Here is a 126,520-nt window from a genome sequence, read left to right as displayed (position 1 = left end):
GCTAAGAAATATCCACCTGCCCAAGGAAGCAGTCATGTGCTGGGATGGCAAATGCAAAAACTCTGAACACAGATTAGCTGTTAGTGCCATGTATGAGGAGATTGTCAAAGTGAGGTTTAAGTGAAGTGTATCCCTTTAAAAAAACAATCTAAAAAGAAAGGAAGGCCAGGTTGGAATGCCTATGTGGCTGAATTTTATTCTATAATCTTCCCAGGAGTGGCAGATAATGGCAGGAAGACCAAGACATGGTCCTGTTCATGAACAAAAGAGGGTCACAAATGCTCGGTATAACCACACAGTGCATTTTATAACCAAGAATGAACAAGCTATGAGAGTGGACTCAATGGACAAAAAACTCTCTTGTAACAACACATTTGACTTTTGGAAAGAAGTAAAAAGCATGACTGCCAGTAAATCATCACTTCTATGTGCAATGGATGGCACCACTGGCCCTAACATTTTGGAGCTTTGGTGTCAGCACTACAGCAGCTTATTTAACTGTGTTTAGAGTGAGTCTTGTATTTTGAATGATGTTGATCATGCAGATGTAATTGTGTCACATGAAGTCATTAAAGCTATTACCAAACTATCTAATAATAAGGCCAGTGAGCTGGATGATGTTTCAGCAGAGCATTTAAAGTTTGCAAGTGTGAGGTTAGCACCACTGCTTTCCATCTGTCTCACAGCTTTCATTGTTCCTTGTTGTTTTACCTGACTGTGTGTGAACTGTTTTGCTAGTCCCTGTATTAAAGATAAAATCGGGAAAGTTGGCAGTTCTGACAATTACAGACCTAAAGCTCTGGCCAGCATAGTGTCAAAAATTATTGAAATAATCCTGCTGGACAGGATCTCACAGTTTAGTAAATCTACAGAAACCAGTTTGAGTTTAAGGCTCTGCTGGGCACAGACGTGTGTGTATGCTCTAAAAGAGATTATTGATGCATCCAAAGCATTCGATAGGGTGAATCACTGAAAATGATTTGAGAAGTTGATTCAGAAAGGTGTTCCCAAATACACTGTGCATATTTTGATTTACTGGTAACAGCAGACAATGCAGATTAAGGGGGAAATGGTGTGTCTGCCCAATTAAGGGTCAGCATTGGGGTCAGACGGGGGGGATTCTGTTCCCAGTTTTATTTAATTTGTATCTAGAGGAACTGTCAACAAAGCTTAAAACGTGTAAAACTGGTTGTGTGACTGGAAATCTGGTTGTGAATCATTTAATGTATGCAAGTGACTTGGTTGTTTTTAGTCCAAGCACCGCTGGTCTCCCGCAGCTACTCAACATCTGTTCATCTTATGGTGTGGAGCATAATATAAAGTATAATGCAACCAAGAGTATGGTCATGATCTGTAGGACCAAAGAAGACAAGCATATGCGATATCCTGACTTTTGCCTGTTGAATGTTGTGTTGACTGTTACAACAAAAATTAAATATCTTGAGCATATCATCACTGCGGACATGACAGATAATGATGGTACAGACAATGTAGGATGCTCTATGCTCAGGCAAATACTTAATTTACTCTTAAGTGTAAGTTTGGCTCTTGTATAAATTATGTAAAATTGTTATTGTTTAAATCATATTGTACACAGCCCACCTCTGGACTAATTATACAAAAGTCAGTTTGCAAAGACTGCAGGTGGCCTACAATGATGCTATGTGGGTGCTATTAAGTAGGCAATGATGGATGAGTGCGACTGTTTGGTACTGCATGAGTGAACACTCTGCAAGCTGTACTAAGACCTATAATGTACAGTTTTATTTGCAGACTGAACAAATCAGACAATGAAATAATAACTCACTCAAGTCACTCACAAATATGAGATTCAGTGCAATACCATATCAGTCCAATATATGGAGACACTGGTATGGTTGTCTTTTAAAAACATAAATGTTTATTGTTTTGTATTGTCAGTGTTGTTGTCTGTTTTAAAAATGGACTATGAGTCTGGCGTAAAGATGAATTGAATTGAACTGCATATCCATATGAAACAAAATAGCCAAGGTTTAACATTTTCTGCACACATAATCCAGACATGAAAGATTTTTGTGGTCTGTAATCAACCACAAAAAACAGGGATATAAACAAAAGGAAGATTTTCTACTCACAATAAATAACAGCAGATGGCCGTGAGGATCAGACTGGTGACAATCACTCTGTAAAAGAGAACAATACAACTGTTATAACATGTAAAGTGGTGTCAGTTGTAACCAGGACAGTTTCGTTGCATTTACAGCCTTAATGTGGCTCATTTAGGTAAAAATCAAATATGAATCAAATCATATGAAGATAAACCATGCTTATTTATTTATTCATGTATTTATTTTTTTAGAAGAAAGAATCTCAGACTCACAGCAAGGATTTATCAATGGTTTACAAATCTGAATTTGTGCATGAAAGCTTATTGGAAGTTTGTCTTAAACCTACTCAGGGATAACAAATTTTCTAAATTAACTGTTATATAGTGTTGAATTTAAAATGTGTATCTTAATTTATTCATAGAGTTTCTATGGCAGCCGCTTTCACTCGTTAGACAGATGCATGGAAAGGTGACGCACAGGCCTCCTCTTTACGCACGCACAGCTTAAATGTTCACACAAATATTAAAGATGCTTTATCGAATTATAAGAAAATAAATAAAAATAACCATGTCTAATGTCTTTCCACGCGATATCATTCGCCCTTAGGAAATGTTGGCGTGGGCGTGCAGGGTAAAATAGATGGTTTTGATGCACCTACCCTCTGTTTGGTCCTTTTGGCACTAAAAACGGAGCCACGACGCCGACCAGGCCCCATAACGTCGTGAAGCAGATCATCGGTAAAGCGAGAGAGTGCGATACCATGATTTTATCTCAAGAAAACAGCAAAAGTGAAGAGAAAATTGCGTTTGTCCTGGAACAAATCTGACGCATCAATGGCCGCTGAGCTCGCTACTCGCATCCGCCGTGGTCCCACCTACCTGCGCAAAAATTGCAGCTGATTGGACAGTTGTTGAGAAATAGAGACCTGCGATTGGTTGACTGGTGTGTCTTTCAGGATTATGGGCAGAGTTGTTGGCCGGAAGATGAAAGGATTCCTACATCTCCATCCTTGATAGGACTCAGATCTGCATCCAATACTTGATGCACTCAGTTTAGGAAAATTAACCAAAGATAGATTTCGGAATAGGCAGTCAACTTCTTTACACTACAATTGAAAGTAATGAAATAAAGAAGTAAAATAGTAAAAAAAAAACTAACAAACAAACAAAAAAACATTAAAAGTTGTAAACTGTATAGCTTGTATAGCTTGTATACAGTTTGGCATATACATACACTCCTGTCAGAAATTAGTTTGTAAATGATTCAATAAATTATGAACCTACTGTGTTATAGCCCGAATGATTATAAATATTCTAATATAAATAGGCCTAAATATTTCTGTTGCTCTGTCTGGTTCAAGTTCCAGGTAAATGGGCCAAACAAAATCCATAATGTTATGTATTTGAACAATACACATAAAGACACATGGACATTGTTGCAAGCAATACTATTATAAATTTGTAAAGAAATAATAAGCAGGCCTATGTATTAGACATAGACAAATTGGTGACAATACAGCGAGTTTTAAATCGCACCACCCCTTTACCCCTACTTTCTAAAAAAAATATAGCTGTTGAAAACCAAAATATACAGATGATTTTATAGTTGCAGATTTGACTGTAGACCAAAGTGCTCCTGGTACGTTGTCTGTAAGCGCTTCTCAGGCCTGAAGCTCATAGACACTGCTCTGAGAGTTTGTACATCAAAACTGGACTTGTAGGTTTGGTTTGAAAGTTCATTTGCAGCCACAAAAAACAGCAGAGGTCTTCCACTCCGGACTTCATGACTGAAAAAACAAATAACATAATAATTAAAGCCCAATGGTTAGGATTTCCACCAAAAAAATAGACAGGTGTATTTAGTAACCTTGAAAAGCATGCCTGCTTGCTTGTCTCCATGGAGCTGTCTATCAAATGATCTAACTCTGTTTTTTACTTTGGTTGAGTTTGTCAGTAAGAATAATGAAAACTGCTATGGTTGTTGGGAAGTTATGCTCTGTTATAGCATTTGACATAAATTATCTTTTCATAGAGCATATTTTGAAAATGTTTATTGTGCAAATAAGGGGAGAAACATTTTGCACTCGAAAACACTTCCTTACCTACGATCCCCTTGTTGAGCAGGGTGCACTCTTCCTAACTGTCCTGGATACAGCCCATGTGTGTCTCTGCCCTGTCGAGACGCTCTATAAGATATCATGTACAAAATAGTTACTTGAGTCAGTGGTCGTTGTACCATAGTTTTCATACCATTCTAGAGATAGACTGATATATTGGTTAGCTGATATTTGCCCATTTAATGTATCATCTATCAGCCTTAAATATGAAGCAGAGGTTATATAGGGTATAGGATATTTTGTTTGGCCCAAACATATACCTAAATATGCATAAATAATATATGCATAAAGCTTTATTTGAGCACCTTATTTCAAAGAGGATACTGCAAAAATGTAAGTACACGTGTCTCATATGTAGTTTGTAGTAACAAAAGGTTGTGGATGAGTTTGTACTAATTTCAGGTTAGATCATTTGGAGGAAATGACCAAAATCAGGCCTACATACCGTGTCTGCCAAAAATATTGGCCATTGTATTTTGGATACTACACAATCAGTATTGCATCGGCCAAAAAACAAAACAAACCAAAAAAAACCAACATAGCTGTCAATCTCTACCAAATACCAACTAAGAGAATAATATTTGGCTTTCTGAATACCACCAGATCCAGACCCAGACTATATTAGGTCAAAATTAGGGTTGAACCAGGTCAACAAAGAGACCAAACAATAGATAATGATAAACCCAAGAGAGGACAAAAATAATATGTGTCAGGTAACAAATACACAAACTGCAGAGGTACCACCAGAAGTATGCACACACACATACCACAGTTTCAGAAACACTGCTCTAAGTAACTGTAAGATAAACAACAATGATGATAAAATTCTTTGGATACCAAAAGTAATAACTTGATTTCGTAGCTTTTTTCTGTTTGATTTGACCTGTTTTGTCGGTCGAGGTGCTCACAATGCAGAAATTCTTTGAACTCATGAAGTCGAAGAGCAACCCCTGATCCCGCCATCACTGTCTGCAACACAATAAAATACTAAATGTGTGACTCATTTTGCCTCCAGATTTGAATCAACTATATGTGCTTCAGCTTGGTCCACATATTATGCCTTATCTTCATATATTTTTGATCAATTCTGGGTTTGTTTTAGGTTAGTGCTGCTTACCTGTTGCCGGCCAGGTGCTTGAATCCAGGACACAGTAATCGGACACTGTGGTCATTGGAGCCTTGAAAGTGGACACTGCTCTTGTCTCCTGGGGTCCAAAGCAAAATAATGTGTCAGAAGAAGACAGAGACAAACTAAATACATTGAAGGTGATGATAGTAGACTGGATCATTTAAGATACAGTTTCAGACTAAGCTGCCATGTTATGTATATATTATATACAACTCTCCATTAATTAAAGTTTGAGATTGATTAAAAAAAAGTCTATATATTTTAGGAGCTTTGGGAGTTCTGGTAATTTTTTTTTGGCTAACATTTTCACTGATTGATTGGCTAGATTGTAAAAAATAAATATGTGATTTAATTAATAAAATTGTATTGTTTTCAAAGAGAACACAGCTTCTATAGTTTGCTCCTCATCGTGGGAATCAGGGCCAATTGAGTCGAGAGCCGAAGGACCGAGAAATTGTTCCACAGACAAATTTGGGCTCCAATTTTGAATTCCCTGCCTTGACCCTAAATTCTGTGTTTCAAATATTTTTTTACATAATATGGTATTTTTGGTTAAATGCAAACGTGATTGAGATTATCTCGAGAAGTCTCACATATAACATTAGGCGCTTTATTTTGCACAATTCTGCCCAAAATGTACATTCTGAGCCAAGGTATTGCTGAATTCCATTGTTTTCTCGGAGCCCGTGAACGCAGCAGGGTCCTCCCAGTCGGATCCATCCCCGTGAACGTGACGCTCTGTCTGTCTGTCCCCGGCGGTGCGTCAGTCCAACGCCTCAGCCTCTGTCTCCCTCACCCGCTTCCTTCCAGTCTTGCTTGGATATTTTACCGAGAAATACACCCTTTTGGAGTGGACCACCGCTGTCTGGGGCCTGGAGATGCGAAAGGCGACCATGGATCCCTCGCTGCCCTGCGCCTTTCTCCACTGACGCACGGTCGGATGCCATAGCCCGTAGAGGAGGAAAGGGAGGAGGGGCATCCCAACCATTCTTCGACCCCGCCAGGTGAATTTATTACAACAAGACGTTTTAGCATGATGGTAGAAGGGTGAGTGGAGTTTTATGGCGAGGATGGCGTGATGGACGCGGGTTTCGAGGGTGGAACAGAGGGGTAAGCATGACGGCTAGCTGCGGTTAGCCCCTGCTTCGTCATTCGCCAGGCTGCAAGGGATGCGGAGCCGGTGTTGTGCCCAATTCAGCACCCCAGACAGAAAATGTTACCCTATTGAGTATTGAATTATCCTGGGATTTCTCTTTTGACCAATATTTGAACGGTTGTGGTTCAGATGGATAGATCCAAATTTGCTCACAAAATTGAAGGATCACGCATGCAACAGACCACATGCTTTCTTGTAGTGATTTGACATGGTTGGTGGTTTTAGGACCAGTGAAATATTAAAATAACCTGTAATTCAGAAATATAATGTTAGGCATATAGTATACTAGGCATATGGGTTGACGTTTTGCTAAACTAGCAAGTCTCATTGAGGATATTTCATTGGAATAGGCCTATTATACATGTGGATCAAACATCTGTCTGTATATATATATTATAAAAATTTACAAACTATAAAATAATAAAATAATTTTAAAACTGTTTTGTAACAGTCTGCTTCTAAATTTGTTTAAAAATGATGAGCAAATGGCTTGTTTCCAAGGTAGAAATGCACATTGGTACAACATGTGCTTCTGTAGACAGGGGTGAGCTGGGGACACTGCCTTTTTTACTGATGAGCAGCACCGCCAGTGAAATTTTGTCTCAATCAACATACAAAGATGCAATTGATTTGGGAAGTAAATATATCCTTTATCTAAATCTACCACAGCTAAATGTTTGCTGTATAGACATTTTTTTTAAATTTCACTAAACAACCACATTCATTTTGAAAGAGCACAATGGTCCAAAGTAATAACTTGATTGACCTAATATATCAAGGCCTATTTATTATATTGATATTTACAGATTCAAAAACATGCAGTAGTATTTGCCAATCAGTATATATTTTTTTAAAGCAACGAGCTGTGTTTCCTCTTTATACTGAGGACCATGCAATTAGCTTATAGAATTTTCACAATTAAACTTGTAATTTCACAGACTCTACAAATTAATCTATTTTGATATTTTAAGTCAACTGGCTTTTAAATGGTACCTACATTGTGTCTACCTCCTGACAGAAAAGTGTTGTAATTATTAAGAAACTCTATCAATGAATGCCCACAGAAATGTAAACTATGCATGTTAATTATTTGTAAAGCCAGGAAGGAGACTTTTAATTTGGGGTCATTTTGTCTCACAAAACAGAGCAAGATGAAACAGTTGTCCATTATTGTCTAAAGATCCAAAAGCCATGATTTTAAACAGCTTCATTTTTTACATTATAAGTTAGGCAAAGTGGTTCATACTTTTCTGAACAAAAACAGCCGTAAAAGCACAATCTTCACGTGCTCATTTATAACATGTATAAAATATATAAATAAATAAGATTAAGTGGTATTCTATAAACCATATGCATCTGTACCCCTTTAGCTCTGAATTCTGCTCAACAGTAAATTAACTAAAAGGTGGAACATCCTAGCTATTCTGTTATTTGGCATATTATGGCTCTTTAAAAACCGTGCACATTATGTAAATTAAGAGTAAGAAATGCACTTTAAATGTTTAGCCGCTATCAGTAATTGCCCAGTGAAAACAGTAACTATGCGTAAAAGAGGTTTGGCTCATCCTGTCTTGGCCAATGTCCACAGATTCAGGGGGAGTCTTAACTCGGCACAACACCGGCTAACATTAGCTGTAGCATCCCTAGCATCACCACCACCCCCCACTACTACTAGCATCCCTGGCTAGCCCTCGCATCCTCCAGTCTACAGGCCGGACCAGTGCACTCAGACGCCGCTACCCGCTGACCTCGCCTCTCCAGCCTGCTTTACGCACGCACATTCATTGCCTCAAAACGCTATCAATCAGGACAATAACCAGACATTCATCCTTGTCTGCCCCAGTGAAATATAAAGCTCCTCGCCAAGCCGGATGTTGTTATGTAACCATTAATGACACCACACGTCCTTGAAACAAAAGCTGTTGTTTGGAGTGTTTGTGTGGTCGCTGCTGCGGGGAGCTAGAGGCTGGACGCCGGGGTTTTGGGGTTCGTTCTGACCGGAGGCCTGCGCCCTCAGCCGGCTATTGAAACACAGCCCCTCCGCTGGTGTCAGCCATTGTTTTTGTTGTCATTGGGGGCTCACGTTTGTTTTGCACGCTATGTCCCGATGATGGCGATCACTAAGGGCATTCCACCAGCTGCACACGTACGCTGCACGATAATATGCGCTAATACAATGCAGAATATGTGCTAACTGCTTGTAATGTTGGTTATTATATTTTTGTGTAGCTTAAGTCTAGGTTATGCACTAATAAACAAGCACTGAGTTGCAGACTGTCAGGTAGGCCTAGTAGTCCTTTTCTGGCTATGCATGTTTTCTATAGCATAAGCATCTATTCTTTGGATTGAAGTTAGAATGCTGTATGCCTAGATTAAATTAATTTTGGTAACTGTAAGACTTTTGCAACATTCAACTATCAATTGTATTAGGGCTGGGTTATTTAGGGGAAAAAACTAATATATTTCTAATGTTGCAACTGTGATTAAAAAATGTGATTCTTTTCAAAGCGCACATTGTTAAAAATCTCGAGGAATATTATCATTTGAGAGAAGACTGAAATCTGAACTGCTAAACTAATACAGAAAACCCACAAATTTCAGAACATGTCGGGACACAATATTTTTCTGTGCAGAGGACATCATATGCACATTATAATTGCACCCACAACTGTCACTGTTCTACTGTCAACAAAATGAAAACCACATTGTCCCATATCTGTGCGGCTGGTCTACACAAGGAAGGAGGAATAATAAAATGCATCTTTCATTCAGTAATTATGGAAGTACAGTAATGCTATGATGATAAATTTTTTTAGTAGAGTGCTGTTCAAACAGTCTGCAACTACTTTACTCTACCTGTAGGCTATTATTTATGTATTATGCATTGCAAGTATTGTAAGTTGATTTGAATTGTCATTTTTCTTTAGGATGTGCAGATCTTGTATGTTTAAAATTATTGCTATTTTTATTATTAAGTAATTTATGATGAGTTTAATGGCACATTTATCGCTGGACTGTGCTTGACTAATACTATACAATTATGAATACAATGATTCGATGTTTAAAAAAAAAAAAAAGGGCCTGTCACAATAATACATTTTGTGATATATTGTTGAAGAAAATATAGGCGATAAATGAGAATATTGGAATTACTTTATCGTGCCAATACAATAACGAAATTCCTGCTGGTACAAAAACAATAACTATTGGCCTCCCCAACATTCGTTGATATAGTAATTACATGGCTTGTACTACATCAGTCAATAAAATTTACAAATATTGCAAACCCATATCATTAATTCTATACTTGAAATTGGGTCATTTGGACATGTTCTGGACATGATGTTCTGGTGTGCAGTTTGTTTCTCTGTCATCTTTGGTACTTAGTTTTGAAAGCTCTAAGTTTCTAAAATGATGAATGCCACTGTAACAACATCATACATCATGTGTTATAGTCTACCTCCACCTGTCATAATTCTTTCATCTGATTGGTCCATAAACAGGAAATGTGTAAGCTCAAGGTGGGAAACTAACTTCCTTTGTGTGTGTTTTTTTTTCTCTGCCTTTTCTCTGCTTCCTTCCAGGTTGACTCACGGTAGCAGCGCCCAAGTTTAAAACAAGTGAATAGCCAAGGAAGTATAGGAAGTAACAAAAACAGGAGAAGAGGGAATATTGGGTGGTGAGAGAAAGTTGGGGACAGGAGGAACCAGGAAGTGAAGCAGAAAGTGATTGTGGAAGGGTTTATTTATTAAGTTCAGGTGAGAGCAGGAGCAGGTTGGTGGAGGCGGGGTAAGAATTGAACAGAAAGCGGCCCAGATAAAGTCATCACACTGGGAGAAGAGGGCGAGAGGGTGAGGAGACGCCACCATGAGCGACCAAAACGTCGTCAAGGAGGGCTGGGTCCAGAAAAGAGGTGAGACTGGGCCTGTTTTATATATTTATTTTCACAGCATAATATGATGAAGACAAGCATTCAATAACTACTACGTAATAACAATATTAATGCTAATATAAGACTAAGGTTGCTATAATAGGTATGTAGGATTCTCACAGTGCACATTTAAAAAGTATCCAATCCAGTTTCAGTACATGCAGCACAGATTTTATTCGGTTATAAGTTTGATATGTAATATTTTTATTTTGCAGAATACTGTATATGTTTGCATTCATAGCCTGCAGTATTTGCAATTTCTAACTCATTTAAATAGTGATTTAAATTCTGTTTAGATATATGTTGCAGTCTAGTGTAAAGGCCTTTTCAAGTGGTTCGAATGGTTTCTTTTCCAATCATTTAGGTGGGATTTTTACCATTAATTTGCTGCAAATTATATTTTTGCTTTCTCAACATTCTGACCACTTATTAGCCATTGTCTCCCTGCTATAATAAAAAAATCTGTATGTTGCAACACTGTACAATATATGTGCTATAATTCTGAATGTGGATAGTAACTGCATTGTTTATATATTTCTTTCAGGAGAGTACATAAAGAACTGGCGACCGCGTTATTTTCTGCTAAAGACAGATGGCTCTTTCATCGGATACAAAGATAAACCGCAGGACTCGGACCTTGCGTATCCACTTAACAACTTTTCTGTAGCAAGTAAGACTCAAAGCATGTGTTTTCAAATGACCTGACAAATGTTTCACTTTGGTAATGATTTCACATGTTTCAATCTACAGTCAACTTGATGTAGGGCTATGCAATTATTCAAATTTTAACTGTGAGTAAAGCATGTGCTTTGGAGCAGAGTTCACACTTTGGAGGCATAAATTGGGCTGTTTTTATTACAAATGACAATGATAAAAAGTCTATTGCAAGCCATTTTATTTGTTTTAATAAGGTTGAATTGGAAATTGGGATAGAACTACCGGTATACAAGATCTTTTTGTCATATGGCCCAGGCAGTGGAGAAATGATAGGCTGAGAAAAAGCTGAGATATCTTTGAAATTCCACGATGCTAATAGTGGCAGTTACCCCTATAACTGAATGAATGCAAAGTCTATAATAAAAGAAAGAGGTACTTAATGACAGAATTCAGAGTGCTACATCCCGTCTCCATCTTCTTAATAAATATTTTACCTATTGCATACTTATAAGAGAGAGCCATGTGAGTCTCTGTGGGATGAGAGCTGATTGACTGTCCTTGAAGGGTCCACTCTGCTTCAAATATCCTTCATGTGAAAACTAATGATGTGCAAAAGGGTTTGTGAGAACTATAAAAAGAGTTAAGTAGCTGTAAATACTACTTCCTCCTTTCACTGTTCATAAATGAGATGATTATACTTTTCATATTATGAATAAGTTGTATATTTAAACAACTGTTAAAGAATTGTACTTTGTTATAACTGAAAACAACAATGATCTAGAAGAAAAGGATAAGTAGCTTTTTTCTACACATTCTGGTAATACAATAATTATCTTTGTTAGTGATTATCATGGTTATATAAAATGTGCTACGAATGATTGTCTACCCTTCTTATCACAATAAACAATATTATTGTTTATTGTCCCATCCCTAACTTATAATTGTATTTTTTCTGTCTTTTGTCAGAATGTCAGCTGATGAAGACGGAGCGACCCAAACCCAACACGTTTATAATTCGCTGTCTGCAGTGGACCACAGTCATTGAAAGGACTTTCCACGTGGACACTCCGGACGAGAGGTGGGTCATCGTTCCATTCACACACACAAGTCCAAGAGCTGTCTGCAGCTAAAAATATCTGATACTAAAACAAGCTCTGGCTATTTATAACATCATAAAAGGTAAAGGAGAGTTTCTTTTTAAAGCCATCTTTAAAGATGACTGAAACAGGGAACACGAGTACAACTTCACCTGGGAGTATAGAGCTGAAATAACTTGCTAATGAATAATTAAAATAGTCCATACTTTTGTAGGAGTTGAATACAGTACACACTAAAACTATTTTGCTCAGACATTTTATTACCAAAATAAAATAGTACTTAAATTCCAAATGTTCATATTGGTCTATTGTGCTCTATCAAGTAAGCAGTAATAGATTCCTTTATCTTATTGTAGAAGTCATATTTAAAGATGCACTGCATAACGCTGCTTGAGGGCTTGAGGCTTGTCTCCAGATACATATTGCTTTGCCATTCTTATATATCTATCCATCTTTTAAAAAAATGCTTTAAAAATATGCAATCTTACTGTGAGCAAGGGTGCCTCTCCACAGATCTCTAACTTGGCCCGATAGCATCACCTGTTTGTCTTCTGGAGATGGGTAAGTTTATTGCTGTACTGTTGGACATTCCAACGAAAGCAACAGCATCTCCATGGAGACTGCAAGTGGCGAACCCTCCATCAGACAAGTTACATAGTGCACCTTTAAGTCCTTGTTTGCTCCTGTTTTGAATTTGGTTTACACCTGATCAAGTCATGATTGTACCTTAATTTAATACTGATGTAATATGATACTTCCTTTGAAACTTGAGGGCATATTTACTACTACAAGGTTGTTTTCCTTCCTCATATTAAATGCATCAATAATAGATTCACCATGCATACTGAGTTGTCCTGGTGGGATCTGTGTAAAAGCCCCCAAAGGAAACCTGCAGCCCTGTTCCCGGGTTGAGCTCGGTCTGTGGAGCGTATAAAGACAGGAAGTGAGGCGTGGGTGCCAGTTCCCAAACACATTTATGTCTGAGTCATATTGTTACCTGTTGACACAAACGCTCATAACATCCGCAAAACTGGCCCAAGAAGCTGACGACAGACAAAAGTGGCCCTATTGTAGTGTAAGACAAATTTCATTAGTCAAACACATGTATACATCTGCACAGTACGATTTACTTTTTTGTCATATCACCCAGCCCTTTTCCAAACTCAATTTGTAAACATTTAGGATCTGTACATATTTGGGGGAAATATGTGGGGGGTTTGCAAAAAAAACAGATCATATTTGGTGCATTTGGGAGATTAAATAAAAACTACCAAAGAGCTAAAAATCACCTCCTCTGTTCAGCACACGGACTACAATCACTGCAGCAAATACATAAGATAAACAGGGAAATGATGCAGCAAAATGATGCCAGGTTTCATATTGTGATGTACAGGCTGGCTGGCTGGCTGATTTTGGAAATCCCAGTAATATATGGGGTTGGGCAAGAGGTGAATCCAAAGCTAATTAGACATGTTAATCATGTATATTTCTAACTTCACCTTCAATACCTTGAATAAAAAACATTTGTTTCTTTTCTGTGTTTTTAGGGATGAGTGGGCAGAGGCGATCACGATGGTGGCGGAGTCTTTGGCGAAACAAGAAGAAGAAGGGATCCTGTGCAGCCCCACGTCACAGATCGAGAACGTGAACGAAGAGGAGATGGACACAACCATCAGCCACTACAAGAGGAAGGTACAAAACATTCAAGGAAACTACTGCTAAACTGCATTAAATACAGTGGCAGTGATAAAGTGTTGGGAAGTTGTTAAACTCAGTAGTTTATTTTTGAGATACATTTAGCGGTAGTTTGTGATAGCTCAACTTACTTTAAGTTTAATTCCTGACTCAGCGTTGTCATAGTCAGACAGGGCAGAAGTTTCCCATTTTGGCTTTGGAGTCAAGTTGGACCACTCAGTTTGTTTGCTTTGAGCTTAGATGCAGAGAGAAGCCACAGCCTCATCTTAGAGGGACAAGTTGTCATGTGACTGTGAACAGGTTAAATGCAGGTTTGATAATAGTGATAAAAGTGTGATGTTAAGTAATTATTTAATGGATAATTAGTATGATGCATTAAAACACATTATTATTTTTTCACACTTCGTACTTTTGTATATCATAAAATACTATTTAAAACTTTGACACATTATCACTTTGCACATACTGAACTAACTATGACAATATATCCAATATAATAGAGAGCATCTGGAGTGTAGTAACATAAACTGTACTTGATATTGATAAACTTGACCAAACTAATGAAAGAAGTTAACATAAATTGCTGTAAATTACAAATTTTATCAAAATGTATAAAAAATTGAAAATAAATTCACAAATTAAATCCTCATCAGTAAACCTTGTTTTGTTGTTTTGTTGCACTTCTGTGAATGGATAAGTGAACTGTCCAATGAAAGCTCTCCTCCGGGAGCAGTTACCATGGTGACTGACTCAGGTTTTAGGTCTCTCTGTGAAACTGAAAACTCTGAGATGATCTCTTTTCAGGATTACCAAAGTTTGACTTTAGACTACACTTTTTTTCAGACAATGAACGACTTTGACTATCTGAAGCTGCTGGGGAAAGGTACGTTTGGGAAAGTGATTCTTGTGAGAGAGAAGGCAAGCGGCACATACTACGCCATGAAGATACTCAAGAAGGAGGTCATCATAGCAAAGGTACTTACCGGGGTTTATGGATACATATGATAGCTCCAAAAGTACAATATATCCAAGTTGAATTTTACTTAAATAAATTGTCTCTTCTCCTCGTCAGGATGAAGTGGCTCACACACTCACAGAAAGTCGAGTACTAAAAAACACTAGGCATCCATTCCTTACAGTGAGTAGCATAATAAATAAATAAAAAATGTATTCATTATAAATATACCTTCACATCTCCATTAAATTTCCTCTGTTTCAGTCATTGAAGTATTCGTTCCAGACAAAAGACCGTCTCTGTTTTGTCATGGAGTACGTCAATGGAGGAGAGGTCAGCCTTTTATTATTATTTACATTTGACCTACTACAGTCTTATTTAAGTTAAAACATTATTGTCTTTTATTTTTGAGAACATTAACATCTTGTGAGAGTTAAATAGTCTGAGACAAATTAAAGACTGTTACATCCAAAAATGCAATGTGATTTTTGATGTAGACAAGTCTTTGGTACATTTGTGATAATTTTATTTACTGATAATTATTGAACTTTTTTACAGCTGTTTTTCCATTTGTCGCGGGAGAGAGTTTTCTCTGAAGACCGAACTCGTTTTTATGGAGCGGAGATCGTCTCTGCTCTGGATTACCTACATTCGGCCAAAATCGTCTACCGTGACCTCAAGGTACTGCACTGTCAGGCCCACAGTAGTAACAACTATTATATTAGAATTAAAGGGTTCTATCTGATGTTTTTGTTGAAATTATCAGTTATTCATATTTTGTTCCTGAATCTAGTCTATTCATTTTTTATCAAGATTTAAACATTTTTTTTAGGTTTCTATGGCAAAACCTCATTTCCTTTTTCCATTGTTATACTGAGCACTTATATAACTCCGTAAATGCTCAGTATTTCCACCCAGAATGTAGATAAAACTTTTATAATTCTAAGTGGACCAAATGTATTTTTACTCTACCCACATTAAAGCTTAAATTGTGTAACGTTTTTTTTTTTTTAAACATTTCATAATCTTACGTTGCTAATGCTCCGATAATTCTTTACTAATGCTTTAATGCTCTCATAAAGCTCTCATTATTCTTTCTAACTGCACACTTCCGTCTTTGTTCTTAAATGTCATACTGTTATTTGAAAGGTAATGTTTGTTTGAATTGTTTATAGCTGGAGAACTTAATGCTGGACAAAGATGGGCACATAAAGATCACAGATTTTGGTTTGTGTAAAGAAGGAATCACTGACACTGCCACCATGAAGACCTTCTGTGGGACGCCTGAGTACCTCGCACCGGAGGTAAAACTTTTTCAGAATGATTATGTTGACTATTGTGAAATCCAATGTGCATGTACTAGACCTTACGTTAAAGGTGTATTGTGTAACCTTTTTGGTGGAGGGTTATTGCTTTGGCTGGAATGTTTCACAGTATGTTATGAAACCTTTTTTATCATTATGGAAAACAAACCAGACCAAGTTACAAGCCAGATCTGTGGAGAAGCAACTCCACTCACAGTCAGAAAGCATGTTTTTCTCTATTTTTGAGCTATAAAACCACTTGTAATTGAATAAAGGTAAAGTAGAGCTGTTTCATGTCATACTGTGAAACATTCCAAGTGGACCAATGGCATATCCATAGAAACAAGCAGGCAACAGAACCCCAACTAAAATGTTACATAGTGTTTTTTATTTTTTATTCTGTGTTTAAGGGAATTATAAATAAAGGATATAGTGCTATACAAATAAATGCGTTGTTGTCTTTTTCAGGTGTTGGAGGACAATGACTATGGGCGTGCAGTGGACTGGTGGGGTCTGGGCGTAGTCACGTATGAGATGATGTGTGGGAGGCTGCCCTTTTATAACCAGGACCACGAGAAACTATTTGAGCTCATTCTGATGGAGGAGATCAAGTTTCCACGCACTCTGTCTGCGGACGCCAAGTCTCTGCTGTCCGGCCTGCTCATCAAGGACCCCAACAAACGGTACTGCCACATGATTCATACAAATACTTTCACTACTGCTATAGGTTGGGGTCATGTGACATCACAAAATGCTGTGGTCTGAAGGTATAGTTCGATTGCAGATTTGGTATCCTGGTTTATGGTTAGTATCTCTGTAATATATGAGCCTATCATCAACTGGCACAAAAGTAGTCTATATGAGAAGAAATAAATTAAAATAACATCCTTTTTTAACATTATCTTCAGAAGGTGGTGTCATTAATCAACCCTAAAGGTGTAAAAATAAGCCACATGACTATTATTTAAGTTTGTGGAGCCAATCTCTAACAAAAAATAGGGCTTGTGGATCATATGTTTGAGTTATTCATCTGAAATTATGACATCATTGCATTTTACAGTGTCAACACAACCTATTACAGCTGCTTATAATCAGGTTTCTATGAAAAAAGCATAACAAGAAAGAACACTTTGTGGAGGTGTTTTTGCCATTACCTCACAGACCAAAAATAAAACAAACACACTCACCTTTTCTTCTATTTCTGTCGTGGATATTCTGGTTTCACGTTTGATTTCTGTTTTTGGTGCAGACTCGGCGGAGGACCGGACGATGCAAAGGAGATCATGAGACACAGTTTCTTCAACACAATTGACTGGCAGGACGTCTACGACAAAAAGGTGACAGAAAAGAAAAAAATGTTACTTTCATGCTTTAGTGAGATATTTGTGGATCAGGGCTACCTTGTGTTCACTGATTGCATAAATGATTACCTCACCTAAACATGAAGGTACACAAAAGAGGAGGATAATATATAATTTGTTTTTTGAATATTTTCCAAAGGTTTTAGTGTCTATAGTAAGAAAACTCTTAAAAATCTGTAAAATGAGTTGTTATAAAAACAAAATCAAGCTCCAACACTGAATTTTGATATCAGTGACCTCACAAGCCCGGACAATTGTAATTGTGCCATCAGATTTTTTTCAGTGAGTTCATTGGTCACCCAACATTTAAAACGGTTAATCTGAGCTGGGATAAATTTGATTTTAGAGTTCAGTGCTTGGCTCCTTGATTCTGCAGAAATCCTCAGTGTTTTTCAGCTCCCTTTGATATCTCTTTCCTTTACTTTTTACTTTTTCCGTTATGGATGGACCCCCGATTGATTATCCACCTGTCAATCACACCCATTTGATAGTAGTTTCAGAAAGTAGCAATAGTTGAGATTAATATGGAAAGTTTGTGGAGCCAGTCCATTACAAACAATACTCAATATTTGTAGATAACAAGGATATTTCTTTCAAAACAGTGATTATCCCATAGTTATATTGGCCCCTGCCCTGAAATTACTATAATCAAATTCTAATATGTAAACAAAGCTATCAGCCTGCTTTTGTCAGAGTACAGTGAACGTGTCATTGACCTTTAACCTTTCTGTCTGCAGCTGGTCCCGCCCTTCATGCCACAGGTTTCCTCGGAGACGGACACACGCTACTTCGACGAGGAGTTCACAGCACAGACCATCACCATCACCCCGCCAGAGAAATGTGAGCAAAGTTACCAACCACTAAATGAAAATTAATGATCTATCAACCAGGGTACTATTTTGGCTTTTTCCTGCTACCAGCGATTTATTCCTACTTAGACTTAGCTGATAATTCTTCAGCTAGGCCTGTCACAATAACAAATTTCTAAGTGTGATTCATTGCTAAAGAAAATCTAGATGACAAATGATAATACTCTGACTAATTAATGCCACAGACACAATAACCCTAACGATGGATGATCAAAATATATATATTTTATATAATCATACATTAAAAATAAATGAATTGCAGAATGAAATGCTTTAGTCAGAGAAGTTATTTATTCTATCCAGCCCTCTACACAGAAAAATAACAAATGTTCCCCACTAATACAAAGAAAAAAAAAAACTAAATATTGACCCCCAAAAATATTGTGTCATCTGTCATTTATTAAACAATACATCAAAATAGTAACGGTAACCTGTCTCCTCTCCCTTTTCTCTCTCTTTCTGTTGCTTTGTCTCTCTCGCTCTCTCTACTGCCCTCTTCGCCTCTCCACCCTCTTTCTCTTTTTCCCTTCCCGGTCTTTCTCTCTACTCCCTCTTCCCTTTCTTTATCCTTTTTCTCCTCTTTCCCTCTCATTCTTTTCTATTTCTCTCCCTCCCCCTCTCTTCTGCTCTCTCCTTCCATTTCCTTCACTCCTTCCCTTCCAATCTCTATCACTCCCACTCCTTCAATCCCTCCCTTTCTCTCTTGCCCTCCCGCCCTCTCCTTCACTCCCTCCCTCGTTCTCCTTCACTGCCTCTTTCCCTCTATCTCTCTTTCTCTGCCTCTCCCTCTTTCTCCGCCTCTCTCCCCTCTGTCTCCATCTGTCTCCCTCTCTTTTTCCATTTCTCTACCTGTACCTCCTTTCCTCCCTCTCTTTCCCGCCTTTTCCTTCTCTCCCTCTCTCAGATGACGAGGATGGCATGGACGCGGCGGACAACGAGCGGCGACCTCACTTCCCTCAGTTCTCGTACTCTGCGAGCGGTCGTGAGTGACTCCTGCTCCTGTGCTCCAGAGGAAAACACGTAGCCATTTTAGGAAAAGTACCAGTGTCCGCTGTTTTTCTCCTCCTCCTCTCCAGTGGACGGAGAAGAGTCTTTTTAGGGACTTTAAAGAGGTTTTTGCACAGTGGGATAGCCCCACACTAAAAAATATCTCTCCTACATTTTCCGCGCTATTACAGCAGAAGGCAATGTTTTTGTTATTTATTTTTGTCAGTATTAAGTTAAGTCCATCTTTCTGCCCCTGTTTTTTCTTGTTGTTCTTTTTGACTTTTTGCACTTGGTTTGAAAGAGCCGTTTTTAGGGAACAAAAAACCAAAAATGTTGCCTTACATGTGCAGATGTGTATCATACCAACAGGGTGATAACTTTGGGGGCGGGGGGAATGTTTTTTGGGGGGTAAGTGCATGGCTTGTGGTTCACTTGATTAACTAGAAGAAAAAAAGAAAGAAAAATCTGAAAATTATGAAAAATGACGAAAAATAATTAGTCATGGGTCACTGTCTGCTGTCGATGGAGAAGTGAATGATGGAGTCCCTTCATTGTGGACGTGTCGTGTTTTTGAACAACTTTTATTTTAATGGTTTAGTTCAGCTTTATATGGGCTTGTATTGTGTCTCAATTGAAGTCTAATGCCACTACAAGTCATAGTTAATAATACTGCATTTATTTATACACTAGGTCTGCACAATATATTGCAATCTAATCTAATCGCAATTTAAGTTAAGTCTAGAAATTGCAAACGCTGAAATTATTTGGATAATAGAATTTGAAATGTTGTACTAGTTTTCCAGGAGTTGTTTACAACGTGTACCTTAAAATAATAATACTTTTAAAAGTTGTACTTGTATATAGAACTTAATCTAATTGCAATACTTGTCAGAAAAATCTGAAGTAGATTATTTTCCAAAATTGTGTAGCTCTAACACACACATTCCATGCTTCAATGGCTATTGGGTCAGGAATACCTAGCTGGTGTATTGGCTTACTTTATGGTGGAGCTCATTACAGAAAGGCCTGGGAATCTGGGAATCTAACTGGCGAACGTCTAGTTGTGAGGCGTTTGATACAGTCCTATAAGAAAGCTGAATTAGACCATATATGTCTCTGTTACATGTGTTTGTTTGTGTACAACAATAACACTAAACTGCCAGTTACTGCACAGTTCACTCAGGATCCAGAGCACAACCTCATTCACAAAAATATATTTCCACAGTTTCTCAGCTTCATACAACTTTTACCTCTTCATTAGTCTCTATAGTTACCAAAATATACTCTATTTATAGCTACAGTTAGGCATGGGACAGTATTATGTTTCAATGGAAAAGAGGACTTGGAATTAGTAAAGAGGTCTAAATTATCTTAACCCAAAATGCACTGAAAACAAAAACATTTGTATGTAAAAATGTTTTAAACGTTGTAGTTGGTGGTTGGTCAAAACGTCAGCCATATTGAAGTGAGATTTCTCCATATTGGCGTCTCCAGCAACATTTTATTGCATCCTGAAAACACTTAAGTATTTTTACATGTATTGAGAGTAAAAGCTTTATTCACTGCCTAAACAGACCTTCCTGTATTCAATTAACAGTTGGTACTGAGAATGCTGAATATTAAGACACTATCACGTACTATTTTACCCCCACCTTGAGACTTTTTATTGCCCCATGCCTAATGTGTTACTCAAATCTATAAGTTGCTAGCTTAAAATGTTTAACTTGTCAACTTTTTTCTTATAAGCTTACATTGGCTGCTAATCTACCCTACATAAGCAACAACTCTTAGCTCCATATACTTTAGCTGTATCTTTTCGCATGTCATCAGTGCATATTATACCTCCAGGCTTTCATACAGCATACATTTCTTGCAGAATTTGTGACAATTATTTTTTTTCTTCACTGCCTACAGAAATGAAACTGTCCTCTTTCTCCTTGTGGCTGTAGGAATTAGTGGAAATCCGTTCACACAGGGATCAGTGGTGTAATGTATGTTTGTAATGTTACTGTTCAGTGGCGCATGGGGCCAACTCTGTATGCTGTCATCATAGCACATAGCTCGTACTTTGGCATCTCAGCACTTAAAGGGAATTCAATTGTCTCATGTTTAAAGTCAAATATAGACAGTAGAGAAAATGGCAGAAAACAAATGTGTTTTTTAGTTAGAGATGCACTATGTAACTTTTCTATTTGAGTCTGCCACCTGCTTGTCTCTTTGGAGATGTTATTACTTGGCCTCAGATGTTCTACAGTTCTGCATTAATCTAATCTATCTTGCATTTATTATTTAGCTGTATTTATTACCTGATACCTTGGAAAACATGCATTCTTACTCTGCAGATCTGACCTCTAACTTAGCCTAGTGGCGGATTGGTGAATTTTATGGCAGATTATGGAACCATTCCAGGAAAAATAACATTTTCATGGAGACAAGCAGAAAAAGACTACAATTGGGCAAAAATACAATTATGGTATAATTTGCTGGTAAATGTAGTAGACTGAACTATCTGCTATTGAATTGTTTCTCTACCGTCTAATAAAAAACTCACTTAGATGCTCAAACGTTCAAACCTGAAATATAAAAAAAATATATTTAAATAAATAGCACTTTTATTTCCATTATTATGATCAGTTAAGTAGCTGGGATGTTCCATTGTCAGTATTACATGAATGAATTGCTGATCATGTGACTTGAGAAAACTGAGCCGATGTGTTCGAGGACTGTGGGAAATTCCTATAACGCCCCATTTTCTTGTCAATGTAAATATGCAATGCCTTTTAGTTCTGTTCATTTGTTTTTTTGTGACATCTTTGACTGGCGTGTTTATGTGCGTGACTGAAAATAACAAGTTAAAAAGGAGAGAGACAGATATTGTACACGTTTATTTTATGTTTTGGGGAATAACTTGGGGACTTTGTATCACAATGTTGTTCCTTCCTACCCTCCCCTTCGATGCCGCGAAAGCCGTACAAACTTTATACCCTTGAACTTGAAAAAATAACAAAAAGACAACGGCAAAGTGCGGCCATATTGATTTTTTGCAGTGCTGGTTCATCGGGTCCATTCCATAACTTTTGTACCATAGTTTAAGTTTGTCATCTTCTAGACAGTGTTTTCTCTATGTCGTTTTAAAATGGCACCTCCTGAGTGAAAGTCAATGGATGAAGATGATGATGTTGGATGCATTAACTAAGTCTTTTTTGTTTTGTTTTATTTTTGGGGATTGTCTGTTTGTTCGTTGCTTGTTTGTTTTCTTACCAAAACATTAGGGCAAGAACCCAGTAGTGGACTTGCATTGCCGTGGTAGTATTTATTTTGAATTAAATTAAAAGGAAATACATTTCAGGGGTTTTGGTGTCTTGACTATTCACTTTGGCTTTTTCTTAAAGAATCGCTGATACCTGCAAATGTTCCAAAGTGCATATGAAGACCTTTTTTTTTTTTAATATCTTGTTTGGGGGACCGACCTGTGGTAAACATTTATCACTATTTCAAGAAAAAAAGGAATCCCTCTATGTCATCAACACACAGAATTCAATGCAAAATGCAGGGACAATTTACACACAAAGAAAACAATTTTCTGACTGAGGTAATAATCCAAAATTATGCAAGATTTTTAACTTAATTTTACGATTTAGAATTGTAGCAGTCTGTAGCAGTCATACGTACTTACACAAGAATGTTTGAACCAGAATACAGAGAATTTTGAAAATAAGGCCAAATGAGTGAATAACCACTTTGAACATTTACTAAAAGTGAAATCTGAACAAATAAGGATTTATTTCAGTGTTCAAATGAAAAGTCCATGATATAATTTATACTATACTTTTTGTAGACTTGATACTCTTAAGGATCACAGTACAAAGGCTCAAAGCTCTCTTGCTCTCATTAAGACCAAATTAACATCTCATCTCATCCAGGTATCTTCTACGACCCTGGTCTGGCATTTGGTTTTCTGTCAGGTTTGATTTGTCCATTTCAGCGCAGCTCAAGTCGGGGTTCATTCTGGTATCGGAGGCGGCCAGTCCACATCTACAGACTGAGAAAAAGAACCATTCAGTGCATTTTACAAAAACACAGATATTATCATGTCTATGCCCTAGTAACAAATATTGAACTCATGGTCAAATCATAAAAACTAGGATAAAAATTTAATAAAATCTATCATTGTACTAATGTGATTGATCTAAGCGGGAGAGGCTGTATGCACAGATTGACAGCCACATTTGTGTACCAGGAGAGCTGTGGCAATACCAAGCCAACCATGCCAAATTGTAGAGCAAGGTTGAGCTAAGTAAAATAATTTGTGATTATATGAATGCATTATTATTCCGAATCAGGTGTACAAATAATGATAAAGACTAAACAACTATAAAAGATAGATTCTCACCTCTACATCCAGCTCTAAAATGTCTGTCTCCATCTGCAACAGTCGACACATGTTTGGTTTGGTTCGACCGAAATCTCCGTGAACAAATTCCTTTATGTATCTGGTCTGAAGTTAAGGAATTGTTAAATGATCACTACAGGATGGTCTATACAGGAAATGCATTATTACCTTGCAAAGAGACAGCAAAAAAACTAAAGTTATATCTGAATCTGCTGCTACTGAAGAGAGAAGCAGTTAAAAAGGTAAAAATTGATATGCAAGAGGGAGAGGGAAACTGCAGAACAGGCTGGGTTCACGTAGTTTAAAATTGAGCTGGAGGGCCGATCACAAGTGATATATTGCTTTGCCTGGAATGTTCCACCTTATGGCATTAAACATATCGATCTTGAATTTTCTCAATAAGAGTATTTCATTGCTAAAAAAAAACAAAAACTTTAAAAACATTCTTACTGTAAGTGGGGTCGCCTCTCCACAGATCTGACATGCAACTTGGTTTGACAATGTCAACCAGTTGTCTTCATGGAGATGCATAAGTTAGATGCCATACAGTGAAACAATATAGAGCTAGGCAATAACAGTTAATAAAAGTTATATAGTGCATTTTTAAACTGTCAGTTTGCAGATTTGTTTATATAATATCTCTAATTACTGGGCCTAGCCACAACTCAAACATGTGTAAATGAACAAACACAACTCCATGTCTGTATTTGATGAGGTAACAACATTCTAACATGCCTAAGAGTTCACAAGAGTCAATTTTGTGTAATCAATTTTAGTACACGCATCTGTAGCCGGTGAGGATACGTGCCGGCCTGTGTCTTGAGCCCCAGATAGAAGTGGTGTGGGTCCTTGTACTCTGAGCTCATACTGTGGATCACTCTGGGTCTCACGGCCAATGCACGACGATGGAGCACTCGCAGAGGGGTTTTCTGATCCACGGTCAGCTCCTGCAAAGAAAGTAATGTCATGAAACGATGGCATTACTACTTTCCTCCTCTCTTCTTCCTCTTGGTTATCTTCCTAAGGGCACAACTACAATAATATTACAATGCTCTGGCTGGAGTTGAACTAGGGTTGTCAAAATTATCAAAAATGATAAACGATGGGTATAATCTTTACATATTTACATTTTTAATGTTCATTAATGTGTTGTCTCTTTACAAATAAATAAGAAAATAAGAAAAATGTGACAGCATAACATTTGATTTTAACTGTCTACCTTCTGCTTATAGGGCTCTAAAAGCTAAATAGTTATTCACAGATATATTGGCCACCTTTACCTTAATGTCATTGAGAAAGATGATGTCCTCTTTCTCAATGGGTTTTTGAGTCCAGACAAGAGCTCGGTATGACTTAGTCTTCTCTTCCTCTCCCTCCTTCATTCGACCCATTGCATCTCTATTCAATAACAGACCAAATATATTTACAAAACTGAAATGATTAAGTGAAAGTGCTTTGCTTTACCTGGATACTATCTGTAGATCTCGAACACGGATTTTGTCAGAAGAATCATTTATGGTCTAAAAAAACAACAATACATACAACATGCATTAATCTGTTGATTTCTGCCATATAACCTACATAAGTACATCACTATACAGAACAATAACATAAAAGTAAAGTAAAAAATTCAACATTCATGTTTATTCTTCTTATTTGTGTAATTTTAATTATTTCTTCATTCACTTTTTTTTTTTTACCTCTAAAGAAAAAACATTATTTAAACATACTTACTCAATGCTTAGAGTTAATATTGTATGATTTTTGAAAGCACCTAATACCTAATCCTTAATAACATTAGGTTAGTGAAACAAACAATAGATATAAACCTGTTGTATCTTTTTTATTTGGTCCCTGTTAAACCTGGGTTTGTGAGGGTTGATCAGTTCCATCGCAAATGGACGTCCTGTAACATAAAAACAAAGCCTTTTTTAAAAATAACTATCCAATTTAAACATTATATTACTATATTCCATTGATATCAACTTGTTTATTATTTAACCTAAAAGCTTTATTACATTTAAGTATTTAGCAACTACTTACCGTTTCCCTTTCCATTACTTGCATTTTGTTGGTTTTAAACAATAGCCAATGGCAACCTTCCTAATACTTTTAGCATCAGTTAAAAAAAAAAAAAAAAGTATACCATTTCCAAGTGTTCTCACATCCACGTCTTCTCTGCCAGATGAGGAAAAATTAAAACCTGCAGAACACAAAGTTGAAATACAGTTAGATCTGTTCTGCACTTTTTTCAGTTCATATTTAACATGTCCAGGATAATAAACAGTTAAGAGAAAATCTAAATATAACTGTTAAACTAATACATGCATTTGAGAACATTATAGAGATCTATTGTAGGGCTGAGCAATTATTGAGTCATTTATAAATCATTAGTGATCAGGTCATTTTAATCAAGAGGTCTACAGCCAACCCCTGTCGAAAAAGCATGAAAAAGCATTTTTTTTGGTACTTGTCAAAAGTCTTTTTTTTTTTTTTTTTTTTACAGAAAAATTATGTTAAGGTCATTTTATATACATTTCTTATAGCATATCACCCGGCTACAGGGTTAGCAGATTTAGTATAACAACACTAACTACATACAGGATATTACAATCTGTGCATTGCATCATACTACTACCTGAAGAATTACAGCCTTAGTTAGTTACAGATTTAATTGAGTTGAAATAGTGACTGACAGCAGCCACTCCCCCCTCTCTCCCTCCCCCTCCCTCACCTGTGGCTCTAAATGTCTCCAGAATTGGTCCAGCAATGAGCTCCTCCACAGAAGACTCCATCCTCCGCTCTCCGTTGATGAGCCACGGTGTCTGTGGTAAAGTGCGGCAAAACTTATTGTACCTGCCTGGATCACGAGAGAAAAGCAGGCATAGCAGGTTATAGCAGGTACAATTATATGAGTGGTTTACATTTGAAAATAAACATTCAATTCAAATTTTAACATTTTAAATGTTCAGGAGCATTAATGTTTAAACAAACAGCTAAACTAACACAAGAATCACATTGATTTTAGGCTTTTTGCAATTGCAATTGCAAACATTAAAACTGTGAAAAAAAATCCCTCAATCTTATGTGTATGACTTTTGCAGACCATTTTCACAATTGATTATGTAACAGTCATTATACTAAAATTTCAAGCTCGATTCCGATAGTAAGAAAAGTTTCTGATATTTGATACCAATTGCAATACCATAAGATAGTAAAAGCTCAATGTTTTTCTACAAATTGAACCAAGCTAATGGTTACTAACTTAAAAAAAAAAAAAAGGGTTAGAGGGGTTTAAAAATGAACCTGCAATGAAGACTGATGTGTGCAGACACTGCACATCCCGTGACACACAGCTAGATGAGGGCCGTGGGGGAGGGCAAGGGTAGTGTCTGAGGAAACATTTTTTTTTTATATTTAGGAAAAGTAATTTGTATTTTTATATGATCTGTGTACATACAGAAATACTCACTTCAAAAAATTGGTGTCAGAAATTTTCTCCAAGGCTTTGACAACAGCCATACGTGTGAAGACTGACTGAAAAAAGCATAACAAAAGAGAAAATGACGTAAAGAAAAAATACTGTAAAACACACGTTTATTGCATTTAAATACAGAGCACAAGTCCAGTACTGATTATTTTTACAGCCGCACTTTCAATTCAGTAGACTGACAGAAATGTGTCAGTCTGTGCCTACACCCTCTATAGAGTTACAATAATAGATTTATAGAGGTGAAATAGAGGCTGAAGTGTCTTGCCCAAGGACACAAAATGTGATTTTCTTTTTTTTTACCTCTTTATTTTTTGTTGGTTTGAAGCAGTCTGGGCACGTTGTTGCTCTGTAGACAAAATATACATAAAAAATAAGACTGCCATTTTGAATCTTTTCATTTTACTATAGTTGGAAAATAAGAGTGCAATGGAGTTCAACATTAACAATACATACACAATCATTTTATGAAACACACAGACACAGATTCTAGTCTAGTTGAATTAGCTGAATTATTTAATTACAGGTTAAAATAATGTATGTTCATTTTAAATTAGTGTGTAGATTATAGGACCTACATAGTTTAGTGAAGTAAAAGTACTTACAGAAAATGGCAGTCTTTGTCAGTATCTGGATGAACAAATTCTACACCGACCTCAAACGCACTCTGAAAAACAGATTGATGAATGTAATTAATAAATGTTTTTATTACCTTTACACTTGTATATTGTGTACCTTTGAGACCACCATAGCACCCCCTAGTGTCTTTGAGACCAGACTCTGCATGACCCACTTGAACGCTTCTTTCACCTGAATCACATCGTCTTTTCCCAATACAAGACTCTTTGTTCTGATAGAAAAATAAATAAATAAATAATTAAAAAGCAAAAATGAGGACTTAAATCTCACAAAAACAGCCACTATAATCAGCAATTGCACATTCAAATGGATCAAAAATCAGAAGTTAAATATGATACAACTACTCTGCCTAAAATGTTCTACAATTAGGCATTTACTTTACCTCTCCATGACAGGCCACCCCACTCACAATGCTCTTTTTAAAAAAAAAAAAGTTTAATTTTTAATTTTTTGAAGACATTGAGTTTTTCATGGTCGATCCCAATATGTTCCCCAAATTCTGCAATTTAAATTTACTACAAACAAGTGTTCAAGTAAAGCTTTATGTATATTTTTAAGGCAGCAGGTTGGCCATAAAAAATATCGCCCTCTGCTGGAGACTTGTGGCCATAGCAGCTTGTCAAAGCCTGAGCTTGACAGATCTTAGAAGCTAAGTAAGGCAGGGCCTAGTTAGTACCTGGGTACGAGATCAAATCTGCAGCTGTGGCTATATAGTAGCTTACCACCACTAAGTGTGAAGTGAATGAATGAACAATGCACTGTAAAGCATCTGAGTGTCCAAAATGCACTATATAAATCTGATCAACTATTATTTTTTAAGGTTGATAGGCAAGAAAGTGCAGATATAAGCCCGAAAGATCCTCCAACCAATATATCAGTCTATCTCAGTTTTTTTGAGCAATAGAAACACACAAAGTTCATTAAATGGAAGATGTATACGTTTACCAGGCAATTTACATCACCATAGTGAGACCTACCTCACTTCAGTCTTTACATGAAGCCAACACGAATGCTGCAAGACAAAAAAAATTAACAAGTAAGTGGACCATTTCTTGACCATTTAGGTTTTCTTATGATAAAAAGTATTTACCTCTCGAACACAGAGCTGAGCAGGAAGAGACACTGACAAAACCAAGGAGTCAAATTCATAATTTTCTGTTTTTATTGCTTCTGCCACCTGTGAAAATCAAACAAATAGAGGGTCTGTAGTGTCTCTGGGCAGAATACACAATAGCCCCAGCTAATATTGGAACTCTGCATGAATTAGTGTTGTCACAGTACAACTGTGCTGTATACTAGTCTATGTAGTCTTATATTTGTTCTGATGCAGCTCAAGATCATCTGAAAGCTATTAAGAAAAAAATCATTTCAAATGTGAATTTTTTGTATTAATACTTGCTCAAATGAGTATCTAGTATGATATTAGTTTTAGTATGGATTGATATCTGATTTTCGATACGTGTGACAATCCTACCATGAATATGAGCAATTAAGTGTGATTTTCACAGACTTACTACTGCTTTTGGATTTTATGGTCAAAATTATAAATAAAAAAGAGGGTCTGATGTATGAAATCCCCCTGGTGCTACTCAGTGGTTGCCCAAATTTATTATAAAAATACTATATAATTGATTAGGATCATTAGATAACCAGTTACTGCTATCTGAGGATGGAAGGAGTCATTACATTCAAAGTAACTATGTAAGTGTATGTAGATTTGTACCTTTGAGGCCAGAGTTTGGTCGCAGTGCTCCTGTAAGACCCCCAGACATACTGGACATATGGGACTCTCCTCTTCTCTCGTTGGTTCAGTCTCCTCTGGTTTGAAACGCTTTGGGGGCGGGGCTTCATCTGCTTCCTGTTCAGTGCCTGCATCTGATAGGCTCTTATTCTCTATGGTTTTTCCTGTTGAGCTTTCACCATCACCAATGAACTCTTTGAGCTCCTTAAGTAGTTCCTACAGAATAAAAAGGAGGTAAAATGTTTTGTTTTGAAATCTACTGAGTGCTGAATACTTGATGGAAGAAGTGGAGGTATATCGCTCTCAGATTCATGACATTTGCCTTGCTAGATTTTGATCCAGTATGTGAGAACAATTCATTTGTTCACACTCGTGTTCAGGGGACCAAAGTTAGTGTCTTAGAGAAAGGGTACAGTGAACAGTGATTCGTATTTGGGATTAATGCTATGGTGAATTATAGGTTGGTAAAACATAAATGTGTGTAGTCCAATCTTTGCACTCTAAAATTCTCCTGTTGCTATTTAACATTTCACCTAATACAAGAGCACTTTGAACTCATTAACTGTTTTTATGTGTTAACTTTTAAAGGAACTGTTTGATCTATCTATCTGTGTATCCATGTATCTCTCTATCTATCTACCTACCTAACACTGGTATTTAAAGGTCTTGTTATATATAGTTTCGTATTCATCACATTGTTGTTGTCATTTTGTACATGCAGTTACTACAATGACATTTCCCCACTATGTATAAGTTCTCTGCATTTTTCTTGTTAGTGTAATTTTTTTTTAAATAGTTATTGTGCACATGGGAGCCTGTACCTGGGGCAGTCTCTTGTAAAGGGACTGGACGTTGATGCAGCAGAAGCGCAGGACACACCGAGGACAACAGCCAGACGACAGCAGCTTCTGAACCAGAGCTTTGTCCTTCTCCTTCAGCGGCAACATCACTGCAAACAGCACCTGCACACAATAGCTTCTATTTATATGTTTCTATGTTGTCAATTCTAGTTACACAATGTAACCTTTGAATTTTTTTTGTAAGGTTAATGAATGATTGACTACATGATGACTGCCTGATATCTCCAAGGAAACAAGAAGGTTACACCATCAGGCCAGATCTGTGGACAGGCGATCTCATCCCCACACAGTTAAAAAACAAAACAAAAACATGTTTACATTTTGTAAATGTAAGACAGTTATATTTAATGTCTGTGGAGCAGTCCAGACAGCACAATAATATTCATAGAGGCAACCATGCATGTGACAGACCACCCAAAAGAAAAGCTACATAGTGCACCTTTAATGTCCTCTCGAACTACATCCACATATTCTCCTCTTTGGTCTTAGGCCTTGTTTTTCCTGGCAGCTCTAACCTCAGTATCCTTGTACCCATGTATTCACTGTCCTTCCTTTGTAACGAGTAACATATATACTCCCTGTCCCTCCTCTGTGCTATACATTTATTCACTTTTCCTCTGCCCAAACTATAAATCATCTTAATCTGGAAACTGTATTCAAAACACACATGTATCAGGTATCCATCCACAAGTCTGATCCAGCAAAGCGTGTATAATTTATTTCGCGTTTTCTTAAGCAAATTATTTCACTATTAGTTAAAATGTGTGAAATTATCCGTTCACATGTCAGACGCATCCTAACCATCCTAAAACATGAAATATAATCATTCTAAACCGAAAGAACTTCACTTGCATCCAACGATTGAAAAGCTTCTATCAAGATTTTAACAATAGTTTGGGTCTTAGCTTACACTGACCACTTCTGATATAAACTTGGCTTTTATCTGAGCTGAAAAGAAACACATTAAACCACAGAGTTACATAAAACAGGCCTTAAAAGGTGAGTAAAAGCAGAGATACTTCACCTGTTTCTCACATGGAGGAAGCTGCGTCTTCTTTGGGTGTTGTTTTGGTGGAGTTATGCTTCATTACTGCCCCCATCCGAGAGAGAGGCGCTACAACTACTAAAAGTGCCACTGTTTTGCAATTATCTGGTATTTATTTGCAGGTTGATAGACATTGTGTGTCTGAAACAAAACCATGTGTGATTCTTAACCCTTCGTGGGAAAGCCAAGAATAGGATGTAAAAGGTCTGGTGGTTATAGAACAAAGGCAATAGCCCTCATTTACTTATGGAGGACCCTGACTGCCAAGGTTTAATTAAAAGAGATTTAAACATTTTATTAAAAGTTTTAAAGTAGTTTTTTAAAAACAAACAGACTAAAGACTTAATAAACCATACTTTATTTATTTACAAATCTTTTTAGGAAAACCTTTCTCAAATTGTACCTTCACTGATTAACTTTTCTATGGAGTAGGAAAAGCTATCAGAGGTTTATCAGAGAAGGTAATGTGATTTGAGAAAGGTTTCCCTAAATTAATTAACCGATCAATTAATTATTACAATCATATTCTAATTAATGTGTTCAATTTGTTTTCCTGTTCCCTCATGGTTTGTCTGTCTTACTGTTCAGAAACAAAAATGCCCATTATTTTATTTTGTGTTGTATTGTACTTGCCTGTCATATCCTGACTGATATCTCTCTGTTTTTATACGGATACCAGTCTGGTCACCACACCCTCTGTTGCGTTTCAAGTCTGATTAAACAGGTTAGTGATCTCTCATTGATGCGGCATGAATATGATGTTTTTTATCTGTGATATTTTTTTCCTTTATTTTTTCATCAGGAAAAAAAGGACAGATTCACCAGTGACCAGATTCACATCTTCATAGTACTGAAGAAGTGTGTATTCTGGATCCCAGACAAGAATTGTGCCACTGCAGACTGACAAAAGCTCTCAAGAGAGTGGTCCAACCAAAGTCATGATGAATAGAAATTACCTGTTAATCTGACAGGTGCTGGTAAACTATATTTTCATATTCTTGTTATCAAGCTAAATAGATTGAATATTACTGTATGCACACAATTTTCCACACCAACTGTGTCTAGAAATGCAATAGGCTTACATTAGCCCATAGAGAAATGAAAAAAGAAATATTAGTTATATTACACTATTTTCTGCTCATGTTGTGATAATGTTGTCACCTCATCAAAGTTGTGGATATATCTCAGTCCTAGAATTGCCAGTCACTATTGAGCTAAAGGTAAAAGGTAGCTGTTAACTTAAAAATTACCACTATATGACATCGCAAGTTGGAAGAGAGAATTTTGAGTTTTGGAGGCTAATAATAAAAGTATAAATAAGGTTACACGTGTGAATGAAACAAAATACAACTCCAGGTGTTTTTGATGAGATAACCGCATTATAACATGACTTAAACCCTATAACAGCAGAGGCGGCGCTACCATTAGGCAAAAGTAGGCGGCTGCCTATAGCCCCCAAACCTGGAGGGGCCCCAATCTACTGCCCTCAGTACCACTAATGGCCGAGGCCCCAGAGCAATTACATTTTCTCTGAATATGACATTAAACAATTAAACAATAATCATAAGAAAAATAATAATCATATGTCATGGATGCAAAAATGTAATTGTACCAGCAATTGTACCCCCCAATTTACTTCCCCCCCAAAATGTTAATTCCGCCACTGCATAAGAGTAACTTTTGCATAATATAGAACATTTAAACTCAAGTACATGCAGTATCCTATAAACGACACTCATTTCTACTTTGGGGATTACATATTAACATTTGCAAAATAAATTTAAATTTATACCATTGCTATTTTAGATTATTTTGCTATTTTAGAATTTCTGGCAGATAAATTGGAGTTTCTTTGAGCAGTCTGTGATAGAAAGGCTGTTGGTTGTTTTGGAGAAGGCCCCACAGTGACTCAAATGATTCGGACAACTTGGTAATATAATCTGATGATTCACTGGCTCTCCGCTCACCCACCACCACTGCCCTCCCAGGAAACGGAGACCTGTCCAAACCTATGACAACAAAAAAGTCATTATTAAAGGCATACTGGGAGCATACACGTATTTTTTTCATTCATTCAAAGCTACTGAAATGACCGATATTGTGAACAAAGGTAGAATTATATATATATTTTTTTTACCTAACAATATACAAAGAATGAACCGAGAAGGGACAAAGAAGGTACCAGTTAAGAGGACAGTAAGGCTTGCATATTGGAAAAAAATTGTGCATTTTATCAAGTGGGTTGAGGTTATGGAACAATTTAAGTGAAGAAATAAAACTTTCTATAATCCTATAATGCAGAAGAAGAAGGAGATCTGTTATTTAGTGGAGATACACAGCAGGATGCATCAAATGTAGAACCATGTAAATAAATGGAAAGTAATGCCAATTTAATGGATTAAATATATTTTTGTTATTTCTTCACACTCCTTTTTGAACATGCATTATTATAAGCTATTGAATATATTATGTATGTATTTTATGCTCAAAATAAAGGATTAAAGGTTCCCTATTATGCAAAATTGACTCTTAGCCATGTTAGAATTTTGGTGCTTCCTCAAAAACATACCCAAAGTTGTGCTGTGTTACATTCACATATATTTGAGTGAGCCTTTATTACTTCTGTCTACATCTCCAAAGCTCAAAATACTTTATTCCACCTTGTAATGTCATGTGGTGGTAGCTTTCAAGATAACAGCTACCCTTATCCTGTTCAGTATGATTTCAGAGCTGAAATTAAAACATTCATATTAATAACTGAGTTTGCTGGTCTTACCTCATCGATTGCATCATAGATCCTCTTCTTCACATGGGAATAATCAGACTGGCTTTTCACTGTCACTAGGCTATGTTGGATCATCTCACATGAGTTATTTGTCTGAGGACACATCTCAGTTTTGTCCAAACTTTTGCAGTGCTCCAGTGCCTCCTCCCAGGTCTTTCTTTCGTGCACCATGACCAGCGTGTCCAGGAAACACATAACATTAAGAGGGGTATCACAGGGGTGGCTCTCCCATGTCTGTGTATGTGCATTAAAAGCTCCACAGTCATTAGTAACTGGTTCACCGTTCATCCATGCGCTATAATTTAGATTTTCTCCTTCAGCCCACATCCATGTTTCACCTCCTACTCTATAAAGCCCAATCCATCCAGACTCACCCATGTCCTGAATAAAATATCCCACTTCTCCAATCCCATTTTCGGTGACAGTAGGGAGATCTCCCGCCTGCTCATCCTGGCACACCTTTCGTGCATCATGCCAGGAGAGCCTGGTCTCATAGTAAATGGTGCCGTTTGCTGAAGAGCAGAAGAAGGGATGTTCTTCAGCACATCTTTTACTAGACCAGGTGGAATCATTGTTGTAATATGCACAGTGGCTGCTATGGCCTTGGTCACTCCAGTTAAGGCTCTGGAAGAAGTCACCTGTGGTTGGTTCAACAATTCTGAAGAAATAAACAGATAATAACAAATAAAATCCAAATTGACTATATTTACAAATACATTTCTTATCTAATGTCGTCGTGGGTGTAGCTGCAACGGTGGGGTAGGATAACCAGGCAATCACAGAGGGCTTAGCTAGCTGCAGAGGGCCCCAAAGGACATGCTTTTCTCAACTTACTGGATTGTAAAAGTTGTTATGAAAAGCAATATTTCTTCTTAAATATGAACTGACAAAGTACAAAATAAGCATTTTTAAAGTATTCAACAATCATAAATTTCTTGGTAAGGGGTCCCCAAACCCCTTCTTGCCTATAGGGCCCTGGCTGTCTAGAGACAGCTCTAAGCCCCTAATACTAAAGCACATACACAATCATAAAGCTCCATGTTACTTCACTTTTATTGAAATACACTGTGTAAAAAAAAAAAAATACAGCTGTGTTGTGGAAGCTCAAAAAATGTCCTAGATGTATATTTACTAAATCAATCACACAAACATTTGGCCTACATTATATTATAAAAAGCTTAAACTGTAATACTTTGTTTGTTTTTGATACATACGCAGTGTTGAGCCAGTGCCATGCTGAGTCGTTGTGCAGGTCCCTCTGCAGACCCATCCACACCACGCCCAGACCCTCAGTGACAGAGCTCAGAGTGGAGGCAGACAGTATGTCCAGAGTTAACATGTCGCTGTAGCCAGTCCTGCATTCATTTAAAGCATCTGACCAGGTCATGTTCAAAGGCTGAACGCCTGTTTCATCCTCCAGGACATAATAGTCTAGTGATGCCTGTGATGCTGTGATCACTGCTGTGAGAAGCAAAGGCAAAAGGAGCTGTCTCCCCATCATGAAGACAATCCACCTTTAGACAAATAAAAAAACAACCTGCCCAGTCTTTTATAGAACCACACTTGGCCCCTCCCACCAGTTACTATACTCAGTATGCCTGATACAGTTTCAATTCAAACAATTTTTGTTTGTTACTTGTGATCGGCCCATGGCCTGACATCAGTACTTTAAAGTGCTGTTAAATTATTAGGTAGGGTATGAATTGTTTTTATTTGTATCCCCAGAAATTCCTCAGACATTTACTTTATATTACATTTTACATAATGAGAAAGCTGTTTATGTTTCCATTTTGTATTTTGCTAAGGCCACCATTTTTAGTTATTTAGATAGAGAAGCATTAATGAACATTTGTGTAAATGCTAATTTTGCCACATGGCGAATTTTCATCCATAGTCACTGGACTGACAAGTTAAGACAATGTACATACAAAAGTGTTTACAGCTATTTACATACACAGCCATGAAAACACAACATACAGACATGGGCACAAGCATGCAGAACAAACAGCTTAGATGTAGAACATGAAAGAACACCTATTCATAGTGCCACCACTGGTGAAGAATGAAATTAGACCCACTTAGTCTATAGGTCCAATACAGAATGTTGAGGAATTCATATTCAATGAATGTTTCTCAAAAGATGACATAGTTACAAAGTCACAAATATTTGCCTTTTATTCAGGGTCTGACTTCACTAGCATTGAAAGACGATAAACAAAGCAGAAGCAAAAATAGTGCATACAGTAACTCTAAACGTCTGAAGGGCCATTCAAATCCTTAACATTCAAAGCTGTCCTTCCATGCTCCAGCGGCAAATGAGGCTCCAGGCTATGAGCATTTGAGTAATGTAAATAGTCCTAAAGCGCTCATCACTGATTGCCTTTTTTGGTTTGTTTTGCATGTTTTTAATGTGAATCTTGCATGACATCTACACCTCCCTCCTTGGAGCAGCAACCTCAACCAAAATATTGTAAACAACTGCAAAAAATAATCTTTAACTTTATATGGGAAAACAAAGTCCATTATTTAAGAAGAGATGCTCTTTGTAACCAAAGGGGCAAAGGAGGACTGGAGGTTTTGAGTTTTGAAACTATGAATAATATCTTCAAAATGAAGTGGTTAATGCAATTCCAGGTTGTAATAATAATTTAATAATAAGTAATTCTAAAATAACAATAAAGACTCATAAATAGGTACTTTCCTGGAGGCTGGTGTAAAACACAACTTCTCACCAAACAGTCCAATGAGGTTTTTTTTTTCAGACCAAGAGTTTGTTTTCATACCTGACAGTTGGGTTGATCACAGAATTCTTTGGGTGAATCAAAACATTAATAAGCAAAAGCAGATATTACTACATACAATTAATTTATCCCACCAATACTTCCAAGTCCAGATCTCAGAATATACCATAATCTACAATGCTGTACCAAAAGGAATTTTACAGATAATGACTTTAATTGTACAAATAATTGATATAACCACCAAAATATGCTCCAGCTTCAGGCTTCAAATCACATCTCAGTGGAATTCAATGTACTTACGTTAAACTGGAAAAGGGCATATCTAGTTGGTGGGAAGTTGTGCATTCACAATCCATCACATATAATCCAAACTTCTGGAGAGATTCATTAAACACAGACTATAACTGTGACTTTTGTTGAGCCAGAAACCATCATTCATCTAGTCAGTGTGATACAGTAAAAACCTCTGGGTACACCCACATGACCTCATCCATAACAAATACATACAGGATATAGGATCAGCCCCCAGGAACGCCACATTCTCTGTCACTTTCACAACCCCTCCAAGGCCTTTTCCTTTTGGTGCAGACTATCATTATTTTGACCAAATTTCACATCCACAAAACAAACTGGGGAAAAAGTAAACCAAATGGCTGTTAAATAGTTACAGTGCCTCATGTTAAATATGGGTAATTGAGGCCACCACATCAGAAAAGTTACAAATTGTACCTTTACATTTAAACTGTCTTCTGTTCTGTTAGAAATATAATTGATAAATTCCCATTATTTCTGCTCTTGTTAAGTATTCACCACCCTTTACAATTCGTCTGTTACATTAACTCTTTCCCCCTTGGACGCCTACTAGGAATGCCCCATACATATATCGCTAGGGCTACCCATAGAGCATAATTACATAAAAGAAAACAGACTTCTACTAGTGATTATAAATGATTTTCACACTTGTGAACTTTATTGAAACACATAAATAGTTGGTATTTCTAGAAATCTTAGACTCTGAACTCTTCATTTTTGGATGTTTAAATGTGATTCAACTCATTTACAGGTTTATAACAGCTCAATGAAAATGAGAGTTTATCTGGTCAGGTGCAAAATTGAACAAAAAACTACATTCAGCATCTGATATATGCATGTTCTGAGTGCTATATTAATAAAAAAGTAAAAAATATTGTCAAAGGGTTTAAACAGATTTCATATCACCAGAAACAGTATAAAAATCACTTTCTCCAAAGTTAACCATAAAATATGTCCACTCCTCATTATTTGTAAAACTGTGCGCCGCAATCTTTCCATTGCTCATGTTTCGTGTTGTGTTTTTTCCAGAAGCTACAATCATCACTACTTCAATTAACTTTGTAAAAAAATCAGCGAAAACGCATCCTTGAATCCTATTGGTCAGCCAAATATGAGTTGTAGTGGCCCCCACCTATTGCAGCCTCTGTTTACATGTGAAAAACCGAAACCGTTTCTAAAGGTCGTCAAATTACTTCTTTAGTGATATAGTGGAGGTGTCAAAACACGTCATTAAGGATACAAGGAGGGTCATCAAATGTCATCTTCATGGGGGAAAGTTAAAGGTACACTGTGTAACATTTATAGTGGAGGGTCTGCTTTTCTGCTTATCTCCATAGAAATGTTATTGTTATGTCTAAAATGTTAAATTAAACCTACCTGTCATAAGGGAGACAAGCAGGTGACAGCACTGCACTACAGATCTGTGGAGAGTCGCCTTTGTTCACAAAAGGAGTCATTGTATTTTTGAGCAATAGAAACAAATTAATAAATACTAGATAGATTTGTTTAATGGTTGGAAATAGAGCTCACTCTGAATTTGCCAGGCAACTGTTGCCTAATGCTACATTAAATAAATAAAATCAACAACGTCTCTGGGCATAGCCCAGAAGATAAACATATCTAAACTAAACAGAAAAAGCTCACACCCTGGTTTGATAATTGACAGAGACAGTTCATTTACAAAAAGGTAAGTATAATTGACCTTTTTTCCATTTTTTTCCTTGAAGATGCAGTATGAGCATTTTCTGGTGGGGGGTATGCGACCTGCCTGTCTCCATGAAGTTTCATTGCTTGGTATTGCATGTTCCTCAGTTCAGCATTAGATTGTCTACATCACATGGAGAAAAGTGGGAGATGTGTAGATCAGAACTGCATCACGATAGGTATGCAGGTTTTTAAGGTATTTATGGGCAATAAAAACACCTGAAATGGATTAACTATAAAATGAAGGTTAATGCTATAGTGTGGAACATGAAAAGCAGTAACATCTCCATGAACGGCTGACAGGTCCACATTAGACCTTTAATGCTTGTGCAACTCTACTCTTTACTTCTATTAGAGTATTATGTTTTTTACTACCTTTTTGCATGTTTTTACTTACATTGTTTGTTTGTCTATTTTAGGTTAAAATGTTGTACATATTTTTAATTATTCTATTCCCATTTAAACCTGAATCAAAGAGAAACAGAAGCCTAATTTGAAATAATATACTGAAGAACTAAATAGACTAACTAAATATCTGAGTAAATATGAGATAAAATATGTGTGAACTCTGAACAAGCTGGAGCCCAAATTGATTGTCATAAGATGGCTCCAGTACCGTTGTACATTTTTGAATTTCAGTTTGTGACATTTGCATGATGCATGTCAGATGTTTTTGAATGGTGATGCTTTGTGGGAAAATGCAGACTTTCTTAATCCACTTACCACTTTTCATAAATCATAAATGGTTGCCAGAGCTTTACAAGTAAGGGGTGCTCTTCTTTTAATAGATTTAAAGGAATTGGTCATGGAAAAGTGAGAATCAGTATCTATCCACATATGTACAATACAAGACAGACCCTTAATAAACATGTTGTTCACCATCTATCATACACATCATGTGTGGAGGCTGAACACCTACAGCCTCAGCACATGTTCTTGGGGTGAGGCTCATTACTCATGTAATTCTCTTTGGTGTTGCTTCTGCAGATGGCCTCACTCCTCTGGACTGTGCTTCTGTCCACACTGCTGTCTGCTCAAACCTGTAAAGCTGTGGATGAGACGGAGCTGGGGGGACTTGTGGCCAACCTACTTAATGTGTAAGAAAAATAATGTTTATTTTTAAAATTAAAATCAATACATGTATCTAGCAATATATTTTTTGTTTTGTTTTTCAAGATCATTATTAACAATCACTATTTCTTTTTGCAGCTATCGACCAACTTATAAGGTTCATGGGTATGTCTCAGCTGTATATAAAATCAGGCTGATATTCATCATTTAGAATTTAAAGTAATTTAGAATTTAAAATCAGACGATCAGTATCGTTCTAATTAAAGGTGTTTTATAATGTTTTTTATAGTGACACTCCCACGTTTACTTTGGCTGTGAGTATCCCGTACAACCCAGCAACCAGAAGCTATGACTTGAGCCAAGTGACTGCAGTGGACGATGGCCAAACCGTGAAAAACTCCCTGGACAACTGTGAGGTGTATGTGGGCAACAGAGTGATCGGGGCCATGGTCCGCAAATGGCCTGATGTCATACAACAGTGTCCCAATGCAGTTGTACCTACAGAGTGGTCATTTCTGAGAGACGTGTGTCCAAATTTTCCCTTGGGACTTGGGACTTGGGACAATTTAAGACAGCTGTGCACAAACAGCGTGAACAAAAAAATAGCCAAGTCGCCAAATGGTGCAGTAGATCATGCCGAGTATCTTGTGTTGCAGAGTTTTAACCATTTTGTCAATAAGCTTAACAATGGGCAGTTGAATCGAAATGACCTGATGCTTTTTTACTCTTACAAGTCCCCATGTGACAGTAGATGTGCTAGTCTTACCAACCATTTCAGAATCGTCCAGTCCATCACAGGCATCAACAGCTGGGCAAACCATGCTCTTGTTTTTTCGAATATCTTTGTGCCGACAAAGACCAAGTTTACCCCAGAACAACTTGAAGCAAACCGTCGCACTGCACTCACCAATCTCGGAAATGCCATACAGGGTGTGGGTAACATATACCGCTGCCGTGTTGGGGCCAATCGTTGCACTAGCTGTGAGGTGCCAACAGGGGTCTCTAATACTTGTGTGAGCGATAATACCCGCAGCAGAAGTACCTCTCCAACTGGAAAGTAATACTGTATGTTACTTCCATATGTAAATTCACATTAAATCAGCAAATTACAAAAGCTCTACTGGTTGTGTTTTTTTCACCATATTATCTGTATGAGTTAGCTACAGATAAGGCAGCGTGAAGACAAAATCAACATACATACATACATACATACAGTTCAATGAGCAAATCATGTCCATAGTTGAGTGTTTAACAAAACACATATCGTGAGAAATTGTAGTATTGTACATTGTCAAGAAACACTTTGGTCTTCTTACAATGAACCAAAAAAATTTGCTAATGATCCTCTTGTGATTCACACAAAAAAACAGACATTGTGTCCATGCATTTCGATGTTATGACCCTATGATTATGATGAGTCTATGCTTTGGTGGAGATTGAGCTTGGATGAACAGGAGAGACTATTATATGCATTCATCATCATACTCTTTGAAGGGGACTTAGCATGTAAAATCTACTTTATCTTTTAACCCTGTTATGTTCCCTCATCATTGGCAAAGTTGTATTTCAATTTTACATGCATGTTTAAGTAATACTGTTTTGTCCTGTAATTGAGGCTTGAGTGCTTTAAAAAGTAATCTTTTAGTGTAGTCATACATGTAGGGTTGGAAAATGTCTTCAATTAAAAACACAAATAAATCAGCTGCTTTCTGCAGTGAAATGCCACTGTGAGGAGGCAGGACATCACGATTCTGTAGTTTTTAACAGTGTCATTTGACCTGTTTCTATTAATAAGATGTTTTAGATCAGTATTGATGTTTACAGTGAACAAATATAAGATCATGGTTTTCATATGTTATAGTTTAATACTAAATACCCACAAAAAACATTAAATGTCTTCCTGAAAGTTATAGAGGTTCACGTGCAATGGTAATCTTTAAAATAATCTCTTGTACAAGAATGGTCACAGTTTAAATTCATTTGCTACTAAATTACATGTAAAAAGCTGCTGCCTTAGTTGAGAAGATGCTGTTTTTCTTAGTTATCATATATAGTTTAGAGTCAAATACAACTTTATTTATTTATTTTTAATTAGAAATGTAGATAATTAAAAATAATTAATAATTACAAATAATTAAAACAATGTTACAACCCTATGATTATGGTGATTCTATGCCTTTATTTTATTCAAACAAACTTTAATTAATTTTAATACGCTAATTAACTTTCTGATTAAAAGATTGTAGATAGAATTTACCTCTGGGAGACAATCTCTCTTTGTTGCTGAAATATCTACGTATATTTATTATGTTTATTATGTTTATTTGAAACGTAGGCCACAAACACAAACAGAGCTTCATTACTAGACGAGAGGAGCTTTTTATATAGAAAAAACATAAAAAACTCAAAAGCTGCTCAAACTACTGTCAAACGATAGGTATAAGCTCTAAACACAGTTACACTTAAAAAAAATATACACAAGGATACACACCTAAGGGGCTACACATTTTCAAGTACGATATAGTAGACAATAAACACTAAGACTGAAACTAATTTATGCCACTGAGACAACAGCAGGTTTATCCCTAAAAACTATTACAAAAAGTTACAAAAACACAAACTGCAATAAATAAAAACACAGGCTGATCAGCTGTAAGGTCTCACTCTGTCTGCTCGCTAGTGAAGTGAGATGATGCTTCCTTGCAAATGTTTTCTTGCAGACTGAACAGCTGAAAGGTTTCTCCCCTGTTTGTGTTCTGATATGTGTTTTGAGATCAAAAACTATCAGCAAACACTTTCTTACAGACTGAAGAGCTGAATTCCTCTCCTGTGTCTTTGTAGTTTATATTTAGACCAAAATGGTAAGTACTGATTCATTATTACCACATTACTTTACAGAAAATAATACTTATTTCTTTTCTTTTGAGCTTCCAACATCAGGCAGGTGTGATCCTGCAGAAAGAGAGGAGGAGGGGAAAACACTGAAGGCAACAAAAGCAAAGAATATATAGTACAGGGAATTTTTTGTTTATAGTCCTGAATTATTGACGTACATTTACTTGTCTTTTTCTCTTACAGTGAGATGGAACTTTACAGTGGGGGCTGTGGAGTGGAGGAGTGGAGGAAGGAGGCTTATATCCATGTTGTCATATAAAATACAGGTACACTTAAGAGTTCTATGCATTGTATTTGTCCCTCCTCCAAGTATATTGAATATTTGTGTTTTTTGCACAAGGTCCAGACTGGGTCAGGAGGGAGGCTGATGTCCTGAGGTGGGACTGCTGTGTGACTAACTCACAACAGGTAAGCTTTTTATATTTATAGTATAAATTATTGAAGTACTAGTATTTATTTTTGTGTTTTTCTTCCAGTGAGATAGAACTGTGGAGAGGAGGAGTGGAGGAAGGAGGCTTATATCCATGTATCTTATATCCAGGGACAGAAATGGAAGGCCACTGCCAAACATGTCAGTGATATTCATGCTTTATCGGTGCCTCTGTCTTGTACGCGATTCAGCTGTGATAATCTCAGAGTGACCCTGCACCCCATTTCGGCCTTTATTCCAAAACTGGTTTGACGCCTGTACCTAAGTGGATGTGGACACTTTTCAGCCTCCTTCACACACTTCTGCTGAGTAACAGCGTTCGCACAGCTTGTACCCTGTCCGAGCGGCGCATGGCATCCGTTACCAACACTGTAATGCTACATAACACTGTGAACACAAGGCCCTGGGAAACCTGAACATTTTCCTTAAACACCATAATGTAAGTACTGTAATGCACTGTTCTTACACACAACTCATTGTTAAGTGCATTCATGGTGGACAACAAAATGTATTCTATTTAATTGTCTTCTGGTCTGCTGTCTTCTTAGATTCAGGAGTAGAACCACTGCTCAACCTCCCCCTGCTCCTCTCCAGCAAACCAAGCTCAGCTCAACCACACCTTCAGTTACCCAAAAGCCCTACAGGCCTATCCCAACAACATCCTCTGTCTCTGCTCTCTCAACCCCCTCCCACCCACCCCGTACCTCTCATTCATCCTTCAGCCTGAAGACCTCATCGTCTACAAAGGGTGGGTCTTGAATTGGTCTGACTGACCACCTGAGACAGAGCCCCCATCCAGAGTCTCCTCCCAGCCATCACATCTCGCCATCGTCAATAAATATCTTTAATGTATTCCACTGTTGTGGCGTGGTATAACATGTCCACGTGAAATATCGACCCATATCAGCAAACATATAGACCGATAGCCGAAATGGGTCCATGTGCCCATATCGGCCGATAATATCGGCCAAACCGATATATTGGTCGGGCTCTTATAATAAAAAAAAAATTATAATAATTTCATTATTTCATTTTTGCACATTGTCATTGTCATTTTCATTGTCATTGTCAGACCACATGTTTAAAGGAAAGAAAAGGTATGTTTGGCAATAAATTTGCAAAAGCAGAAGTCTCAGCATGAGTCAGATGTTTGATGTTCAGATATCGGTTATCTTTGTTGTTCTGCTGACATGAACTTGTGATTTTTATTTCCCTTTTTTGCATCTGTGAACTAAAGAGGCAACACTGAAAAAAAAAAGTTGCTGGATTTGCGTAAAAAAGTTATGGACAAGGCAAGGCAAGGCAAGTTTATTTGTATAGCACAATTCGTACACAAAGTAATTCAAAGTGCTTTACAGAATAAGAAATACATTAAAATCATAATAAAAACAAATCAAAACATAAATAATCATGAAGATTAAAATTAAAAAAGAGAGACATAAATTGGAGAGAAGAGTGCGGAATGAAAACCTTTCAGTTATATGCACAGTTAAACAGAAATGTTTTGAGTCTGGATTTAAACAGCGTCACAGAAGAGGCCTGCCTCACATGTTCAGGAAGACTGTTCCAGGTTTTAGCTGCATGAACCTGAAACGCTGACTCCCCTTGTTTAGTTCTGACTCTGGGCACCAGCAGGAGGCCGGTCCCTGAGGTCCTCAGAGTGCGAGATGGTTCATATGACACTAACATGTCACAGATGTACTTTGGTGCTCGGCCATGGAGAGACTTGTACACAAGCAGAGCTGCTTTAAAGTCTATTCTCTGAGGCACAGGAAGCCAGTGCAGAGACCTGAGCACAGGACTTATGTGCTCGTACTTCCTAGTTCGAGTAAGGACCCGAGCTGCAGCGTTCTGGATGTTCTGCAGCGTCTCACAGCTCGTTTGGAGAGACCAGTGAGCAGACCATTACAGTAGTCTAACCTACTGGAGACAAATGCATGGATAAGTTTCTCCAAGTCTGATTTAGACAGTAAACCTTTGATTTTTGCTATGTTTTTTAGATGGTAAAAGGCTGCAGATGTTATTGATTTTATGTGACTGTTAAAGTTCAAGTCTGAGTCCATTATTACCCCTAGATTTCTTGCCTGATTTGAAGGTTTTAGAGCGAGAGACTGGAGGTGACTGCTGACACTGTCCCTTTGACAGCGGTTGCACGCAATAAAATTATGTTTAGGCTTTGAAACTTTTTTCGAACCCCTCTACACATATTTTTCTCGGAACATGAACAACACTTTTTCATGTTGATGAAATTTGAATAAATCATGCTGAATATGCATATTTATCTTATGGTACCTTATCATGAAATGTATAAGTATGTATAATTTAATTTAATTGATCTAATTCTGTAAAAGAATACAAAAACAGTCTTTAGTTTTCTACAGATCTGTATTGTCTTAAACAGAATCAAACACAAAGAGAGCACAGGGACAGAGATACAGTTTGGAGCTGGACAGTGTGTGAAGATTTATTCCAGTGAAGACACGCTCTGGTCTCTGCCTGTGGACACAGAATAACACATGATGATCACATTCTGATGATCTACTCTGTTGTACATGTTTAAATACACTTATAGCAATTATTACTACAATAATGGACCAGAACAGAATCACAAGAACATTAGAACTGTATCTGCAGAAACAAAACTCACCATGTGCTGCTTTTCTTCCTCTAAACACAGTAACAGGGAGGGCATCTGGTATAAAGTCTCCTAGTGCCACATCACCTTGTACAAGTACGATAACAGTTTCAATAGGAAGTTCATTTTGAAAAATTTTTAAATAATTTTAGTTGGTTTACTTACTTTGTTCATCTGTGGTCTGTGTTTTGTTGGTTCTCAAACATCTTCCTTTTTTCTGAAACATCAGCTGTAACATTCATGAACTTCCCCACAGCTCCAGCAGAGCTCTGGACGTCACTCTTTGTAGACGACTCTGGAAGCAACACATTCAAATCTTAGTACAAGTGTCACACTCTTGATGGACAGTCAAAAACAATTTGTTTCAAGCTGTCCTTACATTAACTCTAATTTCAAATAAAACAACACAAACATGTTTTAACAATGACGACATTCTAGGCCGGAGAAGCACATAATAAAATCTTTGAAAAGTCTTACCTCCAGATCAGCTCTCATAATCCTCCTGCTCCACACTGTGTGTCCTCTGCTCCTGTAACTGTCCTGTGTCCTGCTACATTTGAATTTTCCCTCCAAAAGTTTTGGGGAGGAGAATTCCAGAGGGAGGAGCCTCACCAGAAATTATAATAAAGTCATGTTTCCTCAACCTGATTAAAACATGCAGGTCTCACATTGGTCACAATCAAGCGATGTTTGTAAGATTTAAACATGCTTGACAGAGAAACGTAAAAAAGTGATGTTATTGTTGTCAAATTTGTTTTTGCAATTTGAGCAACCCCTCTCGGACCGTTTTTTCAGTGAACCATCATCTCTACAGCAGATCTTTATTCAATGATCACCAACAAGCTCCTGCTCATCCATAATGGTCACTTTTTATTTACTTAAACAAGCGTTCTTATTTGTATTTATTGAACACTTTCTCAATATGGTTTCAATTAGTATTACCAGATGTTATTTACTCCCTATTTACTCTGGACAGGCCCTGTATCCCATGCAGTGTTAATTTTGTTGAGTGAAATATTTTCATTGTAGTTTTCTTCAATGTCATATTTTTAATGACAAACCTAAGTAAAAACTGACTATAATGACTATGACTAAATAGAGATATTTTTGTTAATTTTCTTGAATAATAAAAACTAAAACCAATCAAATAAAGAGTAATGACTGGACACTAGTTCCATTTTTTAATCTCAGAGCCCCAAACCAGACCATAATCAACCATCTATGTCCAAGAAAAAAATCTTTATATATGAAGCAATGACACAAAAAATATATTTTCTGGTTGACTAAACCCTGGTCATTCAGTGGTTTCCAGTTGCCATGATCTTCAGCTTCTGAACCACTTCTGATCCATGTCATCAGACCTCCTTCAAGTGGTGTTCCAGTTCACTTAAAGCCCTCACGCCCGCTGCACTTGACTTCTCTGTTTGGCTCTTTTACCAAGGATGTACCTGTGGATCCTTGGCTGCCTCAGAGCTCTTGAAATTCCCCACAATGCACTGCAACTTAAATTTCTTTTACAGACTTTATTTAAGCAGTAAAATGCATTTTATTAAACACAGTAAAGAATCTGTAAATATTTTTACCATTTTATCCACATTGCTGCAGATAACACTGTTATCAGATCGAATGAATCAGGACAATAGGTGTAAACTGAATGAAATCTTTTTTAAGAAGAGGACTTGGGATCAAATGGCCATCCATCAGGTTTTAGGCTGTGCATTTATTTATATAATGATCAGCCTAAATCACTTGATAACAGATGATTCACTTAGCCTTTATTATTCACATGTTTTAATGCATTTTAACACATAAAGACGATTGTAAATACTTTTCATTTGTTTGATCTGGTGACACAACACAGCCTGGAGCCGTTCCACATGCATCGACGCTGTGATCAGGACACTTGGCTCTGTTTTGGGGGAGCCGACTCTGAGGAGTGCTACAGAGTGGTCTTTGGAAGAAGGATGCTGGGAAATGAGAAATACCCATTGTGTTGGAAAGGAAAAAGGATGAACAGGCATGTAGACAATTGTGGTAACTGCATGGACTGGATGAAAACAAGTATAAAAATAATGTGAAGGGTATGTTATAGATGGCTCTGCTTCTGTTGCTTTTGACTTAAATGGCAGTGTTGTGTCTGAGACTGAACTAGCAACACTTGTGTGGCACAGAGAGTGAATGACTAAACTACCTGACTAATGCTACATTAAATAAATAAAACCAACAACGCCTCTGGGCACAGTCCAGAAAATAAATATAACTAAACTAAACAAAAAAACGCTCACACAGGTTTGATAATTGACAGACAGTTCATTTACAACAAGGTATGTATAATTTATCTTTTTTTTTTTTTTTTTTTCCTTGAAGGTGCAGTATGAGCATTTTCTGGTGGGGGGTATGCGACCTGCCTGTCTCCATGGAGTTTCATTGCTTGGCACTGCATGTTCCTCAGTTTAGCATTAGATTGTCTACATCACATGGAGATAAGTGGGAGATGTGTAGATCAGAACTGCATCATGGTAGGAATGCATGTTTTTAATGTATTTTTGAGCAATAACCTGAAATGGATTAACTATAAGATTGAGCTTAATGTTGTAGTGTGGAACATGCAAAGCAGTAACATCTCCATGGACTCAAGCGGCTGACAGATCCCCACTACTAGAGTATTATGTTTGATACTGCCTTAAACACATGAAAAGTAAGAGTAGTTTATTTTACGGTTTGAAAAGAAGTTATTTCACTTACCTTATGCATTCTGAGCATCCTAATTATTTACCATGAGTTTATGAGAACTTTTTGGAAAAAAATTCCAAGAAGCTAACAACAACAGGCATGGTAACCACACACTTTCTGATTCTTGGACATACAACGCTTTCTGTTTAGATGCAGACAGCGCACAGAGGACTTAATTTGACCTCAAAAGCTGCTCATGCAATATTTTTGTACGAGTGCCAGACAGATTTTGGATGAAGGGCCTTTAAGGTACTTGAGTTTCAAAGTAACACTCCCTACACTTTTGGCTACTCTGCCTTCCTCTGGTTATTGTCCCAAAGGCCCAGAATGGTAGTTGGGGTCAAACTAGGCTTATACCAGCTGTATTGTGTCTAATGGAGGGGAACTGGCATTGGGACAAATATACACTTAAATCTCACTCTGATTACATAGTGTGGAAATTAACATTCTCCAAATAGAACATTCTCCAAGGAAAGAGAATAGTTTTATGCTATACTGGGTAAGATTATAGCCAAGATTGCATGTTTTTACTTATATTATTTTTGTATATTTTTGGCTAAAATATTTCATATGGGTTTAATGGACTGCAGTTTATACTGAAAAACTTTTCATATTACACTACTTTGTAATTAAAGGAAAAAGTGACAAAAAGTAATCCAAGTTTCCAGGATTCTGTAACTGCATACATTGTCTTCCCCACACTGACCTAGCTTTGTGCTCAAAGCAAAGGTGACAGAATGCATACTCTTGGACAGGTCTGCCTCTTTGAGTGAGGGTGGAAAAAGAGAAAATCAACAGTGCCACCTGGGAGTTGACCCAGGACCAACTAATGTAAAAGGGGCAGACGTTTATTGTTGTCTACCTTTAGGCAAAAGCAGGTGGCTGCCTAAGGCCCCAAAACCTGTAGAGGCCCCCACCCATTTGTGAGCAATTTGATTTTCTCTTAATATGACATTAAATGAGAGTTGTTTACTTTTAAACAATAATCATAAGAAAAATAATAATAATCATATGTAGTGGGTGTAAACAAAAATGTAATTGTACTAGCAAACAAATATATAAAGAAAACTACTTTCAGTTCTGGTTATCTAGTAGGCAACCTAACAACCAAGTAATAAGACAAGTTTCCAATCCATCATAAGTCAGATAAATAGAGATGTGCATGTCTCAAAGAATAATGGGGAAAAACAAACAATAAATATATTAAAAAAGAAAAAGGCCATAAGGTCATGTTCCTTAAATTGTGTCTCAGAAAACTTTGACTCACTTCACTTCCCTTTTCTGAATAAAATCATGATCTATATAAAGGAGACATTCTCACATCTCTACAGCAGCAGATCTTCATTCTACTTGATCAGGAACAACCTGCTCATCTGAAGAATGGTAACGTTCTTTGTTTGCTTATTTAGGTGTGTAATAATATAACCAGTTGTAGATATTTTAAATTATTCTATTTCCATTTAGGCCTGAATCAAACAGAAACAGAAGCCTAATTAGAAATAACAGATACACTGAAGAAATAAATAGATGAAATAAATATTTGTGTAAATGTGAGATAAAATAAGTGTCAACTCTTTACAAGTTGGAGCTCAAGTCGATTGTCAGGAAATGGCTCCACTACCTTTTTACATTTTTGACGTTCAGTTTGTGACATTTGCATGATGCATGTCAGATGTTTTTGAATGGTGATGCTTTGTGGGAAAATGCAGACTTTCTTAATCCACTTACCACTTTTCATAAATCATAAATGGTTGCCAGAGCTTTACAAGTAAGGGGTGCTCTTCTTTTAATAGATTTAAAGGAATTGGTCATGGAAAAGTGAGAATCAGTATCTATCCACATATGTACAATACTAGACAGACCCTTAATAAACATGTTGTTCACCATCTATCATACACATCATGTGTGGAGGCTGAACACCTACAGCCTCAGCACATGTTCTTGGGGTGAGGCTCATTACTCATGTAATTCTCTTTGGTGTTGCTTCTGCAGATGGCCTCACTCCTCTGGACTGTGCTTCTGTCCACACTGCTGTGGGCTCAAACCTGTAAAGCTGTGGATGAGACAGAGCTGGGGGGACTTGTGGCCAACCTACTTAATGTGTAAGAAAAATAATGTTTATTTTTAAAATTAAAATCAATACATGTATCTAGCAATATATATTTTTTTTGTTTTTCAAGATCATTATTAACAATCACTATTTCTTTTTGCAGCTATCGACCAACTTATCAGGTTCATGGGTATGTCTCAGCTGTATATAAAATTAGGCTGATATTCATCATTTAGAATTTAAAGTAATTTAGAATTTAAAATCAGACGATCAGTATCGTTCTAATTAAAGGTGTTTTATAATGTTTTTTATAGTGACACTCCCACGTTTACTTTGGCTGTGAGTATCCCGTACAACCCAGCAACCAGAAGCTATGACTTGAGCCAAGTGACTGCAGTGGACGATGGCCAAACCGTGAGAAACTCCCTGGACAACTGTGAGGTGTATGTGGGCAACAGAGTGATCGGGGCCATGGTCCGCAAATGGCCTGATGTCATACAACAGTGTCCCAATGCAGTTGTACCTACAGAGTGGTCATTTCTGAGCGACGTGTGTCCAAATTTTCCCTTGGGACTTGGGACTTGGGACAATTTAAGAGAGGAGTGCACAAACAGCATAAACAAAAAAATAGCCAAGTCGCCAAATGGTGCAGTAGATCATGCCGAGTATCGTGTGTTGCAGAGTTTTAACCATTTTGTCAATATGCTTAACAATGGGCAGTTGAACCGAAATGACCTGATGCTTTTTTACTCTTACAAGTCCCCATGTGACAGTAGATGTGCTAGTCTTACCAACCATTTCAGCATCGTCCAGTCCATCACAGGCATCAACAGCTGGGCAAACCATGCTCTTGTTTTTTCGAATATCTTTGTGCCGACAAAGACCAAGTTTACCCCAGAACAACTTGAAGCAAACCGTCGCACTGCACTCACCAATCTCGGAAATGCCATACAGGGTGTGGGTAACATATACCGCTGCCGTGTTGGGGCCAATCGTTGCACTAGCTGTGAGGTGCCAACAGGGGTCTCTAATACTTGTGTGAGCGATAATACCCGCAGCAGAAGTACCTCTCCAACTGGAAAGTAATACTGTATGTTACTTCCATATGTAAATTCACATTAAATCAGCAAATTACAAAAGCTCTACTGGTTGTGTTTTTTTCACCATATTATCTGTATGAGTTAGCTACAGATAAGGCAGTGTGAAGACAAAATCAACATACATACATACATACATACATACGTACGTACATACATACATACATACGTACGTACGTACGTACATACATACATACATACATACATACAGTTCAATGAGCAAATCATGTCCATAGTTGAGTGTTTAACAAAACATATCATGAGATGTATAAATTGTAGTATTGTACATTGTCAAGAAACACTTTGATCTTCTTACAATTAACCAAAAAATGTGCTAATGATCCTCTTGTGACTCACACAAAAAACAGACATTGTGTCCATGCATTTCGATGTTATGACCCTATGATTATGATGAGTCTATGCTTTGGTGGAGATTGAGCTGGGATGAACAGGAGAGACTATTATATGCATTCATCATCATACTCTTTGAAGGGGACTTAGCATGTAAAATCTACTTTATCTTTTAACCCTGTTATGTTCCCTCATCATTGGCAAAGTTGTATTTCAATTTTACATGCATGTTTAAGTAATACTGTTTTGTCCTGTAATTGAGGCTTGAGTGCTTTAAAAAGTAGTCATACATGTAGGGTTGGAAAATGTCTTCAATTAAAAACACAAATAATTCAGCTGCTTTCTGCAGTGAAATGCCACTGTGAGGAGGCAGGACGTCACAATTCTATAGTTTTTAACAGTGTCATTTGACCTGTTTCTATTAATAAGATGTTTTAGATCAGTATTGATGTTTACAGTGAACAAATATGGTTTTCATATGTTATAGTTTAATACTAAATACCCACAAAAAACATTAAATGTCTTCCTGAAAGTTATAGAGGTTCACGTGCAATGGTAATCTTTAAAATAATCTCTTGTACAAGAATGGTCACAGTTTAAATTAATTTGCTACTAAATTACATGTGAAAAGCTGCTGCCTTAGTTGAGAAGATGCTGTTTTTCTTAGTTATCATATATAGTTTAGAGTCAAATACAACTTTATTTATTTATTTTTAATTAGAAATGTAGATAATTAAAAATAATTAATAATTACAAATAATTAAAACAATGTTACAACCCTATGATTATGATGATTCTATGCCTTTATTTTATTCAAACAAACTTTAATTAATTTTAATACGCTAATTAACTTTCTGATTAAACCTCTGGGAGACAATCTCTCTTCGTTGCTGAAATATCTACGTATATATTTATTATGTTTATTATGTTTATTTGAAACGTAGGCCACAAACACAAACAGAGCTTCATTACTAGACGAGACGAGCTTTTTATATAGAAAAAACATAAAAACTCAAAAGCTGCTCAAACTACTGTCAAACGATAGGTATAAGCTCTAAACACAGTTACACTTAAAAAAAATATACACAAGGATACACACCTAAGGGGCTACACATTTTCAAGTACGATATAGTAGACAATAAACACTAAGACTGAAACTAATTTATGCCACTGAGACAACAGCAGGTTTATCCCTAAAAACTATTACAAAAAGTTACAAAAACACAAACTGCAATAAATAAAAACACAGGCTGATCAGCTGTAAGGTCTCACTCTGTCTGCTCGCTAGTGAAGTGAGATGATGCTTCCTTGCAAATGTTTTCTTACAGACTGAACAGCTGAAAGGTTTCTCCCCTGTTTGTGTTTGTGTTGTATGTGTTTTGAGATTAAAACTATCAGCAAACACTTTCTTACAGACTGAAGAGCTGAATTCCTCTCCTGTGTCTTTGTAGTTTATATTTAGACCAAAATGGTAAGTATTGATTCATTATTACCACATTACTTTACAGAAAATAATACTTATTTCTTTTCTTTTGAGCTTCCAACATCAGGCAGGTGTGATCCTGCAGAAAGAGAGGAGGAGGGGAAAACACTGAAGGCAACAAAAGCAAAGAATATATAGTACAGGGAATTTTTTGTTTATAGTCCTGAATTATTGACGTACATTTACTTGTCTTTTTCTCTTACAGTGAGATGGAACTTTACAGTCAGGACTGTGGAGTGGAGGAGTGGAGGAAGGAGGCTTATATCCATGTTGTCATATAAAATACAGGTACACTTAAGAGTTCTATGCATTGTATTTGTCCCTCCTCCAAGTATATTGAATATTTGTGTTTTTTGCACAAGGTCCAGACTGGGTCAGGAGGGAGGCTGATGTCCTGAGGTGGGACTGCTGTGTGACTAACTCACAACAGGTAAGCTTTTTATATTTATAGTATAAATTATTGAAGTACTAGTATTTATTTTTGTGTTTTTCTTCCAGTGAGATAGAACTGTGGAGAGGAGGAGTGGAGGAAGGAGGCTTATATCCATGTATCTTATATCCAGGGACAGAAATGGAAGGCCACTGCCAAACATGTCAGTGATATTCATGCTTTATCGGTGCCTCTGTCTTGTATGCGATTCAGCTGTGATAATCTCAGATTGATCCTGCACCCCATTTTGGCCTTTATTCCAAAACTGGTTTGACGCCTGTACCTAAGTGGATGTGGACACTTTTCAGCCTCCTTCACACACTTCTGCTGAGTAACAGCGTTCGCACAGGTTGTACCCTGTCCGAGCGGCGCATGGCATCCGTAATGCTACACAACACAGTGAACACAAGGCCCTGGGAAACCTGAACATTTTCCTTAAACACCATAATGTAAGTACTGTAATGCACTGTTCTTACACACAACTCATTGTTAAGTGCATTCATGGTGGACAACAAAATGTATTCTATTTAATTGTCTTCTGGTCTGTTGTCTTCTTAGATTCAGGAGTAGGACCACTCCTCAACCTCCCCCTGCTCCTCTCCAGCAAACCAAGCTCAGCTCAACCACACCTTCAGTTACCCAAAAGCCCTATTTATACAGGCCTATCCCAACAACATCCTCTGTCTCTGCTCTCTCGGGGCGTCTCTCGGATGTGCTGAAGCAAGCAGAGGTTTCACCACACAAACCCTGTATATTTGGGCTAAGCTGCTCCATTGTGTTTTTAAACTCCACACACCTTCACTTGAATCATTTGGATAATTTCAGCTCTGGCATTGCCTTTCTCCAGTGAACTAAAGGTAAAAAATAGCCGTTAACATGAAAACTATAGCTTCATGACATCACAAGGTGGAACAGTTTGAGCTTTGGAGATGTGGACAGACTAATAAAAAAGGGTTACTCAGATGTGTGAATGAAACAAAACACAACTCAGAGCATGTTTTTGAGGAGGTAACATGGTTTAAAGCTCACAAGAGTAAATTTTGCACAGTATACGACCTTTAATAAGTTTCTAGTTATTTATCCATCTTGTTATTACTTGTGTTAAATTTTTTTCTTCTATTAAATGTAAATGAGGTGTATGAACTAATAAGTAGCTAATTTGGACGTAAAATGGTACATTATTTGAGATATAAAACAATGATTAGCCTAATTTAAACAATTCAAAAAGCATACTCTTATTACATCAGAAAAAAATATAGGCTAACGGGTATGTAGGTCAACAATGCTCAAATCACAACTGTCATTCTGCCTCCAAATCTTATTAACATTTTTTGCCAATAAAAATTATAAAACAGTTTTTCGTACCTGGCACCCAAAATGTCTCTTCTTCTAGTATAAGAACATTTTTATATGAATGAAATCGCGATCCGTGGATGCTCTCGGTCATATATTTATTTTAATAAGTTATAATGATCTATGTTATGATGTTGTTTCCTCATCACAAACATACGTGCAGTTGTTTGTTTCATTCACACATTTAAGAACATTTGAAAGAGATACTTTTTACTTTTACTGTACTACATTTGAGAGCATGTATTTGTGCTTTCTACTCCACTAGATTTTTAAGCTAACTGAAAAGTTTTTTTTTTTTTTATTATTCTTTCGAACCTGCTGAAAGGCCTGGGGGGTTATTTTTTTTTTAACACATTTGTAGTGTGAACAAACACAAATATACAGAAAAAAATGAAAATGCAATTGTTTTTATTGAACAAGCACAAATATCAATATCAAAATCACTACACTGGAGTAGATTACAGGCGCTTTAATATTATTATATAGTACTTTTTCATGTGATAGGCTACTTTTTTTTTTTTTTTTTTTTTTTTGCTGTGCTTCTTGGATGTGTTTCTGTATATATAAAAAAAATCATAAGGAGAAAGAACATATAAGTCGCACTGGAATATAATATATACTTTTTTGGGGAAATGCATTTTATAACGTCAGAGATCAAGAACACACATTTTATCTTGAAAGGCAAGTTATAGTAATAACAACAGAATAGCGGACAGGCCATTACCGTAAGATATTAAGTTATTCATATAGCTATAGCATAAACAACATAACATCACAAGTTTACCTAAATCCACTGAATTCTTCACCCTCGGTGTTACTTCTGAGCAACTCAGTGACATCCAAAGGTAAATTATTTTAATAGATCCATCTCTGCTCTGATGTCCTCTGCCTGTGTGTCCTCTTTTTGCTCAATTTGTCTTTGTTGAAGCAGTGAGGACTCTTCAGTCTTCATGCTCACAGCACTAAAGTCTGAATACATATTTATATATTTGACACCCAATCAGAGTATTTGTAATAGAAATGAATAAGAATTAATGAATAACTATATAAAGAACTGCAGTTTGAAAGTGTCTGAGACATGTGCAGCTGATCTTCCTTCCTCCTGTTTGATGTTGAGTTCTTAAATGTGTGGAGTCAGACCAGGACTGAGAGAAAACACCTGCACACCTACAGTAGGCAAGAGAATACACACTTACACATACACTTGCAGTCTTGTGACACTCTCTGAACTTGTTTGTAGTCTACTTTAAGTGTGGTGGGTTGTTTTTAGTATAGATCCATGTAGCTCCCGTGCTACAGGTTGGAGACCCCTGGCGTAAACTATAAAAGGTGCAGCGTCTCCTATCACGTGACCTGTCACGTCCCTCTCACGTGAGTAGACAAACATGGCGGACACCGATGCAGCAAAATCTCTGAGCGGACTGCTGAACGGAATCACTCAAAAAGTGTATTACAGCAATCCAGAAATCACAGAGGAGCTACTGAAGAATGAACTTTATCCGGAAATGTCACAGGACGAGTTTAGCGCTTTACACGAGAAAATGAGGGGACTGCTCAAGGTAATAGAACTTAAATGACTCTCACTACTACTAGCTAGTCTGCTGCAAGTTTAAGTAAATGTATGGAATTGCAAGTGTTGTAACATGCTTTAACCAAAGCAATCATAACCAAACAAATGAAATATCATGGCTGAAGGTCTCTATTAATAATATTTACAAATAAAGTGTGTCATTGACGAAAACAAGACATTGTTTATTCTTGATGAGAATTGTATTCAATATAATACTACTGTGTTTATATTAAAAAGATCTCTTGTATGTCCATTTAACAATTACATTTATCAAAATATGACTACGATTGTTTAAATTGAGTAGTCATGATTATTTGGTTATTTGTTGCAGCCCTATTGGTATTGGTGCTATTGGCATTATCATATTCCCAGTGCTGTATGTATGAAAAAGACACTTTAGTGTACCTACTGGTAAGCCTCATCTAGGCTCCAAAAATTGTTCTTTCAGTAATTCCCATTAATACAGATAACTATGAGGACAAAATTTTAACAATGATGGGTCACCATAGTTAAAACTGTACAAAATAAAATATTTCACATATGGAGCCACCATTGTCTCAATTTAAACTTGTGAGGAAAACTGTATGTTTTCTTTTATCTAATTTCACCTACCCTTTCCTTATATGTCACACTTAAATTCCTTAAGCACTATATAAATAAACTTGCCTTGCCTTGTCAGTCCATCGCCTCTGCAGATATGGACCAGGGGCAGTTGGATGCCTTCCTCACTGCCCAGACGAAGAGGCGTCAGGGTGGCGCGGGCCTGAGCTCCGAGCAGGCTGCAGTGCTTACTCGCTTTTGGAAAACTCACCGTCCCAAAGTGAGAGAAGCGCTGCTGAACCAGAGTCGCTGGGAGCCTGCGCTGAGGGGCGTGAGCTGGAGGGTGGACGTCCAGGCGGGAGACAGGAGAGGAGATGCAGCCCATAGTGGAGCAGTCGCTTTGGTGGAGATCGAGCTGGGACGAACAGGAGAGGTACAGACTATTGATTACATTCATCATCATGCGCTATGATGATGATAGGGGACCTATCATGTAAAATCAAATTTTTCTTTTAACCCTGTTATGTTCCCCTCATCATTGGCAAAGTCGTATTTAAATTTTACGTGCATGTTTAAGTAATACAGTATTGTCCTGCAATTGAGGCTTGAGTGCTTTAAAAAGTAATCTTTTAGTGTAGTCATACATGTAGGGAAATGCCACTGTGAGGAGGCAGGACATAGCGATTCTGTAGTTTTTAACAGTGTTATTTGACCTGTTTCTATTAATAAGATGTTTTAGATCAGTATTGATGTTTACAATGAACAAATGTAAGATCATGGTTTCCATATGTTATAGTTTAATACTAAATACCCAGAAAAAACATAAAATGTCTTCTTGAAAGTTATAGAAGTTCACGTGCAATGGTAATCTTTAAAATACTTTCTTGTACAAGGATGATCACGAATTAAATTAATTTGCTACTAAATTACATGTGAAAAGCTGCTGCCTTATTTGAGAAGTTGCTGTTTTTCTTAGTTATCATATATAGTTTGGAGTCAAATAAAACTTTATTTATTTATTTTGTATTTTTTATTAGAAATGTAAATAACACTAATATTATACAAATAATTAAAAACCACAAGCTCACAGGACATATTGGAACCCCTGAGTGAGTTTACATTTACCCAACATTATTTAAAATGTAAGACTAGACTACATAGCACAAAATCACATCAAAATAATGTGTTACCTTTATATCACAAATGTTTAAATTTTAATTTACCAATGACCTATGTCTTTATTTTCTCTTAGAGTTCAGAGTTTGTGTGTTTGGAGATGGATGAGAGCAAAGTGAATCTTTTGCTGAAGAAAATGGCCGACATTCAGCAGAGCATTGACAGAATCGTCCACCGCTCGCCGCAGAAATCTGAGGAGGCCTGAACAAGACTGAAAAAGACTGACATATAATGTGCCTGTTTCAACATTCCAACTTCAACACAAATTGTAGATTATATTTTGTTTTGTCTAAAATAGACTTGTTTGCCATGAACTGTGAAAGTTGTCTATCCATATCTATTATTACCATGTAAATATTTACTTACAGCGTCATATGTACATTATCAGTGTTTCTGGTTGATTCTCCAGAGACAATTGTGGCATATGTGAGCCATTTATACATTAAAAACATCAGTTTCTTACAGATTTTGAAGTAAAAATGTAACTCAAGATCTTTTTTTTGTTTGTTTTAATTTTAAACTGCTGTGAGGGAATTTGGTCCGTGTAAGCCACCACAGTCTCTTTTATCCATGGGTATCAGAGTGATTAAAAGTTGCACTGTAGTAATGGAATATTTTGATGAATTGTTAATTGCTTTCATTTGAATGGTGAAAGGTCCTCAAAATGGCACTCATAAAGATGAAACCCATGAATTAAAGCTACCATCCACAAATTTTTTAGATTATTTTTCATCAGTATAGCAGATGTGAAACCTGTTGCCACGTTGCCTGGTCAGCGGTCATGGCACTACAGTGTACATCTGTGGTGACTGAGAAAAACTCATTCTGATTGTGAGTGGGGTTGCCTCTTCACAGATTTTGGCCTGGTGTGGTCTCCATGAAGATAGAAAGATTTAATATCATACTGTGAAACATTTCAGACAAAGCAGTAACCTCTTCATGAAGAAAAGCATTTCACAGACCCTCCACCAGAAAATTTACACAATGTACCTTTAAGTGTTAACTCTGGTTTATTAATGCCTAGGAGTATGTTCACACTTGTCATTATGTAATTCTAAATTGTGATAATTTTAGTTCTGATTTGGTCTTGATTTTGTCCCATTTTAGTCCTGGTTTAATCCTCATCTAGTCCAAGTTTGGTCCCAATTTTGGTTTGGAGAAAGTGCAAGTATTGAACACACCTTTAAAACCCTTAACATGCAAACGATTTGGTCCGAGAACCAGGGACCCCTTTGCAGTGAAATATTGATAATCAGTGCTAACCCTACATTATCAGTGACTAAATCTTTTAATAGAGAAACAATGATAAGTTTTTCTTTTGTTGCACTTGCAAACATTTGAAAACAAATATAAATGTGTCCTGCTTTGTTAGCTTGCTATGTTGAAGTTCAATATATCTTAGGCAAAAGTAATTCCCTCTTCCTCAATAATTATTTTCCTGTTGGAGCTTGTTTTGTCCAAAGGTCTTAAACTCCAACTATAATCTGCACATGAGGTCAGGCACACTGGACAGTATTATTTTGGGGGGATTACTGTAAACAATGAGATTGGATAAAATCTTCTGGGGCAAAAGGTTAAATGTTGATTAGTTACAATAATCCAGGCTCTAGACCTTTGTGATTATATAAGGTTTGTACAGTTACACTTGATCTAGTAGTATTATGACATGACTTTCTGTCTCTTATTTCATCCTTAGGTTTTCCCCAAATTATTTCAATGGAAATAAGTAAAGGTGTTGCTGCATTCACTTTTGTGCATACAAAACCTATTGTCGTCAGCAGAGGGCGCATGGACTGGTGTGGATAAGACTCAAGTATTAGTGCTAACTATTTGCAAGACATGTTTTGTGTTGATGGCTGTTTTAGCTCTGAAATGATTACAGATAGTCCAGTGAAGATGTATGAACTTTAAAAACACGGAGGAGCACTTCCTGTTAAAAGGCATCACCTTGTGACATCAGCAGAAGGAACAATGGGTTTTGTACTAAAGGAGAGAGCAGATGGATTAAGATGCCAGAATGAAACCATTAAAAAGCACCAGGTAGGTTTTGCAATTTGTATCTTAAAAATACAATATGTAAAAGCTGTAACATGGGTCCTTCATTCTACACATGATGACTACACAATAGAATTTTTAAAAACATGCCATTAAATGTAGTTGAGTTTTGAGTATCACACAAATGCAATACGGTAGAATTACCCACCAAAGAGCAGTAATATCATTTTATGTCCTTGGAAGTTTATGGCAATCTTTTTGCAGTGTTTTAATATAAGCGATATAGCCATATTTTCATCATACTGTGTATTTGATAACCTGGCAATCTTATAATGTGGTGCACACAGCTGCAAGACAATAGGAAGTGTTTTGATTATTGGATACACTGGTATGAGTTTATTGCACTGGAAGACCTGTAGTCAGAGAAGGAGGAGCTGACACTTTGGGAGGGGCTTTCCTTTCCACTGCAATAAACTGTTCACCTTAATGTGTTCAGACACGAGGACTACTAAACCAGGAAGTCAAATGTCATTCTAAAGAAGCTAATGAAACTACTCTGAGGAGAACAATACTGGTTATGAGGCAAAGGCTAACCCAGGACAAGATTCAGGTGAGTGAAAATGCATGTGGCTACTGTAAATATTGATAGTTAAACAATGGGTTTGCTTAGAAAGTATTTAGTTAACAGCTATTACAAACTAATCTGATTAACATTATCATACATAATGGGCAAAGTGTCATTCTCAAGAACACAACAACAGCATGGAGATAGTTGGGATTGAACCAACAACTTCTGGGTCAGTAGATTATAACACTATTTGCTTAGTTGTAATAGTAGTTGACATCTGAACAGAAGTGAATAAAATGACTCTATATCACTCTATATGTATGGTTAGTTTAGTGTTAGCTTTGTTGCATGTTTGTTAGAAAATTTAAAAAGCTCCTACTTCCCCATGTGCCTATATGTTACCACATTTCACAGAGATTTTATTTTATTTAGTTTAGGACTTGTGGGGTTTAGATTGCTGTAGGATTATGATTAAGATTAGGGTCTTGTTTTGAGATTATGGCTGAGGTTACTGCCAGGGTGAGGGAGGGGGCAATGGGTTTAAAACATCTTTTAAATGTGAGAAAACATTTGTCTGACCAGCCAGTCCCTTCTACATTATGTTTGAATCCAAAATGCTCAGGAAACAGATCATAGAATGTGAAAAACCTCCATCCTTACTTTATACACACAATATCCTTCAAACACCAGATCTTTTCTCCTCACCACACCCTCCACATTTTTTAGCTTTAAGCAAACACTTACTATTGTTAAATTTGTCTCTGCATGTTTTCAAGTGTTAGACCTGCAGGGTACTTAACGTGACATCACTTTAAATTACTTTATAAATAAAAATTTTCTTCCTTTAAAATTCAACTCAACTGTGCACAGTGCACAAATATGTAACAGTTTTAGTTAAGAAATTGTAGAATAAGTCCCTTGTATCATAGACAGTTCATAAAGGTGTTGGCGTAAAGGGAACCATGTGTGCATTATTTAACAATATTACACCTTTATCACTAAATCTAAAAAAGATATAAACAGTTTAATGCTGTTGTCCAGAGTGTTTCTTGCAGTGTGACATGCAAAACCACTGATTTAAAACGACAGTTACACAAAAACTAGAAGGAGCTTATCTGACTTTTACGCAAAATGTAGAGCTAGGGGGTTAGGAGTTTAAGAAAAAGAACAAATCAAATAATTATAATATTCTTTTTCAGAATTTTTTTTTAGCATGTGTGTATAAACATGTATAAAGTGCTTTCATGTAACTGGATTTAGGTGCGTTGAGTTAAAATGCTCTGTGCCAGAAGCCTAAAGTGTGTGGCGTGAAATCTGAAATAACTATCCAGTATTGCACCAACCCTCTATTCCACTAATAATCCTGACCAATAAATAAATAATATACATACAACTACAACTATACATCTACAATCTACAGCTTTAACAAAGAGAAATTAGAGCAAAATACAACAGCAGTGTTGTAGTTAAGATGACCAGATTCTCAAAATTCAAAACTGGGAGACATTCGGGTTGCGATGGTTGATGTAAATCAAATTGTGAATAGAGAATGTAACATTGTCCATTCTCAACTCATTTGTGGGTCAGTCATAATCTGAGGGACTTCTGTCTGTACCTTTTTCAATGACAGTTTTCTGTGTTTTATTTTTACAAATGACAATCTGTCTCCCAGTTACGTGCACCACCAGCAATAACAGCCCTTAACTACTTAGCTCTCTCATGTGCGCACCCTTTTACAGTCAGCAATCGGTTACGCTGGACATGATTACACTGCTGTGTTTACTGACATGGCTGGACATCACATTTACTAGATTTACTAATCTGTTCCCCCGGTTACACACAGAAGATAGTAATATGGGCCCTCTGTAATATATCTGTAATTACTGGGCCTCTGCAAGTGAAACAGAAATCAGTATCAAGCTCAATATGAAAATATGACTTTATATTCCTGCAGGTAAGTTCATTTGTAAACTTCACTATCATTTATCATAAATTTGTTATTATCAGCTGAAAAAAAAACAAACAAACATATTGAATCATTCCTTCTTCTTAATTGATACTTTGCAGTGACATCTGACTGGGGGTGCTCTATATGTATCTCTAATGGTCTTCATGGTAAAATTGTGTTAAAATAAAGCTCATATTAAAATCTGACTTTAGTAACAGAGCTGCAATTAGCATCACACCCCCAGAGAACACTGATGACATCACCTGTAAATTATTAATTGGTGTTTGCAATGTGCAATTTAAGCTCTGCTCCAATTTAACCACACAAAGAAAATTCCTAAATGCTCCACATGCAGAACTTTTTCTCATAATCTTAATCAATAAAGTTATAAGTAAATACATTTCCAAGTAAAAGCTGATTTTCCAGTTTTGGCTCAGACTTGCGGGCACCTGCCTTCCATTGTAACTCTGGTACACTGAAGATTTATTTATCACAATCTGACCCATATTAAACTCTCCCTATGTCTTCACTGTACATAGGGTTATGATTTTTTTCCTTTTGAAATTAGATTAGATAAGAAAGTGAATGTGTCATTAGTCTGTCTTGTGTTGTATAGTTGAAGAGAAAACCTAGACTAGTGGATAGCTGTAGTAGTTCTAGTTGCAATAGTAGTTGATGCAGTAGTAGTATTACTACCACTTACTACAGAGTCCTACATACATATATAAGCTACTGCTGTCACCGCCGATCATATGAGTAGTAGTAACAATAGGCATCAGTTTAAATATATATATATAACCTATTGCCTTGCTATTGCCATTACATGTATTGATGTACTGTATGATCACAGGTGGAAGTAGTGGATGCAGTAGTTGTACTTCAGTAACAGTTCTTCTTCCACCTGTGATCAATACATGTAATGGCAATAGCAAGACAAAATCTATTTGCCTACACATTAAAACAGTACAAGGAAAAGTATCAGCAGCAATGGCAGTAAAGTTAGTATTCATATCAGTATTCATTAACCTATTACCCAAAACTGTGTTAACACCTGCCTTAGTATTGATAAGACTCATGTAAAAAATGTAAAAAAATAAAAATAAAGTTTGCTCAGAAACTAAACACCTGTTCAAAGCAGAATATTTCACAGTGAGAGATTATTATGTGAAAATAGGACGAGACGCAGGAGACTTGCTGTGAACAGGTGAGGCTAATAATGTTGTTTATTCATGCATTTTCCTGTTATAGCACCATGGTGAGGACTTTTGACAAAATACAATAGCGACCATTTCTAGCTTTTAACAGCCACACTGAGCGAGGAGTATGAGGTGTGAAGGCTTTCTTAAACTGACACAAAATTAGTGGATGACATCACACTGCATTGATAAAGGGAGCAGTAGCACAAATACATTCTTTTAATAAACATATATACCTGTTTTTAATTTAAACTAATGTATTTGACCTACTTTTTATATATTTTAATCCTTCTATATGAAACTTTACACTTTTAATTACATGAAATACAATGAACAACAAACAAACAAACAATAACTTGCTTTTGAGCATGGCTAAAATGGCTCTTACAAATATTGTTGTGAATTGTCAGTTGCTATGGTAACTGTCTTAGTTTTCATAACTTTGAAACCCATTTTACCTTTTGTAGTTCCAAGCAACACAGCTCTTTCTGGTGAAATTGTATTAAAACAAGACTCAGATTAAATTAGTTTTACCAGGGGTCCCCTAGACTGAAAACTCATCTCTTCTCCCTGGCATTTAGTACTAGCTAGTCAGGTTATCTTGGTGTTTTTATTGTAGTTTTCACATGTTATCTGTACATATGTCTTTGTAACTTTCTTCTATTTTTCTTCTATTTTGTCTAGTTTATCTCTATATCTATCTATCGCTATTTATGTACTTATTTTATTATTTATTGTGTATGTATTTTAGGTCAAAATACGAATTAAATCAACAATATTTATTCTCCACAGACTATAGGCTACTTTAATCCAGTTATTGTGTTTTTCAATACAATAAAAACGTTATTTAAGGGACATATCACATATATAAAGGCGTGACCCCGGACGTATAACCTCGTAGTCGTGGCAACCGAGGACCAAGGCAAAGTTATAAAGTTTAGATGGACAGGCAGTAACGGACTGAAAAAGAGAGACTGCGACTGTTTCATGAGAAATCTCGTGTGGGTGTCATTGTGACCGCCGATCGTGTCAGTGCGGTAAGACACACTGCTTTTACATGCAGGTGTGATCTGTTAAAAATAAAGCAACGTTGGCGACCATAGCAATTAAAATGTTCTTGTCTTGTTTCGTTGTGTTTATCAGACCGCCATTTCCGGAATAAAGTCCGTAAAAACAGGTTTACTGACATTGCTTATCACGTACGAATGTACACATAAAACTCAGATGTCGCAGCGTACTTTGAATTTTACAGACTTATCCCGATTAAACTAGTCCCGTGCGAATAGGACTAATAAAGTTGATTTAACCAAAACTAAACCAGGTCTAACCAAGGATAAACCGAAGCGTGGTAGCTAGCCACGGATTAAACCTTCTTCTTTTTTTTTATTTAATTTTTTTTTTTAATTTATTATTATTATTATTATTAGTAGTAGTAGTAGTAGTAGTATGTAACTTAAATAAATGTATTTTTGTTCACATCACTTGAATTAAAACATTTTATTTTATTTATTTATTTTTTTAGGTGTTTGACTCATATAAAATATCAACCTACTGATACACTGAAAAGAGCACATTTCTGTCTAATTTACACACTTCTTTTCTCAGAATTGTTTTGTTCACATATAACCTGGTTTACACACTTAAAATAATAATACAAGGGTGGTTCTCTTTTTTAGATGTGGTTCAGATAACATTAGCTTAGGTGTTTTCACTTTGTCAGGTTGAAACTAAAGACTCTATAGGCTACTTATGGACAACTTATATCCTGTATTTGCCACTAAAATTATACAAACAATAAGTTACTATAGCAACATTCATAACTGAAAAACTAAATAATTAATTTATCAAAACATGTAATTATTTAGATTTTTCTTTTACCTTGCCCAGTGCCCAATGCAATTTTCATTCTTTGTATAACACATCACATCTGACTACTGAAACTAATATATTTTAATAATTCAGTATATTTTATTACTCTACTTTTGGTCTAGAAAAGGTCCTTCCATGATAATACTGCAGCCACACAGCACTTGACATGTGACTTTAAATTGGAAAAGCGTGATTCCTGGGAGCCTGTCATTGCAAATCTGAACTCCGTGCTAAACCTGGCATTGAAAGCTGATGTAGTTTCTAAAAGTAGTAGGGATAGTAGTGGTAGTAGATGTTCTTTAAAGCCATCCAATGTTTCCTAATATTGCCTTATACCCAGGTGGTGCTGTAAGTTTCACTACCTCTTTATAATGACTATTCTTTCTGGCATTTCAACTGGCTTTTTTTCTTAATTTCAGATCCACAGAGGAGCAGAGATGACACTGAAAATTCGAATGATCTGCGCATTTATGGTTTGCAATATCATCGGATGTATTTTCCTGACACTTACTTGGAGCAAACAGAATTCAAAAATCCGTATTCCAACAAAGACATTTTGGCAAAAACATCTGGTGAGCAAATCCTTATGGAATCTGGAGCAACAGAGACTAGATTTCATTCACAATCCTATTTTCAATACCACCTTTGATTCCCTATCGGAGCTACCTGATTGGTTGAATTATATGGAGCCAAAATCCAATCCTTGCGAACCACATTTGAGGGTCCAGCAGCAAATTGTGGACTACAACTTGATTCCAAAACAATTTCAAGACTTTTTACTCTACTCTCACTGTAAATCTTATCCCATGTTAATAAACCAACCGACCATCTGTGAAGATACACCATTCCTTTTGCTGGTTGTGAAAACATTAGTGCCTCATTTTGACAGAAGACAGGCCATAAGAGAAACATGGGGACAAGCTGGAGTTGTTGCCAATAGGACAGTGGCTACAGTTTTTCTTTTGGGGAATGCTATATATGAGGATAACCACCCAAATCTGACTGGACTGTTACAGTATGAAGTGGAGATGTATGGAGACATCCTACAATGGGATTACAGGTTAGTATTAAAGGGTACCTTTTCTGCTCGAGTCTACTATCTTGTATCCCAGGACATGTTAATGCTTTTTATGGAATGTTCCACAGTTCAGCTTTTAAATACTAATTTATCTTGCATTTATATAAGTGCTTTTAATTATTACATTTAATTAATTAATCAATTAATTAATTAATCATTGTACTTATAGAGCGCCTGTCACGATGCCCAAAGTGCTTTACATTTTATTATTCATTCACTCAGCACTCATTTTGTTACAGTATATTTTCTAGAAACTAGGGATGGGCATTCGATGAAATTTTCTTAATCGATCGTCGGAAGAATTAACGATCAATTATCAATTAATCATTAACGTTTTTATATTAAAATGATCATCATTATTATTACTATCTGCACTACTAATCTGCATAAATAAATTCAACTTTATGACATATAAACCATAACCACTTTAGAGCCACATCAGCCCGTTTGACATTATAATGTGTTTAATTCAGTTTTGCGCAACTCTCACAGAAACGAAACTTAAAACCGCATTGCTAATTTGCATAAACTAAGTGAAGATAAAACTACAGCTCTTGTGCGCTGATGCGGTCAATGTCTGTTGGATTAAAAGACATGACACAGTGGAATACAGGTTAGTGTGACCATATTTGCGTTTGTCAAAACCAGGACACCGTACGGGAGGTGGGAGGTGGGGACTCGTCATCGACATTGCGCTTCTCTCACCTGGCAAAGCTTTTTCCCACTGGACACCAAAACATATGTTCCTGCTTTATACACTGTGCACATGGACTCCCACTTGTCCAGAACGCAACGGAAAGCGTGGAATTTCTTGTACAAATCATCGTTAAATACACATTTGTGCTTCAGTACGCTGCAGACTGACCGAATGTTTGTGTTTGCTCGCTCCTTCTGAGTGCAGAGAGACACATGTACGGACCCCTGTTTGGTCACGCTACGCACAGCAACCTACATTCTGATAGCATCACTTTCTTGTTGCCATGGAAACACTGATAGGTGTTTAATAATAGGTTTAATAAACTTTGTACATTTAGGTTTAGGTTTAATAAACTTTGTAGGCAAACCTACACTGCCATGGACACACACAAAAAAATCTTTAAAGTGCATCTTTAAAGTTTCTTGGTGCTATTGATGGACAACATAAACAATGGTAGTAGTCATGCCCCACCTGTTTGTCTTCATAGAGATATCATTTCTTTGCCTGGAATATTCCACAGTACAAACGTCTCCATCTCCATGGAACAAACAACATTTTGTTGCCATAAAAACATTATTCATATCTATTTTCTGATCTATGTTATACCAATCAATCAGTCAAACTTTATTTATAAAGAGCTTTTCATACAAAAAATGTAACACAAAGTGCTATACAATGATTAAAAACAATCCCACATTTCCTTCCACATTTTATATTGTCTCCCCCCCCCCGACTTTGAAATGTATTTATTCATTTTTATTACGTTTCAGGGACACCTTCCTCAACCTGACCCTGAAAGACCTCCTGTTTTTGGATTGGTTCCGCTCCTTCTGTCCTTCCGCTCAGTTTGTTCTCAAAGGAGACGATGATGTTTTCGTAAACACTCCACTAATTATTGAATTTTTGGACTTGCTCCACCCAAAGAGGATCCCCGATTTATTCATTGGAGATGTCATCACCAACGCAGGACCACATCGCAACAAAAACCTCAAGTATTTCGTCCCTGAAAGCTATTTTGTGGGTTCATACCCCCCTTATGCCGGAGGAGGGGGGTTTCTGTATTCTGGACAGGTAGCACTGCAGTTACATGAAGCAGCTAAAAAGGTGGTTGTTTATCCTATAGATGATGTATACACCGGGATGTGTTTGGCAAAGTTGGGTCTTGCACCAGAAAAGCACACTGAATTCAGGACGTTTGACATAGCAGCGAAATATAGAGACAATCCATGTATTTATAGAAGTTTCATGGTGGTGCACAGTCGGACACCACAAGAAATAAAACATATATGGAGATGGATAATGCACCCAGAATTGCACTGTCAATAATTTTTTATTTTTTTCGATAGCCTTTATGAGGCAATCTTATCCGCACAGATGATAAACATATGGTTTGGATCAATATTGCACTTTGAGTTCAGAAGTTCCTCGTCTCTCTTTCTGCTTAGCACAAACATGGCTGCCAGTTTGCGCCAACAGCCTCCCCAATAACTGATAACTTAACCACACAGTTATTTTATTTTATTTATACAACAGTGCTATGCATTGGAAGCAATGACTTGTAACTCAGGAATGTGTTTTAAAAAAATATTGTCAATGAACCATTTTACAGACTTGAAAATTTTATTAATTTATTATGCTGTATTCTGCATAAATTTTCTCTTTTTTAGTGTGTATTTTTTGTTGTTTTTATTTTTGCTTTTGTTTAGTTGTTTTAGTTGTTAAAATGTTATTTCATCAGAAACATACCTGCAGTTGTTTTGATTTTATTAAAAAGTATAATCCTGTATTCTATGTCACTGAGGGTCCAGCTTCTACCAGAAAACTTGTCTCCATGGTGAGGACATTGCTTTGTCTTGAATGTTTTCTGTATGTCATTAATCTATGTGTTTTATTGCGTGATCCTTATCCTGTACAAACATGCACGTTGCTTCTCCTCAGATCTAACCCACAGCTTGATTTTATAGTTGCATAATGCTTTAACTGCCTTTTACCTTTTATGTGCAGCAATTTTTCATTCTGGAGTAAAATAACATTCAAATGAGTACATCTAACTGGACGTCTCCTCTTCATCTCAGTTTGTGAGTAACCAAATCAATAACTGTGGTACAGATTCTATTCCTTCAATTCTAGTGTTAATGTAGAGTAAATTTTATCCACATTTTTCTCCTTATTTCTCCCCACTAGTACAGCAATGATGTTTTTTCTATTTTAGACCTGGTTTGACCCTAGTTTAGACCATTTAGTCATGTAGATATTTTCTTTTCTGTTCCATTTTTTCTTGTCTTTATGTTTTTTTTCTGGCTTCTTTTTTGTACTTGGTGTGATTGGTTTGAGAACCAGTGAGCAGTGTTTCGACAAAGGTGACAAAGGTGCTGACCACTCTTTATACCTATATGGTACCACTTCAAATTGTAGAAAGGGGGACAGATTGGGACAGTTTATAGATAATAAGTACAATAACAATATCAAAAGGTGGCGGCATAATACAACCCTGATGGCTATGTAGTACTCACTTTTTATAATTCACAGCATTAATGGCCCTGTCCCTGATTTTTTTCCAAAGTATTTGAGCAAGCTTTTTCTTAACATGACATAACATGATAATTATTAGCTTTATCTTGACGATTGGTCTCTGAAGTGTGCATATAAACTCACTGCAGCGAATATTATAGGCCTACTCAGAATGCACACGGTCGGCTAAGTGAGGAATAACTTTGGACCACTTTAAACTTTTAAGAATTTAGCAGCTGTTTTTCATGTTTTTAAGATGTTAAGACAAATCACGTACAGCCTTTAATGAAAAAGTGTAACATTCTCTAAATGAGTGGGACAAGGAACAAATGGCAGGACAACCTAAAAGAGGAACAGGCATCTCTTGTGGCCAGATTTTTTATTTTTTATTCTAAACTTGGACACACCTGGGTTGGGATGGTTGGTATAAATAAAATTGTGAAAAGAGAGTGGAAGATTGTGCATTCTTGTGTTAGTCATAATCTGAGGGACTTCTTTTGATGCATTTTTTTTTCCATTATGGTCATTTGCAAACATGGATTTTTGTATTTTGGTTAAACAAATGGCAAATTATGTTCCTCTTTACTGTTGGCAGGGATCAAAAAGTGTGATTGTCTTGTTTCAGTCCTGGTTTAGAGTTGATGTTGTCCTGGTTTAGTCTTAGTTTAGACCTGGTTTAGATCAAATTGGTCAAACATGGCGATACCTGGGATTAGGGATAGGCATGATTGATGGATTAATCGATAATTGATCATTAAGAATTTCATCGATTACGTTAATTTTAATCGACAAACCGAATGTAGGTTGCTGTGCGTAGCGTGACCAAACCTGTCCGTACATGTGTCTCTCTGCACTCAGAAGGAGCGAGCAAACACAAACATTCGGTCAACCTGCAACGTACCGAAGCACAAATGCGTATTTAACGATGACTTGTACAAGAAATTCCACACTTTCCGTTGCGTTCGGGACAAGTGGGAGTCCATGTGCACAGTGTATAAAGCAGGAACATATGTTTCGGTGTCTAGTGCGAAAAAGCTTTGCCAGGTGTGAGTCGCGCGATGTCGATGACGAGTCCCCACCTCCCACCTCCCGTACGGTGTCCTGGTTTTGACAAACGCAAATATGGTCACACTAACCTGTATTCCACTGTGTCATGTCTTTAAATCCGACAGAAATTGATCGCATCAGCGCACAAGAGCTGTAGTTTTATTTCCGCTTAGTTTATGCAAATTAGCGATGCGGTTTTAAGTTTCGTTTCTGTGAGAGTTGCACAAAAATGAATTAAACACATTATAATGTCAAACGGATTGATGTGGCTCTAGAGTCGTTACGGTTTATATGTCGTAAAGTTGAATTTATTTATGCAGATTAGTAGTGCAGATAGTAATAATAATGATGATAATTTTAATATAAAAACGTTAATGATTAATCGATAATCGATCGTTAATTCTTCCGACGATCGATTAAGAAAATTCCATCGAATGCCCATCCCTACCTGGGATATTTCTTGTATAAAACTGAGACAAATCACTAGTTTTATATAAATCTGAAAGGACAGGGGAAACATGGCTCTAAACTGGGACTGTCCTGGGCAAATAGGGACGTCTGGTCACCCTAGTCTTATAACACTTGACATTAATATTCTTCTGTAATGTCGTAATTCTAACGATTTCTCTCATTAGCCTTGCAACAACGGTGTAAAATTTGCATTGTGTGACAGCGGCCTCTGGTGGCCATGCGCGGCGTTGCAGTGAGACTAACAGTGAAGTCAATCAGCTGAAATGGCCTCCACCTGCTCAGACCTGGAGGAAAACAACCGAGTGAAGTCTGACTGCTTTTACTTTTAGTCAGATTTTACAGTAAAATATTACATAAAAAAATCTATGTTTGTGATGAAAATGCCTCCAAGGAGACGGAAGAAGAGGAGTTTTGAGAGCGTGATTTTTCTGATTACATTTGGGCTACAACTATGTCATGCTCAGGTGAGGTATATTTACAGGTATGTTCTAAAATATGTTGATGAATTGAAAAAATATGATCAGATTGTAAATAAAAAAACGTACAGATATAATAATTTGTTAATATGGTGTCTGATCCTGTTCCTTTGTCCACCGTTGGAGTGACATCTGAAAATGTGCAGTTTTGATAATTTTCAACTTTATATTGTTTGTAGCAGATCAGCAATGAGGAAGACACTGGTCCATCATCAGGTAGGAAACACAACAGTTAAAGGTGCACTATGTAACTTCTCTAGGAGAGATTCTGCCACCCGCCTCTCACATTGAGACATTCTTGCTTTAAATATAATGTTCCACTATATGGCATTAAACATCTCTATCTTGCATTTATTCAGTTATAGTCTTCTGCTGGTGTCACCTGCTTGTCTTCATGGAGTCAGTTGTTAAATGCCATACTGTTATACATTCCAGGCAAACCATCTCCAATAACATTCTTTTGATTCATTGTAATCCAAATCATTGTGGAATTATCTTTAATGATATACTATACTATACTATAACTATACTATTTTATTTTATTTTTGTATCTGTATGTTTTACTGTATCTTTTATTTTTGTATTGTTACTATTGGATTTTCTTATCTATGCACTTGCCTGTATAGCACTTTGTCACCTGAGGTTATTTTAAATATTCTTTATTAATACATTTGGCATTTTGCATTGACATTCTCCTAGAGAAGTAACAAAGTACATTTTTAAATAAGATTTCCTAATTCAACGAGTCAAATGTGTAGGCTACATCCAGTTTGTTCATTTGACATTTATTTATTTCGTTGCATCCTTAGCTGACCACAGCACTGCCTTCTTCGCCCTGAGGAGCTGTCACCAGGTTTTGGGTGGAGAGAGTGGACTGTTCTTCTCCCCGGACTATCTCTGTTCTAACCCCCCACTCTGGTGTAACTGGACCATTCAAGTGCATCCTGGGAAACGCATCCACCTGCAGCTCAACGACCTCACCCCCGACGATGATTGTCTTTGGCGACGGGACCAAATCCACATCGATGAGCCTGAGAGTCAAAGTAAGGTCACAACTGTAGGCCACAATTTTATTCAGAAATGATTTGTACTTTACTTGTAATGTTTTGAAATGTTTTTAGAAGAAGTAACTTCTGACAGTTCACACTTCATTGTGTTTTTAAATTCACCGGTTACACACCCTGCATAGGACTGAGGCTGCCTTATGAGTTAGAACTACATTTATTGAATTTCATGCAGAGTTTGAATAAGTTGTGTTCTTCTGGGAGTAATTGTCACGCATCATTCTTGTACTTATGCCGAAGTAATGCTTACTTCTTGTAAAATACTTCTAGTCACTCTTCCCATTACAAGTTTATTGTTAACAAAAGCTTACTTTAGTGCAACTGAAATATTGTTTCCTGTAGGCCTATATGTTAATTTTACTATAGTTTAAATTTTAATATCCATATCTGTTATTTGGATGTGGATAATATGGACAAAATGTATTTATTTTACAATTTTTGTCAGTCTGATCCTATCAATAAAATATACTTATATAGCTGACTTCCAAAATAATATTAATGTTATATTCATATTAAGTCAAAACGTGTGATTCAAAATGAGGTTTCGTTCTTGTGGACCCAATCTCATGTTCAACCCCTGATCTTTATGTAGGTCAAAAACACAGTGTTCTGCAGAAGTGCTGGAGAGAGGCCACGTACACCTCCTCCTCAAACACTGTGCATGTGGTGCTGCTGATTGAGGGCTCTCCTACGCCAACTTACAGGGGCTTCCACGGACAGTACCAGGCGTTTGGACCGCCTCAGATCTACAACCCACAAGACCCAGCCCATTCACCCATCGAATCCTCGGAGAATATCAGTGACTATTCTGAAGAAACTGTGGAAACAAACTCACAAACAGAAGACAGAACTAATGACGATGAGGTGAACGTGGTGAGTGCAAACAAGGCCTGATTAGTTAATTTAACAAAGACCATGTACCGGAACATTCATCAAAGAGACATTGAAGAGATGTTTTTTAACTCTTACTTAGTCTTAGTGGGCACTGGGGTCTCTGAGTAAAGAAAATAACTAACTCAAATAAAAAATGTTGGTAACAATCCACATGTTTCAGCCCAACGCTTAGATATCAACACATCCTGTAACCTTCAATGACATGGATTTGGATCTCAGAGAATAATGCATTGAGAGATTTTGGAAATTACAATTCACAATGTAAATCTATCAATGACAATTAATATGATGATTTCTAATTTAACCATCTTTAATGTGTACAGTAGACACATTCAGTCTGTCCTAGTTTTGCCTGCAGTGTGCCCCCTTAGAAATGTTTTGTTTACATTTCAGACAGATGAAGCCCTTTCAGATTCAGAAATTCCAGTTTATGCCACAGAATGGTCACCTGACCCACAACAAGAGCACCGTCCCAGCCCCAGAGTCTTCACTGCCATTCGTCGAGATGTGGAGACGAATAGGGCGATGGACCAATCAGATCAATCGGACCAATCAGAGGAGGAGACAATCAGTGAAGCTGATGATGGGATACTGGAGGAGTTGGAAGAAGAATTAAATAAGAACTGGGAAGTGGATAGTGAAACTGTTCTAGAAAAGACAGCGCTGCCATTTGACCATAGAGCAGAGACCGGTGGTAAGTAACTGGGAATTTGGTCACAAAAAGTACAACAATGAAGACAAGCAAGTGGCAGACAGTGCACTTTTACTTATAATACAGCTACACTTAAAATTAATTAAATGTTCTTAGTATAGTAACTTCATATAATTACAAATGATACTTGTGCTTCTAATTTAATTCAATTTTTCATTTAATTCACTATATTTTTATCCAAGTGTGTGTGTGTGTCTTTTTTTTTTTCTTGCAGCTCATGCAAAATATCACAGTCTACATCTCCCAGGAGGTCAGTGTTTTTATCTAATGAGTTTGTTCTGTGGGTCAAGAACCACTGGTCTTCCCAACTAAGTCTGCTTTAATGACTGTCAGTCCATTTACACTGCAATAAGTAGCTAGATTTATTGCATTATCTTGAACTGGATGGACCAGAATTATTTTGCTTGTTTCAAAATGTTGAACATGGAGCCAGTTAGATCTTTTGGAACTAGTGACCACAACAGTTCTATGTCACGTGAGCTATAGTAAAAACTGGTCATTTAGGTTATTATTCTGAATTGAAGTTTAGCCATAAATCCAGTTTATGCAGTGTTATGTTGGTTTGTTTAATAAGGACTGAACTTTATAATTAAATTATATATTTTTCTTTCTGTCTTAGATTTGCTGTTTGAAGTGTCGGTGGAGGTAAACGTGTCCCGAGACTCAGAGCCCTGGAATGATGTGGCCAGGACTTTGCTCCTCTCCACCCAGAATCTGGTAATTCCATTTAATACTACAGACACTTTTTCAAATTAGTTGGCATCTGCACTAATATCACACATTAATAACGCTGCTTATTTGTGATTTCAATATGCTCTATTTCACATTGTGCCAGCAGAGGGTAGTAAACACACAAGCGTGCTTTCTAATGTGCTTTTATTTTGAATGGTGAAACATGAAATGAAAATGATGAATCAAGTTAATCAAGGGAACTTTAATAATATTCAAAATACCAAAACATGTTTTGTTTTTGTTCCTCCAGATCAAAAATCAGCTGAAGCCTACATTTGTGTCTCGGAGCATCTCATCGAAACGGATTAAACGGTAATGGGTTCACTTGGACCGGGTAATGAGGCAATACAAAAATTTATTGTGATCTAACCATATAATGGTGTACTACATTAGATAAAGCCCCCATCATTTCATGATTGAGTGCATTTAACCAATCACCGTATGGCGTGAACTTCTCCTCTTAAATGGAGGTTAACAATTATACTAACTGCAGGATAAAATCTAAATTGTGATATAATTCTTTATATCAAACTATATTACAGCTTAACAGAAGATTTTTAAAAAAACTGTATGAATTGTGATCTCAGCAAAAAAAAAAAGGCAAATTATGTTTTTGCCATATCACAACAAAACAGCTGTTACCAGTAGAGGAGAATATTTGCATGGGAAAGCCGGTGTTGTGGGTTGCAGGTTGAATGCCGGGGTGCTGTTTATCCTGTGGCTGCAGATGGGGCCGAGGACCAGTGGACATCACGCACATGAGGAAGTCCACTCCGACCTCCTGAAGCTCATTGGGTCCAGACTCGGACTCAAACCAACACAGGAAGACTCGGTGGTCATGTCTCTGTCCACTGCAGGTAATGGACCAAGTCAACACTGCAGTCTCAATACGGCATTCATTTCCACATCCTCTGCTATTACAACCATCAATTATGGTCCTGTCTATTTTGCTTAAACTTTGTTTCTAGATGTGAATGAATGCCACACTCAGCTGATGGCATGTGATCCAAATGCAGACTGTGTGAACCACTTTGGCTCATACTCCTGCCTCTGCCGGACCGGCTTCCAGGACCGGTCCAGATCTGGAACTGGGACGGTCTGTGTGGGCACCACCAATACTGGTAAGTAATAATCATCTTACATCATGGGCCCAGTTATGATGTTTAGAAATCGGGTCAAATCATCTCCGAAACTGAGGCTCTTGTTTTTCCTGGTTTAGTCCTAGTTTAGACCCAGTTTACTCTTACTTTTTATTTCTGTGATGTGTTCTTGGTCTGGAACTAAAATAAAATTTGAATGTGATACAAATTCACCTTGTCAAAATAAAGCTTTTGACACTTCCTTACACACAGTAGTGTTGCCAAAGATTGAACTAAAATAAATGTTCTAAAAATTCAAAGGTGAAAATGATTATTGTAAATATAATTTCTTCATCAGTTATTCACAAGTATTTTTTCATCCCACAGACTGTTCCCCAGCACTCTCATCCGAAGCCAAAGCTGTGTACATCTTGTTTTTCCTGCTCAGCACTCTGGTCCTGTCTCTGCTCGTTCTCATTGGTCTGTTTTACCATCGTCATAGGCGCGGGCACTTCCTGGTCCCGCCCTCTGACCCCAACAACAATAGCAACGGTAACCATGATGACATCGACCTGCCCCCGCCCCCGCCTCCACGCTGCCCCCCAGTGGACCTGCAGCTGCTGCGTTACAACACCATCTTGCCTCATGAGCCCAAGTCATGAGAGAATGTGAATAAATGAAGCAAAGAAAATGCATTTGCAAGTTTCTTGTCATCTTTTTGGGGGGGCATTATTGCAGTGGATTTTATTCCTTGTGTGCCTTATGCATTCTGTGCATCCTGATTATTTACTGTGATAAGTTTATAAGAGCTCTTCACAACTTTCAGAGGTGAGGCCAGATTTTTGCTGTTGTGGTAATGCTAACTACAACTAGCACGCTAAACATAGACTTTTTAATTAAATGCAGACAGTGCATAGCTGACTTATTTTGACCTCAAGATCTGCTTATATAAAATATCTACTGGAGCAAAACAAATTTTCCTCAAATACTTTGAAAATTGTGGGGCCCTTTAACTGTAAACCACAAAATAATTTTGTGATTATCTTAACTGCCAAATTGATCTGTTTTTGCAGTGTGGTTGAAAACCATTGCAGGTGGGTGAAGTGTCTTGCCTAAAGACGGAAAGAAAGAATTTAATCTGAGTGGGTATTAGCTCTCTGACAGTCATCTTGGGGGACCACTGCTCAAACTACCATCCCAAGTGAGCCATGATATTATTTACATGTTGTGTTAACAGTTACATCTGATCTGAGTACTCTGATTTCTTTCTGATTGTTCTTTGACAAGAAAAATTATGTAAAAAGGACAAATTAATGTAGCAAAGACAAAAATGAGAGAGAAAATAAATAAATTGTACTGTGTGTTTTAAATACAATGGCCACTTTAAAAATCAACTGATTAATTGACACATTTCAAGTGTTTTCAGTGTGATCAGATTGAATTTGTGCACATAAAATCACCTGGGACGGTAGTGGCTCAGTGGTCAAGCATTCACCATCTAACACACAGGTTATTGGTTTAATCCCCGCTCCCACTGCTCTTCTGTCTTTGGGCTAGAAACCTATCCTACCTTTATGTCTGCTTTATAAATGTAAACTACATGATACATTTTACCATTTTAACCCTAACCTTTTTTCAATTGTATTCACTTTTTGACATTGTCTTGCTCATTTTGGTCAATTCTTTCCAATCACTGTGTCCCTCAAAACTCCTCTAATGTCTTCTAAGAGCCAGTTTGATGAGTATTTTATGTCTTGTTGAAAAGGTCCTCCTCTCCTCTGTATGAGTCCAGTGGAGCAGAACTCAGTGTTCAGCTAAAATAATGGACAGGTTTGATAGTCCTTGTCTCCTTCAATATTAACCAGTGTAATTTCTGCAAGGACATTTTCCAAGAGGTTTTTGCAGAACAGAAAAAAAAACAAAAAACTATCCTTTGATACGTTGAATTGCTCTCGCATAATAATAGTTATGAATTCTATGATATCGAAGACCAGAAAGGTAAACCACATGTGGCTAGCACTTTTACCTCACCGCTAAAAGGTTCCTGGAGGCACAGGGCATTTCTGTTTTCACTTCGTGAAAACCGTCTCCTCGCAGCATTAGGATTCGTTCGCTCAGTAGTAGGCAAGTACGTTTTTTAACCAGTTGCTGCTATTTGGTTGTGATGTATGTAATGCGCCACTAACAGGGCTAACTGGTATATTAAACTTTTCCCAAATCCCATAGGAAGAAGGTCAATTACGTCTTCCCTCTTGATAAAATTCACCAAACATTTTCTTTGTTTCGGCCTTAAATCCTCGATCTCGGGAATCTTCGCCAACACATAATGTATTTGCTGATTGGCTGGTGCCCAAACTCACACTTCCGGGGTTCTTGCAAACCTTCTAGTGTATTCTGATTCCTAACCAAGTCGCTGGAGAAATTAAATTGAGCGGAGGCACTAGTGGCACCAGCCTGGCCAAGCAGTTATAGGAGCAAATTTGGAGCCGAGTTCCATACTATGGGAATTTATTTACAGGAAGTGAAAGATAAGAAAAAAACTTTAAAAAAAAAACAAGATCATGTGGAACAAGTTAATATGAATATTTAAGGTCAAAATGATGAGACTCACCACAGCAGTTACAAAGAGAGGGGTGACAATTTTTCAGTGTAAAGTTAATTGGAGCCAGAGTTGATGGAGCTGGAAGCACCCCTATATTTACTTCCTATTTAGAATGTGGCGAGTAGCAAGTTAGCTATGTCCATTTACATATGTCGTCTATGCTCTGAACCCCAAAACTGCACATGCACAATAAGTAACACCTGCCAGCTAAAGTAATCCTGAACAATCTTAACTCAAGATGTGGAGGTGGGTTCAATGCTCCTGACAAGTTGCCCATGTGTTTTTTTATGAATGTGAACACCCAATCTTTTTCTGTTCGAATCCAGAAGGAACCGAACTATGGAGTGTGAAAAACCGTCCCAACTCAGAGCGCTCCAACCACAGCAGCTAATTTGTATCATGTGTCTCTCGAATGCAGAAGACGTCTCTTGAAAATTCTTCATATTCTAAAAAATATATAACTTCTTTTACCTGAGATCAATAACATTTTAGTGCTTTGATGGTTGATTCTGCAGAGATCTGTGCTGTTTCTCAGTCTTCTATGTTGTTTTTTCCCATCTAAATCTTTTTTTTTTTTTTTTTTTTTTGCTGGAATGGACCATGCTGATTGGTTAATCCGCCTGCCAATCATGCCTGCTGGAATGGGGAGACAGGATACAATTCCAGACCCACTTATCTTTGCAAAGTTTTGTCAAACCATGTGGTTCTGACTGACCAAGTAAGGTCAAATAGAGGACAAATTTCCTTACAGAGACAATTATGTTAATAATTTATTGCAGTATGTAATGCCTGCATGTTTTTATATGTTTTCATTTTATACTCAAAATGGATTCACAAATAAATTAAGGTTATCAAAGTAGTTCAGTTGCTATATTTCACTAGAACTAAATGCATTCATTAGTATATTTAGTTTATAGAAATTTTTAATGGTTTGACTTCTGATCTGTTAGTCAGTTAGCACGGTTGCTGTGACAAATAAAAATAAAAATGAAAGTGTATTGTTAATATACTGTAATATTTTCTACCTGCCACCGTGTTGCTTTTTGATGCAACACTGATCCTAATCCTAACCTTTGCTTCATTCTCTCCTCTCATTAACCCTTTATGCATGGTCAGACAAATTAGAGAACCCAAAGAACATCCCCTCCCCTTTCCTCTCTGTCCTGTTTCGAGATCATTTACCCGAAAAACAAAAGCGTGACAGAGGAGCACTGAGGCATCCCGGATTATTTCACTCATGTTTCAGGGATTATAGAGCTGTGACCTTTGAACCCTGTTTGGGACGACTTGACTTGTGCTCATTTTGGGAGGGGCCCCTTATGGCTAAAGTATGTGAACAGATGAGACAATGGGGGGAAAATAACATGAAGAAACATGCAAGTTGTGGTTAGCCACAGCTAACATGATTCAAAGCAGCATGTCTGACTGAAAATAAGAATAAAAAAGAAAAGTACTATGTTTGCAAAGGAACTATTCAATTATGCAAACCTGTCTTTAATAATAGTAATATAATGATAAATTGTCAAATATTCCTGTATCTTTATTTTTTTTCTTCAGAGCTATAAAGCCTGTTCCTCATGGAAACAGGCCATAATGCAATTCATAAAGCTCCTCCATGTTTTTAAAGTCAATATTATTCAACAAAATTGTTTCAATGCTTAAATTATCTTCACTACAAAAGTTTTTGGCTTGTAACAAACTAATTCCTTCTTTAATATGTCAGCAGATGCATCCACAGCTCCCTCTGCTAGCATGAGACATTTCAAGATGTTTTGTCCATGTACACATATTTAAAGGTGTAGTATGTAACTTTCTGAATGTGACATGTTACATGCATGATTCCACGGAAATGGAAAGTTAACTCACTTCTTCAGAAACATTCTCCACGGAGAGGTTTTATGCCACAATGTGAAACATGACAGCCAAAGGAGCAAGATTTCCATGGAAACAAATACAAGGCTGTGAGTGAGCACACACTAAGAGGCTGGAGCAGAGGTGGATGTGGGACTTTATAAACATAAATGCTAATTTAGTAACCTTACTGGAGTTCAGAACCCTATGTGCATGCACAGAGAGCATGATACTGTTTTGTTACCTGACAGGGCCAGAATGGAAATGTTAAATGGGCCAGATGTGGCCCGTGGGCCACAGTTTGCCCTCCCCTGTTCGAGGTATTTATTGTATCTCAAGCTAAGTAATATAATTGTTGCCTATATGTTTCTAATCTTGTTTGTCTCATTTCCACTATTATCATCTTAGAAGGATTACTGTATTCTCTTCAAACAACGAGGTGAGCTCAACACACTGGCTTTAAAAGAAAAACAAATTGGAGTTGTCCAAGTCCATAAATAAACCATTCTGAGTATTTAGCCGGGTCAGCACAGTCCCATGATAATCCTGTGTTTGATGTCCCTCAGGTAATAGTGACTATGGGATGTCCAGAAAGCTGCATTGTGGATGTAGGTTTTGAATGACAGCGTGGGGAGAGAGTGAGTAACTTTAGCTTAATCTGGGTTTATCCTTCGCCATGGAGGTTGTATGGACAGGTGTGTGTGGGCCTGGGGGTGGGGCAAAGATCACCCTGTGCTGAAGGGCTGTGCATAGTCCAGTCTCAAAATGACCATGGTAGATATTAGCAGTTTTTAATTAAATAGGGTTTTTCACTACACTGAAAAAAAACCCAGACTTTTTGGATAGTACACTGCAAATTTCTCTGATCTGGCCAAAATTTTAAAACTTCTATTCATCTTCTTTTCTGCTGAATCATCTATGTACTAGTTCTGAGACACTTAATTCTAGTCTAGAGGTAGTTTATTTTAAGATGACTTGTCAAGTAAAATTATCTTGCTACATGGACATATTTTTACTATTTTCAAGTCATTTTCTGATAGATTTAAGTGTTTATATCTTAATTTTGGGCCAAGCTTTTTTGCAGTGTAACAGTTATAAGATATAAAGGTTGGCCGATTATAACTTGGAGTACACTGAAATGTATTGTTACTACATGTCAGTTAGACGTGGGATCTAATGCCCTAATATACCATGAGTGTGAGCCTGAGTGGTACAGGCAACAGTGAGAGAACAACTGTATCTGAGGCAGAGCCAGAGAAGCAGATGGGAGCAGAGCGAAAGGAGCAGAACCAGAGCAGGCTTAGTTAGCCAACATAAATCTGATCATTCACATCACATTGTCACTGTTATGGAGGTGTGTGTGGTTTTTGTACTAACCTGGGTATTCTAACAAGAGTAAATACGTAAACTACTTTAAGCTTGAATTATCCTGTAACTAAACTGTGTGTCTTTAAGGTCATGTGACAGTTTACCAAAGGAGTTGTTTTGTCTACTACATGAGGAAGGTAAACTATTTTAAACTAAAGGACTATTGAACTAGTATAAGATTTTTAAAAATATTAATTGTGGAAACAATCTTTCAAGTATGACAATAAGAATCCACATTTGCTAACATGAGGTAAGTCAAGCGTATGAATCTAAAAGCCTATTATAATATTGTTAGATATAGTAACTGATAAATGTGAATAATCCTATACAGTGGCACATTTTGACAGTCACATGTGTAGAGGTGGACTGGCTGAATTGGTGAAGGGAGGAACACACACAAAAGATTAACAGGTGAACATTTGCACACGTTACTGTATCTTACTGACATTTCTCAGAGTCAAGCTGGTTTAAATGAACATATATAAACTCTGGGATATATTTTGTCTGTGTTCAGGTTTGTTATTTGTGTGTCCTGGTCCGGCTCCACACAAAAGCACACATTCTTTACATTTAGGACCTCATTTATCAAGCGTGTGCTCATGTGCTAAACAGATTATCACTCTAAATGTGGAGCAATTGGAGCATATAAGTAAATGAATATTCAAAGTGTGGGGTTTTGGCCAACATGCTCAAAAACGGCCTCAAAAAGAAGAGGTGCTGATGTGCATCCCTGTTCCTGCACCGTTCTGATACCACAGGCACGCACTGCTTTTTCATTCAGGTATTACCACGATTTGTCATCCCACGCTCAAGTCCAAAGTGATTGTAACCTGCTGTTAAAGGTTTTCACCTCAGACACGTCTGGATCCAAATCATATGTGAAAATGTCCTGAAGAAGGACGTTCATTTGCAACACTTCAACAGTCCAATAGCCCACAAGAGCACAATTTTTGCACTTGCTGAATGCTCTCATTTAATTCTCAGTTTTATTTCAGAAATAATATGCTCATTTCCCAATAGTAAATCATGCACAAGACACCCACAAATTGCACATGCTGTTTTTCAATTTATACTCACAGTTTAGAGCCTGCTTTGACAAATGAGGTCCTTTGTTGGAATGTTTTGACAAGCATAATTGTTATGTATACATATATTAATTATGTGAAAAAAGACTTTCATGTTTACTTGATTTTCCAACATAAACCAATACTACTATTTACCAAATAACTCTGTATTTATTTATTTATTTATTATTATTATTATTATTATTATTATTATTATTATTATTATTATTATTATTATTATTATTATTATTATTATTATTATTATTATTAACAATTTCAAGGTAGTTATTGCTGTATTATTTAGATTAAGTTGTACATAAGCTGTAAGTTATGCATTACATTATTATAATGGAAATATTTATTTCAAATATTCAACAAAGCAAGGTGTAGCTTAACATCTGTGAACTCTAGAACATGTATGCAGTCATTCTAGTCACATTTTGGTTTTGGTATTCCCAGACCAATATTTATTTGGTTCATAAAGATGGGGGCTCTCTCTGATTGGGCGGATCTTTTCACTCTAACTGCCTCTGATAGGATTAGAGGCTTCCCCTTTAATAAAACAAATGAATCTGCCATAATTCACTCAGAGAAGAAAAGGCCCTGTGCCCAGTGATCCATAAACACTATGAAGATGAGGTCACCCCGTCACACAGCAACACATGATGTAATCACAACAGGGAGATCTGATTGGACAAAATTATATCCACTTATGTAAACAAAATAAACACATCATGAGTTTTGTTGATACATTTAAATATATAATGTATTTTGATATTACATATATGAACCGTTATAGAACTGGCTTTTTGCTTTGGACAACAATCTGTCCTTCATATGAGGCAATCCTTTCAGTTGTTAATACATTTTAGTGCAGGTGATAAAGGGTTAAGGTTATGGTGTTCTTCAAACATCTGTCCTCAGCAGTCAAGTGCGTATGAAGGCTTTGATGTTTTGTTTTGTTTTTGTTTGTTTGTTTGTTTTTTCTAATTATAACTTGGTTTTTTAGTTGTATATCCGTTAAAGGTGCACTGCATAACTGTACTTGGGGGAGGATATACCACCTGCAAGTCTCCATGTAGATGTACTTAATTGTTCAGCCTGGAATGTTTCACAGTGCAGCATTACACAAAAATGATGTTCAAGGTATTTCTGAGCAATAAAATCACCTCTGATGAAACCCACTCTGAGTAGATTTTTAATGCCATACTGTGGGACATGCCAAATAAAGCAATAACATCTCCCTAAAAACAAAACAAAACAAATGTGGCGTACCCTACTAGTCTCCAAAGTTACACAATGCATAGTGGCAGTTTGTAAAAAAAAAAAAAAGAAAAAAGAAGAGAAGATAAGAGGAAAAAAAAATACAGGAAGTAGATGAGTTCTAAAATGGAATAGGCCTTCCTTTACTTATATCCTCAACGACAAAGACACCAGCAGAATTTACAAGCAAATGCACATTTTCGGAGCATTTTGCCTTATCAGAACTACTGTGTTATTGTGTAATTTAGACTAGTTTTGTTCCTTGTTTACATTATTGGTGATAAGTAACAGTTATGGAATTACCTCTACGTATCTGTTGCCCATGTTCAAGAAAATGTAACCAGAATGTAAAAACGACACTATATTTTAGTAAAATCTTAAATATATTGATGTTTACTATGATTCAGTGAAATTAGTAGTCTAATTTTTTTCTTCAATGCAGACCCCAGACCCATCTCCAGGAGAGAAAAAAAAAAAGTTAAATATGCTACTCCATGAAACCAGTATGTCTAGTTTCATCCTATAATGTAAACCTACCATCTATATCTAAATATATGAGTTCCCACTGTGTAAAAGCTAAACCTTAGGGTGCTTTCAGATTTATATAGATTGCAACACTAACTCATTTTGTACTTCTGGACTAGACCAGGGCTGAGCTAGAACTAGTCAGGATCAAACCAAGTCTACATGTGGTCAAAACAGGGCTCAAACCAGGACTCAAGAAAGACAAATGTCAAGGGACCTTTCTTTTCTGTTTGTTTGAAAATGTGCAGGGGGCCAACAGGGGGAGCCACACAGCAGCTTTAGCAACATGTGAGTTTTACTATAGTCTGCTTTAGTGATACATATATGTGTTAAGAAATTATAGTATCAATATAATATGTAGTTTAATAGAATAAATACTACAGTAAGGTCACTATTAAAAAAAACAACTAAAAGCTTCTTGTTGCATTGCTTTATGTATCTACAATTCTATATTACGCTATTTTCTGATCTAAAAAACTTGCTTGGAGTTGTATTTTGTTTCATTCACACTTGTCTAACACACAAATTCTGTATATTTAGCCTTTTTCTCAAGCAGAAAACACTCTCAACGTGATGTCATGTGGTAAAACAGGAAGTGCTCCACTGTGTTTGTAAACTCCATACACCTTCATTAGAATCATCTGGATAATTTCAAAATCAGCAGTCTCTACTGAACAAAAAGTAAAAGGTAGCAGTTAACTTGAAAACTTCATGAGATCACCTGATGTAACAGAGCACCTTGAGCTTTAGAGATGTAGACAGACTAAGGCTACGTTTATACGATGACGGTCTGAACAGAAGACACAAAAGTGGTGTTGCATCTTCACTTTTTCTTCCGTGTTTAGGCGGGCATTTTTGGGAGGAAATCTACATGCATACGGTGATGGAAAAGTGTGTAGAATTCGATTGTGTATGCATGCCAGGTGGCTAGGTGGTGACGCTAGGTGGTGATGTATGTGAAGTTGGGCAGTGTAGATGGAAACGCTACAGCGGAGCGTTTTCAACTTTTCCACTCTGGAGGGTGGTTCCAGATTTTTGCGTTTTTAAGCCCCAAAAACGCTGTCACCGCCTAAATGAAAGGCACTTCCGATAAAATATTTTGTCATTTTTACCCGTAAGTGTTCTTGTGTAAACAGGCCCTAATGATGCAGGATTAATCAAACATGTGTGAATGAAGCAAAACACAACTCCATATATGTTTTTGAGGATGTAACAACATTTTAACATGACAGTTATGTGAGATCAGAGCAGGTCCTGAATTGTTGGACGTCCCACTGTGAACTGTACAAAACATTTACTCCCACATCAGAGAAACAGACTTCAGACAGAAGCAGAGCCACAACAAAAGCTACACATTAGCACATTATTAGCACTTTATTAGCACGTTATTAGCAGAATACAGCCTGCCCACTGCACCCTGGGAAGGTGGAAGTCATGATCGGGGTTGATAACTTTAAATACATCCACATTTTCTGGCTTCTCTTTTTTTGATAACATAGTAGTTTTATGTTAAACAGAAACTACTAATATGTCAAACTGTGGTGTGCTCCTGGAATGTATCTCTCGATCTAAATCGTGTTAAAATGGTAAAGAGAAAATTTGTTGTAAAATATTATAATGCACAAATGTCTGTGCTTAAGGGACAATTTTTGTTTTCATTTTGATAAGCTTATATTACAGAGATTTCAGCTTCAACTTTTGATAAAATTGTTCATCACAGCAGTGTATTTGTTTTTCATTCTGGGACCCATGGAATGAATCTTCATTAATGGATTCTAAAGAAGTACATTGTTACTTCTGCCTTTAAGATCTTTAGTACAATGCAAAAAACTGTTCCGAGTTGTCAGACTCAACAGTAATTTGAAAGTGTTTTTGGAAGACTTAAAAACTAAAGCTCTGTCACATGTTAATGACAGTGTGAACTTATATCTGCCAAGTTGAGCTTATGACTCATTGTACAACACATACAGCTGTAAAAGCTATGCTAATTATTTTTGTATCATGCCCCATCCACCTAAAATATATATTACTCCTCAAAGATGTAACCATACAGAGGAACAATTTTTGCCTTAAGAAAGAGTCTAGGAAAGACTATGGGCAATATATGTTATAATTACCTTTTAAGGATGAATTCAAATGAACACATGCTCTATTAAAGGCTAGTTAAGGCATAAGTCTAGCTGCTGTAGTGGCTGTGTTATTGTGGTATGTGGGGAATCCCTGTCAGCTCCTCAGACTTACCTTCACACATCACAGAGGCACATTCCCAGGCAGGCTTCAGTTCACAGTCATTAGGCCTGAATACTCTGAAGCTCTGAGGCTCCAGGAGGGTCCAGGTGAGGCGTGTCCATCCAAACGCCCAAAAACAATCTCTCTAATTGGGCTGTGTTTGATTTCAGGGACAGGAGCAGGCTTTGAAGTGCTCCTCCGCTCCACTGCTTTAAATGCCCAGGAATGGGACAGTTACTGACACCTGCACTTTTAGCTGGGATCTATTATTCAACTTTGATGTTATTAATTACTACTTTAACAACTACCCCAACATAAAATAAATTAACAGATAATAAAAAGCATAGACTTAAAAATAAATATAAATATATTTTTTCATCTTATCTTTCCATTATATTTTCAAATTTAGAATAAACCTAATAAGTCTAATGTATACTGCAGTATACTTAGTGTACATCATCCGTCCATTTTCTTCCACTTATCCGGGGCCAAGTCGCAGGGGCAGAAGTCTAAGCAGGGACTCCCAGACTTCCTTCACCCTAGACACTTCTCCCACCCTAGAGACATAGTCCCTCTAATGTGTCCTGGGTCTTCCCCCAGGCCTCTTTCTGCTGGGACATGTCCAAAACACCTCCCCAGAGTGGTGTTCAGGTGGCATTCAGAACAGATGCCCAGACCACCTCAACTGGATCCTCTCGACATGGAGGAGCAGTGGCTCTTCTCCGAGCTCCTCCAGTGTAAGCATTAAGCCTCTCTGGAAACGTATTTCGGCAGCTCGTATCTACGATCTTGTCCATTTCGGTCATTATAGGTGAGAGAAGGAACATTAAGAATCAAGAGCTTTGCCTTTCAACTCAGCACCTTCTTCACCACAACGGTTTGATACAGTGCCCGTATTAATGCAGACACTGCACTGATCCACCTGTCAATCTCACGCTCCATCCTCCCCTCACTCACCCTCAGTGGAGGAGTTCAAGTACTTTCAGTGATCACTCAATATGTGGAAAACTAAGAGATGTTAATTTTATTCAACATTTAATTTGGCTCCCCATTATGAGAAATTAAAGCTAATAAAATGTATATATTTTTAATTGCTCATATATGTATTCAGTTAATTATTGAAAAAAGTGCACAACTAATAATGACTTTGCCCAGTAAATATCACAAAAGAACATGAACTTAACCCATACTTATCATATTGTTATGTTGCTTCACACTTTCTAAATCCACAAAATGACTGCTCTAGTGCCACTGCAACTTCCAGATTCTAATTGGGTCAGTTTGATCCTCCACTCAGCGTTAAAACAAGCATACACAGGTTTACCGTTGTGTGCTCAGTGGTCCCTTACATTTTAAAAAGGCAATTACACTCAGATTCAGAGCACTATTATAACCTCAACACTGTACAAAAATCCAGATATGGGCAAATCAGTAACATCTTAACAGCAGTTGGTGAACCCCTCATCTGTAGTGATATTAGAAAACCAAGGGTTTCAGGATGAAGAAAAATTAGGACATTCAATTTTGATTATGTCTTTTGAATGGGAAAAGTCCTCAAAATGTCACATAGAACCGAACCCATGAATAGGCAGACACAGAAAGAACAAAACCCACAGTGCGGAACATTTTAATGACTGAAGTGACTTCCTTTCATTTTACCATGCTACCTTTTATTGTTTGGAAAATGCTATATTTGCCCAAAACACCGTAATAACATGTTGAATAAGTTAGAGTTTTGTTTCTGACATTATGACGCTATGCTCCCCCCTCCCTTTGTTCTCCATGCTAAGTCACTACCACTTCAGAGCGCTATCACAACACAATTGGAGTGTGTTCCGCTAATCAAACTAGTTCGCATTGCACCAGGTTTGTGAAGTTATAATGTATGGTTTTGTATCGTGGGACCATGAATTGGACAGAGTCATACTGCTAACAGTAAAAAAACCTTTGCTAAATTACATTCAAAGCACAAATAATGACATATAAAATCTCATCTGGCATGTTTTGGATGAGGGAAAGTTATAGCAAAGCTCCAAAAAGTTGATTTGCATAACCCCCTCTTTAACCTAAACCATATAACTTTAACCCCAAACTTTATCTAATAATAAAGGATTTAAATCATGGGGACCTGACCCATGATGTGATTGTACAGATTTTAGTCCCCACAATGCGATAAATTCACCCTCCAAACACCCACACGCAGGTGAAATACTGACCACTGAGATAAAGACAGTTTCTCCGTGTGACCTCTACAACATGGAGCGAGATCACTGGGTAGAACCACCAATCGAATCATGTGTTTGGACAAATCATATGTCATTAGGATGGACAAATAAAGGGATGCATAACCTTGTGCTCTGACTGTTATCTCAACATGCTACAACACACATGCTATGAGGAGCTGAACAAAATGGATAGGTTCAGTTTGTGTTTATTACAAATTTAAACAGATTTCTTTGTCAAACCTACTCAGACTGTGTTTAATTAGGGAATACATTGTACATTGAAAAAGTACATACATACCTGTTTGTGTTTCATTCACACATGTTTAAGTAATCCTTTATTATCCTTTCTGTCTACATCTGCAAAGCTCAAAATGCTCCATCATGTAATGTCATGAAGTGGTAATTTTCAAGTTAACAGCGACGTTCTACTTTAGTTCAACAGAGATGGGAAATTCTAGGGCTGTAATCATCCAAATCAGTCTAGTGAAGGTGTATGGAGTTTAAAAACAGTGCAGAACTTGCTGTATTTCCACATGACATCACAAGGTGGAATAGAGTGTGTTCTATTTGAGAGAAGAAAACAGCCTGTATATGCAGGATTTGTGTGTTAAACGTGTGAATGAAACAAAACACAACTCCAGGTATGTTTGTGATGAAAATTCATTATATCAAAGATCAGAAAATACTGTAACATGGGCCCTTTAATACGTACCTGTCCAAAGAGATGTTATGGGTTTTATTTTATTTTATTTTATGTAACTGTTCCATACTACATGCGTTTTTACAGTTCAAAAATACCTTGAAATACATTCTTGTTATGACCGAGTTGGTCTCCACAGATCTGATGTGTAACTTGACCCAGTGTGCATCCCGCTTGTCTTCAGGTTATAGGATACTATAGTGCTATATGTATAATGTCATACTGTGAAACCATCTAGGCAAAGCAATGACATCTCCATTGATAAGAAGGTAAAGGAGCCTCCACCAGAAAAGTTCATACCTAGTGCATCTCTAACCTATTTCAACATATTGGAACTTACGCTCTAAAATGATAGTGTTTAACTTTCTGAAGGTGGAGAGTCAACTGCTTGATTCATTAGAAAATGAAAGTTAAAACCATACTTAGAAACACCCTTAATGAAGACATATACATTTTAAGCCATAAGGTGGAATATTTTAGGCAAAAAAAAACAAGCATGGTCAGAGTCAGGTTTGTGGAGATGCAAGTCTGCTCACAGTAAGGATGTATGTTTTTTGTGCTATAAAATCATCAATTATAATAAAAACAAATGTATTTCAGTCTATTGTTTGTCAAAAAATTTATACAATGGCTTTAGAAAATAATATAATAACGGATTTACATAATTTTAACCACTTTTTTTGTCCCAATAAGAAAGACAGGTCCCCACAATGTCCGAAAAGAACCGCCCACACAATCATGGTTGTTAGTTACAGTTAGAGCTTTTAACTTCTTCTCTGTGATGGAACTCAGTCTTCACTTTAGCCCAGGGGCAGGATAAAGAGTTAACATTAGCATGTTTAACTCTGAGTCCTTTTAAACAATGAGCCCAAACAAAGCATTAAGGTGGAAACAGTGGAGATGTTCTAATTAGTTTCTCGGCTGGAGTCACACAATGTAAATGGCTGTGGGCCTTCACATAAACACAAAGCATTGTAGGAAATCAGGAGGAAAAACACACTCGCTGTTATCACCCATATCTCTGTTAAGACGATAATTACTGCAGATTCTTTAGTCATTTCTTTTAAAATAACCAAAAGAATTGCCAAAAACACCACTTTGGTCAGGTTCTTTAATGAGATAAGCAGTGTTGCCTGTTAATTATGGTAGTGGGGTATGTAAAGGTAACATATTTAAAGGTGAACTATGTAACTTTTCTGGTGACCGGCATTAAATTTATTAATTTCCATGGAGACAAGCCCAACTCAAGCCTGTGGAGAGGTTTCCCCATTCAAAGTATGCATATTATTCAAGGTATTATTTAGCAATAAAACATCTATAGTTGAATAAAGTGTCAACTATAATGCTATAGAGGCTTTACACCATCACGTGACCTCTATAGCAAAGGTACCTACGCTGCCATGACACCCAACACCCTATGCCATTGACTTCAGTAGCATCGGAGAAACATGGGCAGGTTTTGTTGTGTATTTGGTTGTTCTAGACGCTCTGAAAGGAATAAAACAAATCGTTTCTTCACTATTCCTCTAGAAATTACTCATCAGGAGCTCAAACAAGGGAATTATCAAAAAAAAGACGGATTATGGCTAGCAAGAGATTTCCTATGGTACCATCAAGACACCCGAAGTTTCATCAAGGTATTTGCTATTTAAATTGTTTCATAGCTTATTTAATGAAAGAAGCACATTTACTGAACTAAAATTTCATTAACTTATCCAGGAAAACCCGCACTAGTTTACAATTCAACGACCCCACACTGGGCTCCTATGATCAACATGGCGCACGAGTCGAAGAGTCTGTGAGCCGAACCTCGAAAGAATCGGCCATGAAAAGATCCTCGCGAACGTTAGAGAGATCCGCTCACAAAAAGCGATTAATTCTAGAAGACATAGTTGTGGAAAAGCAAGACAATAAAGAAAACATGGGTCCTACAACGAGTGACATGTTTATATGTGCGTTGGAAGATACAGTTTCTACTGCCACTCACACTGCAAATGATTTCTTTTAAAATTTTAGTTCAGTAAATGTGCTTCTTTCATTAAATAAGCTATGAAACAATTTAAATAGCAAATACCTTGATGAAAGTGATGTGAGTGTATCTTGATGGTACCATTGGAAATCTCTTTGCGGTTTATTTTTGCTAGCCATAATCCGTGTCTTTTTTTCGATAATTCCCTTGTTTGAGCTCCCTGATGAGTAATTTCTAGAGGAATAGTGAAGAAACGATTTGTGTTATTCCTTTCAGAGCATCTAGAACAACCAAATACACAACAAAACCTGCCCATGTTTCTCCGATGCTACTGAAGTCAATGGCATAGCGTGTCTGGTGTCATGGCAGCGTAGGTACCGTTGCTATAGGGGTCACGTGATGGTGCAAAGCCTCTATACTGTGGAATATTCCAGATTAGTGATTAATAATCTCCACATTATAATGTTGTTTTATCATCAAAAACATACCTCGAGTTGTGTTTTGTTTCATTCACACATCTTTAACACATATACTGTATTTCTCAAGTTCTTCCCTAAAACGAAAAAAAAAAACAACAACATTGTGTTCCACCTTTTGATGTCATGTGGTAATACAGGAAGTGCTCCACTGTGTTTTTAAGATCCAGACAACTTCACTAAAGTCATTTTGATCATTTCATCTCTGATATTGTCTGTCACTACTGAACTAAAGGTAAAATGTAGCTGTTAACTTGAAAACTATCGCTTTATGAGTTGGAACAAGATGGAACAGAGCATTTTGAGATGTAGACTGACTAAAATGTTACTCAAATAAGCATGAATAAAATGAAACACAACTCCAGGTATGTTTTTGAAGTAACAAGATTATAACATGGCTTAAAGCTCCCAAGAGTCAATTTGGTGTGATATAGGACCTTTAAGTTTTTTCTAAATGAGACCCATGAGTCTATTTTCATGTCACCAGGGTTACTAAAACAATTAAGAAAAAATTATAGGATATTTAGCTTCAGACAAAAGCTTTTGAGGTTCACAGAATTAACTAAGTTTGGTGTTCAAGTATTTCAATATCTAGAACTCATGTACCCTGCAGTGTTTGGGCCTTTAGATGTTGCACCATGCTGGCCCTGACCAAACCCAATCCTCTTTGCCTCCTGTCCCTTTTGTCCCTTGTGTGTCTCCGTAGCGGCTGAGATTCGGTACTTCAAAACTACAATACTCATACACAGGGACCCATCAAAGCCTGCACCTTTAGCTCCGCCCCCCTGCTTTCCCAGCATGCTTCAGTGCCCGGGGTTAACGGGTGTCGAAGCGTGTCATTATCCCGCTGATGCCCTACACTGATATCATATAAATGCTAATGTGGGCTTTAATTGAGTGGGCGGGGCTAGTGAGAGGGGAGGGGCGGGCTCTGCGGGGGCGATTGATTTGTGAAGGAGGAGATTTGACAAACAGCAGGACTCGCACTCAACGGAGCGGACAGGTTTGAGATGAAATAAAGTATGGGAGAAATGAATTGAAAACATGTAGAGTGTGTAAAGAGCAATAAAGTAGACTTACTCAGACCACCCTAACTCTAGAAAACAAAAGAAGAAAATATAAAAGATTGAAAAAAGTCTGTACATTTTGAATCTTGAATGCTTCAGGATTGGTCTGTAGGAGGTTGACAGTGAGTGGGAGACAAAATTTAATACAGACTCTTAGGTTTAACCACTGATAGAAATTATCTGGTTCAACATTTGTGAATTTACCTTTCAGATATTTGTTCAGTGTCATCAATAGGGAAATCAATCTCTTGCACCTCATCTGGGAGTAGGACGTCACATTATATAATCTTCAAACCACCAATAGCTTTATTTAACCAGGTCCAAGTCCCATTTTAAAAGTGAAATCTGACCTTGGAAGCAGCCAACCCAATCAACACTGTCTCTCAAGAAACAAAATATTAACTTTATTTGGACACCACACTTTTTATGACTTAATATCAATATCAAAAGAAGCTTCTATTGTTCTAACATAAGTATGTATATCCTCTGTCTAAATTACACAGTCATAATTATAATATATCATGCAATTTGTGTACAATTTGACTTGTCATAATACAATCAAAGTGCTTTAAATCTATTCATATCGCAACATTGTTTAAGGTCTTTTTTTAAATCAATTTTTGGATACTTTTTTGCAGATTTGTATGCGAACTATTTTCATTTTTTTTCTGTTTTGCTCCAATTACTTTTCATCAGTACAGTTTTTACATGTAGCCTAGTTGCTTTGGTGATGAGAACACAGTGGCAGTTTGTTGTTTAGCTAGATTTGTGGTCATTACAATGGCTTTCTTGCAAAACTGAAGACTTATCTTGTGAGATTTAAATTTATTGTGAAATATGTTAAAGTTGAGATGCATCTTGGTAAATGTCTAATATGGCCATTTAAAGAGGTACTAAGAAAAGTTTCCAGTGGAGAGTCTGTCACCGATTTGTCTCCATGGAGATGTAATTACTACTTTGCATGTTCCACAGCATGCCATAAAACTTATCAGTGTCCATGGTGACAAGCAGGACACAGAGTTTCAGTTCTAGTCTGTGAAGAGGCAAGCCCGCTCGCAGTAAGAATGCATGTTATTTATTTATTTTTTTGCTCAATAAATCGCATGTAATTAATGCCATATCGAATATTCAAGACAAAAGACATGAAGACAAAGAGTTGATGGACCCTCCACTAGAAAAGTTACGCAATATCCCTTTAACGAACACGCATCAAAACAGAAAGAAACCAATATAACAATCTCAAACTTACTTCACTTTGTTTCTTTCTTTTATTTCAGACACATAACTTTGCCTGGGCCGACGTGCTAACCAAATGTCCCAGATTGCCGAGCTGCATCTGCCGTCCCGGTCGCCTTGGAGACAGGTGCAGCAGTGCATTGTGGTCCGATGCAAATCCCTATTCGCGCCGGGGTCTCGCGGGGAAGTCCGTCTTAAATCCCTTGCATAATGGACGCAGCCGTTTGGGGCCAGGCCTTTGGATAAACAGAAGGATTACCCCAGCATCTCTCCCTGCACTGGGTGGCCTTTCCCCTTTAAAAAAATGTTTGGTTCGTGGACATTCAAGCAACGCATACACCCAAGCAGGCTGGGTCTCTAATGCCATCAAAGAACTTTAAAATTAGCTATTAATTTATTCCAACCTCCAAGTCCTGAGTCTTTTTTTCTCAAAACGATTGTTGGGTGATTTCTGCAACATCTGGTCCAAAACTGTCTTAACAACTCACGCTTTGCTATTAGGGGCTCACCAAAAGTCTTAGCCCTAATTCTTTTATTCATTTCTAGCCTATATACGAGATTACGCGAGAAGTAATCATTAAAAAAGAAAGAAGAAATGTTGCGCTTTTCGCCGGCCACGCACAACCGAAGCTTACCGACGTTATTTGCAATTGTAATTTAAGGGATAATTAAAGGAGTTAAATGATTGGTACAGGTTTTGGCTTTGTGTTCAAGCGTGCGTGGACATGGGAGATAACTGCTAATGACAAACCTGTGAGTGGTGGGGATTGGATTTGCCACTTTGGTCGGCTTCTTGGATACATAAATTTGACCGGAGCAGAACGGATTTAAACAAAGCGTATTGGTCTATCAAGCTATTGTTGGAAAGTGGAGTGGGGAAATGCGTTACAAGCATTAGGGGCCTTTACATAAGAAATTGAGTTTTTAGTTAGCACATGAAAAGACTGTGCGACATGTTACAGCTAAAGGGTTTTTGTTCTTTATGAAATAGACAATGTTTACTCAGAGATAGTAGTTGCAGTGTTACGATAAATTATAGACTGATTTGTAGATTTGACTGTATTGTGGTTTACAACAGTGGATCTAAATTCACACGAGTAACATTGTAAAAGGTCCTATATTAAGCAAACTTGACTTTTGTGAGCTTTAAGTCATGTTATAAATGTTGTTACCTGAAGTTGTGTTTTGTTTCATTCACACATTTCGGTAACCCTTTATTGTTAGTTTATCTAATTCTCCAGAGCTCAAAATGCTCTGTTCCTTCTTGTGATGTCATGAAGCGGTTGTTTTTTAGGTTAACAGCTACCTACCTTTCATGTTTTGTTTAATGAAGATCAGCAATTCCAGCTTTGAAATGAGTCAAAGAGTTCTAGTGAAAGTATGTGGAGTTTAAAAACACACCATGAGTACACTTCCTGTATCACAAGGTGGAACAGAGTGTTTTGTGAAAGATTTATGTGTTAAACATGAGTGAAAGAAACAAAACACAACTCCAGATACGCTAACATTATAACATATATAGATCAGCACATAACTAAATATTGGTCCAAATAATCACTAATAAAACACTGATAACCTTTTAATTTAGCGTAATCTTAAAGTCATGAGTTTTATGTAGCCGCAGTTGCCCTGGGAGCAGACTGACACTTGATGTGGCTATGATTCTGTGCCTCTTGGTGCCTCTTGCCTCTTAGACCTAGCCTGAATCATCTGCCGGTTTCACTTCGTGGAAACCATCTGACCTCTCAGCATTGGAATTCGTTTGCTCGACAGTAGGCAGGTACTTTTTGTCATTTAACCAATTGCTGCTATTTGGTCGTGACGTATGTAATGCGCCGCTAATGGGGCGAACTGGTATATTAAGCTTTTCCCAAATCCCGTAAGAAGAAGGGCAATAACGTCTTTCTCTTTATTCTGGCTTCAAATCTCAGGAATCATTAACAACACAGAATGTATGGCCCTTCGCTGATTGGCTGGTGAACTTGCACTTTCGGGGTTTTTGCAAACCGTCTATTGTATTCCGATTTCTGACCTAGTTGCTGGAGAGAAATGAAATTGAGTGGAGGCACTCGGTGTTGCCAGCCTGGTTATCTCAGACCAACCCAAATTACAAAATGACATTCTTACAGGCAAGGTGTGTGCAACAAAAAGACATAATATTTTGTAATGCATGCTGAATCATTACATTGTCTGAATGAAATAGAGGATGAAAATAGATATGACATTATATACAGTGTTGGGGAGTAACAGATTACATGTACCGGAGTTACGTAATCAGAGTACTAATTATGAGTAACTGTATTCGGTTACAGTTACTGTTTGAATGAGTGGTAATTGGATTACAGTTACTTTGTTGAAATAAATGGATTACATGGTGATATTTTCGTGTTTTCACATTTTGGACTAAATCCCTTTTTTTTTTCTTTTTCGGTAATTTCACTCATTGCTGGACACTAAACCAGGTCTAAACCAAGTCTAAACCAGGAATAAACCAGGACTAAACCAGATCTAAACCAGGACTAAAACCAAGACTAAACCAGGACTAAAATAGGACTAAAATAGGACTAAACCAGGACTATACCAGGACTAAAACCGGACTAAAACAGGACTAAAACAGGATTTAACAGGATTTAACACGACTAAACCATGCTGTGAGGACCATGTCTCCTCCTCCTCTTCTATCAATAATAATTTTAATTTGGTTAAGTAAAGACTGGGCTTTTTATTGTCTTTTAGCAGACAAAACTTCTTATGTTACGATATCCTGGTCTTTGCTACTTTGCAGCAAACCAAGTAATTCAGTTACTCACCTTAAGTATTTCAATGGATTCCGTTACAAACTACATTTTGGGGTATGTAATCTGTAATCTGTAGGGGAATACATTTTAAAAGTAACCTTCCCAACACTGATTATATACACAATCAAAAGTTTGGACTCACTCTCTCGTTCAATGTTTTTTTGTATATGTGGTCTATACTTCTTTTTACCTTTGATATACATACAGAAGACATCAAGATTAAATGAAGTAAGGTGTATGGAATTATGTAACAAAGAAAAAAGTGAATAATTTTTTTTATTTTTTTCTTCTGTATGTATATCAAATGTAGAAAATAGAAAACAAAACAAAAAACAACAACAACAAAAAAAACATGTATGATAGGGTGAGTCCAAACTTTTGACTTGTGGTGTACATTTAATTTGTTCTGATAACAACATAAGTTTCTTTGCTATTTTGTGGAAGTCTTGTCAACTAACCACTGTATGTTAATTATTTTCTAAGACTTATACTTTTAACAACCCTGATCCTTGTATGTTGTTTTCCCAAGATGCTTTTGGCTCAGTTACACTTCAGAAAATGGCACCTCTAAACTCCTCAAAGCATCACAAAGAAACAAAGAAAGTTCTGTCGACGAATGCTAACGAACTGCAGATCTGAGCACCATCAGCGGCCACACCGAGACCAATGCAAGCCCAAAATCAGGCTCCGATCCAGGCTAAGATCTCCTCCGCGTGTGGGGACTTCCATTCATAAGAACCGCTCCTCCCAAAGAAAAGATGAGAAAGAATCGCTACAGGGGATGAGATCAGTAAATGAGTTGGATAATAAAACGCGAAAGTAGTGCCGGTAAAATGCCAAGAGATTACGAGATGGATAACTTCTGAATGCACGAGGAAGAATTACGATGGTTTAACAATAAGATTATCAACAAAAGTAAAGAAATAACAGGAAGTAAAAGCAAAAGGCCCTGAGGTGTACCAGTATTGCCAAGTTACAATCAGTGGGTTTCTATAAAATTTTGCTCAAGGGTAAATTCAACCAAGTAGACTTAATTTATAGACAATACTGCTCCCCTCTAACTGTGTCTCAACCAATTAAGGTATCTCATATATACACACACTCTTTCTCATTTGGTTGGTTGTGTTCTTGCTCAAAAATGTATTTTATTGAGACCAGTGAGAATAAGACAACTTCCTGAAGCTGATATTTTTGCCTTAAAGTTCCTATATTACACAAAATTGAGCTTTGAGCCATATTAAATTGTTGTTACCTCCTCAAAAACCATACCAGAACATATCTTTTTTTTTTTTCATTCATTTCATTCACACTACATCTCCAAAGATTAAAATGCTCTTGTTCCAACTTGTGATGTCATGAAGCTGTAGTTTTTCAAGTTAACATCACCTTTTAGCTTTAGTTCAGCGACTGGCAATTCCAGATCTGAAATTTTCTAAATTATCTAGTGAATGTGTATGGAGTTTAACAGATTGGAGCACTTCCTGTACCACCAGATGACATCACAAGGTGGAAAACCGTCTAAATATGCAGGGTTTGTGTGTTAAACATGTGTGAATGAAACAAAACACAACTCTGATGAGGAGACAACATTATAACACAGATCAGAATATATCACAATATAGACCCGGTAAAGCATGGTGCTTTTCTGGTGGTACATCATACTTCTCTTGCCTGGAATGTTCCGCAGTATGGCATTCAACTTTTTTTTTAATGTTGCATTCATTTCATTAAAGACTATTGCTCAAACATACTGATAGAGATAATGCATTGTTGTGCTGTTAGCCCTACACTACCAGCTCAGCCCTTAGTATCTTGGCCAATGTACTCCTTACAACAGAAGCATGACAGCATCTCAGTGTCTTAGCCTGCGTTAGAACTACAGCTTCATTCCTCCTCTTCCAACTCTCAGACTGCTTTAATTTATTCTACAATAAATACTAAAAAACAAACATGTAGTCTTTCTGCGAGCATAGGCTACATTCAGACTGCAGCCTGAAGGGACCCAAATCAGATTTTTTTTTTTACGACCTGCATCTGATCTTTTAATGATAGTCTGTATGACACAGATTAAATTTTTCCAAATGCAACCCAGAATTGGATATGTGCTCCTAAAACCGATACATATCTGATCTTTTGACACGCGACTTCAGTCTGAATGGCCAGGTCGCATTCATCCCACCTATACGTCAGACTAGGAGTCTAGTCAACAGAGGGAAAGCGAGGTTAGAGAGTTAATTCATATTTGGGGGGATCGTTGTATTCAGGCCAAATTGGAGGGGTTTTATCGGAACCGAGCATTTTTTTAAATGATTGCCAAAGAAAGGGCCGAGAGCGACTACAGGAGGTTCTGTCTCCAAAGTCAACAAAAAATAAAGAGCCTGCGAGCCAAATACAAGGAGACTAAAGACTCAAACAAACGACATGGCCGTGGATGTGTAACTTGTCCATTTTAAGAAAAACTGGACTGTATTTTGGGTGACAAGACTAGCATTTAGGCTACTTCCGTAAACGCCAAGCGCGCTCACTCTGTGTGTGTCATCGTGTCCTTCAGTGCACATGCGGGACACTTTTGGGGCGTTTGAAGTTGACACTGGAGATCACATACAAGTCGCATTTAATTGGAAATGTGAACGACCTCACAAAAAAATCTGATTTCACAAAAAAATCCAAACTGAGCATTAAGCCCTGCAAACTGAACGCAGCCTTAGTTTACTTAGTTTACTAGTTTACTTTACTTTCTGTAGATCTAACCTGTAACTTGGCCTGGTAGCGTCACCTTCTTGTCGCCATGGAGAACTGATAGGTTTATTGCGCAGTACTGTGGAAAATGGGCAGAGCAATAACATTCTCCATGGACACAAGCAGGTAGCAGAATGAAAATATGAGAGATTTCTGTTTTTCACCCTTAACTCCCAAATATTTTGCCTTTAAGTTTAGCCACCACTTTCCCAATCTAAATATGTCTTGGTGATGTCATTCTTGTTGCTGTGGAAAATGTATATGTTCTATACACCATACTGTGGGACATTCTTGGCATAGCAATAAGTTACACGGTGATCAAACTCCAAAATCCATTCAAGATTTCACGTACATCCTTTCCCCCAAATATTTAGCTTACAGGTTTAGTCACCCCTTGCCCATTCCATATATGGCTGCTCACAGACATCTCTACCCACTTGTGTTCAGTATTGTCCTTGCTCTTAAGTGCACTGCTTTGATTGTAATGAGATCGGTAACACGTTGAGATGAAAGACGCCGTGTCCTGCTGGCAGTAGTTTAAACCCCGAGCACGGTCTGAAAGGCTCCTATCTCTCACAAAGCCCAATGGGATAGTGCCTTTTGCCTTTTGTGGGGGCATGATTAGGGGTTTGGGGTCTGCTGGTCCTTGTTACACAATAGTGGTCGGATTGGACCCTCTCTCTCTTCTCTTTGTCTAAGGCCTAAATGAGAAGCCGGATCAGGTGAAGACAATAACACATAAGCTTTGTAGATCTTCAAAGACGCTCAAGGATGGTTAATGCACTCAACTCGAGATGTAATATAGAGGAAGAGAGGTTTGAAGCGAAGCAATGCTGAAGTTAAGACAATATGTTCTTCTACTTTGGCATCTGCTTCTTTAAAGAGTGATCTTATGCAAAATGTATTACCATGTTAAAATGTTCCCTCATCAAACACAGGCCTGAAGAGATTTTAGTTGTCAGTCATGCATGTTTGAGTAATTTAGTAATCTCTCCCGTGCCTCTTTATGGTTAAGTAAGATTCTCTGCTATGCTCAGCACAATAAGCCAGGCTGGTGCCACCTAGTGCCTCCGCTCAATTTCATTTGTCTCCAGCAACTAGGCCAGGCATCAGCCAATTAGCGAAGAGCCATATATTCAGTGTTGTCAGCGATTCCCGAGATTGAGCATTTAAAGCTGGAATAAAGAGAATGTTTGGTGAATTTCATCAAGGAGAAAGATGTTATTGCCCTTCCTCCTACGGGATTTGGGAAAAGCATAATATACCACTTAGCCCCGTTAGTGGTGCAGTACATACATCAAGACCAAATAGCAGCGATTGGTTAAATGGCAAAAAGTACCCGCCTATCATCGAGCAAACGAATTCCAATGCTGCAAGGTCAGAAGTGAAACGAAGTGAAACCGGCTGATGAATCTGGCTACAACACAGATCCCCTCATAAATATCCAAATACATGATACAAAACTATACACAACAACTTGTAAACCCTGATGCAATGTGCAGTTGTTGATAGCGCTCTGAAAGAGAGTGACTTAGCATGGAGAGTACAGGGACGGGAGACCCATAAACATAGTATAGCAAAACAATTAAAGGTAACATGGTGACCTAAATATCCTATGTGGTAGCAGGTAATACTGAAAAATAAATTGAGTCATGCAGATTTAAGGAGCTATCAGACAAACTGTTAAAATAAATAAGCATTTCTCAGTCCTTTTATTGATTCTGTATAAAACAAATGCATCTCAAACATTCCTCAAAAATATGTTATTTGGTTTCTCAAAATTGTTATGAGGAGATCAATTTTAAAAAGGAGGAGATGAAGAGGCTGAGGAAGCTCTTGATCCTGCTGTTGCACTGGAGGGTTTAGAGGACCACTTACAAACATCCCTTGCGAGGTGATAGGTTGAGAGGCAAAGCAGTTATTATTTAGTTATTTGTTAAATAGCATCAAATCAAAACATAAAGGAGAATGGACATTGGGCTAATCCTGACAGTGTAAAGCTTGTAAATTCCACAATAGTCTTTAAAACAGACTGCGTATTGTTGACAAATGTGGCTCTGACATCTTTAGCTAATCGTCAAGTGCTAAAACCCACTAAATCCTTGATAAGACAGGCTTATTGTAAAGTGGCACCATTTCACTTCTTTCTTTTCCTCTTTATTTTTAATCCAGGTTTTGGGCCGCGGTCACTGGCAGATTTGGGATAGAGCTCTATAAGTCGAGGAGAACTTAAGGTCGCAGCCTAAAAAGACAAATTGGATTAAGCCTGTATTGGATTAACGAAGAGACGACAAACAAGAAAAGCTGGCTGTGATCACAGGGTTTAATATATTTTTGTTCCTCCCCCATCTCTCTCTCTCTCCCCCTCTTTCTCTCTTGCTCTTTCTCTCTCCTCCTATCAGCTCTCTCTCTCTCCCTTTCGTTTTCTCTCCTCTTTTGAGCTTTCCCTCTCTCACTTTCTCTCTCTCTCTATCCTCCTTTCAGCTCTCTCTACCCCACTCTCTCTTTCTCCTTTCCCCTCTCTCTCCTTGTATGTCTGATTGCATAGGCTTAAGTGAGACTGGCTTATTAAAATCAGACTTAATTTGTGATGCTTCTCTCTTGGGATAACTAATCTAACACAAACAGGGAAATGCACAACCGATGGTCAAAATGTGTGTTTTGTGTTCACAATTTGGAGTTTAAACAAACATTTTAAAATGACATGCACAAAAATAACAAATTTGTATGTTGACTTATATGTTATTGTTTTCTACTACACACCTATATTGAAGGGTATTCCACAATATGGCATTAATCTGTTTTATTTGTCTTGTACTTATTCAGATGTTTTTGATAAACATTACTTGCAAAACAAAGCATGCATTTATAGCCTGAGCAGAGTCACCAATTCACAGATGTAACTTGGCCTGGTGGCATTCCCTACTTGTCTCCATACAGATGAATAAACATAAAACAATATTGTGGAACATTACAGACAATGCAATAACATTTCAGTGAAGGTAAGTGCGGAGGGCAGAATCTCTTAGCCTGATTCATCAGCCAGTTTCACTTTGTGGAAACCATCTGACCTCGCAGCATTAGAATTTGTTTGTTCGACAGTAGGCAGGTACTTTTTTATTTAACTAATGGCTGCTATTTGGTCATGTTGTATGTAATGTGCCCTATTCCCAAATCCTGTAGGAAGAAGGGCAATAACGTTTTTTTCCCTTGATAAAACTCACCAAACATTCGCTTTGTTCCTGCTTTAAATCCTCAATCTCAGGAATCGTTGCCAACACAGAATGTATGGCTCTTCGCTGATTGGTTTGTGCCCGGACTCACACTTCCGAGGTTTTTGCAAACTGTGTAGTGTATTCTGATTCCTGACCTAGTTGCTGGAGAGAAATGAAATTGAGCGGTGGTGCCAGCCTAGTCTAAAAGCCTCCACCAGCACCTTCAAAAAGAAAAACATGAAATGAAACATTTATATTTCACATGTTCACATGTAATATAACATGAATTATTGTCAGACTCAGAATAAACTACAAATCAAGCAATATGAGTAATTTGAACATATCTATCAACATATACTGTTTTTTGTATGTTTATTGGAAAAAGCTTGAAAAGTGACACATTTTACCAGTGGATGTTTTGGTTTGTTTGCACTGTTTTCTCTACATCACTGTTTACGAATGGCTCTTTGGAGTGTTCTAAAGATGTTGTCATTTACATTTTGATGAAGTTTTCAGACGAGGTTTTGATCTGGTGCCAGGTGACAGCAGAAGTGTCTGAAGAGGGTCTCACTCAATCATTCAAATGAAAATGGAAGTTGTTGATGCGAAGTACTTGATATTTTCTCACACAGTTGAAGATGAACTTGCACCTGCCCGTAAGCACAAACCTATGGGGAAATATTGCATAGTTTAACACACTAAAGTTAGGACATTAATTTGCGTGGTATGTTTCACATTTACATTCACATTAAAGGTGCACTATGTAACTTTTCTGATGTGTAATTGAACTAAATACATAATAGTTACATTTATACACTTTATGGGATATTAATTGTGTAGTTAAAGTCAGGTTTGTTTTCTCTTCATCCCTTTGCTCCGCTATTAGTGCATTTGTGTGCATTTCTCTAATGGACCTATGGCACATCACATCAGTTTTGTTTTATGGAAAACTGGGATGATGTAAAGGGCTGAGCTGAGGCTGAATCATACTACTAACCATAAGGAGGGTTTGAATAAGACCTGGGAGAAATCATTAGCTTGATTCATCAGCCGGTTTTACTTCGTGGAAACTGTCTGACCGGGCAGCTTTAGAATTTGTTCAATCGACAGTAGGCTGGTACTATTTAACCAATCGCTGCTATTTGGTCGTGACGTATGTAATGCGGCTCTAATGGGGCTAACTGATATATTAAGCTTTTCCCAAATCCTGTAGGAAGAAGGACAATAACGTCTTTCTCCCTTGATAAAATTCACCAAAACACCAAAATCACTTTAAATCCTCAATCTCGGGAATCGTTGCCAACACAGAATGTATGGCTTCGTCTACATCCATCTCGACCGCTTTGTTTACTGTTGTGCTGTACCACAAAAGCGACCCAGTCATGGCTTCACAGCTCTTTGCTGATTAGCCAGTGCACGGTCTACAACTTCCAGGGTTCTTGCAAATCGTCTAGTGTATTCTGATTCCTGACCTAGTTGCTGGAAAGAAATAAAATTGAGCAAAGGCATCAGGTTGCACTAAGAAATCATTTCATCACTCAAACATGCATGGATGACATGTAAAAAAAAAAGACATATAAATTGCAGTCCAAGCAATAATATCTTCGTGGACACAAACATGAAGTGGGTCCCCAACCAGAAAAGTTACATAATGCACCTTTAAGTAAAAGACATTGCTGTGTAGCTGCAGTATCCCAGGGCTACAGGTTAACATCACAACATCTTAGTTTAAAACTGAGGTGAATGGATTATAACATTACAGTAGATGTTTCTTTAATTTTTCTTTCATTGTTTTAATTAGCCTATTGACAATATATTATCATTTAGAATCTACAAAACAACAATCGTGATATTATCTATTTTTCAGTCAATCTCCCACTTCTGCCTTTCACCATATTTGACATTTCATGACATTTTCAATTGTATTTAACACTGTTCAATAATCCTCAAACTAAACAATAAAACCTAAAACAACCAGTCCTTACACATACACTTCATATAGGAAGACCAAGGCTAGTTTGTGGAGCCACTTCTATGGAAATAAAGATATAGGGTTCAGCATTTGTGGATCATAAATTTGGTTCTTTCAAAAATAGTGAATCTTGAGTTATTGATACTTCACCCTGGAAGTGTTCTACATGTATGTCTGTGATGGGAATGTTCATCGGTTACCATGGTGACACAATGTAGGCTACACATTACCAAACACAGCCCAACAAGTTTTAAGATAGTCTGAAAACCCAAGAAAAAAACACAAAATGGATTTAACCAGTACATTTGCTGCTTGTGGTTCTTACGATTAATGAAAGCGTTCGTGGTCCTGTTTAGGTTTAATCTCTGTGCAGTACTTCAGAAACTGCTTTGTTTGTAAAATGTGCTATATAAATAAAATGGATTTGGGTTTGATTTTCAACAAAAAGGTGAAAGTGACAAACTGAAAAACACAGTATGGTATTAAACCTTTTTATCTTCATGGAAACTAAACCAAGCCAAGTTACAGGTCAGATTTAGAAACTCCTCATCAGATTTTTTTTTATTTTTTTTATTTTTTTTGAGCTATAAAACCATCTGTTATTGAAAAAATCCAAGGCTGTTTAATGTCATACTGTGGAACATTCCCAGCAGAGCAATTACATATGCCCATAAAAAAAAATACATAGTGTACCTTTAAAGTCTAACTTGCGTAACTGAGCTTCAGACAGAGCAGAGCCTACAGTTAGCATCACACAATGCTGATGACATCAGATGCAAAGTATCCATATAGCCCCCTGCCCTCCATATGAAATTATGACATCATTAAATTCTGAAACGTGACTGTAACGTGTACACAAACCTATATTGAGTTACTCTTCTTATTTAGGTGCAGTAGTAAAAATACATTGATGCAGTGACAGTGACTTGTGTGTTTGTATGATAAGATTTGGGAGAGGTTTGGATCGATACGTAATCCTGTCCACAGGCTTATCCCAGGACCACTCTGTCTCTCTCTGTTGGCCTCCTGCTTTGTTACTGCACCACATTGATTAGCTCCAGAGTTAAAACCATCAAATACATTAAACGTGCCCAACAAACCTGATTGAGATAAGGCAGAAGCTAATATTTTTATGAAGCTGTCTTTTTACACGCTATTTTAAAGATTTACTTCAGCCTTAAATTACATTTATCAGTAAGAATCAATGGCGATTACTGCAAAAAGAGAGTATTGATGTGTTTCAGCTTTCTCTTAGGTGCAATTCTGAGGACTTTTGACCTTTCAGAAGATGTAATATTTACTTCTGGGTTGTATGGCACCGGTCCTGCATTTTCATCATTCTGTAACCTATGTTTAAAATATTTTTACATTTGTAATAATTTTGATCAGGTTAAAAGTGCACTATGTAACTTTTTCTGGTGAAGGGTCTGATGTTTAGATGTTCCACAGTGTGGGTGTTTATAGGCTGCAGAGTGATACAAATCCAGCACCATTGCCATGACAAATAACAACAAATATCATTTAAATGGGAAAAATGCTATGAATATTTAAAGACTAGCTCATTTTTATATGGACACCCTAGTATGTTAATACTTGACCTAGAATGTTCCATAGTATGGCATTAAATATATCCATCTCCATGAAGACTACAAAGTGGTGCCACCAGGTCAAGTTGCTAGTCAGATGCTCAGAACAATGCATACTGAATGCATATTTTGTATGTATTTCAGGGCAATAAAATACACAATAAAAGAAATGTTAGATCATTTTAGGACTTGCATAATTACATCTCCATGAAGACCAGCAGATACATGCAATGGAAAAAAAAAAAAGAACAGCGCACCTTTTAAATATATAGCTTTATTTTTTTTGTTTTTACTTGAGTTTATGCCATAGCCTTCATAATATATTTGAACATAATGAAACATTTATGTCAGATGCCCTACCTGTCTTTACCAGCTACTACTACTTTCTCCTCCAATAAAAGCACATCTGTATGTGCTGAGGCTCAACCTGCCAAATGGTAGGAGGGCGAAAGCTTAACCCACTACGCCTTTCTCACCTCTCTGTTTAATCTCAGATAAGTCCTTAATATGGTACAAGTTCATCGTTTAGTCCTGTGTAACTTGTGTCTGAGCCTAAGCTTAAGCCGTGGTTTAGTGTCATAGATTTACATAAAAGGCTGGACTCGGTCTGGATCAAGTCTTCCTCTGGTTTAGTTTAATCCTGGATCACCACCATAATCCTGGGTTAGTTTAGTATTGACAGTCTAAGCACCTGGGGTTAACTTTTTATGATTTGAGGAGGTTTTGTCCACATTTGTGATTTTATTTCATTGTGTGTGTGTGTGTGTGTTGTTGTTGCTGTTGTTGTTGTACCTGCCTTTAAAATGCACATGACAGGTTCAAGTACTTTTTCCACAAAAACTTAGTTAAAATAAATACATAACAGATTTTACAAAAATAATTTCTAGTTTTGTTTTTAAATTTACTTCCTTGTTAGACATGGAAAACAGATATTGACATACATAGAGGTAATTCCTGTTCTTTTACATAACAACCGCAATGTTAAGAAGGCAAAAGCCAAAAGTTATTGTTAGATGTGTTTAATCTGTAAGAAAAATGCTTGTGCGCAAATTGTTTCTTCATTTTGGATGGAATTTTATGTGTTAATAATACAGATGGGGGATTCCGTTTCAGAAATCACACCTACTTCTGTTTTTTTGTTACTTTTATTCTCTTTTTTTCCCCAAACACTGGTGATTAAGTCCTGTAAAACTATGATGAATATTTACTACAGGTACTATCCCAATAAACCAAGTCATAACTGGAAAAGCCTGTATACACTTTGCACGGTAACATTTCTGGTGAAGGGACCTTTATTGACTCTGTGGCAGGCAAACAGAATCTCTATAAAGTCTATGCAAATGTTACTGCCTTGTCTGGAATATTCCACAGCGTGCCTTTAAAGTGATCTATAGCATTCAATACATTATCAGTATTTCATTGGTCAAAAGTGTAGAAATGGTGATAGAAATTATTAAAAAGAAAATAACAAATATTACAATTTCAGATCAATAATTCAGTACAAGCAGTTAATGTTTAAAAATATAACATAGCCTAAAATATAATTTTGTCTCTTACTGCCCTCTGAAGTGTGAAAGATTGTCACTGTTACTAAAAACCCTTCTTCGTATATTACAATAATTTAGTTTGAGTATTTGAGCACATTCTTTCTAATAATGCACCATTTAGTCTAGTGTTATGTAACAGAAAACACATTACATTTTCTTAATTTGTATTGGAGCTTTTTTCTAACTTCCTTTTTTACTCTATATCTTTTGTATCTGAAAACTGGTCGCATTTATGTATATTATTAAATACTTTATTACTTACAGAGGAAAAACTTGTATTTGTTTTCCACAATCCGTGTATTCTCTGTAGAGCTTCTGAAATTCTCGACAAAGCTGCTTCACACATGTAAGAACTCATTTAGGGCTCATTTGTCAGCCCATAAAAGATATAGTGTACGCTACAAAAAATGCTACTACCTCGAATGGCATGAAGTCACTATATTAGTCTGGTCTTTACTAGATTTATTTAGTTTTAATTGTTTTCTGTATGGTCAGCAAAATACATCAAACCAAATCATATCAAAATGCACAAATTAAAGGTTGTATATTACACAAAATGGATTCTCATGAACTTTAAGCCATGTTGCCTCATCAAAAATATACCCAGAGTTGTGTTTTGTTTCATTCACACATATTTCTGTCTTTGTCTGTGTCCGTGTACATCAACAAAGCTCAAAATGCTCTGTTCCGTCTTGTGATATCATGTAGAGGTATTTTTCAAGATTAACAGACAATTTTTAGCTTTTGTTCAGTAGAGGTAGGGCAGAAATCGTCCAGATTATTCTAGTGAAGGTGTATGGAGTTTCAAACACAGCGGAGCACTTCCTGTATTACCACAGACATCGCAAGGTAGAACAGAGGTTTGTTTTTGTTTGAGAGAAAACTCAAAATAAATTTCCAGGGTGTGTGTTAAAGATGCAGTTTGTATTCTTTGGTGAAGGGTACACCACAATAAATCTAAAAATAAATGTAATTTCTTTGCCTGGAATGTTCCCCAGAATGGCATTAAACTTATTTATCTCCATCAGAATAATAAAGTGATGTCAGAAGACCAAGTTTCAGGTCAGATCTGTGGAGTGGTGACCCCTTTTTCGGTAAGAATGCATTTTTTCAAGATTTTTTTTTTTGTATTTAAATAAATGCAAAATATAGAGCACTACCTTCAGACCCTCCACCAGAAAAGTTACATAGTGCACCTTTAAATGTGTGAACGGAGCAAAACACAACTTTGAGTAGGTTTTTGATGAGAAAACAACATTATAACGTGTACAGAGAACAGCCTAATATGGACCCTTTAAAGCTTTATTTTCACTTTTTCCCCTATAATTGTTGTCAAAGTCTTTTTGCCTCTAGCGTATTTTTCATTTCTTGGGCGCGTTTCGGTGCATTCCTGCCCCTCTGCCAGCGCTCTCATGGCGACGGTTCGATTCTTTGTTCCCGACGTGAATGAGTTTTAACGCCGTGGCCCAGAGGCACGACGGCAGACACACACAGTCTATAATCCTAAAGGGATTAAGGAGCACCCCCACCCAACTCCTTCTGCTCCTGCAAATCTGGTGGGGGCACATTTTAGCGAGAGGCTTTCAGGCCTAAAAGATGTGGATGTGAGAATTTTATGAGACCAAAGCCAAGGCGGAAGTTACTAGATTTTTTTTTTTTAGAGTGAAAGTAAATTGTACTATACACTGCAAAAATAGTTAAGATAGATTTAATTTATAAATTACATTACATTTACAAATGTAATAGCTATCAAAATGTTTTAGTCACTGTGAGAATTTTATAAGGCCAAACTCAAGACAGAAGAGGTTATTTGGATTTTTTTTTTTACAGTAAAAGTAAATTGTACTATACACTGCAAAAATAGTTAAGATATTATTTTGTCTTGAAGTTTATCAAAGCAACAATATATCCTTTTGTAAAATATTAACAGTGACAATCTGTTGTAAAGCTAAAATATGTTAGATTGGTTACAAGAATTTTGTAAAGTAAATTGTACTGTACACTACAAAAAAACAGTATGACCATAATAACTTTCTACATTAGATAATTAAGTTGCAATACACCACAAATTACAATTCATGTGTTTGTTTTCGTTTTAACTTTGAGTACCTTTATTTTGAGCAGATCCTCTTTTTACTTATGCAGAAACGTCTTAAAGCAACACTGCGTAACTTTCTGAAGGTGGCACGTTATCTGCATGGAAACAGAAAGTTAAAATCACAATTTGCATGGAGATAGATACGTTTTATGGCCGATACGGTGAATTAAAAGTAAAATACTGAACTGAATCAGAGTTGACGGAAACTTTACATGGAACCGAGTTAAATTTTGTGTTGTTTATTTTGCTCTGGCTCTGAATAAGGTTTATTTATGCATGTTTTTTTCATTTGAGTGTGCAAACTGCCCACCAAAGTTTTGTAATAGTACGAGTAACACAATAAGAGAAGATCTATTAGAAGAACAAATAAAAGAGCTCCTATATTATTTTTAAATGACTTTGCTATAAGTTTGTCTCTGGATCAAGTAGCACCCCTGCCCCCTAAAGTTTTGTATCATGGGAGTTGTTTTGTTTTGCATATAGATCAGTATCCAGTCAAATTGCCTTCATGTGACTGGCAGCTATTGCTTTTAGCTTTATTTAAATTGCTTCCTGCAGAAAAATCAGGATATTATTAAACTTTTGGTATACTTCCTTCACAGACTTGCATTAGTTGTGGTGTGCTGTTATCTGAATTGTCTCTCCTCCCTCTCATCTTCACTGTTTGTGTTCCTAATGAGGGGGGCGGGACTGCAGGACTTTGATTGACAGCGACGTGCCCCCAGCTCTCCGCCGCACTCTCCATGACGAGCAGCGCAAACTCTGGTCTTGTAAACACTCCATCAAACAGAAAAGGCAATAATTTTTTCATTACATAGCTAAATTTCTATTATGTTTTTGTTGGAGGGTCTGAAACTATTTATATCTCCACTATTTTTTTGTTTGTTTCGCAGAAAATGTATTTCCATCGAGACAAGCATGACTCCAACAAACCATGTGTTTTTGAAAGTAAAGTCAACTGTAATAGAATAAATGAAAGATATGTCTGTGAAACACTTGAGGCAAAATTGACATTTCCATGAACGAAGCAGGTGACAGACCTCCACCAGAAAAGTTTCATAGTGCAGCTTTAATAGAGAGATTTACATATTTCATCAGTGCATCATGTCGCTTACGAAATTATTATTGTACAAACTATGAGTGTAACGATATCCAAGTCTCATGATACGATCACGTCACGGTATGAACATCACAGTACGATATTTATTGCGATATCGTGGGAAAGCTCACAATTAGGGATGTAATGATATCCAAATCTCTCGGGACAATATTTTCGCAATATACATCTCACGGTACAATATTTATCACGATATTATGTGGAGGCTAAACAGCTAAAATTGTTAATATGCTCTTAAAATACCTTGATAAGACTTAATCCAAAGAACTAAAGACTTAAAAGTGCTTAGAACTGTTATTTCTTCTTGGAGTCTACATTGAAATGGAGCAAAGGATCATGGTCCATACAGTTCCCTCTGTCTTTTTTTAAGCTATTGCTGCACCATAACTCTTAATTTAAACAAAGAGACTTGTAATTCGATATATTGTGATGGTCCATGATATTATTGTGAGAATTTTGACGATATGATATCATATTTCAATTATTGTTACATCCCTAGTAAAAATGTAAATTAAACATTCTTTGTTTTTAATGTTGTTCTGCATTAATCCAGATTTATCTTTGGTTTAGAAACAATTCTAGATAAAATTTTAGGTTTTTAAGGTTCTATTATAGTCCTGGCTTAATTGCTTTGTCATGCATTAGATATAAGATCCAGATCAATAATTAATTATTTCCTATATGCTAATTTAAAGAGCCCATATGATTCTATTTTCTGATCTATGTTATAATGTTATTTCGTCATCACAAACAAACTTGGAGTTGTGTTTTGTTTCATTCACACATGTTTAACATACAAATCTTGCACGTTTAAGCTGTGATCTTCTCTCAAACAGAAAACACTTCCACCTTGTGATGTCAAGTGTTAATACAGGAAGTGTTCCACTGTGATTTTAAACTCCATGCACCTTCACTAGAATCACTTGGATAATTTCCACCCCTGAATTACCAATATCTACTGAATTAAAGGTAAAAAGTAGTGGTTAACTTCAAAACTACCACTTCATGACATCACAAGTTGGAATAGAGCATTTTGAGTTTTTAAGACTAATAATGCAGGTTACTCAGACATGTGAATGAAACAAAACACAATTACAGGTATGTTTTTGATGAGGTAACAACGTTATAACATGGCTAAAAGTCAAATTTGCAACATTTTAAGATTCTTTATTCAGAATTAAAGTTTAGTAATTTAATCCTAGTTTACATTTAATTCTGGTATAACCTTGGTCTTGTGTTCCTAAACAGCACTTTTGATTACATCTTCATTGTCTTCACATTTAAAACACCTTTTGTTCATATCAGATAAATACTGTTTTACCGTTCATTCAATAAGATACATCTCTAAATTTAAAATAACTTAAACGAACCTGTTGTGTATCACTGTTGTTCAAGAAAAATGAGTGGTTTAATCATCTGTAGTGTTACATAACTGCTCTCCTCTCTCTCTTCTTTTTCCCAGGCTCCTCTGTCAGAGCTGATCCCAGGATTAGGCTCTTACTTTGGGTTTAGTTTGAGTGAAACCCCGGGCCAGTTTGGATTACCAGAGAGACTGCAGCACCATTTACATTTTAGCTCTTTGTACACGTAAATGCTCCCCAGAGTGAAAAGATTTGAGTTAAGAAAGTTGTAGCCGAGTTTAAAAAGAATTTGTTGCTATACAAGAAATACAAGGATGTTATAATGACTGTTTGGTAAATGTTTTGGGTGTTTAGCCTTACTCTAAATCACCACCGGTACACTCTTAACCTATTTATTTTATCCACATTGTATTGCACATAATAGTTATAGCTACTTACATATAATACACATAAAGGTGCAGTATGCTCGTAGTATTTTCTTTACACCTTTTTTGTATTTTAACTATTCAAAGCATTTCTAATTTTCCAGTTAGATTTAAATCAGTTTTAAGTTATTTACCTTGATTTTGATTCAATATTTTTACTCTCTGGCGCTCTTCAACTGTGCACTGCGACACACATATCTGCACATTTTGGGACATATAAAGGTTCTCTTATCTTATTTTCCTCCTTTTTTTCCTTAAAGATGTGCATTTTTGTAACAACTATTTTTTTTTTTTTTTTTTTTTTAATTGAACAAATACTTTTAAGACGTTTAAGTTGACATTAAGGTACATTTAGTTATTTATATTTTACAGATTTTAAAGTGTTTTTGTCTTTAGATCAGCGACCAGTGCAAAAATAACAATGCGTATTTGACTTATATGTCAACCAAAATACAGTAAATGCATTTAACATCATTTCATGACAGCCTTAAGGAAAAACACGATAAACCTATTTACATTGCAAATATAGGCCACCGCACGTGGAAAAAAAATCTAACAAACTTCCACTAGCTGCAGGCCTACGTAAAAAGTTAATAGAGGAAAGAAAAGGATTATGCAAATAAAATCACTTTGTTAGACAATGTGCCACTAATTACTAACATCTGAATTATTTAACGTTTAGAGCGTTTTAGAGAAATCGATTGCGTATTTTAACGAATATAAGATAAATGTTGGTTTTGCTGATTGACACAAACTTCTCGATCCAAACTTTACCTTGAGCCGAGGCACTTCCAAAAGGAGGCGGGGTTAGAGCCTGAGCTCCTGCTGATTGGTTGCACTTAGAAATAGAGCAACGTGATTGGCCGTTGCTCGAAGAAGCCCTGCGCTTTCCACTTGGCCTCTTTAGACACAGAGGACAAGAATCAATTCCTTCATCCTACTACGGCGAAAGTCACGTTTTTCTGGCGCTGCGCAAAAGTGAACTGCGTCATTTCTGGACGGGACCGTGCGTAAAATTAATCCATGTGGATTTTTCTCTATTTGGGAGAATTGAAACAGGATTTAAAGGACTCGTCACAGGTAAGAAATGCATCCAACTTTTTTTAGACAAACTTTTCAGATAAAACGGGTAATCTTTTTCAGCAAAATAAGAAGACTATAAAATAAGATTATACATATTACGAGTAGGCAACATATAACTTCGGCCTAGAGATACTTAAACAGTGTGTGTGAACAATTTGTGAGTTTGTAATACTTTGTTTCCATGGCTCTTATTTTGCGTTCACTTCCCGAAAAACATTTATGGAATGCAAAAAAAGCAGATAGCTCAAATATAATTTTCTGACGTTTTTAAATATTATTTTTATCTATCTATTTATTTATTTTTACATATTTTACTTGTGTAGAGTCGTGGCTGAATTTTCGGGCCAGTTTGACCTGTATACGGCCCTGGCACTGAAATTACGCACGATATTATTTTTGTTTGTAAAGTATCAATAAATTATTATCCGTGAAATATAAATAAGTTCATTATTTGAGACATGTTGTTTGTCATTTTGAGTGTAATGCCAAACAATGCCATGCATCAAACGGGTAATACAAAGCAATGGAGAAAATGCGCACACCTTAACTGCGTGATGTGCAGCGTAACTTTTCATCACTGAAAAATGTATCTAAAATGACACATTTGAGACAACATCCGCGCCTTTTCAGCTCGACGTCTTCATTAGCTTACATTATTGATCAAATGCAAAAACACAGTAACATCTTGCGTAAAAATGTGGCACAATTAAGGCCAATGCAACTGCAAAAAAGACATGTCTTCTCCTACTAAAACATATCATAATACGCGAAATAATGTATCTTACGTAAACTAGGCCTGTATATTTGAATACTTTTGCGTAATTATCTCAACTATTACCACAAACAAGCCAAACTCGCGGTGGCGGTTTCACTATCCGACTTTTACAAATGAGTGAATTGAGTTCATGAATAGTTTGTTGATATTACGCATTCTTCTACTCTTGTATCCGTCCGAATCTAAACTAATCTAGTGATTGTCCTCCTCACTTTGCATAATGCTAACAGATAACCAAACTATTGTCATGGGAAGCGCTGATAAGGCCGGCTCCGCTAATTGTCTGAATGCGCATGGTAATGGGGTTGATTTGTGCGCAGTTTGTGGCGCATTTCCTTTTCAACAAACTCACATTAAGACCAAATTACTGCATTCGGTTTTGACTGCAAAGACAATGGAAGTCTATGGGAGCCCTATCTAAATACATTGTCTCCGTCCTAACGCATTAACAGCGGGGAGTTGTTGGACTTACTAACGCAGCCTGACCACGTTAAGTTTTAGTTTACATTGTCACAGTTAGCGGCAGTTGGGACGTGCGAAACAGACAATAGCTCATTCTCCTGCAAAGTTAATTACATTTCAACTATAGGTCGACAGTAAATAGGCCTATACAATAATAAAGTAATTAAGAAAGTTTTATCATGTTTTGAGTAAATTTCAGTTGACAGGTAAAATGATCTACACTGGAACAAGACTTTTTGTACTTCAAAAAATATGGAAATACACCAATTCTGCGCTTAAAAGAGAAACAAAATCTAATGTTGCTTGAATTAAGAAAAACACACTTCAAGTTGAACCTACTCAAATAAAGTAAAATATTCTTAATTGAAGTCATTTTAATGTACATATACGGCTTTTTGCAGTGTGCTGTGTCTACTCAGAACTCTCCTTTTAACTGCTTTTGAATGTATTTTATTTTTGAAAACACTGCAGGCAAAATATAGGCTACAGCACATTCACATTATAAAAATATGATAATCAACTAACGGCTAATATAGGCCTAATATATAGGCCTAACTATATTTATAATCTTATTATAACTCCTAAACACATAATAAACGTAAGTGAAGTAAAGTGAAACTCAGCTGAAAAAAAAAACAAAAAAAAAAAACACGTTTCTAGCCTATGGTTCATAAATTAATTATAGGTTGAATTTTATGGAAAGTGCTTAAATTAATATTAAGTCTCCACACTGTCTTTTCATAAATAGAATTAACCATATATTTATTAAAACAAAACATAAAACATATTCTTAATTTTTTTTTTTTTTTTTTTCGTGGACATTATTTAAGATATATTGTGTAAAGTATAGATTATAGAGTAAATATGCAGTTATTACAAAAGTGCAGAGACAGTATTTTGTGATTGAATCAGAAAACATAAAGATTCCATTTCAACTGGGTGAGCTAAAGTAGGACGTCCCAGATTAACAGGTCTGACGTGTGTTTGGCTCTCACTGTATAAATACCAAACGCCTTTTCTAATTCTACTTTTTGTTCTGACCGTATTTATTGTGCAAGTTACAATTATTCTGTCATCACAACTTTTTATGCATTCTCACAATATTGTCACAAAATGTCTATTCAGTCTTCAGTTTTCCCTACTTCTCATTATTATTCACAGTTGCGCAAGCTGTCAGTTATCAGGGCAGGTGTCATATGTTAATCTTGGCTTGTACATTCAAAGTGTATTGCTCATTTCAACTTTCATTTTTAATTCAAGTCAGTACTGCTTTTTTGTTTGAAGTTTATGGACAATCAATGAATGCCTCCAATTATCATAGTTTTAAGGATAATGTTCAATCAGACTTTAATGAAACAGTGATGGGAAGAATACTTTGAAAATGTATTTAGTTACAGAATACAGAATACTGGCATTGACATATATTTTGTAATGTGTTCCGATACATGGTCCAATCAGAGTACTGTATTCTGAATACTTAGAATACTTTTACACTGAGTTGCATTTAAATTGTAGTGTCAAATCACAACAGACTAATATCAGCTTTATATTTATTTACATGATCAAATACCGTAATGTATTCTTTGATTTTTAGAAAAGTAACTGTACCAGAATATTACTTAAAATTTGTATTCATAGTATGTATTCTCAGTACATGTATTCAGTTACTTTCCAACATTGGCAACAAATTATTCTATATAACCATTAAAGGCTAAAGTAAGATTCATATTCTTGATTATTTTATTTTATTTTTATTTTTTTTAGCTCAATCTAATAAGATATCTTGTTAATTACTGAATATTAACACAATAATAGTTGACCGATTGATGTCTCTTATCTGAAGGGTCCAGGCAAACAAAGATACTTAAAAAAGGTAAACAGGTGTGATCCTTTTGGCTCTGATGCATTCATTGTCATGACTGATTAAGATGGTGTTATTAAACCTGCAATATGAAATCCCCAAAGATCGCCTTAGGATATGCTCTAAATAACATTACCTGTTCCCATCAAAGACTATTAAATGATATGTATTTTATATCCTCACTGAGGCCAATATACGTGGCACAAAATACTCGAGAAAATAAGTCGATGCGATACACAGAGCTAGATTTAAAGACTGATTTAGTTTTCACGTTTACATGTTATTGTTATAAGGTTTTTAGTTTCTGTATATTAGTGGTTAAGTTTTTGCTCAAGAACTAGAGGCCAGCCAGTTTGAATCCACTGTGTTATTGTGGGCCTATTTGACAGGTCAGCATGTCAAATTGTACGGTTGAATCATTTTGGCCTAGTAAATGCAAGGTAGATAGAGTCATATTAACTTTGTAGATGTTTTTTTTTTTTTTTTTTGCAGTATATGTAACCATGTTTCGCTTCCTGTTTGAACAGGAGTCCCTCTGGCCCTCCTGTCCCCCCTCCTCGGCAGCTGTCCTTCTTGCACCATGATGTCCTATCTGAAGCAGAGCCCCTATGGAATGGCTGGGCTGGGCCTGGGCAGCGCTGTGGACCTGCTGCACCCCACTGTGGGATATCCAAGTACGTAAACAAAACATACTGACCAATAGAAGTCAAAAGCAGGTGCATCGGACTGGGGGGGGCAACACATGGAGGGGCCCCTCACAAAGTCTGTAATGGACATTTTTCATTGGGGCCCACCAAGATGATATGTGCCCAGAATTTGATGCTATAGCTTTGGTCAAAAGTACTCTAGTACTGGAAGCGAGATTCTCATGCATTTCCCTGTTATGAAATACACACACAATATTGACATACATGTTGGATAGAGTCATACTCATGACCATAAAAATATAAATTTGTAAAAAGTTGGATCTTTTTTCTTTTTTTTTTTTTAATGTTTTATAGAATTTGAATATAATCACTCAGTGGACAGCCTATCCGATAGCTCATTAGCTATTCTGATGGTTGGTCTGCCATTTGCTTGGCTCTATGGAGATCTTATTACTTTGCCTAGGGTGTCAATTTCAGTTTTTTATGTTGCAAAAAGTACATAGAAAATCATGCATTTGTACTCTGAGCAGGGTTGTCTCTCCACAGATCTTATATAGGGCACTTTTAAGTACATGGGTAAAAAAAGGAATTTTTACCTCTAGAACTAGAAGTCACTGCCTGTTATTGGGCTCCATAACTGGCGCTGTTGTCTGTACTAATTATGGATATTCAGCTAATGTACTCTACCCAGACAATAGAGTAATGTGTATATTTACACCATATATAAATATTATTTCTCTTCCAACAATGGACCCAGTTGTTTATAGTGCTTCATAACTTTGTTCACAGCAAATCCTCGTAAGCAGCGGCGTGAGCGGACCACCTTCACGCGCACTCAGTTGGACATCTTGGAGTCTCTGTTCGCTAAAACCAGATACCCTGACATCTTCATGAGAGAAGAGGTGGCTCTGAAGATCAACCTGCCTGAGTCCAGAGTCCAGGTAACACTAAGACTGTGTAAATGTGTATACAGATCTATCATCTCTCCATTTGGCCCGATTGCCTTGTTGAGTAGTGGTTCAGAGCCACAGAGCAGCACTGTATCTGGGTTGGAGCCAGTGTCTTCACTTTTCATCTAATAACTGTCTGGACGTTTCGGTTTTCATCCCATACTGATAAATGTGAATCAATTCAGAGTGCTACACATTTCCATCTTTCAATTCCCCCCTTCGCAACTCAGAACATTGAGACTGAATCCAGTGTCTTTGCACAGAATAGTAAAGGACCTTTTTATACCAGATGCCCTACTTGGGTAACACGAGAATGTATTATACAGTTTCTAACCTTTATTCCTTTTTTTTCTTCAGGTTTGGTTCAAAAACAGACGAGCAAAATGTCGCCAGCAGCAACAGAGCAACAACACAAATACCAACAATACGGCTACTCCTAACAATACCAGCACCTCCAAAGTGAAACCTCTGAAGAAGAAACCATCTCCAATCCGTGAGAGCAGCGGATCTGAGAGCGGCGGACATTTCACCCCTCCCTCCACCAACTCTTCTTCTACCCCTCCCTTGCCCCCCTCGATTTCTTCTTCTATGTCCTCCAGCGCATGCCCACCTGGTTTGATGAATGCCTCTACCTCTGTCACCGCTCCAGTGTCTTCCATTTGGAGTCCCGCGCCCATTTCGCCAGCGCTAGCCCCGGTTAGCATGCCCGATCCGGTTGCTAACGGTAGCGCGTCTTGCATGCAACGTTCAGCCGCTAGCGTTGGATCCACGACTGCGACATCCTACCCGGTTTCTTACAGTCAAACGGTAGCAGCTTATAGCCATCACCAGGGTTATCCCACAGCAACCTCAGGGTCCTATTTTGGAGATTGTGGGTCGTACCTACCCATGCATTCACAACACCACATGGCGAACTCGGCGATGTCCGGTCATCATCATATTGGACATACCGGGCACCCCCATTCGCACCATCACCCTCATGCAGCCTCCCACCACCAGGCGTACTACAGCTCCACGGACTGTTTGGACTACAAAGATCAAGCATGGAAACTCAACTTCAACGCATCCGAGTGTTTGGACTACAAAGACCAGGCGGCATGGCGGTTTCAAGTGCTGTGACCACTTCCTGTTAGTACAGACTGCATTCAAAGTTATGATACCGACTTGAGTACTGTGAAGACTTGGGGTGAAGAGGCTGCTTACGTGATTATGGAATTCAAAGGTGGATGACTGATACTTTGCAGAGAAGTCACGCTGGGGGTGTTCTGATCTACATGTACTTCTAATGCTGGAATGATTAGGGGTTACCATGGTAACGAATGCAAATATTAGCAAACACTGCCAGAAACGTTTTAAGGTAGTCTGAAAACTCCAGAAAAAGTCAAATTGATTTAAACAACACATTTTATAAGCCGTGATCAATACAAGCATTCATGGTCCTGTTCAGGTGTTAATTTTCAACAAAAAGGTCAGAGAAACTAACTGAAAAAACTCTTGGCCAGTGACAGACCTGTTTAAGTGGACAAATCATCTCACCATGTTCCAAACAAGTCAGCTCTTTCTGGTCAGATTGTGTTCAAATAAAGCTCAGAGTAAAGTTCAAAGTTGCTTCTAACAGAGTAGTGCTTTCAGTTAGCTTCACACCCCCAGAGAATATTGATGACATCAGCTGCAAAGTATCAATAATATAATATAACATTAAGATTAAAATTGGATCTTACATACATTGTTGTTTCTCTTCCAGGCAAATAGCTGTAATCCCATAATATATGAAGCTCAGATGCACAGGCATGAAACAGGTATTCTAATTCTGGGGTAATTTGCTAATCTAAACCATGCATTCTTTTGACCCAACAAACTTCTAATTCACCAAGCAAAGCCTGCAAAATATAACTTGGTTCAACGCTTAACTGATAAAAATAACAGCAGAAATTAGCAACTTTTAGCATGCAGCCAAAAACTGCTAATAAAAGTTATTATGACGTTCTCTACCCATGGCACTGACAGTACACGCATCTATTGATTGTCTATGATTTTGTTCTGTTTTCATGATATAAGTGATTTCTCAAATGGAGATTGGACTAATATTAAAGACATTTTAAAATATATATTGAGGCACAAAAAGGATATTTTTCTACTTTTACAACTGTTATTTCGTACATTTTGGACATGCATCTTTGGAGTTTGAGTGGACAATTACTCCTTGAACAAAAAAGCAATGGACTTTTCCTTCAATAATTCCTATTAAAGCTATTGAGATTTTCAAGCTGCTGCTATAAGAATTTCAGGTTTTGACTTTTTGGAAACTGGGTGTTGTATTTTGGAGATAAAATGGCAGCACTTGTTTTTAAGGTGAAATATTTTAGTTTTTTGTTCTTTGCAGAGAAGAGAAAATAAATAAAAATGTGATTGAGACGCACAATGTAAGTATTTCATGGACTGATGTACATTTGTCTTTATAATAATAAAGTTTCTTTAATGAATAATACCTTTTTCTTTTACTTGTTTACAAAATAAAAAACACATTCTGGATTTTGGGTGGTACAAATACAATCCAAATGCACATGTTCTGAAGGATTTTCTGTGCTTAAGAGAGATGGTAATTTAGACAAACACAATATCAGCAAACAAATGGTATTTCCTATATTGTGCACTATATAACATTTCCGAAGAGAGAGATGTTCTTCATTTATGTCCTGCAGCATCACAGCAGCATCCAGAGGGAGAAAGATCAACAGATGTTTCGGTCAGTGATGAAATGGTTCATTCCCTCAAAGTATTTCCTCTGGAAGGTCTTCTGTCTGATTTGGTGACACATTTTACATGGTGTAAAAAGCCTGTTGCATCTCAAATGTCCATTGCCTAGCTCTTTACCTAGCCTCCTGTACAGTCTCCATGGATATAGGAAAAACAAATAGTTTATTCCACACAATGCAACTGTCCCTTTTTTTAATTCCCTCAAACGGTCCACCACCTGCTTGTCTTCATGAAGGTGTTTTTTTTTTTTTTTTTGTCTGGAGTGCTCCATAGTATGACTTTAAACTTATCTTCAACATGCATTCTTACTGTCACCTATCCACAGATCTGATCTGTAAGATTGCCTGGTGATCATGGACATATACGTTTAATGTCATACTGTGGGACAAGCAGATGGTGGACCCTTCAACAGAAAAATCACATGGTGCTTGTTAATATAAAATAGTAGAAATGTGTCCTTGGGCAAGACACTTGATCCACCTCACTTAATTAATTACTTAATTATAGCGCCTTTCAAGCTACCCAAAGTGCTTTACAGTTCATTACTCATTCACTCAACACTCATTGGTGGTAAGCTACTACTGTAGCCACAGCTGCCCTGGGGAAGACTGGCAGAATCGAGGCTTCCAATCTGTGCCTTTGGCCCCTCACCACCATCTGTCACGCACGTACCACTTTCATACTAGGCAACGTGGATAAAGTGTCTTGCCTAAGGACACAATGACAGTTTTTGCCACTGGCACGCCACTGTGGCACCTGGAATTCCCAGTGGTCTCCTATCCAAGCAGTACCCAGGCCTGGCCTTGCTTAAACATATATCTAATGGAATGGGACTTATCCATGCTTATATTTTATTTGATATTCTCATTCTCCATATTGTCCACATGGTTAAATCTGAACAAGCTCAGTACTGTGTGGTGAGACGTTTACTGCTCATCTGAAACCTTCATATTGACAAACAGTGGTCACATTACCATACGGACAACTTACACTGCTGACTACAGTTTCTGCACAGCTCATTTTCAACCCAAGCTATTGTCCAAAGAAAAACGCAAATGCAAAATAACCATAAAAAAACGAAATATGTGTAGACAAGGCAAGTTTATTTGTAGACTGCCATTTGTACATAAAGTAAATCAAAGTGCTATACAAAGTAATATAAAAAACAGTAAAACCAAAAAAGTAAATGTACAGATGAATACTGAACACAACAGCATTGAGGTTAGATTTGTCCGCAGAAAGCTAGTGCATGGAAGATAACAATACTACCCACAACTGAAATCCTATTCCTGGGAACAGCTCTAAACAAACTCTTTTCAACTATTTAAGGAATTGACATACAATTCCTCATAATAAACCTTGCTTGTGTGGGGACAAACATTTCAGTTGTTTGTCTGAAGATACAACACATGGTTTGATCCGAGCAGAAGAAGCCCCACTCACGATTTTCATTAAGACTCTACGGGCAGCTGGTCTAACAGTAAACATGGTGACATTGGACTGGACCATTTAAGCTAATCCTCCACCGTGTTCAACATTTACTCTTCACACAATCAGCTGTCTGCTCAAGCTACACACGTATTCATCACAGATATCTTATAATGCAAGGGCCTACGATGTTAATTAAATGATAAAATGGGGATGACATCTGATTTTGGGTCATTTGAGATGGACTAAACCAGGACCAAACCAGGACTAAATCAGGACTAGTATCTTACTGAATACTCCTCTCTCTCTCCTCTTGCGTTGGCTGTTGTGGATAAACAGCGTCTTGAGGGCCAGTGCTCGACTTCAAACAGACTCTGAAGGATTAACACGCAGTGAAAGGCAGAGAGGCAATCCCCATTAAGTCCAGTCCTGTGAATGAGGCAGGAATGTGCGGCCTTCAGGGAGGATGGGAAAACTCAGCTTCAGACCAAACAGCCAAGATTCTCAACAAACAAAGGCAACTGATGGGCTAAATAGGTGATGATTCTTATGGATTTTGAGTCATTATTGTATGTGTGTAGTTTTGTCTGCAGCATTTGAGAATAAATGCATTGTTTGGCTAGTTCAGTATGGCTGCAGAAATATGATGGATTTTGTCAATAATGTTCTGTTGTTGTTTTTTTTACATCTGATCCTGAGCTCTACACAACGGATCCATGAAATTATTTTCCATTTGACACAAAGTTTGCATTTTCTTTTTCCCTCCGAAAAATACACTATCAGTCAAAACTTTGGAATTGTTTTTCATTTTTACCCTTCTTTGTTCTTTATTTTCATTACTACTAATATTGTAGTAATGTAATGTACTGAAAGCCCCAAAACTACAAATGAACACACAAGGAATGTAATACACAAAATTCAAAAATTTATCTAGATTTTAGATTTTTAAAAATAGCCTCCCTTTGCTTTTCTCACTGCTTTGTGCTGCATTTCTTGACCTTGATAGGGCACAACTGTCAAGTGAAAACCATTTCAGAAGACTTCATCATGAAGCTCATTGAGAGAAGGTTTGTCGACAAACTAAAGGCGGGCTACTGTGAGGAATTTGAATATAAAATATAAAAGAATATTTAGTTCAGTTATTCAACTTTTGTTTTTGCTACATAAATACTATTTCACATTTTTATATAATTCTTGTTTTATATATTTGTTGTCTTCAGTATATCTGCCTGTATCTAAAATTAAATGAAAAAACATTGAGAAGGTGCATCCAACTTTTGACTATTGAATGTAGTGTACTTATAGATTAATATACTTTAGTCTACTGTCCACTTTCTTTTTTCAGAAGTGTAGCAGTGACAGGTTGGGGCGCGCTGTGTGCTGCCCCTCGGAGCAGTCTCTTTCTGATTGACAACTCGATGTAACTTTAGAAACCTGGGATTAAGTCTGTCATCACATACGCACACAGACAAGCACACATATGTTGGGTTTCCATGCTTCTTTGGGACATTACACTGACTTACATTCATTTCCTTAATACTGATCCTAACCTTAACCATAGTACTCGCCTAAACTTAAGCTAAACCTTAACCTATTTTAACCTATACCTGAACTTTAAACCATGTTGTTCATTATGGGGACCTGATTTTTGTTCATGTAAGGCAGGCAGGTGCTTTTGATCTGAGCACATGTTCAGATTTTAGTCCCTGCAGCGTGGTGAATACCAGTCCACGCTTGGGCACATAAGGAGTAAAAGAAAAAATCCCAAAGTCATTGAAGTGAACGCAGCAAATAGGCAGGAGGCAGTCACTTCAGAAGGTAAAAAGTTCATCGGGGCCTGCATCATATTGGTGCTTTTTAAAAATTTTTATAATGTGTAGGCCACGGGTGTCCAAAAGTTTTCCTCTGGTGAGCTACCT

The 126,520-nt window shown here is 37.0% G+C and overlaps 8 protein-coding genes and 1 long non-coding RNA gene across 15 annotated transcripts; 6 read left to right on the top strand and 3 right to left on the bottom strand.

Moving 5' to 3' along the window:
* Positions 1–2,110: 2,110 nt before the first annotated feature.
* atpv0e2 (ATPase H+ transporting V0 subunit e2) lies at positions 2,111–2,900 on the bottom strand. The gene is made up of 2 exons (XM_055158431.1): positions 2,746–2,900; positions 2,111–2,162 (listed from the first exon to the last, which is right to left on the bottom strand). Exons 1-2 carry the CDS (start codon positions 2,847–2,849, stop codon positions 2,111–2,113), a joined length of 156 nt encoding a protein of 51 aa, XP_055014406.1. The 5' UTR covers positions 2,850–2,900.
* Positions 2,901–5,956: 3,056 nt separating this feature from the next.
* Positions 5,957–22,692, top strand: akt3b (v-akt murine thymoma viral oncogene homolog 3b). Its single transcript, XM_020920121.2, has 14 exons — positions 5,957–6,336; positions 10,073–10,401; positions 10,964–11,089; positions 12,043–12,154; positions 13,721–13,865; positions 14,712–14,843; positions 14,941–15,006; positions 15,088–15,156; positions 15,382–15,504; positions 15,999–16,127; positions 16,596–16,810; positions 17,377–17,464; positions 18,226–18,328; positions 19,262–22,692. Exons 2-14 carry the CDS (start codon positions 10,356–10,358, stop codon positions 19,345–19,347), a joined length of 1,440 nt encoding a protein of 479 aa, XP_020775780.1. The 5' UTR covers positions 5,957–6,336; positions 10,073–10,355; the 3' UTR covers positions 19,348–22,692.
* pus10 (pseudouridine synthase 10) lies at positions 22,215–31,560 on the bottom strand. 2 transcript variants are annotated; one of them, XM_020920164.2, is made up of 18 exons: positions 31,492–31,560; positions 30,429–30,569; positions 29,590–29,823; positions 28,957–29,043; positions 28,844–28,878; positions 27,963–28,077; positions 27,833–27,894; positions 27,531–27,576; positions 27,210–27,274; positions 27,044–27,129; positions 26,472–26,597; positions 25,884–25,940; positions 25,567–25,643; positions 25,202–25,257; positions 25,018–25,135; positions 24,542–24,684; positions 23,738–23,837; positions 22,215–23,386 (listed from the first exon to the last, which is right to left on the bottom strand). In XM_020920164.2, the coding sequence occupies exons 2-18, from the start codon at positions 30,552–30,554 to the stop codon at positions 23,348–23,350; spliced, it is 1,572 nt and encodes a 523-aa protein (XP_020775823.1). In that variant the 5' UTR covers positions 30,555–30,569; positions 31,492–31,560; the 3' UTR covers positions 22,215–23,347. The 2 variants fall into 2 exon arrangements, with proteins under 2 accessions (XP_020775823.1, XP_055013882.1); XM_055157907.1 differs by lacking the exon at positions 31,492–31,560 and adding an exon at positions 30,672–31,485.
* An 8,114-nt stretch (positions 31,561–39,674) lies between these two features.
* si:dkey-96g2.1 (uncharacterized protein LOC795315 homolog) lies at positions 39,675–52,007 on the top strand. 4 transcript variants are annotated; one of them, XM_020920155.2, is made up of 4 exons: positions 50,109–50,201; positions 50,811–50,920; positions 51,032–51,058; positions 51,183–52,007. In XM_020920155.2, exons 1-4 carry the CDS (start codon positions 50,199–50,201, stop codon positions 51,952–51,954), a joined length of 912 nt encoding a protein of 303 aa, XP_020775814.2. In that variant the 5' UTR covers positions 50,109–50,198; the 3' UTR covers positions 51,955–52,007. The 4 variants fall into 4 exon arrangements, with proteins under 4 accessions (XP_020775815.2, XP_055013886.1, XP_020775814.2 ...); XM_055157910.1 differs by having other exon boundaries at positions 50,153–50,227; XM_020920156.2 differs by lacking the exons at positions 50,109–50,201; positions 50,811–50,920; positions 51,032–51,058; positions 51,183–52,007 and adding exons at positions 39,675–40,151; positions 40,264–40,290; positions 40,415–41,239.
* zgc:66455 (uncharacterized protein LOC393502 homolog) lies at positions 44,214–77,900 on the top strand. 3 transcript variants are annotated; one of them, XM_055157905.1, is made up of 12 exons: positions 44,214–44,224; positions 72,564–72,712; positions 72,904–72,940; positions 73,534–73,767; positions 74,381–74,661; positions 75,076–75,376; positions 75,609–75,644; positions 76,014–76,111; positions 76,377–76,438; positions 76,817–76,983; positions 77,095–77,247; positions 77,593–77,900. In XM_055157905.1, exons 2-12 carry the CDS (start codon positions 72,614–72,616, stop codon positions 77,865–77,867), a joined length of 1,743 nt encoding a protein of 580 aa, XP_055013880.1. In that variant the 5' UTR covers positions 44,214–44,224; positions 72,564–72,613; the 3' UTR covers positions 77,868–77,900. The 3 variants fall into 3 exon arrangements, with proteins under 3 accessions (XP_055013880.1, XP_055013881.1, XP_055013879.1); XM_055157906.1 differs by lacking the exon at positions 44,214–44,224 and having other exon boundaries at positions 72,522–72,712; positions 72,907–72,940; XM_055157904.1 differs by lacking the exon at positions 44,214–44,224 and having other exon boundaries at positions 72,522–72,712.
* On the bottom strand, positions 46,077–46,691 carry LOC129410273 (uncharacterized). The gene is made up of 3 exons (XR_008632810.1): positions 46,563–46,691; positions 46,251–46,380; positions 46,077–46,172 (listed from the first exon to the last, which is right to left on the bottom strand). It is a non-coding gene; the product is annotated as an uncharacterized LOC129410273 (long non-coding RNA).
* On the top strand, positions 56,931–59,360 carry commd1 (copper metabolism (Murr1) domain containing 1). The gene is made up of 3 exons (XM_020920177.2): positions 56,931–57,141; positions 57,832–58,125; positions 58,945–59,360. Exons 1-3 carry the CDS (start codon positions 56,968–56,970, stop codon positions 59,071–59,073), a joined length of 597 nt encoding a protein of 198 aa, XP_020775836.2. The 5' UTR covers positions 56,931–56,967; the 3' UTR covers positions 59,074–59,360.
* On the top strand, positions 60,183–70,270 carry b3gnt2a (UDP-GlcNAc:betaGal beta-1,3-N-acetylglucosaminyltransferase 2a). Its single transcript, XM_020920160.2, has 4 exons — positions 60,183–60,908; positions 61,360–61,473; positions 66,864–67,504; positions 68,990–70,270. The coding sequence occupies exons 1-4, from the start codon at positions 60,840–60,842 to the stop codon at positions 69,543–69,545; spliced, it is 1,380 nt and encodes a 459-aa protein (XP_020775819.2). The 5' UTR covers positions 60,183–60,839; the 3' UTR covers positions 69,546–70,270.
* A 41,499-nt stretch (positions 77,901–119,399) lies between the features above and the next one.
* On the top strand, positions 119,400–121,535 carry LOC110155997 (homeobox protein OTX1 A). Its single transcript, XM_020920176.2, has 3 exons — positions 119,400–119,493; positions 120,256–120,407; positions 120,774–121,535. The coding sequence occupies exons 1-3, from the start codon at positions 119,400–119,402 to the stop codon at positions 121,533–121,535; spliced, it is 1,008 nt and encodes a 335-aa protein (XP_020775835.2).
* Positions 121,536–126,520: the final 4,985 nt, after the last annotated feature.

The sequence above is a fragment of the Boleophthalmus pectinirostris genome, unplaced genomic scaffold (genome assembly GCF_026225935.1).
Source record: "Boleophthalmus pectinirostris isolate CB_2022bp ecotype Guang Dong unplaced genomic scaffold, ASM2622593v1 HiC_scaffold_22, whole genome shotgun sequence".
In the NCBI taxonomy this organism is placed as follows: domain Eukaryota; kingdom Metazoa; phylum Chordata; class Actinopteri; order Gobiiformes; family Gobiidae; genus Boleophthalmus; species Boleophthalmus pectinirostris.
Note: the sequence above shows the minus strand (reverse complement) of the source record. Positions and strands in the feature narration are given on the sequence as shown.

Coding starts and splice junctions, on each gene's coding strand:
- pus10 (XM_020920164.2), bottom strand. CDS start 30,554: ATGTTGCCGCTGAAGGAGAAGGACAAAGCTCTGGTTCAGAAGCTGCTG. Junction 27,275..27,530: donor AACCAACAAAAAATAAAGAG/GTAAAAAAAAAG, acceptor TGCTTTTTTCAG/TCAGTCTTCACACGTATGGC. Junction 25,136..25,201: donor GATCTACAGATAGTATCCAG/GTAAAGCAAAGC, acceptor GTTATTGAATAG/AGATGCAATGGGTCGAATGA.
- akt3b (XM_020920121.2), top strand. CDS start 10,356: ATGAGCGACCAAAACGTCGTCAAGGAGGGCTGGGTCCAGAAAAGAG. Junction 16,128..16,595: donor CTGAGTACCTCGCACCGGAG/GTAAAACTTTTT, acceptor TGTCTTTTTCAG/GTGTTGGAGGACAATGACTA. Junction 16,811..17,376: donor ATCAAGGACCCCAACAAACG/GTACTGCCACAT, acceptor TTTTTGGTGCAG/ACTCGGCGGAGGACCGGACG.
- LOC110155997 (XM_020920176.2), top strand. CDS start 119,400: ATGATGTCCTATCTGAAGCAGAGCCCCTATGGAATGGCTGGGCTGGGC. Junction 119,494..120,255: donor CCCCACTGTGGGATATCCAA/GTACGTAAACAA, acceptor CTTTGTTCACAG/CAAATCCTCGTAAGCAGCGG. Junction 120,408..120,773: donor TGCCTGAGTCCAGAGTCCAG/GTAACACTAAGA, acceptor TTTTTTCTTCAG/GTTTGGTTCAAAAACAGACG.
- b3gnt2a (XM_020920160.2), top strand. CDS start 60,840: ATGGGTTTTGTACTAAAGGAGAGAGCAGATGGATTAAGATGCCAGAAT. Junction 61,474..66,863: donor TAACCCAGGACAAGATTCAG/GTGAGTGAAAAT, acceptor TCTTAATTTCAG/ATCCACAGAGGAGCAGAGAT. Junction 67,505..68,989: donor ATCCTACAATGGGATTACAG/GTTAGTATTAAA, acceptor ATTACGTTTCAG/GGACACCTTCCTCAACCTGA.
- atpv0e2 (XM_055158431.1), bottom strand. CDS start 2,849: ATGGTATCGCACTCTCTCGCTTTACCGATGATCTGCTTCACGACGTTA. Junction 2,163..2,745: donor CCAAAAGGACCAAACAGAGG/GTAGGTGCATCA, acceptor TCTCTTTTACAG/AGTGATTGTCACCAGTCTGA.
- zgc:66455 (XM_055157905.1), top strand. CDS start 72,614: ATGTTTGTGATGAAAATGCCTCCAAGGAGACGGAAGAAGAGGAGTTTT. Junction 75,645..76,013: donor CAGTCTACATCTCCCAGGAG/GTCAGTGTTTTT, acceptor TTTCTGTCTTAG/ATTTGCTGTTTGAAGTGTCG. Junction 77,248..77,592: donor TGTGGGCACCACCAATACTG/GTAAGTAATAAT, acceptor TTCATCCCACAG/ACTGTTCCCCAGCACTCTCA.
- si:dkey-96g2.1 (XM_020920155.2), top strand. Junction 50,921..51,031: donor GTGGCCAACCTACTTAATGT/GTAAGAAAAATA, acceptor TTCTTTTTGCAG/CTATCGACCAACTTATCAGG. Junction 51,059..51,182: donor CCAACTTATCAGGTTCATGG/GTATGTCTCAGC, acceptor TGTTTTTTATAG/TGACACTCCCACGTTTACTT.
- commd1 (XM_020920177.2), top strand. CDS start 56,968: ATGGCGGACACCGATGCAGCAAAATCTCTGAGCGGACTGCTGAACGGA. Junction 57,142..57,831: donor AAATGAGGGGACTGCTCAAG/GTAATAGAACTT, acceptor TTGCCTTGTCAG/TCCATCGCCTCTGCAGATAT. Junction 58,126..58,944: donor AGCTGGGACGAACAGGAGAG/GTACAGACTATT, acceptor ATTTTCTCTTAG/AGTTCAGAGTTTGTGTGTTT.